The sequence below is a fragment of the Sitophilus oryzae genome, unplaced genomic scaffold (assembly GCF_002938485.1).
Source record: "Sitophilus oryzae breed Bouriz unplaced genomic scaffold, Soryzae_2.0 scaffold_1828_pilon_pilon, whole genome shotgun sequence".
NCBI classification, from domain to species: Eukaryota; Metazoa; Arthropoda; class Insecta; order Coleoptera; family Curculionidae; genus Sitophilus; species Sitophilus oryzae.
This window is the reverse complement of record NW_022146533.1, coordinates 1,680-141,505: the sequence shown is the minus strand read 5'-3', so window position 1 is coordinate 141,505 and position 139,826 is coordinate 1,680. Positions and strand designations below refer to the sequence as shown.

The following is a 139,826-nucleotide window of genomic DNA, read 5'->3' as shown; positions in this document are numbered from 1 at the left end:
TTTTTTTTTAAATGGAACACCCTGTATATTATTAAATTTTTAGTTTCTACGATTAAAATAAAGGTAAATTTGATTAAGGTTTATTATACTTAAACCTTACCGTTATTGAAATATTTTCAATTTTGTGAAATTGCAGTAAAAATTTTAAAGCTTCATTTTTCCAAGGGTATCAATGTTTTTAATACTAAATATTTAATGAAGTTTATTTATTGATCCGTTATTGTGTTGCAATAATAAAATAATACTACCTTATACAGAGTGTCTAAAAATTTATTTTAAATAATTATTAGCTTCAAACGGCAATAACTTCTTTAATTTAAATGGAATGCCCTGTATATTTTAGGAGAATCAGATGCACAATTAAATTGTCTATCAAATTGTATTATACCATTTTTACCTATCCCTTCAAGTTTTCGTAGAAAATGCATTTTCTTATAATTTAGACCTCATTTATCAATATATCCATGGAATATTGACATTTTTGATTGTTTTTAAAGCAACAAATGTATAAAATGTACAGACTAGTAATATTATCGTTTTTAGCAAAACGATAATATTACTAGCCCATTTGTATGCAAAAAGAAAACTATTTAAATCTTTATAAAAGAGTATACCATTAATTAAATATAACACCAATATTTCCGCCCATATACTAATTAATTACATACTTAATTGTGTTCGTTAATAAATTATTATAAATAAATGTGGATTTGAGTCAGAAATCAATATAATAATAAGTTATCAAATTAAAGTCTCTGTTGTTATAAATAAGCATTTATTAAAAAATGAAATATCATTTTTAAGGTGTTACTTTTTATCACACTGTCTAATGCTCATAGAAAATTCAACTTTTTAGTATTTGGAGCAATTATTATTAATCAAGGCAGTCAGTTAATGTAGTTTGAATACTGGAATCATATTAATTGGTCCTCTTTAACAAATATTTAAACAGTTTTTTTTATTTTTTAATGAAATAAACGAATTATATCGACAATATTAGTATCTGTACTCTTTAAAAATTTGGTACATCTTTAAAGATAATCTAAAATGTCAATAGTCCATGGGTATATTGATAAATAAGTTCTAAATTACAAGAAAATGCATTTTCTACGGAAACTTAAAGAGATAGATAAAAAATGGTATAATATAATTTGATAGACAATTAAATTGTGCATCTGATTCTCGTAAAATATACAGGGTGTTCCATTTAAATTAAACAAGTTATTGCCGTTTGAAGCTAATAATTATTTAAAATAAATTTTTAGACACTCTGTATAAGGTAGTATTATTTTTATTATTGCAACACAATAACTGATCAATAAATAAACTTCAGTAAATATTTAGTATTAAAAACTTGGATACCCTTGGAGAAATGAAGCCTTAAAATTTTTACTGCAATTTCACAAAATTGAAAATATTTCAAAAACGGTAAGGTTTAAGTATACTAAACCTTAATCAAATTTACCTTTATTTTAATCGTAGAAACTAAAAATGTAATAATATACAGGGTGTTCCATTTAAAAAAATACAACTTTGATATTTTTTATTTCGGACACTCTGTATCTTGTAAAAATATTTTTAAATTGTAGCTCTAATAGTCCTGCAACGAACCCAAAACTTACAATTTGTAAAAATCTAATCGTTTAGCTAAAATACTCCGTGTCGTATGTGGTGAACAACCCTGTATAGTTGTTAGGGCTCGTATAATCCTTTATCTTTAATTTCCTTCTTCATTTATGTAAAAATACCTAGCCAGTTTTACATAAAACGTTGTATACCGAACGCTTATTTTGCCACTTTTCCGACTAGTGAAATGGACTCTTAAACGTCAAGTTTGAGCTCTGTTTTCTTATTCTTACCTGGTAAAAAACTCATCCTCGGCTCTTTTCGAACTAAAAACAATATCCAAAGAGGGTAATTGCAACAAGCATTCCACCCTGGATACCGGGATACAACTAAACCTGAATGTACTAGGTTGCATGTGGAAATACACGATCACATCCACAGGGAAACTGGCATAGACATAGTTTCCGTAGTTTATATCCTGGTCAGAAGACAAAAACGAAGTATCTATATAAAAAAAAATAAAAAAAGAATAATATAAAATCGAATTAAATCTTTTTTTTTCGTACTACCTGTAGTGTTCATAGTTTTCGCGGGTATGGGCTCTAACGTTTGCTCCAAGAACTCTAAAATATGAGGACTGATAATCGTCTCTTCCGGTACGCTTTGCAAAGTCATCCAAACGAACAGGGACGCCTTTTTAATGCCTTGCTTTTTCGAACTGGTAAACGTATTGCCGGTTGCATAACTTTTAAAACAATTATCACCACTTGGCGGCGTATAGTTACCGAACTGAAGGTTATTAAGACTAAAAAAAGCAAAACTATTTAGTTACCCGAAAATTGATTATCAAAAAAAATACCTAGAGGTTGGTGAATGTCCATAATTAGGATTGGTTATTCCGTGCATCGATGTTGAACTTCTCAAGTCCGAGTTATTGAGACTGTGCGATTTTAAGTCTGATTGACTCTCTTGGCGTTTAAACGCGTGATCTATTCGTTCTTGATCAGAATCGTTATTATATGAGGTTCTAGAAGTACTGGAAAAGGTTTTTTCGAAGTCAGATTGAGTCTGATTTTGACTATCGTCATCCTCCATTACCACCTATTTAAAATAATATAGATATTGTAATCGCAAAACAATTTCCGATGCACGTCATCAATCATATCGACATTGACACTAAAGTCTATAAACCTGACTAAATGAAATTTTGGCAAAAATGTTTAAATTTATTGTATATAATTTAAGATTACTTTAAAGAGCAAATTATTGCAACAGATATTTTATTTAGATTAAGGCTGCAAAAATTAGTTTAAACCATAGACTTAAAATAAAATATAGACTACACTATTTACATCTCAACGCAGTCAAACAATCTTTTTTGTACACATGTTTACTTCTGGGTACAGTCGACCGAGCCTTCCTCATCCAGCCTATGTTGTCACGTCTTTAATATTATCAATATTTTTTTTCTTATTATACACATATATTGAGATATTAATACTACATTTTTATAAAGTAGGTTTTAATATTCCATAGATGTATTAAATAGTCCTTGTACTACTAAATTATAAGTCGGACACTATTTGAAAAGGATAAGTTCTTTACAATATGGCAACACCGATTAGAGGCGAGGTCGCCTGTTCATTCATTCATTACCTTGTAGTACGTGTCGCATGTGTGCGGTAAAGCTTTGTTGCCGCTATCTCTCCGGTTGTATTAACGCATTTTCTTAGCTTGTAGTCCTTAAAAATGACACTCAGAATAGAACGACATATCATATGTCAATTTTTGACATTGTCGCTTAAAAACAAATCGTATTTTAAATTTCAATCCAGGGTGCCATGGTGTTGTTAAAAACACTAAGTTTTAATCAAGGAGCCTTGGAAAAATAGTTTTGATCGTCTAATGGGTTTCATGTCTTGTCTAGGCAGGTTAAAAGATGTACAAATTGTTTTTTAATCATACATATGTCAGTTTTTTCAAATGGAACAAGGGTGACTCATTAGCATATTAGGAAAAAGCATTTTCTTATGAATATATTGATACCACACGCTTGGTAATTCGAGTCAAATTGTCGTTATGAACCGCGTTACAATTACAATTAAACCATATGCGAAAATGTCAAAAGTTGACATATGATATGTCATTCTATTCAGAGTGTCATTTTCTATCGAATAAAGTAGAAATATACCGAGGGTGCCGTATAAAAATTAAAAGTTAAAGTCATTTCCGGTGAAACAGGAAGTGACCAAAAACAATTGAATGCGTCAATCAATCCTAATTTATGTCATATACTAACATACTAAATCTTGTTTCTTTATTTGAAAATATAAAAAAATTATGGGGATGAGCCACTTTTGGGACGCACCCGGTATAATAAAGACAGTACCGAGTTAAATAAATGTAGTTTTCATTTTATCCACTTCCTATCACCTTCCTTGCTTTAATGGAACAGATTTATGTTTTCTCTAATTTACATAATAAGACATCACTTAACCAGAAAAAAATTACAACAATCATATTTTTTTTCTCTCCTGTCGCCGATTCTATTATATCTGTGGAATAGAACCTGTTTTGATTGATATTAGGGGTTGTAAATGTTTGACTAAAATTAATAATTTATTATTAATTTCAAAAAATTACAATAATTTCGATTATAAAATTTCTTCTATAACGTGTATTTTATTATTTTTATCCTTTTTGGACTCTAAGACGTTTTTTCTAAACTTTTATTTAAAAAACCTGTCCTAAATCTTAATAAAATATAAAAACGTTTAAATACGATATATTTTTAATTTAATTATAGCTTCATTAAAATAAAAAAATTACCCGGCTATGATACGGAGAGTTCAGGTGTACTTGAGAAACGAAAGACAGTGTTGTATTTCTCGGCAGAGTCGTCAGGGAACGACCGTTACGTCAGAGACAACCTATCTATCGCTCGTGTCGCACTCGTTATAACCTAAAACAACAACACAACAATAACAAGACATTGTCTGACCGCATGTTCCAGCTATTTATGAATGAGATGCTCGGTCTATATTTTATTTTAAGTCTATGGTTTAAACCGAATTTTATTATCGCTATGTTGGTCACATTGCGCCGTTTTCAGCAAGGTTGTCCTTTATTATTTGACAATTATCCTAATATCAGTCATTATTTTGTATAATATCGTGTTGTTGTTGAACCTTTGTGAGTAATTCTTGTTTTTTTTTTGCCTATTTGCATAGTCTTTTTTTTAATTGTACTTTTAAGCACAAACAGTTTTCTTTTAAGAACTAAATCTTCGAGTTTTTGTATTGCATTTCTTGAAATTGTGTATTGAAAATATGCCGAGGCATTTAAACAGCCGAAGCAAAGAGCTTGTAGCTACCCTGATAAAATGTTTTGAACGAAAACGTGACAATAAAGGTCCTTTATTACCCTTGACTGCAGTCAGAGAAGTAAGTTTGATTGATAAGCACATTACACCACTTTCAAACTTATTTCTACGTTATTTTTTATTAAATTCTGTGATTATTAGTTTGGGCATTAATGGCACCCTCTTACTTGTTATTACCACTTATGGCGTTGTAAGATGTAATAAGTAAAATAAGCTATAAAACAAATAAATCAATTAATTATTAAATTAAAAATAAAACGCAGAAATCTTTAAAAAATGATATAATAAATATATTGTTTGCCACTTTTAATTTAAGATTCATCTCATAAATCCATTACAATCTGGCAACGCTGTCGCCATCGCTTTTCACTCAAAGTTGATCATGTGCATCGGAAATTGTTTTGTGATTACCATAAGTTACTTTAATTAAAGTATATAGTCTGTTTCATGAGAGAATACGATTCACGGTCAACTTGTATTTTTAAATAAACGACAGCCTTCTATTCAATACGACATCGTGTTAGAGAAAGAAAGTTTCGATTTTCGTGTCTATCGAGGGATGCGATTAACTAAATTTTTAGTACGATACTTAGTACATTTTTTAATAATAAAGGATAGTGTTAGAACAGCCTTCAAAATAATACGTGTCGTTAGACAAAGAAAGTTTCGATTTCATTTCCTTTCAAGGATTATTGTGATTAGCTAAAATTTTTGTACGATTCTTAGTACAATTTTAATATACGTATATTTCAAATAGAGTTTTTGAAAAATATTTGAACTAACGGCTGAAATAATATTTTAATCTCAAGTAAATATTATATTAACCGCGAATTAAAGTAATAATTAACGTAATCTCTCGCGAGACAGAGTATACAGGGTTGTTCACCACATACGACACGGAGTATTGTAGCTAAATGATTAGATTTTTACAAATTGTAAGTTTTGGGTTCGTTGAAGGACTATTAGAGCTACAATTTAAAAATATTTTTACAAGATACAGAGTGTCCCAAATAAATAAAAAATATCAAAGTTGCATTTTTTTTAAATGGAACACCCTGTATATTATTACATTTTTAGGTTCTACGATTAAAATAAAGGTAAATTTGATTAAGGTTTATTACACTTAAACCTTACTGTTTTTGAAATATTTTCAATTTTGTGAAATTGCAGTAAAAAAATTAAGGCTTCATTTCTCCAGGGTGTCAAAGTTTTTAATACTAAATATTTACTGAAGTCTATTTATTGATCAGTTATTGTGTTGCAATAATAAAAATAATACTACCTCATACAGAGTGTCTAAAAATTTATTTTAAATAATTTCTAGCTTTAAACGGCTATATCTTGTTTAATTTAAATGGAACACCCTGTATATTTTAGGAGAATCAGATGCACAATTTAATTGTCTATCAAATTGTATTATACCATTTTTTACCTATCCCTTCAAGTTTTCGTAGAAAATGCATTTTCTTATAATTTAGACCTCATTTATCAATATACCCATGGAATATTGACATTTTAGATTGTTTTTAAAGCGACAAATGTACAAAATGTACAGGCTAGTAATATTATCGTTTTTAGCAAAATGATAATATTACTAGGCCATTTGTATGCAAGAAGAGAACTATTTAAATCTTTATAAAAGAGTATACCACTATAATTAAATATACCACCATTATTTCCGCCCAAATACTAATTAATTACATACTTAATTAGCTTCGTTAATAAATTATTCTCAATAGATGTGGATTTGAATCAGAAATCAAATAATAATAAGTTATGAAAATGAATGTTTCTGTTGTTATAAATATAAGCTTTTGTCAAAAAATGAAATATCATTTTTAAGGTGTTACTTTTTACCACATTGCCTAATACACATACAAAATTCAGTTTTTTTACTATTTGAGCAATTATTATAAATCAACGCAACAGTCAATTAATATAGTTCGAATACTGGAATCATATTAATCATTCTTTAACAAATATTTAAACAGCTTTTTATATTTTTTTAATGAAGTAAACAAAGTAGATCGACAATATTGGTATCTGTACTCTTTAAAAAGTTGCCACATTTTTAAAAATAATCTAAAATGTCAGTATCCCATGGGTATATTGATAAATGAGTTTTTAATTACAAGAAAATGCATTTTCTACGGAAACTTGAAGAGATAGGTAAAAAATGGTATAATACAGTTTGATAGACAATTAAATTGTGCATCTGATTCTCATAAAATATACAGGGTGTTCCATTTAAATTAAACAAGTTATTGCCGTTTAAATCTAGTAATTATTTAAAATGTAATTTTAGACACTCTGTATAAGGTAGTATAATTTTTATTATTGCAACACAATAACTGATCAATAAATAAACTTCAGTAAATATTTAGTATTAAAAACTTTGATACCCTTGGAGAAATGAAGCCTTAAAGTTTTGACTGGAATTTCACAAAATTGAAAATATTTCAAAAACGGTAAGATTAAAGTGCGGTAAACCTTAATCAAATTTACCTTTATTTTAATCGTAGAAACTAAAAATGTAATAATATACAGGGTGTTCCATTTAAAAAAATATAACTTTGATATTTTTTATTTATTTGGGACACTCTGTATCTTGTAAAAATATTTTTAAATTGTAGCTCTAATAGTCCTTCAACGAACACAAAACTTACAATTTGTAAAAATCTAATCGTTTAGCTACAATACTCCGTGTCGTATGTGGTGAACAACCCTGTATAAAATCATTTTTTCAGGCTTACTTTCGACTGGTACTGTAATTTCACGTCCAGCCCCGGTATATGAAATATAGTTAAATCCACGAGAGTGTTGTGCAAAGTACTTCTCAATTTCGATGCGCTGCTTTGTGAGGTTAGTTTTTCCTTGTTCTTTCTCACCGCATCCGGACTGGACGAACTGGAATATTCCAGCAAACCGGCGGCCGAAGAAGACCTGTCCTTCCGCATTCGACTTAAGAAGAACAAAAATATGTTTTTTGAAAAATATACACAGGAGAAAAAAAACTTACAACTTTATTTCGTCTTCGCGCAACTGATCTTTGGTATGCAACACGCATTTCCCACTGTTTATAATCACTTTAACGTCCAGTTCCAGGTCCACGGTGGGTTCCTGGCACTTCTGAGGCCCGGCGGTACCTTGCGAGAAATTCGCGTTGGTCTGGATGGGACTGGAATTTAGGGCCTGATCCATCTCGAAATTGTCCAAAAGAGAGCTATTTTAAGGGGGGGAAATAGAATTCAACATGGTACCAGCAAGAAAAAAATATATTAAAACCTTACCCATCGACGGATTCATACGATGCGGGTAGTTTTTTTCTTAAAGTCACTTTTTCCCCATCAATATCCAATTGATCTATCCAATCCAATTGGGTTTCGGGTAAACTGATCTCGGAACTAGCGCTGGGTAACGATTTTTGCCTAGGTATATACACAAACCCAAAATAAAATCGATACGAGGTACAGCTGGTTCCAAAAAAAAATGAATATGACTCTTTACACATTTTTTTTTGAATATTTGGGCAGTGTATATTGGTGTATATTTATGTGTCAAGTATTTTGACATGTTAAGGTTATTGTGACATTGTATAAAACAAGGTATAAAACAAGTGAAAACAACTTTGCTTTTGACAAAGTCGCAAATACATTTTTCAGAACGTCAGTATGACATGAGTAGAGAAATGGGGGACTGGTATCATAGAATATACTGCCCGAAATAATAAAAATATGTTTTAAAGTGTATTCAATTTTATTGGAACCAGCTGTACCTACCGTACGATCGACAAAAAAATCAGTGTCAAAGTAGGCTGGGAAACGTTCTATCCTTTTTCAATCGTTCTATAATTATTAGTGTTAATTTTGCCTTAATTTTTAAGTCAATTTTTAGTAAATGTCGTCTAGAGAACGACCCCGCCAAAATTATTATCCATTATCATTCCCTAGCCGTCTTTGACGCCATTTTTTTATCATACGGTAGTTATCACTGTGTTCGAAATATACAGGGTGTTTATAAATATTTCACGGAGTACAAAATTTCACGGGGTTATTTTTCAAGTATTTTTAAGGTAAGTATCTACTGGATATTTTTGGAGAAAAAAAATGGTACCCGGTACAATTTTTCTCGAAATAAAAATTATTTTTAGATTCTCTATTTATTTGAGAACAAATTATGTCTCTCGGATTTTTCTGTCACACGCACCGCTAACTCGTAAAAAAATTAAAACCATTTTAATGCATGGCGAAATTGTTTAAAAATTTTGACGCCCTGTATATCGAAAACAAAGCATTCTAGGACACGTTTATATGAACTTTTTACCTTGGAAATACTTGAAAAATCACCCTGTAATATATCGAAGACTTATTCATAAACTACACTCAGTTGCAAACGCAACAGAGAAATGTTTGGCCAAATTTAAAGTGTTATATTTTTATTATTTTTAGTCCTATTTCCATGAATTTTTTAGCAAGCTGTAGGTATATAATTCTTTCACCTTTTATTCGTACACTCATTTTTTATAATCTTTAGTATTTGGCATATTATACAAGTTTAATCGAGGAGTTGTTTTTTACCTTAAATTTATAACACCCTGTGCATATAATTTCGTGTGTAAATTTTCCTAAAAGATAATTTTACGGTTAGAATCATAGACTTAGAATAAAATATAGACTACACTATTTACATTTAAGCGCGGTCCAATATTAATTTTTGTAAACATGTTTACTCCTGGGTGCAGCTGACCTCGGCCGTCTGAGGGTGCAGCCACACTATCCTAAAAACGGCGTATCGGCGTAACGGCGTAATGACCTTGAATATATTTCCAGTAATTCTATTGGCTGAAATTTTTGACAGATGAATTTGACAGATAAAATTTCTGACAGATGAACGTTTCAGCCAATAGAATTACTGGAAATCGATTCAAGGTCGTTACGCCGTTACGCCGATACGCCGTTTTTAGGATAGTGTGGCTGCACCCTCAGTCTTTCGCCTCCAGCCTATGTTGTCACGTCTAAAATATTATTAATATTTTTTTTGTTGTTATACACATATATTGAGATATTAAAACTGTATTTTAATAAAGTAGTGTTTAATAGTAGAAAGATGTATTAAATAGTCCCTATACTACTAAATTATAAGTCGGAGACTATTTAAAAATGACAAATTCTTTACAATTTGGCAACACCCATCAATCGCCGGGTCGCCTGTTCATTCTTTATTCTCTCGTAGTAGAGCCATAGTAGAGTAAAGCACGTGTCGTAAAACCTTGTTGTCACAGTTTCTCCATGGCTATTTTATTGTTTTTATTGGATGTTTTGATTTTGTATTTTTTTGGATTCGATTTTCTTAGTGTGTAGTGTCGGTTTAGTGTTTATTTTGATTACTTTTATTTAAAAACTATAAAACAGGTTCGTCAGTGCCAAATTTGTAAGAAATTGGACTATTTAAGTCCTGGAACAACATTCCACAGGTAAGTCAAATTTACTATTTTGGCGTCAGTGGCGTTGTAGAAAGGCGCTTATTTAGATAATAATTTAGTAAATTATAAACCCTGGAAAATCTGTATTTTTTATATTTATCATTTACGTAAAGGTTCTTACTAACCTCGTTATTAATATAACGAGTAGATACATTATTAAGTACATAAGAAGTAGACACATTATTTTCTTGGGCATTGGTTAATTTAATGCTTTTTTTTATGAAAAATGTGTTTCTTTTTATTCTAAAACCATCCTTAGAATCTAAAATAACATACAGGAATTCCAGAATGATATTCCATTATGAAACAACAATTTTTAAGGCTTATTATAAACTATAAACAATCGAGAAAGTCGAAAAAATTACAAGCTACCAAACATTTTAAAATACCAAACATTCCTTATTTTTTTTCAAGACTAAAATATTTTACAAACATTACTTTTTCCCTATAGTTTCACATCAGGTATAGAAATAACTACGTTTTTATGATAGGGTCACCATTATGATAACAAAAATGACGAACAATGGTCCAGAAATGTAAACAAGTACATATTTTTTGTAAATATTTTTCTTACCGCTTGCATTTTTGTCCATTATTATTTCACAAATTATACAGGGTTATGTAAACCAGGTAGATATTTCGTTTTTTTTATATTAAACAAAGATAAAATAAATATGCCATTTTAAAATTTATCCAGTACTTACCTAGAGTTTTTTCTTTTTTTTTCTCGACTGTTAATCTATTATTAATTTGTAATACCGTATGATCGAAAAAAACGGCGTCCAGTTGGCTTGGAAAAAACCATCGATACATACTCCATATAATTTTACATATAAAATGACAGCGATCTTCATTTCATAGCCATCGCTGACGCCGTTTTTTTTCGATTATAAGGTATAATTTTCATTTTTTCTTTTATAATGTAATATCACTTAAGTAATATCACATATAATCTGAAGATAGTTTTAGAATTAACCAAAACGTAAATCTTTAATAAAACAATCTGTTATTATTTGCCATATATGTATGTATCCAAGAAAATAATTTACATATTATTATTATATGTTTTACTGTTTTTTATCTTTATTTGAAACTCAGAAATGTTGCATTGGCTTTCTAAAAAAATGAACTTGTAAGTTTTTAAAATGCTTCGTTTCGGAGATACAGGGTGTAGAAGTTTCATTTTTATTTCGATTTTTTTCCAAATAATTTCTGAAGTGACGTCAATATTTGGACGAAAATTGGCGTTTGGGAGTTTTTTGACATGAAAAATTAGATTTAGATGTCAATTTGACTTTTACTAATAGGGGGCGCCACCTACATATTTTTTAAGTTATTTGAAGAGTAATACTTTTTGTCTGTATCTATATAAAACTACTGAGAAAAATTTACATTTCCAACGTTTTTTACTTAATAAGGTCTCTTGTTGACACTCGCCACAAGTATAGTTCTCAAGATATTTGGAAACGAATTAATCAATACATTCTTCATAAATTATTTGGAAAAAAGCGAAATAAAAATGAAATTTCTACACTCTGTATCTCTGAAACGAAGCATTTTAGGACATAAATTTATACTATTTTTTTTACTGATTTTATTTGCAGATTATGCTGCCAAAGTTTCCTGAATACAATTCCGACCACTCTGTATATCAAGATATCCCCCATTACGTACTAGTTTTTCTTAATAATTTTCTATACATTTTCCAACGCCAAGATGTACCAAGCGCATACAAATACATCAAGCTTCAAACAAGCTTGCACGTTGACAGTAATACCTACAGTAATATTGTATTATATTAATGTAATATTTTTGAACCAATGTTCAATATTACTGTAGTAATACTGTTTATACTCATGCCTTTTATATTTGTTTGAATTTGGTGCATATTTCCATTGAATAAAGTATAGTCACCATTACCATTATTATACTTACTCTATAATAAAGACAGTAACGAGTTAAATAAATGTAGTTTTCATTTTATTCACTTCCTAAAAGCTTGCTTTAATGGAACAGATTCCTGTTTTTTCTAATTTACATAATAAGACATCACTTTTACCGGAAAAAAAAATTAAACAATTATAAAGTTTTTTCTCTTTCTGTTCTATTATATCTATAGAATAGATCCTGTTTTGATTAATATTAGAGTTGTAAATGTTTGACTAAAATTAATATTTTATTAAATTAATAATTTATCATCAATTTCAAAAATTAAATAATTTCGATTATTAAAATTTCTTCTATAACACGTACTTTATTATTTTTATCGTTTTTAGACTCTAAGACGTATTTTTTTCTAAGTCCTAAACTTTGCTTTATATTAAACTATTTTCTTTATCCTAAATCTTAATAATATAAAAAGTTTAAATACGATATATTTTTAATTGAATTATAGCTTCATTAAAATAAAAAATACCCCGCCTATGATACGGAGAGTGCAGGTGCACTGAAGAAACAAAAGACAGTGTTGCGTTGGGCGGCAGAGCCGTCAGGAAACGACCGTTACGACGGAGACAGCCTATCTATCGCTCGTGTCGCACTCGTTAGAGCCAAAAACAATAACACAACAATAACAAGACGTTGTCTGTCCGCATCTTCCAGCTATTTATGAATGAGATGCTCAGTCTATATTTTATTCTAAGTCTATGGTTAGAATCATATATCCTGAGCATTTTGTAAAATGTGTAAAATTATATTTTGGAAAAATTTACAGACAAAATTATTGCACAGGGTGTTTTAAAGTTGGGACAAAAAACAATCCTTTGATTAACCCTGTATAATATGCCAAATACTAAAGTTTATAAAAAGCTGAGTTTACGAATTAAATTAATATAATTATATACAGCTTGCTAAAAAATTCATGAAAATAGGGCTAAAAATAACAAAAATATAAGTGTATAAAAAATGCACCAAACTTCACTGGGTGCCTTTCAAGTTGATACACGAATTTTTTACACCCTGTATCATTATTTATCTATTATACTAATACCTGTTCATAGTTTGCGTGTCGCTAAACGTCACACGCGGCCCTTTTTCCGTCGTTTTTACCCGCAATGATGCGGATCTTGACGGACCGGAACGGGGGGAACTGTCAAAACTGCCAGTATTATTCGTATCCAGCTTAATACTTCCCGGGCTAAAACGACAATTTTTAGGTAAAAAAAGAGAAAATTCCCACTATAAAAACGTTTTTTTTCCAGATTTAAACACTATGTACAAAAAAAATTATATTTACCTTCCTTGATCTTCTGGCATAGGGCTGGGCACCACAAAAGATTTCGACCTAAACGTACTATTCTTAGAGCCCAAACCAAATTTTCCTTTTATTGAAGAAGCTCTCATACTCTGCCTTCTCAGTTTTTGGATCATATCCCTGTTAAAAATATTTTTTTTAAAGAAAAAAATACATTCAGACTAAAAATATATATCTACCTTCGAAAATCTTTATACACCATGGCTTCTAGTTCTTGTAATCGCTTCATTTCTAACTCTATAGTGCCATGGGAAGCCCCCAGTGATCTAGAAAGAGAAAAAATAAATAAATATAAAAAATCATACCCCCCTCCAGTATATTTAACAAAATATGACGATTATTCAGACAACGTGTTAGACAAAGAACGAAACTTCCGATTTACGTGTCTCGATTTTTAACTCAAGGGATGTGATTACCTCAAATTTTTGTACAATATTTAGTTCATTTTTAATAAGAAAAATACAACATCAAACAAAGTTCGAGCGATTAGGAAGGAACATTGTTAGACTTGTATTTTCCGAGTTATTCTTGGATTAACAAGGGATGATATTACCTAATATTTTTGTACGAAATTTAGTACGTTTTTGAAATATTTACCTTAAATCTGTTATAATTTTCGCCTGTTCGTTCATTTCTTTTTCGATTAATTTCGATCTGCTTCGATTATCTAAAGATGGATCGAACATAAACGAGGGCAAAATACTTTCTTGCGAAGTTCTGGTACCGTCTGTGGGATCGTTCTCGTCCGAATCATAATCAAACGGAATGCCCGTGTCTTCTGCACCTAAAATTATATTACCTTAAAACAAGTTTCATTTAAAAAAAAAACTTTTTTATACCAGTTAACATAGTAAGGGTGTGCCCTAAGGCTGACAACTGTTTCCCCACATTTATATCAAGGTGTGTATCAACCCCTTCCATCTGCCATTGCACATTTAGTAGCCATTTTGCGTTATCTAAAAAAATAAGTTTAACAGGCAAAAAAAAAATTGTTTCAATTATTTTTACCGTTAGGGCCTTTCGAGGTTATAGTACGACTACAGACTTCGTAGGTACCGTCGCTGACCACGCATAAGTTCATGATTGAAGCATCTGTCATATCCGGTTTCCAGTCATCCAAAGAATTTTCGAAATCTTCGGCAAAACGAAGACATAGATTCGAGAATTTGCCTTTACTTACCAACGAACCGGAACTACAGGCTTTAAAAGAAAAAAATTATAAAAAAAACATTTTGTAACAGCTCTTAGTAGGCTATATAAAATTTAAAAAAAAATGGTGGATGCGCATAATTAAAAAGAACAGCAAATTTCTGAATAAGTGTCCGACATATGGCAGGATAATTTTACAAGTATTTTTAAGGAAAAAAGTTCATATAAACACGTATATCACCCTGTAAAATACCGAACACTGATTCAAAAACACCTAGTATACGTCTTACCGGAAATACTGGTATTTTCCAGAGTAACTACTACAGCGCCCCTACTCTCTTCATATCCAGATCGACCGTTCCATGATATAGGCAAAGGATTCAACGGCAGACATATACCTAAAAATAAATGAGTCTTAATTTTTAATCCGAGGGATGTGATCGCTTATTTTTTTTGTACCAAATTTCGTACATTTTTAATATGAAAAAATAGCGTTACCATCGTATATTCCAAACAAACTTTCAGCGATTAATTATTATTAATATATATTACCCATGTCTTCTACGGTGAGTTGCAAAAATAAAGTCCCCAAATGAGGAGCGCCGAGCTGGCTGGTGATCTGTCCGAACTGGAATTTTTCCTCCTTCATTTCCCTGTTCAGATTGGCCCGTTTTTCCGTCCAATAATCGTAGGCGTTTTTGTAGTTCAGCCACACCAAAATGGCTTTGTCCACGGCCACCGGTTGGATATAAATTAAGGGTCTTTTTAGGGTGATCAAGACCACCTCTTTATCTTCGCCCTCGATAATTTCGTCCTTAAAAAATATTATTAGTACAAAAATTAATTTACAGTACAAAAATATTAGGTAAATACATCCTTCGAGTTAAGATGTTCGACTTCAAGTCTTAACTTTCAAATCAAGGGATGTCATTACCTAACATTTTTGTACGAAATTTAGTACATTTTTAACATGAAAGAATAGTGCTGCAATTGTATATTTATAGTAAAATGTGAGTAATCTAAAAGAGACTATACATTTATGATTATTATCGTAAAATAGAATTACCTGGAAAGCGTTTCTCAAACCGATGCGCGTATTAAAAAAGGCGACGTGCTGGTACTCGATATCCGCCTCTTCAAACACAGCGTTCCTTATAATTTGACCCAGAGATAAATTCAAGTCTACCTGAGCTTTACCGAACAGCCTAGACGCTGTACCGCCAGGGTTGGCTCCGGACACGTTTTGTACTCGGTTCGACAGTTCCAAAACTACCGCTCCTGAAGTAATAAGAATTTATTAGATAAGTATATACGTTAAAAACCCTGAGAAAATAAAATAAACTAAATTTTTACCTGTTTCTAATCTAACAGCCGAGCTACCAGCTGTCGTAGCCGTTAATTGAATACGCTGTATTTTGATAACCAGCGAAAATAACAGTCTGTTTAACGTAGAAGAAGATTCTTCCGAATCGTCGAGCCAGATTGGTACCGGTCGTTCTCCCCCGTATACTTTTTGTACTACTTCGTTCACCTCCTAGAAAACCATAATTTTATTTCGCAAAGTAATTTTTATAAAGTATGTTTTACCCTCATAAAAACTTTTTGTACGAACACCAAATGATTTAACAGATCCGTGGTAAGGCTATGTTCGAATACGCCTATGTCTGCGTTGGCGTTGAGGTATCCACCTTGTTTAAACACCACGCCCTCTGGATTTCTTAAGCCATTGGCTGCGGTTTCCGGTATATACTCGGCCATTACGTGCACTGCCGGAAGAGCTATGCTAGCTTCGGAAGGGAGGTTAGCTTCTTTTTTTTCCGTCTGGCTGTAGCCCTGTAAATAAAAAAAAACGCCGTCAAAGAAGGTCGGGGCAACGACAATCCGTGATAATTTTGAAGCGAGTTGAAGCCCTAGAAATCATTTAAATGGCCCGTAGTACTCTTCTTTATCTTTTGGATGGCGCTTACTGTCAACTCTCAGAATATTTTTTAATCAACACAATTTACAATTATTTACCTGAGGTAACTTGGTGGTAAAACTTAGAGTGTGATGCGGTAAATCTATGGTAAATTTCGCCTTGCTTCCTGTAAATCCGGTACTATTTACTTGGTCCATTTTGTACTGGGCTTGAAGTGATGGCAACAGTGCTGCGGTGATGCTTAAGCTCTATTCAACAAGAAAGTTTTTGTAAGTTGGTTAAAAAAAGAATAATAAAAATGAGTTTACACTTAAGACAAGGGATGTGATTGTTTAAAATTTTTGAACGATATTTAGTACACATTTTTACAACTGAGAGAATTTTACCTGTAAAATTACAGAAAACTGCATGACTAGAGGTTGAAGTAAACCCTTTTCCCCCACAGTTCCTTTAAGTTGAGTAAATTGACCAGTCAATGGCGTATCCCTTGACGGATGATTAGGTGAATTTTGTTGATCTTCTTCGTTTTGAGCACCTCTAGATACTCGGCTTCTGGGTACTCTCAGTTCTTGCAACGTAGAACTCAATTGTTTACTTCCTAAAAAGCATTATTTAGTCGGAAAATTACAAATACAGATTTTTATGGCACTTTACCTCTGGTTACCATGCCGTGTAAAGCTACAGGGTGTTGGGGAATATCAATGTTCACCGCACCGATAGTCAGCAGTCCTGAGTTTTTATCCTTATTGCGTTTGTTAACAGAAGAATACAGGGCTTGAGACTTTCCTATAGTTACCTAGAGGGAAAAAAATCTTACATTTCGCCTCAGTTTTGAGATTAACACAAAGGATGTGATTGCCTAATATTTTTGTACAATATTTAGTACATTTTTAAATCACCCTTGTCCCTATTGCAGTATTATTTTCACTCACCTTGACTACGGTTTGTAGATTCAAAGAACCCCCTTCCAGAAGCAGTATCATGGTACGACCGACCTGACCAGTTAGGGAACACTCCATCATCTGCGGTATCGATTTTTTTCGCACGGTTAAACTGCTGTGCAAACTGGTGATTTCCGCCTCGAGCTTCAAGCCGGACAGCGTTGCCAAAAGTCTGGTTCTGTGTATTCTGGCAACGCCGAAAACTATAAGCTTTGTATGCTCGTTGACGGCAGTTTGATTGGTTTCTCTGTGTAAATTGTAGGGAGGAGGTGTATTTTCCAGTTTTTCGATATCCTCCGATGATTTCATCTCGGTCAGAATGTCGTACTTTCGATTTCCCTTGTAGTGTTCGGATATATCGTTAGTACCAACCGAGAATCTAGAATACAAATATATTTATAGTATTCCTAGGGACACTATATGTAGAGTCTGTCCAACGGGGGAGAATCCCTGACATTGACAGTTGTGTCTGTCATTTTAAGTCACAGGCAAATCGTATTTTGTGTCATTTTCGTTGGTCAGACTATAGTAAAGTTCTATACAATTCGTTTCACAAGAGATGACGAATCAAGGGCTTCAACCTTTACCTCTAATAAAAAATACCAGCCCTGAATGATTTTGTACGGTATTAAATACATTTTCTTAATCGTCATTTTTATTGAAATGAACTATATATATATTTGTATTTACCTGTGTTTAATAGTTTTTGTATCGGGCATATTAGCATAGAGTTCCAACAAATAATAGATAGTCTTCCAACATCTTCCGGTACTTTTATCCGACGATACGGTTATCCTTTCTAACGCCGAACCCGTCGGGGTACTTACCGATATCGGCGTACCCGAACCTTCATTTAGGTTCACGTAACCCTTCACGTTTTTACCTTAAAAAGATATTACTTAACCAAAAAAAGTTTTTATTTCGTTTAACAAAATTCAAGGGATTTTTTGCTTATAATCATTACTAAACGTCACTACGGGATAACCAACGAGTATAAACAAAAAATTACTCGAATTCCTTTGATTTTTTGAGAAAAGTCAAGTTTTCATACCTGTAGACCTCAATTTTTGCGCAAAACTTTGAGGTCTGGACCTCAAACTAGGACTTGGCGAAATAACCGGCTTATTTTGAGAAGTATAAGATCCAGGGTCTGATATTTTCAACGTTAATGGTTTGGATTCGATAATATTTGAACCCGCATCGTGCTAGAAAAAAAAACCTTTTAATAAATTCGTATTTACAAAAAAAAACAGCGTCGAGAAAGCCTTGAATCAAAAGATTAAGGAAGGAGTGTATCAAAAGTTCTGACGACATATTCTTACAGATTTAGTAGCTACAAAACAAAACAACCATTCGTGCCGTCTAAGATACTGGCCAAAGTCCTGAACACACAATACGCCTACAATACTCCTTCCTTAATATTTTTAAGTGAGATAGTTACTTGTAAAAAGTCCGATGTGGAACTGTGATGCTTCTGATCGTTGTGATCACTGGCGCTAGTTTTCGGCCTTCTGATCTCTATAGCAGGCTGCTGTTCCTTCAATTCGTTTTGCGTATCCTTAACGTTTTGATACATGTTGCTGATTTGATGCAACAGTCTCAATAGAGGCATATTAACCCTCTGGTGTATGTATCTTATACCGATAGTAAAGTTAATGGCAGTTGACGTGTGATTTTTTAACTGCCCTCTAGATATATACAGGACGTTTTTAGTTTTCATCAAGTCGTTGACAGCCATGTCAGTTATCCTGTCGATTTCCAATTCGACCAGAACTTTTTCGCAAACAAAGGCAGGTATTTCATCGTTCGTATTAATCTCTACAAACCTCATATTTTAGTACATTTTTAAAGACGAATTTAAAAAAAACATACCTATTAAAAGGCCCTTTTTTCCCTTATTTTTTCCCTTCCTTTTCTCGATTTTCCCATGCTCCGAAACGACTATATCAATTTTTAACGTTTCCATATTTCCAACCAGACACAAATTCGACCCTAGAGCATCCAGAGTTGTGACGTCATTGCTTACACCTGAAACAATACAATAAGTACCGAAAATATATATATACGGGGGATTAAAAAAATATACCGGATTCTGTCATCGTAGTGAATCTTAATTGTTGTGGCATGACTCCTAGACTGGATAAAAGAGGCTGGAATATCTGATTGGCGTCCAATAATCTTACGGATTCTTGGATGGGATGTAACAAAGCTTCTTGGTCTATTATATTTTCCCTGGGTAATGTTCCAACGTCTCCTGAGGACTCGGTATGTAACGTATCTACCTTACTCTCTAAACAACCTGTATTATATACAAAAATATAATTTTTCCATGTATTTAAATTAATTAAAATTAAATTATTTACAGTAAATTTCACAAGAGAGATGACTATGATGCTTCAAGATCAACCATCACCTTCAATACAAATACGAGCCCTGAAAAACTACAGTTAATCCAAGGGATGTGATTACCATTAATTTTTGTACGATATTTAGTACATTTTTAATACAAAAAATAGTGCTAAATTGTATTTTTCAAGCAGTATGTATCTGAAAAATTAGCGTACGTTCTACGACCCTATCTGGAAGACATACCTTTAGATTAGGATGAAATATTTTAATTTTAAGTAAATATTATTGATTTTCAATGGTCATCTTTTGTTGAAATCATCTGTACAACATTTTTTGTAAATATCTGGTTGCCTACCCTCTAAATTCTTTACGTCGGTCTCGGCGTCTTGTTTCGCCATCCAGCTATACAAATCCTCACTGGAATGGGCGTGGCCAATAGCCCTGTGGGTGGGGCTCGAAGGCAGTTCAGGACTGGACTGGCTACATCCATCGCTGGGATCGGATCCAAAATTTATGACAGTATCCTCATGAAGGGTCCCATAACCTAAAAAAATACATTAACCTCGTAGTTAGACCTGACCTGCTAAGCATTTAATCTTTGATCGAAATATATATCTACCTACTGATCGAAAAAAAAAATGGCTCGCCAAAATTATCATCGATTGTCACTCCCCAGCCTTCTTCGACGCCATTTTTTTTCGATCGTATGGTATATAACTATTTCAATCAAGTATTTAATGAAATGTGTACAGCAAAACATTTACCACTAAACGATACAACAAATTTATGACACTGTTACTTACAAATGTTATCATCAATCGCACGTTTAGTCGTAAAGGGATTAGCGCCGGTTAAGAGCGGCAACACCGCGCTGGCTTTGGACGGGGGATGTACAGAGGGAACGACACTTTTTTTGCGCTTTCTGACTGGCACTAAAACAGTCAACAGGGACGTACAAGCATCGGGATTAGGCACAGAGTTCGTAAAAGCAAGTTTAAACGTGTGATCGGACCAAAAAGCAATGACCTTAGATCATATAAACCACGCGGATAAGTAAATTTGCTTCGATATCGTGTCTAGTACTCATAGAATCGAAGTTATGTGCAAAAACTTAAGAAATATAGCTTAATTCGGGTGGTTTTTATGATCTAAAATAATGTCGACTTACCGGGTGGACTAGGTGAGGCCAAAACACTCTCAACCCCACCGGAAACTACTGCCACTTGTGTTTCGGACAGTCCGGCGTTTTTTTGAGCCGCCTGCGTCCCTGAACTTATATCTTTACCTGTAGTTACACAGGGAACTAAAAAAGTTCAGAATAAAATTGTAAATACGAAATTACTATAAAACAAACAAAAAACAAGAAAGCTTGGGTGATAAAATGTGACAGGTTTGAGTTAAAAGAGTTAAATTAAACATTCATTAATGTCCTAATGTGTAGATATGTACAAAAGAATAAGTAAATGTAAAGTGCAGCTAAGTACAAGCGTGTTATATTATATTAGTAGGTGTTAGAGGTATCAGTCTGGATATGAAAGTCCCGCAAGGGATGTGATCGCCTAAAATTTCTGTACGCTATTTAGTACATTTTTTAAATGTCATCCAGACTGATACCCGAAGCGTTTTTGACAGCGGCAGCGGTCCCCTCAACCTACCCAAGTTTCTATGCGGTGCGTTCGGTCGCAAAATGATGCCTGCGTGTAGAAGCCTGGCGTGCTCGTCGGTAATGTCGGTCTCTTCGTTGCCCGACGCCTCGCCGTCTGTCAAACAGCTCTCCTGGTTCATTGAAAACGGTTAAGTGACAGCGATAATGACATTTTTATGCTAAATGCGCACTTAATATTGGACTTTAAAATTAAATAAGAACATCAAAAATGTTGTGTTAAAATTTTAAGGACCAATAGAAAATTATATGACAAAGGCTGTAGTATGTAATATGATACGTGAATAGTACTATGTATATGAGACAAAAAACTTGTATAAAAATATGTACCGAATTGAGATTGGTTAGTGCACAACAGGTGACAGATACTACAAGTCTATATATAACACAATAAATTAATATTAGATACAAAGAGTGAAAATAATAAGTTGAATAAAATTTTGATATCTTACTGTTAACGTTATCGTCATTTTTAGTGTCACGATTGAGGTTATAATTTACCTAAATAAGAAAAATATACATAACAATATAAAAAACATTTTTTCAAAATAGTCCTATACCATGTACTATAATTTTAATATATAATACTTAAAAAAACACTTTACTTACCTCCTGTATATCGGGGACGGCAATAGTAACATTGACAGGTTTCAAACGAGATTTTAGAGTGTTTTGCGTCATCAGAGGCGTGTACAGGGTGTTCTTCCACTGTCGACTCAATACAATTACACCCTGAGATTAAAAAATACAAATTAATTATCCCACAAAAAAGTAACTAGAACAATAAATACTTGTCTCAATGTAAACAGGGTTGGCAAATCGCTTTCTCTAAGATTCAGTTCTATATTCGTCGGGTCGCATTCCAGATAGTATTTCCTTAAAATCTGGCAAAGCTGCAAACTAGGGTCCTCGTGCAAGGTTTGACTTAAGGGTGTCAACTTTCCGTAGCGAGACTATACATTAAAAAAAATAAAAAAATTAAAAGTGTACGTTTAAATGTTTTTTAAACGTACTTTCGGTACTTCGTGTATATGTTGTCCGTCCAAAGCCTCCGCCATAAGACAGGCAATGACAACCGTCGATCGTTTGTACAAAGTCCTCGCCATATGTACCACCCGGATCGCAAGACGATTGCTAGGGTTCATCCAGGCATTGATAGCAGGAGAAGCGGTACTCAACAGGTTCCAGTCCAATCTAAATTTATTTATTAACTTTTTGAAACAACCCGTACACATATTTGTATACTATATACCTGGTGTAATCGATTTTTCTTGTGATCGGTGCTCTAGGGGGCGCTGCAAAATTGAACCACACCGTCTTAAGTTCTATAACGCCCGACGATATATTTCCGTTGTCTTTTAGGTTAGGATCTTTCTCTAACTCGTTGGTACGACTTTCTTCTTCCGGGTTCTTTTTATCGGTGGAATTCGGGGTAGTACCGTCTTTTGTTGCTGACTTTGAGGTGTCTTGATTGGTTTTAGGCGTATTAGCGGCAGAATCTATATTAAAAAAATGTTTCTCTCTTTAGAATAAATACAGTACATTTCACTAAAGTTACTAGTGACTAAATATTTTTGTACGATATTTAATACATTTTTAATATGAAAGAATATGGTTACAACTGTACATATAAGCAAAATTCAGAGTTTCTGAAAGCTCCAAGGGATGTAGTTACTAAATATGTTTGTACGATATTTAGTACATTTTTAATATGAAGGAATATGGTTACAACTGTACATATAAGGAAAATTCAGAGTTTCTGAAAGATAAAAGGGATGTAGTTACTAAATAATTTTGTACGATGTTTAGTACATTTTTAATATGAAAGAATAATGTTAGAATAGTATATTGCGAGCAAAGTTTGAGAGTGATCCCAAAAATCAAGGGATGCAGTTATCTAAAACTGTAATCTTTAGTAAAAAACACACTATTTTCTTGATTTAACCCACAAAAACCTACCTAAATTCTCGTTGGACTTCATTGACTCGACACTAGGCACGTTTGTGGAAGCATTCACACTCGATTCGGTGTATTCAAACTTAGACTTTTTAACTATCTTGATAGATATCCCCTCCAATCCACCCTCGAACATAATAAACCCAAGTTTATCCTCTGTACCAAACTCATCCATTTCGGATACCTAGAAATTTATTAAAATTAAAAAAAAATCTTTATAAACCATTATTTGCAATATTTTACATTGTTTTCTTGAGGAACCGGTTGCAAGTAATATTCCAAACCCCTGTACATCGGTTTGATTTTAGTTGGTATAAAAGATACTTTGGATTTGTACGGGGGGATAGCTGTAATTATGGCGTCGTTTAGAATGGAACTTTCGTTTCTCAAACGTCTCAATTGAGCGTGAGCTTTTCCTATGTTCAAACAAACAACCTAAAAAAAATTATAACAATATAAAAAATTATACAGGCACATGTTTCAAAAAACATCTCATGGAGAGATTCCTCACATGTTGTTTGAAACACCCCGTATATGATTAGGTCAACTTTTTTTTGACTTACAACCTAGCAGGGATAACTTGTACAGAGAGGTTATCTAAATATGTCAGAGTGGCTACACCATAATTGAAAATGGCTGAATAAGCTGAAACACAATACTTACCAATTGCGACTGTTGATTTTCACAGCTCTCTATAAATACTGGCTCGCCCTGTATCACATCGGAATTCGTGTGAGTCTGCAGACGTAATAATCTCGCTAGATTCACACTTTTATTTTTCGTTCTCACCACGGAAGGCCTAAGAAATTTTTCTAGAATTTCTTTGGTCTGCGAATAAAATAAATAGGTATTATTAATTAAAAAAAAAATACAAAATAAATTAAAAATTGTACCAACCTGATGATCTGAATGAAATTTGATAGATATATTATCGAAACAAACAGAGAAAAGAGACACACAAGTTAAATCTTTTATATTATCCAGAGCCGAAAATGATATAATCTCTTCCACGATCGAGACTTGCAATAGTGTAACATTCACCTAAAAAAACGTACATTTTAAAATATCAATTTTTTTATAAACCTTAAAAATGTATAATTTATTTCAAGATTATTATTCTGTACCTCCAAATCTACTAAAATTCTACAAAAATATTAGGTAATAACATACCTTGGGTTAATAAAAAAATGAAGTTCGAAATAAAGTTAAAGTTTGACGCAGAAATTTCCCACAAGGAATGTTATTACCAAACAAAAATTGTACCAATATTTAGTACATTTTTCAATATCAAAAATACTCACTTTAGGCAAAATTATCGAAGCCTGTATTTGTTTTTTCACGGTCTCCTCGTACAGGGTAGTACTAGTTCCGCCCTCTACGGCCGGCTGGCAAATTTTCGCAACGTTCGACGTAGTTTTTAACATGTTTGCCGATTTTACCTGAGAAATATCGTAAAATAATTATACCTACAGGGTGAGAAAAATAAAAAACGCCTACCTGAAAGACGCAGGAGGAATGTAAATGGTTTATTACGGTCAACGGATGAAGATTCGATACGGTAGGAGTGAGGGAATCGATAAATCGTTGCACCGTCTCTAGTAGTAAGGGGCTGATCATGATATCGAGATCGCCTTTGAGTTTTACGATGACTATTGTTCGAGATCCCGCATTATTTTGGCCGATTAGTAATTCTTCTTCTTGGAACGACCCTGTATATATTTTCAAGTAGAAGAAAAATAAACAATAAAAATTTAATAAAAAAATAATTAACCTGAATCAATTTCAATATCCTCGTTGTCCCAAATGTAAACATACGGTGAAGTGGGAGTTTTATTTTGGACACCCGAATCGGAACGGGACACCATTTTCAAAGACGTAATTCCGTCGTTAACCAGTTCCATATTAGGGACAAATCTTCCACCTATCAAATCACATCCCTTGTACTGAACATTATACAAAAATATTAGGTAATAACATCCCTTAGGTTAATTGTCGTGGTTAATGTTATTACCAAAAATTTTTGTACGATATTTAGTACATTTTCATAAAAAAAAACACCGCCAAGTAACCTACCAGCATAGACAAGTTTCCCCTCAGGATCTCGCTCGAACATCGGGGCTGAAAACTGATCCGCCTTATTTTTATTTTGCCAGTTTTGGCATCTCAGCTGATTCAAATGCGTGACGTAACTCGACATCAGCATGGGAGAATCGATTATAAACCGATTTACCTGAACAAAATAAAAAACAATAAGTATTTTTTAAAATCCCTGTATATTGTTTTTTGAAAACCCCTGTATAGTGTGGAGATTCAAATTCCAAACAACTTTCCTATTTGAACTTCTGTTCTATCGCCGAAAATAAAAAAGTTATAGCCTGTTAAAATCGGGGGTAAAATGTACGAAACACTGTACATTATTATTTACAGTACAAAAATACCTACCTGCATATGAAGATCTACCAAAGTGAAATCTTCCTGACTTCCCACCGCCGATACGTAGCTGGTATCGCTGACGCTGTCCGAAGTGTCATTGTAAGTGTCATTTATTTCATCCTTTTGTAGTTGGAAATTAATCGATTCGTTATTGGACACGATTCTAGGACTGACAGATCGATTGGAGGGCTGTCGAAATGGCGTCACCAGTCCTTGTACTGTTCTGTGTTGGTGGTTCACGAAAGATCTTAAATTAAACAGAGTACTTCACGTAAAATTATTCAAAAAATAGAATATAAAATCAATTTCACGAAAAATGACAGTTCAAAGTCATTCTGTACCCTCGGATCGTACAAAAATATGAAGGAATCACATCCCTTCTACTAAACATTGTACAGAAATATTAGGTATGTAATCGCAAAACAATTTCCGATGCACGTGATCAAGTTTGAGTGACAAGCGATGGTGACAGCGCTGCCAGATTGTGATGGATTTATGAGATCAATCTTAATTTAAAAGTGAGAAACAATATATTTATTATATCATTTTTTAAAGATTTTTACGTTTTATTTTGATGCCTATACTCATATTGGCAAAAACTAGTCCATTATGAAGATTATTCTAAGCGTTATTATGGGATATTTATTTATTGATGTACATCTTACAATACCATAAGTGGTAATAACAAGAGGGTGCTATTAATGCACAAACTAATAATAACAGAATTTACTAAAAACTAACGTAGAAATAACTTTGAAAGTGCTGTAATGTGCTTATCAATCAAACTTACTTCTCTGACTGCAGTTAAGGGTAATAAAGGACCTTTATTGTCACGTTCTCGTTTAACATAGTTTATCAGGGAAGCTAAAGAGATCTGAACCAAGGGATGTTATGACAAAAAAAAATTGTACGGTGCTTAGTACATTTTTAACATAAAAAGAATAGTGTTAGATTTCAATATTTCCGACTTTAAACGTCATCTTGAGGGAAACGGACTATACCTGTGCTCGGGAGTGTGAATCTCGTGATCGCTCCGGTGCATCGAAGGTTTTAACGTCCCTGTTTCCGGTACAGAACCGGAACCAACCGGAGTAGACCGATTTTTATCCGTCACTATATTAAGCTCGCTGGAGAATTTTTTCCTAAGAAAATATTATTTTAGAATACCCTTTCGAAAAAAAACTGTAGTAGTTACCTTTGCGGCGGGACGCTACTGCTTTCCTGCTTGGTAAAAGCGTCTCCGGCACTTAAAATAGAATTTCTTAAACTCGAACTTCTCGAATTCAAGTTTATATCCTCGTCGGCCGAAAAAAATGCTTCCGAATGGTTTTCACTCGACATTGAGGTCGTTCTTTGCACCTAAATTAATTAAAAAGATATTATCATGTACTAAAGATCGTACAAAAATTTTAGCTAATCATATCCCTTGTTAATTCGAGACGATTTGTTTAAAAAAGTTTACGTAAAAAGTTAGTGCTAATATGCTTCTTTAAGTAAACTTTATTGGCTTAACAAGGGATGATATTACCCAAAATTTTTGTAGGAAATTTTGTATATTTTTCATATAAAAGAATAACGTTAAAATATGATCAAATATATATAGGGTGTTTCAAAAAACATGAAGCCAAACATTTTGAAACTTCCTGTATATTTACCTCTTTAAGTAAACTCTCATCAAAAAGTTCACCGCCTAAAGAATACTGGCTGTCGCTTCCGTTAAAACTTTTTGACATAACAGACACGTCATTAGTCGTACCCCCTTTTGTTAATTCGCTGCTTTTTTTAAGTAAGTCGATTTTAATCGTATTATTTTCGCTTGCCGTAAAGTAATCCACAGCCAACTTGGAATCCGAAGCACTATTCTTCGGCAGCAAGTCGGAGGTTTCCGTGACGTTCAATTTTGTCTTGTCCGAGTGTAATTTCGAATCGCTGTCGAGCTTGGTGGGCAGGTTGGAAGGGCTCGTATCGATAAGTCTCGAATACGGCACCTCCTTCATTAATGCGCTTCTAAAAAAGAATTCAAGGGATGTGATTAACTGATATTTTTATACAATATTTAGTACATTTTTTTAATAATGTTGGATATATCAAAATAAAAATTAACGTACTTCATGGAAGTAGACGAAAATCTTCGGTTGTTTTTCCTCTCACTCGTCCCTATAGGACTAATAAACTGTACATTTTCATTATCAGTGTCCAGTGAACATAACCTAGGACTGTCACTGTTTTTTTCACTCTTATTGTAGCTCAGCGTATCCTGCAACGTAATTTCATTCAAAATATACGGGGGCGTTCTAAAAATTAGGGCATTCTCATGTAGAATACTCTGGCCGTATCCTGGATCTTTCCCCGGTTCATTTATCCTAAAAAAAATAATAATTGTTAGTACAAAATAAATAAAACAAAATGTTCTAACCTAAATGCCGCAATATTTAGACCTTCGTCCAAATCCTTTTTGCTGGGCTTAAAAAATCGGGGTCCGTTCCTATTGCCGCCGAAAAAAGCGCAACCCCCTGTACATCCGCAATTTCCCGAAGTTTTATTCAGTTCGGGCCACAAAAACCACAGTTTTTTCAATTTCTCGTCGTGTATTTTCAAGAATTTCTGCTGAGTTTGATACAGATGCTGTTCTTTAATGTCGTTAGATATTGCCGACTCAATTATTAGAGGTCCACAATTTATTGCGCCTACTTCTAACCACAAATCCTGAGATTCTGATGAATTTGGTCTGAAAAAAATATATTTTTTATATTTATATATATATATATATATATATATATATATATATATATATATATATATATATATATATATATATATATATATATATATATATATATATATATATATATATATAGGGTCCCGCAAAAGTGCGTCTGGATTTTTTAGCTCCTATAACAAAGAACTTAAAGATATTTACACTTTTTCGAGACACCCTGTACAAGTAAACATATACAAGTAAACATATAAAAAAGCCTATAGGCCCATAGAAGAGCTAAAAAAATATATTTTTATTTTTTTTCATATACAGGGTCCTGCAAAAGTGCTTCAAACATTCTGTAGCTCCTATAACAAAGAACGTAGGTACATTACACTTTTTCGGGACACCCTGTACAAGCGAACATGTAGACCTATAAAAAAGCTAAAAAATATATTTTTATTCATTTTTTACATACACAGGGTCCCGCAAAAGTGCGCCTGGATTCTGTAGCTCATATAACAAAGAACTTGGTGATATTTACACTTTTTCCAGATACCCTGTACAAGTGAACTTATAGAAGAGCCTATAGACCTATAGAAGAGCTAAAAAAATATTTTTATTTATTTTTTACATCTACAGGTCCTGTAAAAGTGCGTCTAGATTCTGCAGCTCTTATAACGAAGAACTAGGTGATATTTCACATTTTTTTGAGACACCCTGTACAAGTGTAAGTTCATCCAGTTCTTTATTACACGAGCTATAGGTATACTCGACAAAACTATTGTACATTTCAAGCAAAAGTTAACAGAAGGGATGTGATTACCCAAAAATTTTGTACGATATTTCGTACATTTTTAATTGAAATATATAAAATCTTGATCTTACTTGTTTGGATTGTATTTGTGAGGATGCCAGACCAGCTGTCTCAGTGACATGCTGTAAATGACGCATGACAGTCCGGAACTGACTTGTTTCCCGTGCAAATTACAACTTGCCAACCTTACCGGAGACAACTATAACGCAAAATGTAATAAAATAACCTCAAAATAAATCATCATTAAAACGTACCCATAACTGCAAAGCTGCCCCCGTCTCGACCAGCCAAAAATCTACAGCGTCGATCGCAACCCTGACCAATTTGTACTTAAGGGTGTGTTCCGAATACGTTGAGGCAGCGTTGTTTGTACTGTTGGTAGTTTCTTCTTGCGACGTTGCCGGAACTCTCACCGATCCTCTCACACTTTTATCGTCGATATCTTTTTTCTTATTTTTTAATTCGTTTTTAGTGGCGCTCGAACTAGTATTCAAATTTCGCGACATCAGACTAGTCCCGCTATTTTTCGGTTGAAGCAAATGTTGAATCGCTTAAAAATACATATTTTTTAGTTAGAAAAAATATAAAATAAATTTATTCTATACTCCTTCCAGCGGAGGAGTATACTTTTTCGGACATATCCATAACCAAAATATAACATGTCTTTACCTTGTTGAACATGCTGTACATGTACGTTTTGTGAATTAGACGGGTTTTTCTTTTTTACTATTGGTTGATTCAAAATCAAGTCGTCTTTGGGAGAGTTCAGTTCGTTTTCGTCATCCATGATGAGTAACAAAAGTGTTTCCAGACTCGCACAAATCGAATAGAGTTGAGGAGTGGTTAGTTTTCCGGAGAATTTACCTTTAATAATAATTAATGTTTGTAAAAGATCAGAATAAATAAACCTAAAGACAATATGAACAGAGATAATGGTCCCGTTTCTTATAATTCGCTCTCAAGTTTCGATAATTTTTTTTCACTGATTTTGGCACGTTTAGTAAAAGTACCGATCGAGTGTCTATTATACACAAACGCTCATAATTTGTAATTAATATAATAAATACTGTCTTATTTGGTTGTTACAAACCTACCTAGCTGAATTTCAACAAGCCAAGCATACTCTATGGTATCCTGGTCTAGAGTTTGTCCCACGTCCGAGAACATGGCGTGTCCCCTGATCTAAATACATCACACATTAATAAAAATTTCCAATTATGTACTACGTTTTCTATAAGTTTTGTTTTTATTTTCGTTCAAGTTGATTTAATTAAACGTTTATTAAATTTATTCAATTGATTTTACCTGTAACGAAGACAAAGTCAGTCTCCCTTGACTTAAGTGTCGGTCTTTGGACGGTCTGACAACATTGTCGGACACTAAAAGCACGGCGGGACTCAGTAACAACTGTAGTTCGGTTTGATCGTACCTTTTTTTCATTTCGAAACCGAATCTTTCGACCAGGATTACGGGACAAGGAGGATCCTTTTCTGTACAATCCTAAAATAGGGACGTGATTACCCCAAATTTTTGTACGGTATTTAGTACATTTTTTCAATACGAAAGATTAACGCTTTCTTTAACCTTACCTTCAACAAATGCGCCTGGATATCGTGCATCACTATGGAAACGTCCACCTCGAGAGGTCTGTAATAGCGATGATCGAAATCGTCCCTTAATTCCAGAGGAATATTATTAGTACTATCCTCGGATTTTAGGTCTGCGGTACCGTTATTTTCGTTGGAAGAGGCCTGTTGCATATCGGTAAACACTTGGTCCTCGCCAAAAACGTTTTCCTAAAATAATTTACGTGATTTTCGAGCAGAAAAATAACCTCAAAATCGTACCTTAAATATCATGAAATTCTTTAGGGCGGTGCCGTACAAAAGCAGAACCGAAGGACCGATTTCTAGCTCCACGGTGACGATATCGGCCTTTAAAGTGGTTGGATCGAATTTCTGCCCCCTCTCCAAAGATCTAAAATTTATAAAAATTAGTACGAAAAATAAAAAAAAAATAATACACTCAAAAATTTGCGGGTGAACCTTGGGACAGATAACCTGAAATTATAAGAATTTAATTTTGCCTTTATTTCAGACCTCTTTCGCCCGCAAATTTGGGAGACACCCTCTACAGGGCGAGTCAAAAATAAATGTATATAAACCTTTTATGTTTCTTTCTGTGGTGAGGGAATCTCATCGGAGATAATAAAATTTCCTCTTTTACTGGAGTCGAGATATCGGCTTGAGGCTGAGGCCCTAAAGGCGGACATGGATGGTAAACGTACAGTATATTAATCGCTCCTAAATAAAAATAGCCAGTAAATAAATATTATTTATTTTTTATACGTTTATACCTATGGGTATCCACCAAAAATCAACCCAACCCGCAGACTTCTGACATATATTTCTCCACTTCGGTATAATCTCGGTTTTTTTTGTAGTACTCGACCCGTCTTTTGACAGTACTTTAGCGTGTTTTTCCAGGGAAGAAATCACATTTCTACTGGTATGAAATTCCGGAATGAATAAGCTTAAATCTATACTTTCACCCTTAAAAAAATAAACAAAAATAATACATCTAACAGATCGAAAATTATATATAAAAATCCAACCTGTATAGCTAAATTAATCGGTACTGTATCGGGAAGAAACTCGTCAAAGGGTAGATCGAATGACAGATGTAGAAAATGGGCGCACAACGCTACCTGTGTATTTTCCAGCCTTAAAAAATAATAAAATTTAAATATACGCCACTGTATAAAAATATATACCAATTTACAATAATCCATTTCAAACAAAGATTTCAAACAATAAGACGATTCAAGGTCTGTCAAAATTCATCAAGTCATTGTCTAGTTTGTATATACGTATTTCGAGAAAGAGATAATATAGAAATACCTGCCCCGAAAAATGCGAGGGATGTGATCGACTAATTTTTTGTACAATATTTACTACATTTTATCGTATGAAAGAATAGCGTTAAAATTGTATAATATCTCCAGGTAATTATTTAAGAAACACAGTCACCTAAGAAACTAAATATATTTTTTTGTATACTTAAAAATTATTAACTTAATGCAAAGTTATTTAGTACATTTTCGAGACTTACGACCACGAAGTCATCTAAGATACGTTCGGATTATTGATGTAAATTATTGACCTTGAATACTCAATTTAATAAAATGTACCATTTTTAGTACAAAAAATACCTGTTTCTTTGACCGGCACTACTACAATCTATCCAGTTGTACTGGTTGATCATAGTGAGTAATTCGCAGTGTTTTAACGTCAATCCGAATCTCCACGTGTATGGAACAAAGTGCATCAAATCCGGCCTAACTTTGGACGACCAATCGTTGATAAGATCTAAAAAGAAATAAGACAATGCATATCGACGATAGAAAAATACATATAAAATACAAAGGCACCTGTAAAGAACCATTTGTGCGCGAATATCAAATTAACAGTGGCTTTACAACCAGTTAGATTCACTTCCCAGAGTTGATGGTCGTTCCAGATCAACGGATAATGGCACAGGATACTAAATTCCAGAGTTTCGCTCTCTACCAAGTCCCTGAATTGTAAACTCGTAGTCGCTTCCAAGTGTAACAGTTGCCCGTTGATTTTTGTAGTAAAACCAGACTCTTTAGTTACCCACGGTATAGTAACCTTCAAAAAAATAAACAAAATTTCAACTCTTCTGCCTCTTGTTTGTATAAAGCTACCTCTACACCTAACGTTTTACCTGCCGGTCAAAACGGAAGGGTTAAAGCTGGCAGGCAAAACGTTACGTGTATACTGGGCTTTATAATCAGTAATTTTTCCGTAAAAATATTCAGTTAATAGGGGAATAATGATTGGATTTGATCATACAGTACGCCTGCACTCTGTCAACTGTCGAAATTGACAGAGAGAATATCAATTAAGAAGTAAAAAAACAGGGAATATATTTTTTTTTATTTTAAATACCTCTAAATAACTCCCAGCACCGACGTTTATGTGCACGGCATTGGTTTCCTTGTCCTTGGTGAACAGCACGTCAATGGTTGCATCGTTTTGCATCAGAAGCCTCACATCAAAGGATTGCATCTCTCTTTTGACCCCTGGTTTCAGAGCTTTAGTAACCTAAATAAAAGTGAAACAAAGAAAAGTGTTTTATTTAGCCGTGCTTTTCGTTTTTTTTTGCATTTTCTTCGGCGTTGTCTAAGAAAAAATGTACTAAAAGTTATATAAAGTAAATTATACTAACCTCCATTGGCAAGTAGTCTTGTGGATAGAAAAATTTATATAGATGTTCCCTCTGTCTATCAGCCCAAGGACCGTAACTAAAGTTCGTACCTTTTCCACACTTAATATCCACTCCCCACTGAGGCGGTGTTGATTCAACTAAAGTTGACACAACCGTATAAATACTTATATTAGCTATACAGGCTTATTAGTGCTATTCGACATCAAATGATTAGATTTTTCGAAATTATAATTGATGGGATCGATGATGGGAGTGTTCTAAATAAAAAAAAATATCAAAGTCGTATTTTTTTAAATGGAACGCCCTATATATTATTACGGTTTCAGTTTCTACGATTAAAATAAAGGTAAACTTCACTAACGTTTGCCCCAGTTAAATAATACCGTTTATGAAATATTTATGATTTTATGAAAAAAAAATTAAATAAAGGCTCGAATTATATGCCTTTTTTTAAGAAAAACAGAGACGTTAGTGAAAAAATGGTATAATACTTTTCGATAGATAATTAAATACTGCATCTGATGCATACAAAATATACAAGGTGTTCTATTTAAATTAAACAAGTTATTGCCGTTCGAAGGTAGGAAGTATTTAAAACCGATTTTTAGACACCCTGTATAAGGTAGAATTATTTTTATTATTGCACACACGATATTTAGCAAATAAAAAAAAAATTTCGGTACATATTTGGTTTAAAAAACTTAAAGACGCTTAGAGAAAAAGGCATTAAAATTCTTGCTGTATTTGAACAAAATGAAATTGAACGTAAATATTTCAAAAACGGCAAAGCTTAAGTGTGGTAAACCTTAGTTAAACAAGGGTTAAACTTACCTTTATTTCGATTGTAAAATCTAAAAATATAATAATAAACAGGGCGTCCCATTTAAAAAAATACAACTTTGATATTTTTTATTCATTTGGGACACCCTGTACCTTTTGAAAATAATTTTAAATCGTAGCCCTGTGTAATTTCTCGCAATTTTGAAAAATCTAATCGTTGAGTTACAAAACTTAAATTAATATTAGTTTACCTATGTCTCCATTGGCTAGAGTGATCAAAACGGGTTCTTCAGGTACCAAACCCGGCTCGTCCATATAAAAATACAATTCTAAATCGTTTGACGACATCAGGACAAACCCCTCGCCCATATAGCGCGGAGGCTCGTCCAGCATACCTTAAAAAGAATGATTTTAAGATTGATTAATAGTAAACATATACATAAATATAATTCTACCTGTATATTTTAAGCTGGGAGCTAACATAACCTTCACGTTCTCCGCCTTGCACTTGACGAAGTGCATAAACCTGTCCAAAGTGCATACAGCGGGCTTGGTTGAGTACACAAAATGACTTTCTTCGAATGTAATACTTAGAGTAGTGGGCACCAGTCTGTTACCGAACACAAGCCGACTAGAAATGACGTCACACTTAATGACAGGGATCAGATCCCTCCACGTTCGCGCCATCGCAGCCTCGGGTCGTTGTTTTTTAGTTTTCTGTTTCCTGGTTTGGATTTCGTTGTCGTTCCTTCAAGATATATCACATTAAAACTAAGCTCAAAAATACACTGATGAGGATTTTTAATCTCTATTTTTAAATAAAAATTAAAGTCCATAGTTTACTTTTTGATTTATCGCGATAGCTTTATTTTTATAGGAGGTTTTCGCATTTTAATAAGACATTAATGAATAATCGTTACTGTCTTCTTAAAAAGCGAATATCTCCAACAAAAAACGAGCTACTGAGATGAATCAAAAAGCAAATCGTCGAGAAAAGATGCGCCTTCATGATAAAGCGGTTTTAAGTTGCTCTGGCTTTAGTAAACTATTCTACGGGGTGTTTTTACAACAACTTTCACCATCAAAATAACAACACTTTGTTTCGCCTCTTATAACAGACAGATTTGTACTTTAATTTTAAAATTTAAAAAGAGGCTAGAAAGACCAATAATTGAGCTACAAATTGCTTAAAAAATCATCAAAATTGCCCACTAGGTCGAAAAATATTTGAATTTTAATATACTTGAAAATTTTAAAGTGTCTATTTTTCATACCAATCAGTGGACATAAATTCATTTATACTGACCTTTCTGTTTCTTCATTGATAGGTGGATCTTTGTTGTTATCAGGGAATAAGTCAGAACTTAAGCCAAACAGTTTTTCTAATTTGGAATAGAAATCCGATCTAAAATTTAAAAAAGTTTTGAAAAAAATTCATATAATTATCCATAGACACTAACCTATTGTAAACATGTAATTCAAAGCCATTCAACATTACCGATAGTCTAGTATCTGAATGGGATAGATCTTCACTCACATCTCTAGGTACATAGGCCCTCCACCATCGAAAAATTAAGTAACCATCCTGAATCCTTAGAGTGTAATCATGAGTAATGTAAATAAAATCACGGAACATTATTTTTCCGGACAGAGCATTCACACTAAGTGACCCTAGATTTGATAATAAAACAAATAATATATTTTTCTAAGTATTAAATATATATATATACAGGTACTTACCGACTTTGAAATACCCCTCAACGATAAATTTGTTCAAGACTTTTGTTATAATATAGCCGAGAATTCTGGAGTTATAATATGTAATGTAGATGACCCAGAGTACTGCAAAAATTAGGGAGAATAAGAGCATTAAAAAGTTTGAATCCATCTTGATATGGTCCAGAGGTATTTGATGTATTGTGGAGTTCCATTGAGAAGCTTCACTTTTTTCAAACATGTTGGATGTATTCATTGTTACTTTATAAATTATAACACACTCTGAACGAAGAATATCTTTGGTATCATAGCTACCAATTAACTAACTAAATACCTAAAATACAGAGTATTTGTTATAAAATAAACCTTTTGTTTATATAGTGCATTGATAAACAAAAACTTTCTCACAAGAGTTTACTGGAATATATTGTAAAAAACAGGTTAAAAATTACCCAAACGTTCGTCGAATTTGCTGTTTTCTATTTCATTTCATAGAGATAAGATTATAATAGTGTATTTTTCGTTTAATTACACATTTTTGCGATTATAGTCATTATAGTCACCAATCCTGACCTTTAGCACGATTTTTAATGACATTTACAAAACTAAAATCAGCTGATTGTCAAACTGACGGCGCCGGTAAAAAAGATTTCTTTTTATTTTGACGTTAAACTCAGAGATGTGGAAGTAGGGAGGAGCTATTTTATTTGAACTAAGAATAGGTTTTATCTCCTCTTTGCTTATAGACTGAAATAGATGGATTTTAGATTTTTCTGTACTGTTTTTAGCATCTTACGTGTAATAATTAGTTATTTATATTGTTTTTGTATTGATTAACACTAACAAGCCAGTTAGGCCTAACAGCTTAAGGTCTGTTCCCAGAAAAATCCCTGACTAGTCAGCACGTTTCTCATTGGTTAAAATGCCTAGAAACCTGATTGTTAGTCTGGTTTCTACACATTTCAACCAATAAAAAACGCGCTGACTAATCAGGGATTCTTCTGGGAACAGGGCCTTGCTTTGAAATTAATTAAAAAATTCTTCTTTTTTTATTAATTTAAAGGCGTAAGCTGTTAGGGGTGACCAGTCTACAAGTAAAGATATATTTCTCTATATCTCTGGACATTTCGTCATAGAGCAAACTGTGGAGCCAACCCAGACACCCAGAGATAAAAATAAAGGTGTAAAGCTCTGGTGTAAAGACAGTAGGAGGTCTTTGATAAACTATAAACTGTAATTTTAATAAATAGCAATATATTTTATAGATACATACAAAAAACGTGTTTAATCTCCTCTGTACTTGACGATATTGTTTTCTGTTTCATGGATTTCAACTTCGTACAGCCATTCGGGGTGGTCCATTACGTCCTTCATTTGATTCCAAACGAATACTGCAACGTTTTCTGTTGTACTAGGGACGTTTTTAAAGTATTCGATATCTTGGTCTAGATTTTTATGGTCCATTTTCTCCATTATTGCTTCCTCCATATATTCCTTTAAATCGGCCAAGTTCATTAACATACCAGTTTTGGGGTCGATTTCTCCATAAAGGGTAACTTTTACTAAAAAAATACATTGCAATATACTAATGTGAATTAAAAAAAGAGCCAATACCAATGTAATTATGGCCATGACCATTGATATGGTTACATTTTCCATATATCCTCTTATTATCTTCAATACTTAGATGTGGACTAGAAAATAAAAGAAGTGTAATAATATAATAAACAATGAGAAAAGCGCTTGAGAACACAGTACTAAAAAAGAAATGTATGGGACTTAAAATAAAAGAATCAGAACACATATATATGTACATGGTACCCGTAAGATACAAATAAGCATTTATATCTATGCAGAGTACTATTATAACTCAAATTATAATACCTACATATACCTATAATGTACCATCATGTAATGTACCTATGTAATCTATGAGAAGCTGAGAGCATGATTCTTCTCGTCTGATAACATTTGTGCTTTTTGAAATCCCCCATAGTAGTTTCCCTACTCAGATTACTATATAATCAAATTTAAAATACCTACAAATAAAAATCTAATGTAATTTCACATGTTAACTAGCATTGGTTAATTATTACAGTTACAAATAATTAGTTAAACATATTTTTACACTATTAAATTAAAAATTGAATACAGCTATGTGGCAGGGAAAAATAATACAATGGGGCTACAGAATAACTAAATCCAGCGAAAAGCTTCTGTGGTTTTTGGCGTAGGCATGCCACAGATAATAATTGATAATAGTATATCATGATTGGTTATGATTTCCCTACTTTTTATTTTCAAAAACTTCAAAAACCAATGGAAATTTTAAACGGTTTCAGAAGAGATTTCGAAATTTTTAATAATTTGTTTAACAAAAATGGAACTTTTTCACTCTTGAATCCAGTAAAAAGTTCCTGTTTCGATGTGAAACAGTAAAATATTCATTATAACATAAAAAAGGATAAAGTTCCTATAAATTCATTTTATTTTGTCCAAATGTAATAGAAAAAAATGTACAGAAATTAATATACAAATAAATACTTTATAAGTTAACATTTTCAACATGTTTTGCTCCATTTTCATGCTTTTCAAACACTACATTTTCTGTTTTTTTAATCACTTCCATCTTGTTTATAAGTGCGGTGGCATCTTTGACATATTTATTAATTTTTGAATCGATAATCTGCAAAAGGCGCTTTTGCTCTGCATTCAACATATCTTCAGTCACTACCAAAGTGGAACTGGATGCTTCTTCTTGGACTGAACGTGAACTAAAGATAATTAATAAGTCTAGTTAGAATTTCGGACATTTAAAGGGCGGCTGCAACGACGTCCCGTAATCCTGTTGTTAAAAGATAACAGCTGGTTTTTATATATAAAAAGCAATTGTTATGTTTTAACAGCAGTATTACGGACCACACTTAAGTGAATTTACCTTTCACACATTTTCTTCAAACTAGCCAATCTGGTTTCTCTATCTTTCTTAAGTTGCTCTACGTATTCCTTAGGATATTCTATGACGTTCACATAATCTAAATTATGGTGTCCCCATCGCCTGTTCCATTCGTCTTCGAAAGCACAATTTTTCTTTTTTTCTGCCGTCGTCTGATTGGGATTCTGGAAGAACGATCTGCGACGTTCCTGATTTTCGTCGATTTTGCCTAGTTTTTCCAATTTGGACTCAATGTTGTTAAAACTTTCCGACATAATATCTCCAATTTTCCGTTTGTTTATTTTTTCAAAATTTAACGGTTAAAAATTTGGTTACAGTAGTATATTAGTTTAATGGCCACAGCTGCCAGGGCTATCCGGCCGGATGGTAGAATTAACTACCTACGGTTGAGCGTTTATATAGATGATGACACACAGACGAGGATCGCTATAAAGCGAGCCTGGGAAATCCCATACCCCGACTGTTGAGTTGAAGAAAATGTTGGCAAAGGAAGATCTAAGCAGCTAGGACCTTCTGGCTTGCTAATAGGGTATAGCCATCTTTATTAAATATTAATTAATGCTGTTAGTAGGACAGAAACCTCCTTAATTCTTTCATCTCTTCCATTTAACGGTTTTAAGTTGCTGTAGCAATCAATTTACTTTAAGCTGTATCGAAAATATCGATTTTGTACACATTCCTAATGTTACCATTGAATAATATTTACGTAATGCTTTTTTATACTCTATAGTTCTAAGTTAATTATTGATCTGTGGTTCTCTCTGTCAATGTCATAAATTTGACACTTTGACAATTGATCCTCCTTAAATTTTATAAATTTATTAATAATTAAATAAATTAGTAGTTTAATTGAGTATTTTCGTATATATTCTCGAACTTTGATCAAGTTTACACGGTATTTTATTGTTATAACTTTAATGTTCGCCTAAAATGTGCGTATAAAAGTGTAAAAGTAAAAAAAACACTGGGTGACAGTGTGGGTGGTAAACATTGAATTTGTAAACATGCATTAAAAGTTCTTTAATGTGGGTATTTCTAATTTTATATTCGATATGGCTCATTTAATTAACGCTGATACCATTTCTGAGTGTTCTGAGGCCTCTACGTTAGTTGACGGATCAGTGATTTCGACTGTACCAGATAGACATGGATTTCTGGGTATGTATAAATAAAACAAATTGCCTGTGTTAAACTTGTAATTTTTTCTATCACTGCTTTGATACCGTGATAGATACGGTTACAGCACTTTGTAAGATAAAAGATGTATCTTTAGGGAAATCCTAAGTGTGCCAAGTTCTCCTAATTTACGTGAGATAGGGGATGATATTTATTTTAGCCATTTTCAAACACTGATAAATTTGATTCTTTTAGGGGGTTCACAATATTCTCCTGAGCCTAGACAAGGGCCTCCTCCTGTGATAGTACTGAGAAGGGAGAGAAAATGGCTTAAAATGCTTAATACATGGAATTTTTATATGGAAAGGAATTATAGGAAAATTAAGGACAGATGCCGTAAAGGTAAATAATATGTCTAGCAATATATTGGTAAAAATATCATATTTCTACATTTCTCTAACTAGGGATTCCAATGTCCATACGGCCAAGGGCATGGTTATACCTGTGCGGAGGCCGTACGATGATGAACAACAATGAAGGCCGTTACCAAGAATGTCTGACCGAACCTGGAGACCCTAAATGCCTGGAAGACATAAAAAAAGATATTCACAGACAGTTTCCCCAGCATGAAATGTTCAACTCACAGGACAAGCCAGGGTATGATTTTTTTCTGAAGTTATTTTAATTTTTCTGGAGTTTTTATTAAATAATCTTTACAGGCAACAAGAATTATTTAATGTATTGAAAGCCTATACCGTTTATAACCCTAAAATTGGATATTGTCAGGCACAGGCCCCGGTAGCGGCATTTTTCTTGATGCACATGCCCTCAGAACAGGCATTTTGGTGTCTAATATCTATATCTGACAGATATTTAAAAGATTATTATTCACCTGACATGGAAGTGGTTCAAAGGGACGGTTTTATTCTAGAAGGTAAGCTTCCTTGTATTCTTTTAAGTCATTGGAATAAGTTTTAAAAACAGGAATTAACATTTTTTTCCCTTAATACAGGTCTGTTAAAAAAGGTATGTCCCCAAGTATACAGGCATCTAAAAAAAGTCAATGCCGAGCCTATGTTTTATTGTACCGAGTGGTTTTTGTGCGCTTTCACGAGGACTTTGCCTTGGGACACTCTGCTCAGAGTGTGGGACATATTTCTGTGCGAGGGGGTGAAGGTTCTGTTTAAAACCGCCCTGGTATTATTAATAGGGTGCCTGGGTACGCCCAAAAGCAGGAAAAATTGTCCGGGTAAGTTATTTTTTAGCTAGATTATGTTGGGTAAAAAAAATTGTTTTCCTGACAAAATGGCGAAGGTCCCTAATAAATATTTCAACAACTTTAAAAAAATTCTTGAATATTTTCTTTTCAAGGCTTTATGACTTTTGGCGTAGAAAAAGTCTATTTATACAAAATTTGTTTAAATTTGCTGGGGATTTATATTACAAGGTATTTATTTTTAGGTTTATGTGAAACTCTGGATAGATTAAGGAATCCCCCGGAAGATATACTGAGTGAAGAAAACTTAATTTACAGCATTAACCGGTTGGACCTAACGGAGCGTGATTTTAGAGAAGAGCACAAAAAGCAAACAATTAAACTCAAAACGGAAAAATTGTCCAAAGAAAACGGACTAGACAGGTCATAATAACTGTCAAAAAAGGCATCAAAACGTCATAATTTTCATTTTTATCGTTTATACGCCAACACATTTTGAATTATTTAAGGTTAATCCCCTCCAGAGTATACAGGAAGTTCCTTAATGACATATTAATATTTTTTAAGATTTTTTTTATTAAATATAACACCCGGTATATTATATTTTTAGTAACTGTAGGCATGTACTTTCATTTTTCATAATTTCTCTATAATTCTCGCTAATAGATTTTTTTTACATAAAAAAAATCGTGTAAAATTGACATAAAAAACGGTGTTGAATAAGCATTGGTTATATTATTAATTATTCTGCATTTATTGAAAGTTAGATATCACGCAGGAAGAATTTTTTTTAAAAAATTTTACCACCCTGTGTAGTATCTCAAAACAGTTAAGATTTTTAAGGCTTATAATCTTATGAAGTTTATTTCTTAGAAATATTAGTATGTCATTAGAGAACACCCTGTATATAATTAAACTTGTACAACACGGAGAACATATTTTTATATAAGCACGCATACACCCATATAATACGTTTTATACTACAGGGTGTTTCAAAAGAAAAAACGTCGAGTCGAGAAAAGTTAACCGTTTTTTTAACGCCCCCTGTATATATTCGGAAAAATCAGTATTTAATTATTTTTAGAGAGATTATTAATGAGATGATTATGTTAAAAATAAATATTAGTGTTTAAAATATTTCAAAAATTTAGGAAAGGTATAGTTTAAGCAGAGTAAGAGGGAATTCTTGGAAACTGTATCGCCGTTAATATTTACGTTTATTTTATCGTTTCTAACTGTTTTTATTTTTACTAATATCCGTTTCATGATTATTATTATGAAAAACATATTGGTGTAGATAGAATTAAATTTAATTTTAATTTAATTTAAAAATTATTTATTTTCCCGGGCAAAATACATCAAGACATGTTCATATGCTTTTATTCAGTTACATATACAGTATGATCGTAAAAAACGGCGTCAGAGTGGGCTTGGAAATCAGCGCAATCGCTGTAATTTTGTATCGTCGTTTCCACGCCAACTGGCCGTCGTTTTTTTTCGATTATACCGTAGTATTTCGATGTATGAATGTGCAATGACGAATTTTCCAAAGTTTATACTAAATAAAAAACAGAGTATATCTTTGAAAAATTTATTGAAAATTTAAATTAAACTTTATGCAATAATTTTGTAAAAATGTACAAATATATCATCCCTCTGTTAATTTAACAAAAAAATATCACAAAAAAACCAATTTTATGTATATAAAGTATTGGAATTTTTTTATTTACTATAATATTATTTTTGCACACACAGTCTAGTTCATTGGACTAGACTACCTAGTCTTAAAACGTGCAAATATTTTTTTTTTGTATAGGTTACTATAAGATATTTAATGTTATATTATATCACTAAAAAATATATAAATGTTTTATATAACTCCTATAGGAACAACGTTATACAGTATGCCCACGATTTTTTGAAGTTTTTCCTCCGGGGACACACTGTATATATTTAGAAAAGAGTAAAGTTGACATTACAAAATATTACAATAAAATGAGGCCAAAATATGTTAATATATAATATATTTAAATTTTACCCGTTCTTGTAATAATCTGTATAATAATGTTTATGATAATATATTTTCTTTAATAATATATACACTTATTCTATTTTTCTGCCGTCTGTTTCAAAATATATTTTTTTACTTATATAAACAATTAATATATTAATAATAAGAATACAAAATATCCTTAAAATGTAATAAGTATAGTCTGTCCAATGAGTAAGGGAACATTTCTCCAAAAAAATGACGGAAAATACACAGTTTAACCGTGAATTAAAATGACACTGTCAAAAATGTCCCTCTCTCGCCGGACAGACTATATAATAAATGAAACTTAATGTAAATCTGACAGCGGATCAAAGTCTGTCACTTCTTTGTTTTCCAATTTCCTTATGTTGCTCGGTTTACCAATTTTCGCTCTTGGATTTAACTTTGCAGCTAAAAATACAAAATAAATACATACATTTTTTTGATCCTATATGATATACAGGGTGTTCCAAAAAAATGCACACGCGTCCTGTATCTTTAAAACTAATCAAATCTCTTGACCTCTGTTATAGGAACTTTTTTTCACATTTTTTGATGAGAAATCTTATCCGGGCACTTTTTGGTACACCCTGTATTCGAGAGATCGATTTAAAAACCTAATTTCCTAAAATACTGTATGATTGAGAAAAAATCGGCGTCAAAGACGGCTGTGGAATGATAATCGACGATACTTTTGGCGAGGTCAAGACGTTTACGAAGGATTGACATAGAACTTCGTAAAAATAAAAAAAAACGTCTCTGGGCTTGACCTCGCCAAAATTATCAATTGTCATTCCTTAGCCGTCCTTGACATAGTTTTTTTTTCGATTAATAATTTTACCTTTTTTTTCGTCAAACTTCGCAGTTTCGCGAGACGATTTGGTTCCTCCAAACAGGGAGCCGTCACTACTGTCATTGTCATCTGAATCGTCAAATATACTGTTTTTTTTCGTTGTTTCCTTAGCCTTCTTGTCGATCTGATTTTTGGCAGTAGACGCCTTTGTTTTCGGTCCAAACAATTCGCTGTCACTGTAATCGGACCCCGATTGGTCGGAAAACAAACTACTAGCCTGCTTTGCTGTTTTTATGACAGATGACGGCTCGCTCTTACCTGCCAAACTTTTCGTAGTATTCTTATTGGCAAGTACGTTGGTAAAGAAATCTTCATCGTTGCTCGAAGATGAAGAAGAAATAGTTTCACTAAATACTGGGGGTTTTATAGATTCTGGCTGTATATCTTGTTGTAACGAATGACGTGTGTCAATTGTAACGTCACTTGCCTGTCTTATATCTGAGCCTTGTTGCAGGTTAGGTTGCCGTCCTACTACGTCGTCTTCAGTAGGAAAATATTTTGTTTTTCCATAGTCTGAGGCCTGCTTTGCTATTTTGATAGCTGACGGCTCATTTTTATCTGGAAAACTTTGCGTATTACTCCTGGTCATCGCTTTGGTAAAGAAATCTTCATCGCTCGAAGAAGAATTATCTGGATTAAATACAGCGGGTTTTATATATTCTGGTGTTTTTTCTTGTTGTAATGAACGATGTGTGTCAATTGTAACGTCGCCTGCCTGTCTTATATCTGAGCCTTTTTGTAGGTTAGGTTGCCGTCCTATTATGTGATCTTTAGTAGGAAAATCTTTTGTTTTTTCACTGTCTGAGGCCTGCTTTGCTATTTTGACAGCTGACGGTTCATTTTTATCTGGAAAACTTTGCGTTTTACTCCTGGTCATCGCTTTGGTGAAGAAATCTTCATCGCTCGATGAAGAATTATCTGGATTAAATACAGGGGGTTTTATATATTCTGGTGTTTTTTCTTGTTGTAATGAATGATGTGTGTCAATTGTAACGTCACCTGTCTGTCTTATATCTGAGCCTTCTTGTAGGTTAGGTTGCCGTCCTATTATGTGATCTTTAGTAGGAAAATCTTTTGTTTTTTCACTGTCTGAGGCCTGCTTTGCTATTTTGATAGCTGACGGTTCATTTTTATCTGGAAAACTTTGCGTTTTACTCCTGGTCATCGCTTTGTTAAAGAAATCTTCATCACTCGAAGAAGAATTATCTGGATTAAATACAGGGGGTTTTATATATTCTGGTGTTGTTTCTTGTTGTAACAAATGTCTTATATCCGATCCTTCTTGTAGGTTAGAGCTCTCCGATCCTTTAGTAGGAAAATCTTTGTTTTTTTCATCGTCTAACAACGATTTTTCTTTTAATTTATTATCAATGACAGAATCGTCTCTGGTATCGACTGTAACTGGTGACGAATTGTCGGTAAAGTAGTTTTCTGTTTCTATCATAGATTTTCTGACAGCTTCGTGTCTGGCCCGTCTCGTGGACGGTCTCCTTTTCACCGGGATTTTTGCTCGATTCTGAAACATTTAGATGCGATATACACGGTGTCCCATACTTATACATGGTTATTCACGCTCTACCCTATCAAGGAGTATTATAACAGAAATTGGGGCTAATAGAATAGTTGAAGGACTACTAGAGCTACAATTTAAAATTATTTTCGTAATGTACAGAGTGTCCGAAATAAAGAAAAAACATCATTTTTTTTTTAACGAAACACCCTTTATATTATTACATTTCTAGTTTCTGCTATAGAAATAAAGGTAAATTCGATTAATAAGCGTGAATAACCCTATATACACGGTGTCTCATATATAAAAATGTACACTATACAGTGAGATCGATTAAACTTGTCCAGTTACCTTTGTCACGCTCACTAAAACGCCAGTGTTATCGACCACATCTAAATCTTCTTTATTTTCGTGTGATTCATTTTCCAATGTATCTATTTTACGGGGTGTCGCAAAATTTACTTTGGGACGTGAAGCGTTAGGTAATAAAGCTGCAACGTTTATATTTAAATTGTGCTTTAGCTTGCCTGGAGTACCTGGAAAAAATCAGTTGATTTTACGTTATTTTAGTGATCACTGTATATACAGGGTGCTGCAACAGTGCGTCGAGCATTTCTGTAGCAAAAATTTTTTGAATTCAAAGATACGTAGTATGTCCACGGAATATTGGGACACCCTGTATATTGTTTTTTTTTTGATAGGTGCAGAGTTAAAAAAATGAACATTTGTTGTATTTAAAGTGTTTGAAAATTTCTAGGCTTGTTATTATAGGAGCTACTGTTATATATACGGTGTCTCAAAAATAAATCTCAAACCTTTACTTTCATCCCTGTTACTTTTTTCAAAAAATATCGAGTCTTCGTCGTCTTCAAAGTCCCCTAAAGTACCGCTCGGCGTGAAACAATCTATTTTGGTACTATTGTCGTGCTTTTCAGCATTATTCTCCAAAATCGGTTGAATTTTCATCGAATTTTCCGCAGTTATATTTTTAGTGATTTGGAAACTATCTTGGCCTTGTTGCTCTCTAAATAGATCACTGGAAAATCTTCTCGAAGAAGAAGCATAGGGATAGAACGAAGAATCGTCTCCTTCGACCCTGCATAAACGTTAAAGAAACAATATACAATGAGGCTCAGGAATTTGGGACTAGCCCCGTTGTATACAGGGCTAGTCGATACTTACCTGGTCACATCTTCGCAATCCTTGACCACGATGCCGCTGGAGTAATTTACATCAATGTCAAGGCTGGGCGGTTCATTATCGAACAGACTCTGAGATCTCCGCTCCGATTGGCTGCCGGACGTAATACGATCCAATATGGCGTCGTTGATCGAGTACGTGTCCGCGTCGTCGCTGTTTTCCGCGCTGTTGTCCGATCTATTGTCCCCCCAATTGACGGGTGGGGGACTCGAATCGAACAAACTGATAGAAGGAGGGTCGTGTATAAAATTGCCGCCAGTTTTGCCTGAAAGAGAAATGTTTTTTTACTATTTATACCGTACAATCGAAAAGTCTCTGGGTTTGACCATGCCAAAATTATCGTCGATTGTCGTTCCCCATGCGTCTTTGACACCGTTTTTTTCGATTGTGTGGTATATAGGGTTGTCCTAACTGTATTCCGGAAAGTTCGACAGCATATTTTGCAGACAAAAATAAGTAAAAAACTTCGTAGAAATGTATGTCCTAAAATGCTTAGTTTCGGATATACAGGGGGTAGAAGTTTCATATTTATTTCGATTTTTTTCAAATAATTTCTGCAGTAACGTCAATATTACATGTGTGTTAACTGTTTTGAAGAGTAATAACTTTTCGTCTGTACCTGTAAACTATTACTGAGAAAAAAATATTCATTTCCGTGATTTTTTACGAATAAACTATCTCTTGGTAAAAACTTTTACTTATTTTTATCTGCAGAATACTTCCGGAATACAGTTAGGACCACCCTGTATATCAATATTATCGACCTGAAATCGTCATATTTCGTGAAATTACCTTCATCCGTTCTTGCGATCTCTCCATTTCCATTGGACGATTTCCCTTCCGAATAAGTATCGTTTTCACTCATTGTTGGACGTACTATATCATTGCCTTCGCCCATAATATCAGTGTTAAAATCAACTTTATCTTGTGGCGGTTCTTCAAAACATTCTAACGCGTCTTTTTTGGTACTTTCGCCAATTTTTTCTGGATTTTTTTTAACAGGGCGTTTCAGATCAAAAATATTTTCATCGTCAGATGAATTCGAATCGTCGCTGTCAAACAAATTGATATTCTTTCGAGATTTTAGCGGTTCATTGCTTTCTGTGCCACCTTGATTTGTATTTTCTTCCTGAGAGTTTTCTTTCTCGATTTTTTCGAAAAATCTAGGTTCACTTGATGCGTTCAATACATTTTTCTCGGTATTTTCCGGTAATTTTTCCGAGCCTCCAGCAAATAACGTATCAGAATCGTCAGAGTCGTCAAATAAACTGATATTTTTTCTGGTCTTTTGTAATTCTGTCTTAATTGGTGCAGACTCAGAACTTTGTGGCTCTTTTTTAGCTGAAATAGTGCTGAAAATCTCATCTTCATTATCATCTTCATCATCGTCATCGAAAAGACTGAGTTTCTTGTAAGTTTTTCTTTTAGTTGTTTCAACATCGGCCATTTTTTTATCGTTTTCACCAAATAAACTCAGGTTTTTGTTACTTTCTTGACTCCTTTTTGATAAAATATCATCTTCCTCGTCATTTTCGTTATCATTTTCAAACAAATTTAACTTTTTTTGAGTATTTTTTTGTGTTTTTATATCTTTGTTATCTGTTACATCATTTTCTTTAGATAGTTCATCAAACAAAACGGATTTTTTTAACGCTTTAGGGAGATTCAAGTCCTGATTACCGAATATCGATATTCCACCTACAGGTTTCTAGAAAAATAAAAAGAAATATGTACAAGGTCCTGCGAAAGTGTCTAGTGGGCATCTCTAGTTCTTATTATAATAAAAAAAAACTTAGGAGTTTTGTATAAGTGCATATACCTAGAGCATGTACTGTAGATGTATTTCGGGAAAATATTTTAACTTCTACAGGGTGGCTCAAGATTATTCGATAAAAATTTCTATTGGAAAAGTTGTATGTAATATAAAACCGCGAATATCTGCGAAACCGTTGAAAATTTTGAAACACTTTAAATACAGAAAATGTTCGTTTTTTAAATCTCCATCTAACAAAAAAATAATATACAGGGTGTTTCATTTAAAAAAAACTAAGAAAAGTTATTTTATATATTAGAAAGTTTAACATTGAATTTTAACCACCCTGTATGGATATAATATTACGATATTTATAATCAAGTCAGTACAGACTAACTACAATAATTACCTAGTATAGTTTCTTATTTCTAGACACATCCTATATTTTTAATATTTTTCTTAAAAAAGGCTGAAATTTTTTTTTTTCATTTCTTTATTTATATCTCTGAAACTATCGAAACAAATTTAATAATACCTTAGCACTATATAAAGTGATAAAGAAAGAAGCCAAAAATGCAATAATACACAGGGTGTTCCATTAAAAAAAAATAATCCCGATCCACTCAAACTTTTTTGAACCACCCTGTAGAAGTTGAAGTATTTTCCCGAAATACATTCCAGCACATACTTTAGGTATGCACTTAAACAAAATTCCTAAGTCCTTTTTGCCTTTTTTAAAGGAGCTACAGATGCCCAAAAACTTTTTATTATTTTATGCATAGTATATAAATCAGGAAAATTAGAAGAAAAAAAATTACCTTCTTTTTGGAGGTGTCCTCTACACTGTGGGAGGACAATTCAGGCGGTTCGTCGTCCACCAGAGGTACGGTGACCTTTTGCGATGACAGATATGACGTTTTTGATGCTGTTGTCCTTTTATTCACTACAGCCGATATATCTTCTTCGCTACTCGAACTTTCATCAAACAGATTTCCTTTAGTCTTTGTATTTTCCCTGTATATATTCGATATATTCTGATTTTTCGGTAATTGATCTAGAAAATACTCAATATTTATGTATACAGGGTGGCCCATTAGTGCGAGGGGAAGTCAAATGTTGTTGTTGACCAATATACGAGAAAAAAGTTTAATATAAACGTTGCATGGTAAATTTTTTTGAGAAACCCTGTACAGAATAAGATATTTTTAGGTTATGGACATTTATAAACCGTGCAACATTCACAGAAAACTTTTTTCATATCTTCGTATTTTCAATTACAAGGACGATATTGGATTTCCCCGCACTTATGGGCCACACTGTATATCTAAAAAAAATTGTATGTTATTACTGTCAGGTTTTTTTGGCCAAAGATTCTCTTTTTGGCTAGATTTATCTGCGATATTATTTTTAAACTGCTCATCGTCGCTTAAAGGAGGCGGTTCTTCAGAGAATAGGTTTCCTAAAAGTGTATAAAATTAAACTTTTAATAAATATTTTTTTTTATTTTTTTTACCATAAATTGTTGGCTGTTGTATGGATCTAACATTGTTAATATTCCCGTTATCGATAGTACTATTGTTAGTACTAATGTTGTCCAATCTTGCAGCCAATTGTCTGGCAAATTTTTCATTAGAAGACTCCAACTAAATGAAAAAAAATTACCACCCTGTATATCTCAAAAATTAAGAGGTTTAGGAGATTTTTTTCTTAGAATAGATCCAAGAATCACCCACATAAAGCAACATCCTGTATACTATTCTACCATTAGTCTTTCATATTAAAAATAATGTACTAAACATATAAATTTTTTTTTGTATTTAACGTATATATTTTAAAATATCTGCGAAATCATTAAGAATTTTAAAATAGAAAGGTTCATTTTTTCATTTTCCAACTAACAAGAGAATTATCTACAGAGTGTACAAAAAAAAGGAAAACAAAATTTTATATTTTAGAAAGTTTGTCGTGGAATTTTGAACACCCGGTACGATTTAAGATTACATCATTTATAATAAAGTAAGTACAGACCAACTACAGTAAGTACCTAGCTTAGTTTTCGATTTCTGGACACATCTTATATTTTTAATATTTTTAAAAAAAAAGACTGATCATTTATTTATATCTCTGAAACAGTTTTTATAATTTTAAATTTTTAATGAAAAAACACATACCTTTGAAGACAAAGACCCTTCTTCTGAAGAATAAGTCAAATTTTGTGTATCATTAAATGTTGAATGAGCAACAGGTGCATTATTTCCATTATCACTAAATCTCAGCTCGGAACTTGTTTCTGAACCCTACAATACAGTTAAAAATAATTTTTATCATAGATAATATGATATATTTTATACACAAATTCAAATCTACAAGTACTTACTTTATCTTTGGATATCTCTTCATCATCAGACAAACTGGGACTATAACTGTCAGGCTTAGTATCGGACTCAGATTCACTTTCCGATGGTACCAGTCCAACATGCCACTTTTTGTACCATTCTTCTGAACCTATTAAGTATGGTAAAGGTCTATCTACATATATATCTTTAGGCTGTAGAATATAACTAAAAAAATACGTTTAAAGGAGGTTTAAACTTAAAAAAAACTGTTATAAGTACCTGGTTCCCGTTTCATCATCCTCACTATCACTTACAGCGACTTCAACTCTATCAAAACAATTATTAATCGTGTTTAGCCCTTTCAAAATCGAATTTTTTATTATGTTATCTTTCTCTTCACTAGATTCAGTATTTTCTATCTAAAAATGAAGCTAATAAGCCTGTTTTAATCACTAAAATAAGTTACAAACCCTAATATCTTCAGATTCTAGAGTTTCATCGTCTTCATACACTCTATTTTCGATGAATTGGGTATTTCTTAAAGAGTGAAACTCATTTCTTGTTAAATCTAGCTTGAAGTGAACCACATCCAAGTCTCTGAGTAGTTTATCCACGTTGGTGCTGGTTGTGACAGTTTCTTTTATTAGGTACTGCAATTTATTTAGAATACTTGCTAAAATAATTGTTCTAACTATATTTTTATAAATACACATACCTCAGAGAGGTTTTTTAGTCGATTCAGTAAAGCAACATCTCCTGCAAGAGACCATGAGCTTGCACTGTCTATCATTTGTTCACTGGTCCACGTATAATTGTTTTTACTCATGATGAAAGATTCAATAGAGCTTTTTAATCTGAAAATCATTCACGAAGAACAGCAAAATATCAAAATTAATATAAATTATTTTGCTTTACATTTTTACGCACCCAGTTACTGCCAAAAAAGTTTAGTTTTTTATGTCTCTAGAAATTCCAGTTCTATCATATTTAGGCAATTTGTATTTGAGTTATCTTTCGTTAAAATGTTTATACCTTATAAATTAACTTAATTCGTATTTAAAAATAAAAACCAAAATGTCTCAAGTTAACTGTCAGGATGACAGCGATCGAACTGAAGATAGCGACGAAGAAAAAATGTGACAGATGAGAGTAGGGATGTTTCGAATATACCGAAGTTTAAAATATCGATATAGGCGTGTAATAAATGAAATGTAAAAAACTAGATTTTTATCTCCTTACTCGGTACCGCTTTACATCCATCCCAAAACTGAAGATAACTAAGTTAAATGTTAATGATACGAACAGTTACATAAAACTAACTATCAGGGCTTCTTTGAAACAGAGAAAACCCGTTAATTGCTTTTTTAAATGCGAAATTCAACCTGAGCGCTTAAATTACAGTTTGAAAACTGACCTAGGAGAGATCATATTTTTCATCGCCTTGCTAAAATTACCGAGAAGAAAATCAGTTTCCAGTTCTTGTTTTAGTTGGCTTGAAGAAACATTAAGGAAAAACAAATTTAAATTAAATGAATGATAATCGATAATTGATAATCAATAATCCATAATCCATAATCCATAATCGATAATCAATAATCAATAATCAATAATCAATAATCAATAATCAATAATCAATAATCAATAATCAATAATCAATAATCAATAATCAATAATCAATAATCAATAATCAATAATCAATAATCAATAATCATCAGATGAGAGCATCAATAAAGTTTCGATAATCGATAATCGATAATCAATAATCAATAATCAATAATCAATAATCGACAATCATCTCCTTACTCTGCAACCGCTTTACCATCCATCTCAAAAACTGAAGATAACTAAGCAATAATGATACGAACAGTTACTTAAAAACTAACTATCAGGGCTTTTGAAACAGAGAAAAGTCCGTTAATTGCTTTTTAAATGAGAAATTCAACCTGAGCGCTTAAATTACAGTTTGAAATCTGACCTAGAGAGATCATGATATTTTTCATCACCTTGCTAAAATTACCGAGAAGAAAAATCAGTTTCCAGTTCTTGTTTTAGTTGGCTTGAAGAAACATTAAGGAAAAACAATAAATCAATTAAATGAATGATAATCGATAATTGATAATCAATAATCCATAATCCATAATCGATAATCGATAATCAATAATCCATAATCAATAATCCATAATCAATAATCAATAATCAATAATCAATAATCAATAATCAATAATCAATAATCAATAATCAATAATCAATAATCAATAATCAATAATCAATAATCAATAATCATCAATAAATCAATAAATCAATAATCGATAATCGATAATCAATAAATCAATAAATCAATAAATCAATAATCGACAATAATATATTTCGTTCATAAACCATCCATCTCAAAACTTAAATCTATAAAGTTTATAAACGAACAGTTACTTAAAACTATCAGGACTTCTTTGAGACAGAGAAAAGTCCGTTAACTGCTTTTTTAAATGAGAAATTCAACCTGACCGCTTAAATTATAGTTTGAAATCTGACCTAGGAGACGTGATATTTTTCATCACCTTGCTAAAATTACCGAGAAGAAAATCAATTTCCAGTTCTTGTTTTAGTTGGCTTACAGAAACATTAAGGAAAAACAAACTTAATTTAAATCCGTAAATCGGTAAAACAATAAATTGATAAATCAGTAAATCAATAAATCGATAAACCAGTAAATCGATCAATAAATCGGTAAATCAGTAAATCACTAAATTGACAAATCAATAAATCGATAAATCAGTAAATCAATAAATCAGTAAATTAATAAATCGATAAATCAATAAATCAATAAATCGATAAATCAATAAACGATAAATCTATAAATCGATAAATCAATAAATCGATAAACAATAAATCAATAAATCAATAAATCAATAAATCAATAAATCAATAAATCAATAAATCAATAAATCGATAAATCGATAAATCGATAAATCTATAAATCTATAAATCTATAAATCTATAAATCTATAAATCTATAAATCTATAAATCTATAAATCTATAAATCTATAAATCTATAAATCTATAAATCTATAAATCTATAAATCAATAAATCAATAAATCATTAAATCGATAAAAAGTCCGTTAACTGCTTTTTTAAAAGAGAAATTCAACCTGACCGCTTAAATTATAGTTTTAATCTGACCTAGGAGACGTGATATTTTTCATCACCTTGCTAAAATTACCGAGAAGAAAATCAATTTCCAGTTCTTGTTTTAGTTGGCTTACAGAAACATTAAGGAAAAACAAACTTAATTTAAATCCGTAAATCGGTAAAACGATAAATTGATAAATCAGTAAATCAATAAATCGATAAATTAATAAAACGATAAATCGCTAAATCAGTAAATCAGTAAATCAATAAATCAATAAATCAATAAACGATAAATCTATAAATCGATAAATCAATAAATCGATAAACAATAAATCAATAAATCAATAAATCAATAAATCAATAAATCAATAAATCGATAAATCAATAAATCAGTAAATCGATAAATCAATAAATCGATAAATCTATAAATCTATAAATCTATAAATCTATAAATCAATAAATCAATAAATCAATAAATCATTAAATCGATAAATCAATAAATCGATAAATCGATAAATCGATAAATCAATAAATTGATAAACAATAAATCGATAAATCATTAAATCAATAAATCAATAAATCATTAAATCGATAAATCAACAAATCGATAAATCAACATATCAATAAATATATAAATCAGTAAATCAATAAATCGATAAATCAATAAATAAACAATAAATCGATAAATCAATAAATCGATAAACCAGTAAATCGATCAATAAATCGGTAAATCAGTAAATCAATAGTAATCAGTAGAAGTTGAAGTATTTTCCCGAAATACATCCCAGCACATACTTTAGGTATGCACTTAAACAAAATTCCTAAGTCCTTTTTGCCTTTTCTAAAGAAGCTACAGATGCCCAAAAACTTTTTATAATTTTATGCATAGTATATAAATCAGGAAAATTAGAAGAAAAAAAATTACCTTCTTTTTGGAGGTGTCCTCTACACTGTGGGTGGTCAATTCAGGCGGTTCGTCATCCACCAGAGGTACGGTGACCTTTTGCGATGACAGATATGACGTTTTTGACGCGGTTGTCCTTTTATTCACTACGGCCGATATATCTTCTTCACTACTCGAACTTTCATCAAACAGATTTCCTTTAGTCTTTGTATTTTCCCTGTATACATTCGATATATTCCGTTTTTGCGGTAACTGATCTAGAAAATACTCAATATTTATATATACAGGGTGGCCCATTAGTGAGAGGGGAAGTCAAATGTTGTTGACCAATATACGAGAAAAAAGTTTAATATAAACGTTGCACGGTACATTTTTTTGAGAAACCTTGTACAGAATAAAATACTTTTAGGATATGCACATTTATAAACCGTGCAACATTCACAGAAAAATGATAGATAATGATAGATACAGTTTGAAAACTGACCTGAATCAATAATCAATAATCAATAATCAATAATCGATAATCAATAATCGATAATCGCTAATCGCTAATCAATAATCAATAATCGACAATCAATATATTTCGTTCATAGACTTACATCCATCTCAAAACTGAAGTTAAAAGTTAATGATACGAACAGTTACTTAAAACTATCAGGACTTCTTTGAGACAGAGAAAAGTCCGTTAACTGCTTTTTTAAATGAGAAATTCAACCTGACCGCTTAAATTATAGTTTGAAATCTGACCTAGGAGACGTGATATTTTTCATCACCTTGCTAAAATTACCGAGAAGAAAATCAATTTCCAGTTCTTGTTTTAGTTGGCTTACAGAAACATTAAGGAAAAACAAACTTAATTTAAATCCGTAAATCGGTAAAACGATAAATCGATAAATTGATAATGAATCAGTAAATCAATAAATCGATAAATCAATAAATCGATAAATCGATAAATCGATAAATCAATAAATCAATAAATCGATAAATAATTAAATAATTAAATCGTTAAATCGATAAATCGATAAATCAATAAATTAATAAATCAATAAATCAATAAATCGATAAATGAATAATTCAATAAATATATAAATCAGTAAATCAATAAATCATTAAATCAATAAATCATTGAATCGATAAATCAATAAATCGATAAATCAATAAATCATTGAATCGATAAATCAATAAATCGATAAATATATAAATCAATAAATATATAAATCAGTAAATCAATAAATCAATAAATCAATAAATCAATAAATCAATAAATCATTGAATCATTGAATCATTAAATCGATAAATCAATAAATCAATAAATCAATAAATCAATAAATCATTAAATCGATAAATCAATAAATCGATAAATCTATAAATCGATAAATCAATAAATTGATAAACAATAAATCGATAAATCATTAAATCATTAAATCAATAAATCATTAAATCGATAAATCAATAAATCGATAAATCAACAAATCAATAAATATATAAATCAGTAAATCAATAAATCGATAAATCAATAAATCGATAAATCAATAAATCAATAAATATATAAATCAGTAAATCAATAAATCATTAAATCGATAAATCAAATCGATAAATCAACAAATCAATAAATATATAAATCAGTAAATCAATAAATCAATAAATCATTCAATCAATAAATCTATAAATCGATAAATGAATAAATCGATAAACAATAAATCGATAAATCAGTAAATCAATAAATCGATAAACCAGTAAATCGATCAATAAATCGGTAAATCAGTAAATCACTAAATTGACAAATCAATAAATCGATAAATCAGTAAATCAATATATCAGTAAATTAATAAATCGATAAATCAATAAATCAGTAATTCGATAAATCAATAAATAGATAAATCAATAAATCGATAAATCAGTAAACCGATAAATCAATAAATAGATAAATCAATAAATCGATAAATCAATAAATGGATATATCAATAAATAGATAAATCAATAAATAGATAAATCAATAAATCTATAAATCAGTAAATCAATAAATCATTAAATTAATAAATCATTAAATCATTAAATCATTAAATCATTAAATCATTAAATCATTAAATCATTAAATCATTAAACCATTAAATCATTAAATCATTAAATCAATAAATCATTAAATCAATAAATCGATAAATCGATAAATCAGTAAATCAATAAATCATTAAATCAATAAATCATTAAATCAATAAATTATTAAATCAATAAATCATTAAATCAATAAAACGATAAATCGCTAAATCGCTAAATCAGTAAATCAGTAAATCAATAAATCAATAAATCGATAAATCGATAAATCGATAAATCGATAAATCAATAAACGATAAATCTATAAATCGATAAATCAATAAATCGATAATCAATAAATCAATAAATCAATAAATCAATAAATCAATAAATCAATAAATCAATAAATCAATAAATCAATAAATCAATAAATCAATAAATCAATAAATCGATAAATCAGTAAATCGATAAATCAATAAATCGATAAATCGATAAATCTATAAATCTATAAATCTATAAATCTATAAATCTATAAATCTATAAATCTATAAATCTATAAATCTATAAATCAATAAATCATTAAATCGATAAATCGATAAATCAATAAATCGATAAATCTATAACTCGATAAATCAATAAATTGATAAACAATAAATCGATAAATCATTAAATCATTAAATCATTAAATCAATAAATCAATAAATCATTAAATCGATAAATCAATAAATCGATAAAACAACAAATCAATAAATATATAAATCAGTAAATCAATAAATCGATAAATCAATAAATAAACAATAAATCGATAAATCAATAAATCGATAAACCAGTAAATCGATCAATAAATCGGTAAATCAGTAAATCAATAAATCGATAAATCAGTAAATCAATAAACAGATAAATCAGTAAATCAATAAATCGATAAATCAATAAATCAGTAATTCGATAAATCAATAAATCGATAAATCAATAAATCAGTAAATCAATAAATAGATAAATCAATAAATAGATAATTCGATAATTCGATAAATCAATAAATCGATGAATCAACAAATCAATAAATATATAAATATATAAATCAGTAAATCAATAAATCAATAAATCATTAAATCATTAAATCAATAAATCAATAAATCGATAAATCAATAAATAGGTATATCATTAAATAGATAAATCAATAATCGATAAATCAGTAAATCAATAAATCATTAAATCAATAAATCAATAAATCGATAAATCGATAAATCAGTAAATCGATAAATCATTAAATCAATAAATCATTAAATCAATAAATAGGTATATCAATAAATAGATAAATCAATAATCGATAAATCAGTAAATCAATAAATCATTAAATCAATAAATCATTAAATCAATAAATAGATAAATCAATAAATCGATAAATCAATAAATAGATATATCAATAAATAGATAATTCGATAAATCAATAAATCAATAAATCAATAAATCAATAAATCAATAAATCAATAAATCAATAAATCAATAAATCATTAAATCATTAAATCATTAAATCGATAAATCAATAAATCGATAAATCTATAAATCTATAAATCGATAAATCAATAAATTGATAAACAATAAATCGATAAATCATTAAATCATTAAATCATGAAATCATTAAATCAATAAATCATTAAATCGATAAAACAATAAATCGATAAATCAACAAATCAATAAATATATAAATCAGTAAATCAATAAATCAATAAATCGATAAATCAATAAATCGATAAACCAGTAAATCGATCAATAAATCGGTAAATCAGTAAATCACTAAATCGATAAATCAATAAATCGATGAATCAGTAAATCAATAAATGGATAAATCAGTAAATCAATAAATCGATAAATCAATAAATCAGTAATTCGATAAATCAATAAATCGATAAATCAATAAATATATAAATTAATAAATCAGTAAATCGATAAATCAATAAATAGATAAATCAATAAATCGATAAATCAATAAATAGTTAATTCGATAAATCAATAAATCGATAAATCAACAAATCAATAAATATATAAATCAGTAAATCAATAAATCAATAAATCAGTAAATCAATAAATAGATAAATCAATAAATCAATAAATCGATAAATCAATAAATCAGTAATTCGATAAATCAATAAATCGATAAATCAATAAATCAGTAAATCGATAAATCAATAAATAGATAAATCAATAAATCGATAAATCAATAAATCGATAAATCAATAAATAAATAATTCGATAAATCAATAAATCGATAAATCAACAAATCAATAAATCTATAAATATATAAATCAATAAATCAATAAATCATTAAATCAATAAATCGATAAATCAATAAATAGGTATATCAATAAATAGATAAATCGATAAATCAGTAAATCAATAAATCAGTAAATCAATAAATCGATAAATCAATAAATCAGTAAATCGATAAATCAATAAATAGATAAATCAATAAATCGATAAATCAATAAATAGATAATTCGATAAATCAATAAATCGATAAATCAATAAATAGATAGATCAATAAATAGATAAATCAATAAATAGATAAATCAATAAATAGATAAATCAATAAATCGATAAATCTTCTAGGATTTAGGGAGGACGCAAAGCATTTAAATTAAAACAAAAAGAAGTAAAAAAAACAGTGTATTTTTAAAATAATGATATCTATTTTATGCAACTAACTAAAAAATGACAACTATAGTTAAATATCTAAAAGAATGGCACCTAAATTAAATATATATATAATGAAAATTCTATAATAAACATAATAATATATTAACGTATTTTATTTAAATGGAATGATTTTCAAGATATACCTATAATAATTACAAAATTTGTTACTCTTTATGTTCAGACATGTTATATTACTTTATTACAGTTTCGAATTAGGTAGTACCCGTTTTCAATATATTGAAACACACTTGACATACGCGTACCGGTTTGTTTTCGCCGAATTTGACGATGGGTACTTCCTGATCGCTGCATTTGTTACACAGAGCTCGGCCACAATGTCGACAATGGTGTTTCCTTATCGTCATGGTAAAACCTGCAAGATTGACTAAATATACACAGTCCTTTTCACTAAAAGATGACGGTTATTCAAGGTAAAAAATGTACAAGACATCGTACAAAAATTATAGTTAACTACAACCCTTGAAAGACATGAAAATCCAAAGTTTCCTTTTCTAACGCATTGTTGACCGAAAAAAAAACGGCGTCCAGTTGGCTTGGAAATGAACATCGATGACATTTCCCATATAATTTTACATACAAAATGACAGTGATCTTCATTTCATAGCCATCGCTGACGCCGTGTTTTTTCAATCATGTTGTATGTATTTGGGGGCTGTTCTAAAAATGTACTAAATACCGTTCAAAATTTTTAGGTAGTACCATCCCTTGAGAGTTGTTTTTCACTGTTTTTTTGAACCTTGAATCGTCGTCTACATAAATGTATTTACAGGAAAATTCCTATTTACCTTTACCACATTCCTGACAGTTTTCGGTACTAGTCCACGGTGCCGGTTGATTTAACTGATCCAGCAATCTAGTCAGCAATTGTTTGCTGGCAACCTGATAATTGAATATCGTAATCTTGTCCAGATTTTCCACGGCTAAACAAGCGTTCGATTTTACCAAAACTCTGAAAAAAAAACATCGAAATGAAGTCTTAATAACATTAAATAGCATCAAAAATGTATTAAATATCATAAAAAACTACTAAATATAATTAAAAATGTACTAAATATCATTAAAAATGTACTAAATATCATTAAAATAAACCAAATATAATTTAAAAATGTACTAAATATTACTAAAATTTACTAAATATCTTAAAAATGAACTAAATATCATTAAAATGTACTAAATATAATTAAAAATGTACTAAATATAATTAAAAATGTACTAAATACCGTACAAAAAAAATACCTGCACAATTGACCGTTTCCCTTCATGTAGGCCAGTAAAAGAGGCGAATTCCCATTTATATCCGGCGTATTAATCGGATAATCCGGCATACACTCGAGGAAAAACTCGCAAATTGCTGCGGCGTTTTCTTTGGCATAGTAACACAACTCGTGCAGAGGGTTTCTTCCCTTTAAATTGACGTGCTCCGCATTTATAGACGACTCAGTTAACAAAGTTTTAACCACGTTCAGATGTCCTTCCCTGTAAATAAAAAAAAATATTTTTATAACATTTCCGAGAGCGAAAAACGTTTCATCATCACTATACCTGACAGCTATGTGAAGAGCATTGTCATTGGCCACGTCTACTGCGTCAAAATCCACGTTGTTTTGAAGCAAGGCGCTCACAGCCGGTGCATTTCCAGCCTCTGAGGCTATGTGAAGAGCTGTACGTCTCTGGGAGTCTCTATCGTCAACCTAATTCAGATTTTTTTATATTAAAAAACGTTCGTTGCGTCTACAGGGTGGCCCAAACTGTATTTGGACACCCTGTATATAACGCTTTAGATAATGATACGGAGCGACCAACAATAATTGAAATATACAGAAGTCGAACGTAAACTTACCCTTGCTCCCGCCAAAATTAAACTCCTCACCAGCGTTTCGTTGGCGTATTTCGCCGCCAAATGTATAGGTGGCGTCAGTAACGCATCTTGCACCCTAGAATTGACGTCGACTTGGACGGCCAATAAAAACACGGCACTCTCGATATCCCCTTTTTTAATGGCCACGTGAAGAAAGTTCTGGCCCTTTAGATCAAATTGTTCCGGAGCGGACGGTAACTTATCAACAATAGCTTGAGCGGCCTTATGATTTCTGTAATAAAACCAAAAATAATATTATTGTATGTACTAAATATCGTACAAAAATATTTGGTAATAACACCCCTTGTTGTAATTTTTGACAGTTTTTTACTCACCTTGACGTTAGAGCTGCAGCAAACGGCGACAATCCACTCTTGTCCCACAGGGTGAGATCTATTTCCGGCACGCTTAGCAACAAAGAAATTATTTCGTCGTTCTGGTTCTCTATAGCGACATGTAGCGGAGTTTTTAACTCGGCGTCTCTAGCGTTCACGTTGGCTCTGTGCTCTATCAAAGCTCTAAAACGTGCATGTAAATAATAAACGTTACGCTAAAGCGGGGTCCACAATAAACGACTTACTGTACAGATGAAGTAGTTATAATTTGGTCTGTGTATGTTTAATCTGCAATATTTTGTCGCAAACGCAAGCAAATCGTACGATAAGTCGTCGCGTGTGGACCCCACTTTATACGTATATACGAATTTACCTCGCTACGGGTTCCAGGCCCCACGAGCAGCACAAGTGGAGGGGGGTCATACCGTCCCTGCCAGCCTCCCCGCATTCCCCTCCAACGGCGTCGGAGCTGGGCATGCGGGGAGAGTCCAAATCGCAGCCGGCTTTGATTAGGAATACGGCCGCTTCTTCGTTGTTTTCGTCGAGCGCTCGATGCAAAAGGGTCTGCTTACATCCCTCGGGACCGTCGTTCCAACAGTCGGTATCCGCCCCGTGACGCACCAAAATATTCGCGATATTTTCTTGGCCTGAAAAAATACACTCGTTCTAAAAATGTACTAAATATCGTACAAAAATTTTAAGTAATCCCATCCCTCGGACTTGAACTTTCGCTTGAAAAGTTCAGTTGTAATATCGTCAGATCGGATGTATATTGCTAGTAAGGAACAGAAATTGAAGCCAAATTTTTGAGATGAACCACATAAGTCAGTCCTTTTTGTTCAACAGCATTGAACTACGCAAACAGTTGATTTATTTCATACTAACCAATAGAAGTAGTTTTCTAAGTTTCTAATCTACCACGTAAATCAATTTAGCGTCTGACTATTCGCGCCTTTACTTATAAATTTATATTTAATCTCTGACATAATTAAACAAAAACAAGAAACGAATAGATATGATGAATATCTAAAATAACAGGTTGAAATAATGCCATTACCAATAAAAAAATAATATATTAGACGTTATTAATATTTAGAATTTAAAATAGTGCGCGGGCAGGTGACAGCGTTCAGCGATGAAGTAGACGTATCAGATCGTTTTATTTGGCGCGTGCGCACGAAAATCCTGTTGAACCAAAAGGATAGACTTGTGCAAGCTTGATATTCCTATTTCTTTTCCTTGGCTTCCCTTTTCACTCATTGTGTAAATGCGGTACTAGCAATGTAGTCTTATAATATATTTGGATCGGATAAATACCTGAATTTAGTGCTGCCCATAAGGCGCAGTTGCCTAACCTGTCGGGGGCGGACATATCGACTCCTTTGGTGCAAAGAGCGTCCACAACATCGGCCAATCTACAGTGGATGGCCAGTTGCAGGGGCGTCTCGTTTTCGGGGGTTTTCGCGTTGATATCGACGCCCTGTTCCAGAAGGAAGATGGCGGTTTTCGAATCCTCCTTCATGATCGATTGGTGCAAAAGGGTGAAATCTTTGCCGTTCCTCACGTTGATGTCCGCATTCCCTTTGATTAGAATCGGTACCAGGTCGTTATAACCCTCGTTCAACGTTAAACTTATCGCGGTGTCCCCGTATATGTCGCGTAGATTAAAATTAACTTGTAGTAATCTGAAATAATTAGTAATAGTGTTAGATTCCGGTATTCTATTCAGAGATATACAGGGTGGTCCGAACTGTATGCCGGAAACTTCGGCAGCATATTCTGGAAATTAAAATAAGTAAAAAAGTTTGTATAAATGTATGTCATAAAATGCTTAATTTCGGAGTAGAAATTAAGGTGTAGAATTTTATTTTTTTCATTTTTATTTCTATTTTTTCCAAATAACTTAAGAAGTAACGTCAATATTTGGATGAAAATTGGTGTGGGAGTTTTTGGACATGAGAAATTTGATTTTTATGTAAATATGACTCCTACTTGTAGAGGGCGCCACCTACATATGCTTTAACTAGTTTGCAGAGTAATAACTTTTCATCCATACCTGTATAAAACTGCTGAGTAAAAAAATATACATTTACGAAATATGTAGGTGGCGCCCTCTACAAGTAGGAGTCATATTGGCATCAAAATCAAATTTCCCACGTCAAAAAACTCCCAGACACCAATTTTCATCCAAATGTTGACGTTACTTCAGAAGTTATTTGAAAAAAATCGAAATAAAAATGAAACTTCCACACCCTATATCTCAGAAACTAAGCATTTTTTGATATACATGATGGCGAAGTTTCCGAAATACAGTTAGGACCACCCTGTAGAGAGGTAGGGAGAATGAGAAATTCCATTTATGGTAGTACAAAAGGGGGAGGCAAAAAAACTAAAAAAAAAAGTTATTATTACATTTTGATCTCCCCCGTAGATGAAGCTCATTCTATATATCTATATCATTACCTCTATATCTCTGAGCGCATATCACATTTCGAGTAATAATAATAATAATAATAGAAAAAATATTACTTTACCTGCTTTCTTCGCCGTTACTTCCTTCCTCAATCATTTTATTATGTTCAATCAAGGCTTCTATACATTCAGATGCGTTATTCTTCACCGCATAGTGTAGAGGGGACTGTCTTAACTCGTTGGTCAAGAGATTTGGATTGGCTCCCAATTTAACCTTGAAGAAAAAATGATTAAAGGTCCCCATACACTTAACGTTATTTCGAACGGTTTTAACCGTACGGGTAGAACTGTACAGTTAAAAACGTCAGTGTACGTGAGTATTTTGCGGTCCAGTTTTACCCGTACGTTCTAAAATCTTATTGAACGTACTTTTAACTGTACGGTTAAAACCGAGCAAAATAACCTTTAGTGTGTGGGTGCCTTAATACATTAGGCGTCGATCGAAATAGTTATAAAGACAACTTATGCCACCTTGTATGTTGTTTCTTTTTTTTTTCGTTAAATAATATGTTCATCAACCTTAAAGTCTACAGATAATAAACAAATACCCTAAATTGTGACATTTTTGACGTGAGCTGTCTTTATTTGACATATTTCACCCGACTAGAGGCTATGATTTACCAGTGTACCGGTCAATTCATCGTATCCCCGTTCACAGGCCAAGTGTAGAGCGGTTTCGCCTTCCACGTTCACGTGATTCAAATTACGCACGTGACCAGCTAAATGAGCAGCCGCTTTCGTACTACCCTGTATTATTAGGGTCTGTAGTAGATCAGCGCAGGCGTGGGAAGAGTATAAGGGATCCGTCTGCGCATCGCGGGCCAGCAAAACTTCCGCGTAGTGTGTAACGTCCAGTTCGTACTTTAGCAATGCATAGTAGAGTGGAGTATGCTCGTCTACTGTTTTTAAATTTACGTTTATTTGTTCCTAAAATATATTAATAAAATATATAAAGTACGATAAAAAAACGGCGTCAAAGACGGTTTTGACGCCATTTTTTTTTCGATCTAGGACTAACTTGTCGAAGTAGCAGATCGAAAATGGCGCTGTTGTCGGCTTGTATCGATATATGAAGCGCGGTGAAGCCGAGCTTATTCTGACAATCTACGTTCAGGTTTTTGTTCAACAATTTTTCGGCAATTTTGACGGAATCCTCTAAACCTGGAGAACCGGCCACCAAATGTAGGGCTGTATCGTTTCCGGTTCTATGAAATAAATGTACTAAATAAATATATTAATATATAACAATAAAATACAATATAGATACCTAGAAGATAGAGTGGCATCGCAGTTAGACTCCAACAAAAACAAAACGCCAAAACTGTCGTCCCTTTTAATGGCCCTGTGCAACAGCGGTTCGCCATCTATATCTCTGAGATTAATATCGGCATTGTGTTGGACCAGTGTTGCCGCTATGCTTCCGTTTTTACTTTTTAGTGCCAGTTCCAGAGGTAGGTCGCCTTGCTGAGACCAAATGTTCACTATATCGGATAACTGTAAAAACACGGCCATATTAAAAAATGTACTAGAACTGGTACAAAAAATTTAGGTTATCACATCCTTTGGATTTTTCGAATCGTTCAAACTTTGAAATATACAATTGAAACTCTATTCTTTCATATTAAAAAAATTACTTTAGGTATTATACATTAACATCCTCTTTATTATACAGGGTGTCCCAGAAGTAAGTGCAAGTATTTTAAGGGCTGGTAGATCCCGATATAAGAAACATATTTTCTCTTTATCGTTTTTCAAATAAGTCCAAAATAACGGAGTTTAGCAAAAAATGATTTTTTGCTAAAATTTTGAGAACCACTGGATCTTTTCTGGATTTTCTTTCTTGTAAATTTAATCTAATACCTATGTTGCCATATTATCAAGAAATTATGTTTTTTTAACTAAAAACTAAAAAATTTCCAAAAAATTTCGAATTTTCAGAAAAAAATTTTCGCGAAAAAAACCTCATAGGCGTGTTTCTGGGGTTGAACTATACTACCAGTTAAAATACTTGTACTTATTTCTGGGACAACCTGTATAAGTTGAAACTTCTTTCATATTAAATATTGAATATTCTTTCATATTAAAAATGTACTAAATATGGTACGGAAATATTAGCTCATCACCTCCCTGGGATATTTCAGATCGCTCATACTTTCGTTGATATGAAAAAAAGTTCATATTAAAAATGTAATAAATACTGTACAAAAATTTCAGGTAATCACATCCCTGGAGGTAACCGTTATTTTTTCATAGTAGCTATTTGCACATTACAATCTTGTATGTACAATAACAATTAATAATGAAATATCAATAATATACAATGATAATCGAAATATTCCTCACACAACATTGTTTTTAAATAGTGAAATGGACTGTACATATTTTTTGCTTCTTTACAAGATAAAGTATCACAACAGGCGTGCGTGGATCACCCTGTACAAAGAAACGGACATTGGAAATGACTCACGGATAATTTAAAAGCGCCAGACGATGTCCTTTAGCTTTATGACGTCATAGCTAGCCTGTACGACGCCGTTTTTATTACGAAGACGGTTTCCGCCAATCCTTTTATAGCAAAATTTATTGAGAATACCGTATTAAAACTATAATAAAAACGCTTGTCAAAAAAATTATTCGGTTTTTACAGACATTGATTTCCAGGATTTATACAGAGTGCTGTGTTATATTTATTTTATAACAAAATATCATCATTTTTTAAATATGTCTTTTCCTACAATTTAATAATTTATTAATAAATTAGGAGTGTTATCTTTGAAATAGAATAAAAAAAAATATTCCTGTAGTGTGCGTTCTCGTACTGGGACACCCTGTATATACAGGTTATTTTTAAACATGGTCCGATAAAAATACTTGAAAAATCACCCTGAGAAATATCAGACACTTGTTCAGACGCACCCTGTATAAACTAAAAATGATTCGTAACTAAAAAATCGTCCATAATTTGTATAAGTTTCAACCGTTGGCGGAAATAAGAAACTCTCTTGAATCTTCTTTCAGGAATGCTTGCTATGTCCTGAAAAATTTCAGCACGGATCCCCAACATTGTTGCCAATATTAACACTCTTTAAGTAGATCAGATTTTTTTACAGATTCCACAGAAAAATCATGTAATAACATATGAAGCCACTGCGTCAAAAGTGCAAAAATAAATAAATATTTTTAGTTTATTTGTTTATTATTTTATATCCTTGTATTATTCTGAACACTGTGTATATAAATCTTTCGTTCTATGAAGTTATGTGGTATACCAGAAACAAAAGTGTTAGAAATTAGCATATAAAAACTACGTAACATTTATTAATTTATTTAAGAAATGGTAAAGCGCTTAAATGCGACAACCGCGCATTTAAAACTCGATTTTGTTTACGATCCAGCGTATCGCGTAGTCGTTTATAGACTATCGAAACATGAACAGCGAATAAAAACAATAAATAATTACGTTATCATTAAATAAAACAATACATATAAATTAAAATATTGTTCAACATTAAAAAAAATTAGTTAAAACAGCTTTTTTAAGTAATACATAGTGAGAAAGTGCTATATTTTATAATATATTTTAACAGGTAGGGGTATTTAGAATTTAAATATATTATATCAACACCTTTTTGGTAAAGAAAAATTAACTATAGGAAATATTTTTTGAATGATTTTACGAGTTAATGTATAAAATATCTTGAAAATCTTTGGCAATTCGTGCTATATTTAACTCAAACTGCGAGAATTTTGTGTTAAAAGAAAAATAAATAAATTCCTCTCGAAGCTGTGCGCCCGCCGTTTTAATCATTAAGAAATTTTAATCAAAAATAACAAAATTTAAATAACCAGTAAATTGAGATTTGTAGTTTTAATGAAAAATGGTTTCTAAAACATTGTATTTTATATTTCATCACCAATAATTTTAAGTCTTATTGATTAGTAAGTAGAATTTTCTTATCAATTTGACATAAATCTATGACATAAATTCACAGCGTTTTGAAAAAAATACCGAATTCAAAATATGATTAGAATTAATAGATTACATTATTTATTTAGTATTATTATTATTTACATCTATTTATAGACAACTTTTTGATTTAATAGTTGCTTGTGATTTTTTTTAACAAAACCGCAATTTTGTTGCAGTAAAATATAATGTAAACACAAAATATATACTAATAATATCTAGGAATTTGAAAAAGTAGATATATAGAATCTCACTTAACAGCCAATATTATTTTTTGAAGCCAAGGATAAGTGTAATTAGGCTATCCTGTTATAGAAGTTGAAAACAGAAAAGTTATACACGAAAAAAATACATACAAACCAAAAAAAAAATCAGATATAGCATAAATAAATATAATTTTAATTATAGGTATTAATGTAATAGGTACTTTTCTTTAATTGCAACATGTTGAAATACTTTTAATTAATTTAAAAATTAAATAATTCTAATTAAATTTGGATTGCAGCTTGGCATTTCATAACAACAAACACCTGACCTGACATTTTAATAATACAAGATGAATAATACCAGATGAAAGTGAAGAAATATACAACCAAGTCTATCAATTTTATAAATGGGTTTCGAGGAACCCATCTTCAAGTTATTGCGTGGGATCTAATGGTGTTGGTGCGGTGATATTATGGCATGGCATAGTGGTTACAGTTCTGTCCTATTACTATTATTATTAATAGTCCAGTGTAAGTATATTTAGAGATATAGAGGGGTAGGGAGAAAAAAACTGTGTACGCCCCTGGACAAACATGAGTTAGGACCTTTAGGTCACGTACAAACGACTGCTTATCATCTATTTCCGGATTTTATAGGACGCGGGCCTATATTATTGTACAGAGTGTGATCTTATTAGTTACAATTACCGCCCCAACAGAAGTTTTGATTTAGTAACAAAAATAAAAGGGGGACATCGACCTCAAAATTACTATTTTTTCGGATGTAGATACGAAAAAAAATTGATATTTAAATATATCGAAACTGACTCGAATTCCTGATTTATTATTTTTTAATATGTTTCTTTTTCAATAAGAATATTCTTAGTCATATTAAAACATACAATCCATTTATAAACTCCCCGGCACAAAATTCCGCCACCCTAAAGTTTGACTAAGTTTGATGTTTCATAATTTTCGAATTTGTAATCCGATTTTTATGATTATGGTATTACTTTGTAGATAAATTTGTTGGCATTATTTTTTATTATTTTAATGGCTTATAATATTTCGGTTAGGTGAGTTTATACCGGGGTAAATCAAAACGTTTTTTGCAATAAATTCAAAAAATCCTGTGGAAAAAAGGGTTGGGCATTGTGAATAAAAAACACTTTCCTGTAATCTTAGGTGTATTCCTAACATTTCGTTTTATGAGTTATTCTGTTATCCCTATTCTTTTATGAGCTACACATTTTTAAATAAAGTACTGAAATATTTACAATCTTGAATTTGTTGAAAATGGAGCTCTCAATGCCCACCGTTATATTGAGGATGTCCTCCAAGAAATTGTAGTTCCATTTGCTCCTTTCATTGGAAATCAGTTGATACTGATGCATGATAATGCCAGGACCCACGTTGCGCGGGGTAACGAGTTAGGAGTACGAGTAGTTAACGAGTACCTGGATGAGTTTGGACTACGAAGATTGGAATGTCCTCCTTGTAGTCCCGATCTCAATCCAATCGAACATTTGTTCGATGAATTTAAAAGAGCTGTGCGTCTCTTCGTCCTAATCCACCACAAACTTTACAAGAGCTATAGATCAACAAAGAATATCTACCCTTATTCATTCGATACAACGAAGACCTCGAGCTGTTATTGCTGCGAGAGGTGGACATACACGCTATTAAAATTATTATAAAATTATTGTTTTGGTCAATAAAAGAATCTCTGAAATCAATAATTTACTTAAAAATAATAAAATAATAAATAAAAATATGTAGCTCATCAAAGAATAGAGATAATGGGATAATTAAAAAAATTAAATATTAGGAATACATCTAAGATTACAGGAAAGTGTTTTTTAACCAAAATTTCCGTCTCATTTTTTCCACAGGGTGTTTTGAATTTACTACAAAAAACAACGTTTTGATTTACCCCGGTATAAACCCACCTAACCGAAGAATATAAGCCATTAAAATAAGAAAAATAATGCCAATAAATCTATAAAAATCGGGTAACAAAATAAAAAGTTTTGAAACATCAAACTTAGTCAATTTTTTAGAGTGGCGGAATTTTGCGCCGGGGAGTACTTTTGGTACCGTCCATATCAAGTTACGTGCCTAAATAATACACATATTTCCATATTTTTTTAGCTCTGTATAGCTCGATAAAGCAAATGACCTCTGACAATAAAAAATACGAACGTACTATCGCCATTTTTATGGTTTATATTGTGTCCGGATACGGATAACAATTGAATACTAAGAATAATGAAGTGTTGCGATAATTATATGGCGATTAATTCAGGATATAGGGTATACAGGGTGTCCCAGACTCGAGGTCGTATAAAAATGAAAAAAAAAATTAAGAAATATCAGAGATTTTTTAATAATCTCCTAAAATGGGGTAATTACACGAATTTCGTGAAATTTAAACGTCCTCTACGCAACTCTAATCAAATTACCTAATGTAATTAATTATATTTGTGACAGTGATATAATGTTTTAGTTCGTTTTGCACGCCATTCGACTCAAAACGTTTCAAATTATCAAAACGAGGGCGTGTAACTTTCATTTTACCAGAATTAGTCGCAAAATGCAATACAATGTCCACTTTTAACCGTACCGTACCCTTAATATATACGCAATTCGTTTATTTTTACGAATAAATAACAAATATTAGTACCACGCCAATTAATTATACCTAACTTGTTTCTAGCAGACATTAATTTACATAAAGCCTATATATAGTTTAAAACAAAAAATCAAGGCTAATGTTCGAAAATTAACAGACGCCTGTATACAGGGCGGCCCGAATTATTGTATTCTGCAAATAAAAATAAAAAAAAGTACCAAAATGCTTTGTTGCGGAGATACAGGGTGTAGAAGTTTCATTTTGATTTCGGGTTTTTCCAACTAATTTCTGAACTAACTGAAAAACTCGCCAGCACAAAATTCCGCCAACCCTAAAATTTTGACTAAGTTTGATGTTTCATAACTTTTTAATTTGTAATCCCATTTTTATGATTATGGTATTAGTTTGTAGATAAATTTGTTGGCATTATTTTTTATTATTTTAATGGCTTATATATTTCGATTAGGTGGGTTTATAACGGGGAAAATCAAAACTTCGTTTTTTTGCAATAAATTCAAGACATCCTGTGGAAAAAACGGGACGGGTATTTTGGAAAAAAAAAAACAGAACAATCCAATCGAACGATTGGATTGAGGTCGATTGATTTTTTGTGCGATGAACTTAAAAGAGCTGTTCGTCGTCGTCCTATTCCACCACAAACTTTACAAGAGCTATGGCTAGCATTAACGGAGGATTAGCTCTTGTAGAGGGTTTTCTTGATCTATAGCTTGATATTTATCATCTGATCTATCATTTTATTCTAGAACTTGATATTTATGATGATATTTATCAAGCCATAGATCAAGGGTAGTATATCAAGCTATAGATCAAGGGTAGTTACCCTTATTCATCCGATACGACGAACCACGAGCTGTTACTGCTGCGATAGGTGAATATATACTATTAAAATTATTATAAAATTATTGTTTTTGTCAATAAAAGAATCTCTGAAATCAATACTTTACTTAAAAATGTGTAGCTCATAAAAGAATAGAAATAATGGGATAATTCAAAAAATGACATGTTAGGAATACATCTAAGATTACAGGAAAGTGTTTTTTTATCCAAAATGCCCGTCTCGTTTTTTCCACAGGGTGTTTTAAATTTTTTGCAAAAAACAACGTTTTGATTTACCTCGGTATAGATCCACCAAACCGAAGGATATAAGCCATTAAAATAATAAAAATGAATGCCAATAAATTTATCTTTATACTAATACTATAATCATGAAAATCGGATTACAAAATAAAAAGTTATGAAACATCAAACTTTAGTCGAATTTTTAGTGGTGGAATTTTGTGCCGGGGAGTAATTTCGAAAAATAAACATGCTGACTTGTTGGTTACCCGATAATAATTTTTCTAGAAAAATGTATGAAACTTTCTAAATTATTTTTATCTGTAGAATATATTATATGACCACCCTGTATACAACCCTATTTTTTTATCCGCTACTATTGAGAGTAAAAGGAATAATTATACTTTGAGGCGATTTTAGTTAAACAAATCAAGGAACGGATTTTAATTGTTTTTTAACTGTTACTCGGAGTAATTACGTAGCGTAGTAGGGAACATTGTAATTTATACTACGAAATCGAGTTGCAATTACGATTGACAAAATGTCAGTGAACAAACTGGACGTTCTGAATGATTGACTGCACTATTATTTCATTTCAAATACTTTCAAGGTTCGTATAGTTCACTCAAATCGCATGGAAATGTAACTAAGATCTTCGTAATGTATCTCGAATTGTTTATTTTCTAAACTGTATAACAAATTTAGCGACAAAATCTAAAATCTGACTTGTTTCAAACTATAGGCGGATATTAAAAAGCAATAAATAACTCTAATAACAAATCCGATTAACCTATGGTAATTTTAAATTGTTTTTTAGATCGCTCTTGTTTTTTTACAATCGCCTTAAAATGACCTTGTTCTTTATTTACAGCCAAAGGTTAACACGACTGAATTTTTTTAATATATATGGACCAGATACTTTCATCTTCAATCGGAGAATAAATAACCAGTTATAACTTTTAGAAAATATTAAATTATTTATTAATTATTATTGTTCTACATATTATTGATAGCTAAGGAAAATAAATAATAATAAAAATCTGGAAATAATAATTATTGTTATTTTTACTATTTCGTTTTGATTTATTTTTCAGGTATATTATATACAAGAGCCATACAATGCTATAAATGTATTTTTGCTGAAAATATCTACACCACTGGCGAGAGTCTGTGTAATGGTTTTGATTATTCCGACAAATTCATAGTGGACTGTCCTTATTCTACGTACTGTATGAAAAAAAATACCCATAGTAAAATTGGCGAAGGTAAAATATGATTTATAATGACAAATAACTAGTTATTAAGTTATAATCATAATATTATAAATAAGTTCTCTCGTTTGTTAAAAAAAATCGATAAATATACAGGGCGATTCTTTATCAAAAACTACGAAAAAAAGTTCGTATAAACATGTAAAAAATTGTTTATAAAATTACGCATTTCCACACTCATGTTTATAGGAAGTTTTTTCCATAATTTTTTGACGAAAAATCAACCTCTGCACTGGACACCCTGTATAGCATTAAATACGTAAAGCAGTGGCGTATCCTGTCGCAAAAAAAATTCTTGGATATAGAGATTGAGTCTTAAACAAGTGCAAATATTTTCACGGCCGGTAGATATCGATAAAAGAAATGTAAACTTTGAAATTTGGTAACATGGTAATATCTGAGATTATGAAATTATACCATGAGAAAATTTGCGGTGAACTAAAATATACAGGAAAATTTAAAAAAAATGCACGATTTTCGACATGTTTCTTGCGAAAAAAACTTATTTAAGACGCACCCTTTATAATTGTATTTTTGAATATTGAATTTTTGTAGAACAAATCAACGGAACTGAGAGGGACTGCGCCCTGCAGATGTACCGGACGCAAAAAATAAGAAACGGCAAGTGGCACCAGGAAATTGAAGTGGAGGAACCCTACGTGGAAGGGTGTAAAACTACCAAAGACAAAGGGCTGAGAACCCCCTTTATTGAACACTGTTACTGTAAAGGAGACTTATGCAATAATGCCTTTATCCCTAAAGGAAACTTACTTTTGTATATATCTATTCCATGTTTGATTATAATGTGGCTGTGAAGTTTTATTTTAATAGATTTTTATCTTTTTTCAACTCGAGACATACCTAATTAGAAAATTTTAGCATTTCTCATATTTAATAATGATTAAATTTTATGAAATTGTGATTTGTATGATATGAATATAGTCATTTTTGACTATACATAGGTCCACTGCATGTGCCATAATAAATAATATGTTTTTAATATAATTATTACGATTTTTGTTTTATTTTGTCCAATAACTAAAGAATACAAGGACCCGTTACCATGGCAATACATTTTATACAAAATCCACTGCACTCAAAAAAACTATTAAAAATGTAACTCCCGTTGTTTGGCACCAAAAAAATGGCGTCCCGTAATTCTAACGTCACAGATTTTACTCCAGACCCCCTATATTATGGGTCTTAAGCGTCCTTGTATCCTTTTAAGTTAGTGGGGAAATATTAGACTAAAATAATACTGAAACTTACCCTGCTAGAATTTTCAACTAGACACAGAAACACTACGTCTTCTCTCTGCAATCTGACAGCGCTATGAAGCGGCAACTGCGCTTTATTCTTCAGCATTTGGTACAATAAGGGTCCGCTCATGTGTTCGAAATCTGTTGAATTTAGGTCGTCCCAATGCGTTGAAATTAAACCTAAAAAAATTACATGAAATTAAATTACATTACTTTTTTTGCTCTCTCTGAAATTAATATCAAATCAGTGCCTTCTATTAAAAGATCAGCCTACGGGCGATATTTATGACGTCACGCTAGTTAGATATAACGGATTAATAAATATGTTGTAGAATACATGGAAAACATAATTATTCCTCAGATTTTTGGTTTGTATTTTAAAAATGATATAGTTTAAATGAAATATACATAATATACAGTTAATAACTACAACATTTTTATAGTAATAAATACTTTGGCAAATAAACTATGAACCATACAAATGCAGCAAATGTTTTACAATGTACAAATTAAATAATGTATAGGTACATAAGATAATGGGTAAAATGTAAATATATTTTAAATTTTGGGGTTTGAAAATCGATCTAATTTAACAAAAAACATTTAATATCTACTAATAGTGATGTATTATTATTTGCATTCACAAAATTTATATGTATATTTTGCAAGTATCAATGTTCGAAAAATTATATTTACAAATAATACAATATTATCTAAAAAAGGCGTCAGCGATGGCTATGAAATGAAGATCGCTGGCATTTTATATGTTAAATTATTCTAAAATTTTTGATTTTCTTGGGATTTTAGGTTCGGGAAAAACGCTGATTAAGTTTTCATTTGGGTTTTCATTATTTTTATTTAGTTTAAAAAAAACGTTTTGGCTAACTATAGCCTTCACAGTGTTGTGTCATATGAGAAAAATAGTGTCGAATATAATCCAAAAAATTACATATACAATATAATTCACACCTCATAATGTTTACTGCAATTAATAAACTAATATAAACTTATCAAAAGATGACCACATATTTTTTAAAATTATTATTCTTAACACTAAAATTATCTACATTGACTATGGAGTACGCAGTAAACATTATGTGCGTGGTGTGAATATTTTATATGCAATTTTTTGGATTATATTCGACACTATTTTTTTCATATGACACAACACTGATGGAGGCTATAATGTTAGCCGAACCGTTTTTTTTTTAAACCAAATAAAAATAATGAAAAACCAAATGAAAAATCAATCAGCGTTTTTCCCGAACCTAAATTCCAAGAAAATCAAAAAATTTAGAATATTTAGAATCAAGGTTCAAGAATATCAAATTTTCCAAGATTGTAAAATTCTAGTTAATTATTTTATGTGTACAGTTATTTAGGGAATGTCATCGATGTTCATTTCCAAGCCAACTAGACGCCGATTTTTTCGATGATACGGTATAATTCTTACGTAAAATGTAAATAACATTAGACCAATTAAAACAAAGAAATATGAATTTCTTAGTATTTTTAGTAATACCTTTATTCTTAAAACTTAATTTTGTATTATGCAAATATACCAATTTTATTGTTATTTTATTCATATTGTATTCAGCCATCACTTTAATATTTGATATTAATTTGGTATTATAAATAATCAATACTATTCATTAAAAATTACTGAACAAATATATGTTATGCTTAACATACATTATATATTATCAAACAAAACACATTCTTCTTTTAAACTGTATCAGTCTTGTCTTTACAAAAATCTTTTTTAAAATTTGAACTCAAAATAATAATCTTTTTCATGATCTCTAATACACATATTCTTTATTTTTCCCTAGTTCATAATACCTACTTACGTGTTTGAATCTATCGAAGCTGAACCAGCAACACTTGGAGTGGAGATTCCACAATATGAATAAAATAAACATAATTGTCCAGTTTTCATTAATACCATCATGGGAGAATATTATTTTTAAATTTATTAAAGATATTTTCAATAAAATTCTCTTGATTTATAACTCGTACCCACTTTTCTTGCTCTTCCGGACACTTTAGGCTGCCTAGTATAATAACTATCCTTTCCACCAGGAACACAACCAAACCACACTCCACTTAAGCTTTATTGATGAATTGTTAGTCTTAAAAAACACACCCAAAAATCACGATAAGTAAAAAATGTATGGGCACTTCTAGGTTAAATCACTTGCACAACGTGTAATTTTTAAAATTTCTATTTTTTTATGCGAAACCGAGAGTGACCAGATATCTGGTAGTAGTTTATGTCACTTCAACACCAAAATAATTAGTTTTTTGCACTACAATAATAAATAATACCAAAAATCAAAGAGTTAAAACCAAAAATCAACCGACAAAATATGAAACGGAATCTAACCCAATATCTAAGTATGTACAGCTGATGAAGTAAACAAAAGTCCGCCCGTAGGCTGATCTTTTAATAGAAGGCACTGATCAAATGTAAAGTTGACGTGCGCGTTGTCAAAATATTTGACAAGAAGTGTCAAATAAAATGCATGTAATTTTAATATCTTTCCTGTCTAAAATAATTGAGTAGACGAAACAAGTTGCCTATTCCTATTCATTGGTTTTGTAAAATAGGTTTTCATCATAGAATATATCATAGCATGTAGCACATCATTAGAATAAGTAAATTAAGGCATTTTATAAAAGAATTACCTTATAAAACTTAGAGTTAGAAATTAGCAATAGGTTCTTCCTGACGAAATGGCGAAGGTGCCGAATAAAAAAACTCGAATCTTTTTTTTTTCATTCAAATAAATTAATGATCAAATAATCATTTCTTTCCTGTTAAAAATAATTGCTGAATCAGATTATTGAGAGGTAATGGCATCTTATTGCAAAGAAAATCGCGGTTTTAATTAAACTAAACACAGATTTAATTTCAAATTAGTCAAAAAAACCTTGAAAAATCGAAATCTCAAAAAAGAATTTAAAATGACAGTAATATCAGATTTGCAAGGAAAAATCTCATAACAACCATGTCCAACAATTTCCTTACTGTCCCTTACTTAAATGGGAAAGCATGCTGTCTTTTTTAACCACAGAGTTATGAGATTATAAGAAACATTAAAAAATGTGCTCAGAGCTTTTAAACAAATTTGTCTGCCAAATTTCTCTATAAGAAGCATTACCTGAACAATATTCTCTCAAGCTGGTAGCTTGAATTTCCTCGGCCACACTGTAGAATTTCACGCAAGTCCTTATGTTGACCACAGATATAAGGTACTGCTCGCAAGATTCTAGTAAACTGTCCAGTTTGAAGCTGTATGCTTGTTTAATCAACAGCAACGTTATTTCATCAGAATTGTGATTTACTTCGCTCTAAGAAAGTGGATAGTACCTTGTAACATCTATAGAAATAATATAATTTAAAAAATTGTACCTTGTACAGCCATAGAACTATAGCATGACCAACTAGTGGATCCATATCGGACCAATCCAATTCCTCTTTATCTTTCAAGAATTCTTCGTCCCACATCTTTGATCTGGCTGTTAAAACAATTTTATGAGCTGGGTATGTTTTGTCTAATGAAAAAAAAGAATGTTAACTATGTTATACTAGTAAAATAGTACTAACAAACCTAGTAGCTTAATATTAATGTCACTATACAAGCTTGAATCGTATAATTTTGAAATTGTCGTTACTAATCTTGATGCAAAACTGTTACTGATATCGTTCTCTGTAGAATCATTGTTTGTTGCTGCTATATAAGCGTACCGACTTTCCAAATTGTGGTACTTGGTCTGTAGCTTCGAATACTCTTGTTTCAATAAGGACAGATGCTGTTGTAACTTGTAGACCTCTGAATTGGCTTGAAAAAATCGTAAAAACTCAGCTAGAATTGTTTAATAAGAAAATTAAACATTTCTTACCCATTATTTAAATATTTTTTCGATTTTTAATTGCAGTAATTAAAAAACCGCCCAAAAATAAATAAATATAACCTCTAAATCTGACATTTCCCCACCCCCAGCTGATATATGTCAAATGAAGATAAACGCTGATTTTTTCTCGGAGATATAGGGGTAGGAATGAGCCTGAATGATGTCATATCGATAGTTACTAAAAAATTAAACTAAGCCACCTGGGTAAATGGTGGCCCGCAGGGCCGCAGGGTCAGCTAACTATAGCTAAAGCTTTAGAAAGACTAAAATTAATTAGGAAACCAATAAAATTGCAACTAGAGTAAGAGTTAACACAAACACACCATAAGAAAGATTTAGTGAATATGAACAGCTGCTGGACAGCAGGCCAGCAGGCTGCCTGAAGAAGAATCAAACACACAGCAGCTCACAATAGACGATGTAATTAATTATCGATCTCAGCTGTAAGAAAATTTATCGATACGCACTCGTCGAAGCCCATTCTGATTACCTCTATATCTCTGAGTTCGTAATTTCGAACTGTCAAAATCAGCTGACCAGAGTTAAACACTTGCTGAAAACATGGCGGTTCTCAAACGACTTTGTAATATATTTTGATATAATATAAATTTTTAAAAACATTTTTGCTATTCCCAGAGGAATTTTTATTGTTTTATTATTGAATATATACGATATAAGTTAAATAGAACAGATAAGAAGCTATCGTTGGTTAATGTTTCGTGTTGATTGGCTGATAAAAAAACAGATCGTTCGAAACCGCATGTATACGTAACTTGATACGTGTTGTTTTCGTACTTAAAAATACTCAAAAATAATCAAAAAACTGGCTAGAAAAATAACAAACGAGTGTTGCAAGAACCATGGCCAACTCGTTGAAGTGTTTCAACGCGATTCCTCAAAATTTAAGGTAAGAATTTGGGTAAAATAAATCGTTATACATAGTTTAATGTTGTTGCCGGGTCATTGGACCTAAAAATACCTTTTATTTTAGGAATATTTCAACATCCAGCGCTAAAAACGATGCCTGGCTATCGAAAATTTTCGTCAGAAAAATCGAACCCACCAAGGAAAGTCACAGTCGTATGCTAAGCGACAAAGAGGTGATCTACGCCCTGCAAACTCACAATTACAGGGCGGACTCGAAAAAAAACTATCTAAATAATGTGTAAGAACTTAAAAAACGGTAGAATTTTGCAGTTTTAAACCTCTTTATTATGTTTTAGAAACAATATTGTGGGTTGGGTAAGTTCACAGGATAGTCTGAATAAAAACGTACAACTGGTTGGAAGTTGGACTGTGAACGTTGGTGATCAGGATCAGGCTATTCACTTATGGAAATTTGTAGGAGGTTTTCAGCAAATTGATAAATTCAATGAATTGACTGATACAAATGGGGTTAGTATTTAAAAAAATAAAAAACATAATAATAAAGTGATTAAAGGAAGGATAACACTGGGAAGAAGATTGTTACCACTTGGCACCAATGTTATTTGGTGTCAACTGGTAACAAGTTCCTTGAAAGGGGGTTGATTAATTTTTTAGTTGACGAAACAAAATTTTCTAGGACTATCAGAAACTGAGACAAGAAGAAGGCAAACTTATCAGGGCCAGACATTTACAGTATTTATTGGCTTTTAGTTACTGGCCTCAAATAGTCTTGAGACAGCCCAAAAACGTCTACGAGATCCGTAGTTACGCACTTAAACCAGGTACGTTTTTTTTTAAAAAAAAAGGCGTCATAGTAGTATTTAACACAATTTTTTGTTTTAAAGGAACCATGATCGAATGGGGCAATAATTGGGCCAGGGCCATCAACTTTAGAAAAAATAACGACGAAGCTTTTGCTGGATTTTTCTCACAAATCGGAAGACTGTACAACGTGCATCACATTTGGTGTAAGATTTTGACGTTATTAATACCGCACGATCGAAAAAAAACGGCGTCGAAGAAGCCTGTGACGCGATTTTTTTTTCGATTGTACTGTACACTTTTGACTACATGTATTCTTCTTAAAGGTTACGAAAATTTAAACAAAAGGAAAGAAACCAGGGAGAGTGCCTGGAGATCACCTGGATGGGACGAGTGTGTTGCATATACTGTACCCTTAATTAGAGAGATGCACTGTAGGGTAATGGTGCCCACAGAATTTTCGCCCACCCAGTAGATTAAATCAAGTCTTGTATATGTCCAGGAGAATCTTTAAAATATGGCAATTTTTTTTTGTTTTAATTTTTACAAATATTTTTTTTTTATCTATATATACAGTGTTACAGAAAAAGTTAACATCATATTATGGGACTTTTTATTCATTTAATTATATACAGTCTATTTCACGAGAGTCATGGTCAAAATGTACCTTTAATAAACCACAGCTTTCAAAACATGTTAGATTACCTAAAATGTTTATATAGTTTTAATATTTTTAGAATATTTGAATCGTTGGTTTTATAATACCAATAATAAAAACAATGTTACGATTGTACATTTCAAGTAAAAGTTAACTCAAGGGATTTGATTACCTAGAAAAATTGTACAGTATTTAGTACATTTTTAAAAGTACTTTCGTTAAAAGGACTGTAAAATTTATATTGGGTGTTTTTTATTTGATAATATTCGAAAATCATTAAAGAATTAAATAACAGGGTAAATAATACATAATTTGCTGATATCGGTTGATAAAATAACACGTTTATATGTATAGAATAAAAATATGATTTCTCAGCATAAACTAGAACTGATATAAACTACTTTATAGGCAAGTAATATTTTTTTCCTTATTCAAAAACAGAAAATATATTATATAGTTATAATTTGCACTGTATATTTTATGTCACTCTTTATTATAAACTTATTTTAGCTTATATATACAAATTTAATGGATTAAGTTTTAAATATATGGGGTAATACAAATGATTATTTTATTTAATTTTAAAACCTTCAGAAAAGAGAAATAAAGAAACATCAATCAATTTTATGGCTTTTATTTGTAAAAAAAAGGTTAATTAAAGGTTAATCAAAGGGATGTGATTGCCTAAAAATTTTACTGTATTCAGTACGTTTTTGTTGTATAGTCATGTTTCATTAAAAGGACTATAGGATTTTTTATGTGTGATAAACCCTCGCAAAGGAAGAAGTAAAAAACGATTAATCCCTTTTTATTACTTTTATTTGTAGTTTTACATTGTATTATTATTACATATAATGCTATATCATACGAGACACATCTTCAATTTTACTGCATTTTTCTTTTTTTGATCGGTAACAATAAAAAAAGACAATATAATTCTAAAACCTACATAGTTCCTGAAAAATTACCGCGGCTTTACTTTAAAACCTTTTATAGGTCTTAAAATAACGCGTTTATAATTATATCTCCTTAAATTTAATGATATTATAAACAAATATATAGAAAGAGCACAACATAACGAAAAACAAAAAGGCATTAGTCTTAAATTCTTGCCTATTTTCGTGCTGTTCCTTATACGCCTTATTATTTCAACTCCCTATATATATTTTTGACATTTCGGTCACCGTATTATTTTTAAATTGTTATCTGGTATTAATATGGTAGGTACTTTTGGTATGTTTCTTTTTTTCTGACATACTTATTTGGTCAGCATTATACTGTTTTGTGTGATTTTTTGACAACAACCGCGTATATATCGTATGGTCGAAAGAAAACCGGCGTCATAGACGGCTAGGGAACGACAATCGATGATAATTTTGTTGAGGTCAATCTCTACTACTAAAAAATGACATAAAACTAGTCAAAAATTAACTCTAAGTATAAAAAGATTAAAAAATGATAGAAGTAAGAGCTATTAAACAATTAAAGACTACGGATCAAGTAGATTATGTCTAGGGCTTGACCTCGCCAAAATTATTATCGACTGTCATTCCTCAGCCTACCTTGATTCCGTTTTTTTCGATCTTACAGTACATATTTCGGGAGAGCCTCAAAAACGTATTAAAACGCATCGTTTCAAGGAAACGTTCTGTGTACAGGGGACAAAAGAAAGTATATATATAGCTACATGCATTATTTGTGCTCAAATATATCGAAAAAACAGCGTTTAGTAGGTCAGACGTTAATATTAATGTTTTTGTTCTTGTGGGACAATTTTTGTTTCCTAAGTTTATAAAAAACACACATTCACAAAGCTCATAGGGGTCGTCCGCTCTAAAAAAACAACGTATAGTTTGTTTTCGTAGTGTGGAAAAAACGATTTGCTTGATATAGTACCGGGGTGGTTCGAAAAATCGAGAACAGTACCTAGAAAAAAGGGTACTGTCAATACAGGATCGATCAATGGTTTTTGAGCCCAAAATTCGGTTGAAATCGGTTGAACTTGGTTGATTTTCTCGTCGAGAATGTCAAATTCAAACGAATTACATTAATTTTAAAACCACCAACCAATTTCGTATTTGTTATTCTCGAATTCTTACAGTACAAAACCCATCCATGTTCCCAACCCTTGTTTTGCTTTTACTCATATATACATGTACATACTTAACATACTTGGTTTTCCTTATCGTCCTATATATTAAGTAGTTTTAAAAAATTATACACTTACATTTTAAGGGGATGTTTTTTTTTTCGAGAAGCTGCCTTTTATATTAGTAAAATTTTGGGATAAAGTTGAAAACAAAAATAAAAAAAGGTTTATCTTACTTTTACGTACATATAAAAAAGAGCTTCTATATAGAGTTACACTTTATTTTTAAAAAAAATCGAGTGTGCTATGTAAAAAAGACCGTGTATTTGTGTAGTTTTGACAGTTTATTGGATCGAAAATATAACGCAAAATTCGGTATTTTTTAAGCAAAAAGCTATAGTACTTGTAGGATATGTTACCCACTGTTTTATACCCACAGACTTTTTAAATTACATACAATACACAGGGTGTTATTTAGGTACACATCAGCCAAACATGAGCGACCTTTTTGTATGATTTTAAGCCTTAAAATCATTCAAAAATTCACTTCCTGATGGTTGGATACATATTTAAATAACCCTGTATACATATACCGTGCGATCGAAAAAGAACGACGGCAAATTAGCTTAGAAACGACGATAGAAAATGATTTCCATTTCTAAGCCAATTATGACACCTTTTTTTCGATCGCATGGTATTTCTTTATACTGGAGACTATATGTTAGGACGTTTCATCAATTATTGAAGAAAAAATACGGGGGATATCGAAAAGTACATCTTCTGATAATATTTTTGTTCCAAGTCTCCAATATAAAATTTAATGTCACGTAAAAAAAACGTATCCTCTCTGTCAATAGCTATAGATAAAATAACAAAATGCATTATTATTCGATAAAAAAAGAGTTTGAAAAGTGGTTCTCTTACAATAATTAAATTTTATTTAAATACGCATAGACGCCAGTGTTTTTTTTTCAAAATGGCGCGGCAGTATTACACGTTTTATTTTTTGTTTATATGTTTAGAAGTCGTTCTGCCGAATTTTTGTTGGTCAGTTTTTTACTTTCAATAGTAACAAGCGCCTATATCTATGGCACAAAATAACCACCACTTATCTCTGGTTATCCTTTTCGACTAGAATCAGGTTCACGAGAGATGACACGGTAAATTTTTGGATTAGGTTCAGTACATTTCTAACATGAATTATTAAAAAATGTACTAAATCTAATACAATTTTTAAGGTAATACCATCCCTTGAATTAACACTATTCTATAGACATCTTTCGTGAAACAGACCATAGCTAATTTGAAACAGATCGAAAGCCAATAATTTCATACTAATCTAATTTATGGAGAAATGCACGTAATAGCAACATCGTTTTCACGTAATGGCAACATCGTATTCCACAAGATTAGTACAAACAGAAAATTCTGTTTTTTTTGTTTTAAATACAGGATGTTTCTGAATAAGTGTTCAATTAATATTTTGTCAAACAGGGTGTCTAAAGTTGAAAAAGAGCTCTTTTTCATAATGAATACAGGTTATTTCTAATCAATGCATCCAATGTTGATTCTCAATGCACGACGCGTGTTTCTATGTAAAAATACTTGAAAAATCACTCCCTGACACTTATTGAGGAACACCCCGTATATTCGAACTTTAGTTTTAAGAAAAAAATCAACGTTCTGTTGCATAAACCTATTTGGTCTTTTCTTTAGATGATTTTTTTTTGTTTGTACTATGACAAAAACCGAAGAAAAAAAAAAGATTTTTCTGATATACAGTTCGACGCAAAACAAAATAATTCTTAGTTACTTTGTCTCACCCACATCACTACAGAGTGATTCAAATAGAAAAAAAAAATAAATACAACCAAAATAAATCATATCGCCTTTTTATTTAATTCTAAACATTTTGTTTTAAACACTTAAATAAATAATGTCACTAATATACAAACACGTACAGGCCTATAAGCATCGTTTTTTTTTGGAAAAATAATCACAAAGAAACAATAATAATAATAATAATAACTTAAAAACCTAACCTTACAATTATATTTATAATAATGTAGAGCGAAAAAAAATCTACAAAAATATTTTTTTTAATTTTTCTAAGCACAGGCGGGGGTCTGGGAGCGTTACAAAATCGAAAAAAAAAAGAAAATTAAATAAAAAATACTATACACGTAATATATAGAGGAGATAGGGAGCCTTACAAAATATATAGTTACAATATAATAAAGTTATAGTAGTAAAAATGCAATATTTATCGTTTTTAATTTTTCCTGTGTCGATATATATGGCAAAAATGTTTTTTTGTGTGAACAAAATGAAACAGAAATGTAAAAAATAAATGAAAAAATCACTGCGGCGTGATGTAGGTGAGATTGTAACGGAAATTTTGCCTTTGTGTTCATTTTTTAGGGTTTTTCTCTGCTTTTTAGTTCCAAATGCGCAGAAAACTGTCCCAGGAACCCGTTCCGACCGCCATTCCGTTCTCTGTCACTCCTAAACAGCTCACTCGGTTATCGTGGCCGGCCAGGATACCTAAAACAAATAATAGAAACTGTCAAAACTGTCACTGAAATGCTTTAACTTAAAAAGAAACTTTTTTATCTAAACTAGACCGAAAAAAAATTATAAACTGTTTTTTTTAAACATTCTGTATATAATCCACTGACATTTATGTTCTTGTCGTTAAAAAAAGGACTGTAAACTGAGTATTTTATATCAGCAATATTAGCATTGATTTTATGTAATTTCTTTATGACGAAATGGCGAAGGTGCCGAATAAAAATTAACAAGTTTTAAAAATTTTATGTAAAAGTCGAGAAAAAAAATCGTAATAAATTAAAATAAGTTTAGATTAATAAATAATTTCTTATGTCATTTAAACGTGAAAAAAAAATTGCAAGAGTCTTGAAAGCATGTTTAGTCTTGAAGGGCCTTGGTCTTGCCAAAGCTGTGAGATTCTTACACTTTTTTAATAATAGATTAATAATAATAATAATAATTTATTTCCAGAAACAAAAATTACAAAATAATAATACTACATTGTAACTCCTACAGAGATAAATAAATTATCTGTGTGTAGGGCTGGATGTACCTATATAATAATTAACAAACTACTAATACATAACAACAATAATTAATACTAACCTAACCTAGTGTGCCAAACATGACTACAAATGATAACAGCGGGATTGCTGTATTCACTTGTTATATGACTCATGAACCATAAAAACCATAAAAAAAAATTCTATAACATAATTATCTTTTAAATCAAACATTAATTCTAACCCAATTTTTTATTTTAGTTTTAATATTATGTTTTGATGCTGTTAGTGATTTTAACTCATTTGGTAACCTATTATATAATTTTATTGCTAAATTATAATTATTTTTATTGCTTACTCTTTTAATCATTTTGGGTAACGGTATACTTTTGTTTCTTGTTATACTTTCTGATTGTAAATATATTGTTTTAAGACTATTGTAGTGATAAATTAAAGATTCTAAAGAAAAAAGTTGTTCTAAATTAAGTGGTAAGTTTGTTGTAAATAAAGTGTTTTTACTGATCATTTTTATTAATTTTTTCTGTAGATTATTCACAACATTCAAGTTATTCATATAAGCACCTCCCCATGCTATAATTCCATAGCTTACAACACTATGGAAAAAAGCATAGTAAATTAACATTAGTGTTTTAGTGGTCATAATTTGTTTTAGTTTATAAAAAATTATTGTTAAGTATTTTGTTTTGCCTATAACATGATTTATGTGCTCAGCCCAGCTAAGTCTATAATCAAAAATTACGCCCAAATATTTATAACTATTTACACGTTTTAGGCACTTATTATTAATTTTTATTTCTACCCGGTCTGGCACACTATCACAGTAATTTCCAAAGGTGATAAAAACAGTTTTATCTATATTCAATGACAACTTATTCAATGCTAACAATCTTGAAATTTTCTCCAAATAAAGATTCATGTTTTTTATTGTTTCCTCCCAAGTTTTTGCTGCAGAAATAACTGCTGTGTCATCTGCATATGACATTATTGTATTTTTTGATAAAGACTCCAAGATGTCATTCACATAAATTATAAACAAAAGGGGTCCAAGTATTGTACCTTGTGGAACTCCTACTTTTACCTCTCGATAAGAACTTATAGTATGATTGACTTTAACTCTCTGTTTTCTGTTGTTTAGATAACTATTTAACAATCTATGTGCACTTCCCCTTATCCCATACTGATATAATTTATCTAATAGCAACCTGTGATTGACCGTGTCAAAAGCTTTAGCCAAATCTAGGAAAGCTACAATTATTGGGATTCCTTTATCCAGATTATTATAAACTATATTCGTTATGTTTGAAAATGCATCTCTAGTTCCCATATTCTTAAGAAAACCATATTGATTCTCTGAGATTATTTTGTTATTTATTATAAAGTTATATAACCTACTATGGATTATTTTTTCAAGAATTTTTGCAATGTTTGAAATTAAAGAGATGGGCCTATAATTATGTGTTTTATTTTTCTCATTTGCCTTATATATGGGAACTATTTCTGCACTTTTCAAGGAATCCGGCCAAAAAGAAAATTCAATGCATTTATTAAAAACATGCATTAATGGTTCTGCAATATTCTCAGACAACACTTTTAGTGTAGTAGCATGGATATTATCTACCCCACCCGATTTATTTTTTAAATTATTTATTATTGTTTTAATTTCGTCTGTGCTAGTTGGTTTAAGAAAAATAGTTTTTGGATTCATTGGTGGAAGATTTATTTTTTCATCTGAGAATTTTTGAATTTTTTTACTTAATATGTCACCGATCTCACTGAAATAACCATTCATAGCTTCAGCTATGTGTTCCGCGTTTGTTATTTTTGTATTATTGTCATCTATAATATGTTCTATTTTGTTATTTTCTTTTTTTCTTTTTCCTATTTTATTATTTATTATTTTCCAGAGATTTTTTGGATTATTACAATTTGCTTCAACCAGTTTTTTTTCATGTTTAACTTTAGCATCTTTTATAACTTTATCAAGTATTTTTATGTAAGTTTTATAATCTTTTTTTAGTTGTTCATTTTTTTTATCTAGTTTCCACAAGTTGTAAAGATGTTCTTTTTTATTGCATGATATTATTATTCCTTTTGTAATCCAATTTTTTCTAGGCAATTTTTTGCCATTTTTATTTGTTTTTTTACTTTCTTTTGATTTACATATACAATTTTGTATATTTTCAATTATTAAGTCAATGCTCACATTAGGATCTTCCAACAAAAAATTATTCCAATTTATTTTATTAGCTACATTTTTAAGTTTTTTATAATTTATTCTATTTGGGTTATAATTACTTTCTTTATTCATTAGAGTTGTATCTATATTAACAAATAGTGGATAATGATCTGTAAAAGTTTGAGTAATTTTAATTGCTTTATATGCTATAGTGTTTGTTTTAAAGAAAAAATTATCAATGCAGGTTCCTTCCTGATTACATTCTGCTGGCCTTGTTACTCCCTGGAAACAAGGCATATAGCCATCCTCCAGAAAGTTACTCAGATATTCCTGGCTAACAGTGTTGTGCTCCAACAGATCAATATTGAATTATATACAGATCAATATAGTAATTATCTATTATTAATCAATCAACAACAGATCAATATAGTAATTATCTATTATTAATAATAATAGATAATTAATTTTCAATAATAGATACATGGCGAATTATAATATACTAGAGCCACTATATAGAAAATCTTTAAATAAATAGTATTTTTAGTAGATTAAATGTTAACTGTCAATGTCACTGTCTTTGACATTGACATGATAGATCGTCAATCTATACAGAGTAACGACAAAGAAACCGAAGATCGTTGTCGTTTTATATGTAGAATTACAAATGGGAAACGTACAATTTTGTCATTTCAAAGCGGACTCGACGCCGTTTTATTTCGATAGTAGATAACTTACCGGCTCTTTCTGTTTTCATGGAATCCCACACGTTACAGTTAAAATCGTCGTAACCGGCCAACAGCAATCGGCCAGATTTACTGAACGCTACGCTAGTGATACCACAGATTATGTTGTCGTGGCTGTACATCGCCAACTCTTGGTCAGCCCTGAAAATCACAGAAAAAAAGAACATTAATATAATATACTGATATGTCTATAGCATAAAATGACCAGCACATATCCCTGATTAGAATCGGATTCAAAAGAGATAATGCGGTTTAAGGTCGACCTGCACATACCTGTTAATCCAAGGGATGTGATTACCTAATTTTTTTGTACTAGGTTTAGTACATTTTTTACTATAGTAAATTAACCTCAAATTAACGTTAATATACAGTTTTTTTAGTAACTCGGTATATCTTACCTAATGTCAAAGAGACGGCAAGTGGCATCGTCGCTACCCGTCGCAAAAGCGAACCCGTTAGGGAAGAACGTCACTGCGTTGATGTCGGACTCGTGTCCAGGGAACGTCTGTTTGCACATGCCTTCCCTAATGTCCCATAATTTTGCGGAGGCATCGCACGCACCTAAAAAATTAACGAACCATTTTTACATCTATCCTTACATCAGATTTCATAGTCTAACTTCTCACAGACTTAAATACCAAGATCTAAAAAAAAACAGCGTCATAGAAGGCTGCGGAACGACAATCGATGATAATTTCGTCGAGGTCAAGCAAGTTTTAAACTTCTATCATTTTTTAAACAAGTTTGTCAATTTTTAGCGTAAATGACGTCTATCATCGCTCGTCAGTCCCTCAGCCGTCTTTGACGCCTTTTTTTATTACACGGGTATTTACCTGATACAAAAGTACGCATATCTGGTGCTAGTGACAGAGACATAACGTCCCCAGTGTGTCCAAGAAAACTGGTAACTTGCTGACCGGTTTCAATGTCCCACAATGCGCAGGACATGTCTCCTGAACTGGTCACAATTTGGTTATCGTCCAGGAACCGGCAACAGGATAGGTAACCGGTATGACCCGGTAATTCCCGACTGACTCTCACATTGCCTTAAAAAAATTACATTAATTAATTTTAGAAATATAATATAAAAATATCTTCGATTTACCTTCTCTAGTTTTGAGGCTATATATCGAGCAAATGTTATCTAAACCTCCACAGGCTACGTATGATCCTGAAGGTGCGTATGCACAGGTCATTACCCACGATGATCTAAGAGGAATGGCGTGGACCTAAAATTATTTATTATTATTTTTAGGACACCCTATATACGCATAGTACAACCAATATAAGTCGGCGCGCGTGTCATCAAAATACTTGACAAATACATGTTGCAGTGTGTTTTACTACTAGATCATAAGGTTTTACTGCCATTTTTACTCTGACTTTTCTGACAAGAAGTGTCAAATAAAATGGGTAATTTTGACAGCGATTGTTTACTTCAGTTTTAGGCACATATACATAGATATATAGAAATATTTTTTATATCCACATTTTTACTTTGTCTATGATTATTACACAAAGAAATTCAAATTAAATGAAGTTATTAGCAAGTTTTCTCAATGAAAAATCTTTCTGATTGATTAGAAGAGCCCTGATTGATTAAAAATAGTCTCCACTTTTTGTGAGATTGTGCTCCCAGTTTATAAACTTATTTTCGGCTGAAAAATTATATGTTTTCAATAAAAAATGCAAACCTTAAGCAAATTAACAAGTTTTATGACTTGCAGGCCTACTTTTACTGGTTTCTCTATATCTATATGACAGAAAACGAACCTTGTTGGTTGTGTGACTGTCCCATACAATAAGTTTGCCGTCCTGCGAGGCGGACACGAGGTTCCTACTGTCCGAACCCCAGTGCATGGCGTAGATTTTAGCTAGATGACCCCTGAGGGTGCGACGTGTCCTCATTTGTACCCTGCCGATGGGTTCAAGGGAGGCCGTGGCAGTGGCCAGATTCGTATCCGCCGCTGCCTTGCGAGCGTCCTGTAAATATTCGAAAAAATTAGTAGAAAATTGCGGGAAATATAAATTAAAAATACAAACATTACAGGAAATCAGGCATAGGCAGTGGCTAAAGAATACTAAAGAAAATTCTGTGATTTTAAATTACAAGGATGTAATTTTTTTCGTCAAAAAACGGAGGTGACACCAGGTACTATGATAGCGATTTTTAATAGTTTTTTGTGTGTAGTGAACTTTAAATAAACTTTATTACAATGGTGAATTATGTTTCATTATGTTTCACTCAACCTTTTTAGATTTTTTTTTGAATTTGATAATTATTTTTCTGATATGGGCTACATATTGAGCACAATTCCATACTATTTCTGTACCTTTTTTGTGAAAGTTTTAATACATTTTTCTTTAAATAATTTAAATAAAATCATCTAAAAAAGCGGCATCCACCATAGGCGTAGAGGAAACTTTAATCAAAAATATAAATAAAAAAATTATTCATTACTAAATAAGTCTAATAAATCACACTAACAGTCAGTACTAATTAAAATCTTGTAAACCTCACAATTTAATAAAAATAATCAAATGGTAACAATATGGTTTCTGGTGTTACTGGTCCTTGTATTCTTTAATCATTGCACAAAAAAAATACAGGAAATCAGACATAAATGTATGGAAAACATATGCTTTTAACATGATATCCTGTTGCACTACTACAAACAATAATAAAATACCTACAAGTTTATTTTATAAATAATAATTTTAATATGCCACATCCTGTACAAAGGTATAAAAAGCTTTACTGATAACAATCTAAGTACATAGTTTAAATATTTATTTTTAAAATTTTATAGACATACATGTTTCTTTCTAACTAAAATAGTTTCAATATAATTTTAAATTATTTAACTCACCCTGATGGCATTTTTAAGTGCCTCAGCTTCCTGTCTCAAAGTGTCTAGTTCATTCATTCTGCTTGTGGCCCTTTACGAACAAAAACCTGCCAAAAAAACATTAAAAGTTTTTCAACAAAAAATAATCAAACTTATATTACTTAGAAAATTACATTATCTGTGATTTTTTTTTATTTTTAGAGATAGGTACCTATGTGTATTTTATTTGTAAACACTTAAATAGTGACATATAAATCTTAATCCTTGACTGATTTAAACACCTAGATATTCAATTCGAGATTATAAATATTTTTTAAGTAGTTTTAGATTCCAAAAACCTATAAATGATAGCAAATTAAAATATGTAATATATGTAGGTAGGTATAAATGATACTATCTCTAAAGTACCTTTTACAAGAATAGAATACCTGTCAATCATTTATAGTACAAATCAATAAAAAATACGGATTTAACAGTGAAAAATCCTCAATTACCTACAGCCCCTACAGGGGACATAATAAATTTTGCAAAAACAAATTTTAGGCGCCATATACATTATGAAAAGACTCAAACAAAAAAAAAGAAGTCAATTAAAAACATTATGGGGGCAATTTAATCAACACCAAACTTATTAAAATATAAACAAGGATAAAAATGAATTGCAAACTCTTCCAAACAGTCCACCATCCAAACTATTAAGTTTTTTGAGACACACCTATAATAAAAAAATGACAAAATCCAGACATCTTGTCCGGAAAGGAACTATATTGACATTACTTCTGGATGAACTAATGCAAATATTTATGTATATTCGATTAGATTTCCTGTGATTGATGATAAAAACGTAAAAAAACCGTGAAATAATCATAAAATGACAGTTCTCAAGAAAGGGGACGCCATGACAGTCATTGCACCTGCTGGACGAACTTGTTTCTAACAAATGAACGTTTCCAGGACGAGTTTTGCAAACTTCCACGGCCCACTTCGATAGAACTTAGATCGCTTAAAGATATTAAGGCACGGAACTTACGAATTTCCTGTTCCAAACTCCTGTTTCACGCGCCTTTTCCAAACTATCCTACGGTATTCACTCGATCACGAATCCATCGAGGGATGTGCATACAGTACTCGATCAATCCGTGCACTATTCATTAAGGTTCCTACACTAGCGGGTCCATAGATGCAGATCGTACCGCTCAGCAACTATTCCACACCGTTTTTCCCGATTTTCCCGACGCAAATTTCGGTCGTGGGTGCGGCGATTCCGGTACCTACTTTTCGTAACGATTACGGAGCCGAACAAGTGACGTCATAACCGCCATGTTTTAGGCGAGAGTCACCTGTGTGACAATCCGATAAACTACTGTGTTGGGAGTGGGGTAAAGTTACCTGTAAAATGTGGTGCTGGTTGTTGAGGGTGTCGGAAGATCATGCTAATGTTTTTTTTTATATCGTATAGGGTGTCTTTATTTATTAGCTTTCCTATTGATTTTCCGGTGAAGTCGTGCATATGTTTTTACTCTAAACATTAATATAAACAGTATATATTATCTATTAATTCCAATATATCAGAAATTCAATTTACAGATATCTGAATGGAGATAAATTGGTATGTTTTTGTTCGATAAATCTAAGATAGATGTCGCGGACTTATACTAATTTTATCAAAAATTTATATCTTTAATAATTGAAATCTCGATTTCTAGAAATGTTTGATCGTCTTCGGACCATGATACAAAAACAAAAAAGCTTTGGACCACTTATGCTCGTGGCGCTTGGCCATCGCTTGGCGCTCCAATACCAGCGCTTGATTTTTGTTTGGTTTTGGCGGGCGCATGTTGTTGGCCAATTATTGGCGTAAAGGGTTGTTTACCCAGGGTTGCCAGATGAAATTTGAGGCGTGTCGCAGAACTCAAACTTTTAGACTCCATAGCAGCGACAACAGTTATCTCTGTCCATAGTTTGAAGATAGTCCAATGTCGCAGATTTTGCCAAACCTTGAAAATAGCCCAAAATCGCAGATCAAAAATAATACATTACTCTTTTATCGTTTTTTTTTCTTTGTGACTTTATTAAAAGGCAGGTGTTAAGATATAGCCCAAAGTCGCAGATTTTGCCAGAAAGCAGTAAAAAACCTGTTTTGAAAAGTGGGGTAAAAGGAAATGGAATAACTAAAGAGAAATAATTAATAAATTTTGGTTAATATAATATTATGATCATTGAACAGCATATTTAGATTAATATGCAGTGCCTTAATATCATATACAAACGAAAGGGGCATAGGAGGGCATAGGAAAGGGGGTGATTCTTTGGCTCTTTGATATAGGTATTTTATGGCTAAAGTTTTTTTTATGCCTAAGATGAAGATCATAAGCATCGGCATACGTCTCGGTGTTGAGGTACTTTGTTTGGCCGTTTATGCAATTGCTCCAAGCAACAATAGGCCACTTCAACTTTCGAAGAAGAAGAAGCCAACATAAAATATATTTCCTTTGTAGCCCAAAAAATCCCAGAAAATTTTTGAGAATCGCCCAATCTGCGACTAGTCGCAGAAAGATAAAATGTGTCCCAAAATGATTTTTGAAGTAGCCCAATCTGACAACCCTGCAGTAGCCGTTTTCTCCTTTTCAAAAAAAAAAGACTCGAATGATCAATTAAAGGCGGCTACAGACGTTCATGCATACTTGACAAGTGTACTTGTGCAAGCGTACAACTTAACAACTATAGCTAGAGACGTGAGAAATATAAAATAAGAAACGCTCCTCGATGCGCAGTGGACAGCCCACAAATTTACTTTAATCAGATTTCTCGTAGCGTAACTGCATCTCTTCCGCCGAATGCGTTCTCTCTCTATCGTGTGCGCGACCGGTGCTATCCCCAAGTCTCTTCCTATATTTGTCAAACTGTACTTGTACAAGTTTGCATTGACTCCACACAATACAAAAGCGTACTTGAATAGTTTTAGATATACAAGGGTTTTAGTAGGTAAAAATGGACGAAGAAGACGCGCTAGCTCTTGCGATGTTCGTTATTCTGCTTAAACAAAAAGAAAAAAAGAAAACCCGTCGATTTTGGTGCAAAAACTGCCTTCTAAAAAGGAATATTTTGACTGGGATGACCTGGGAGACCGACTTCTTTCAAAACCTGAAATAAAAAATGCAGGTCCGTGTTTAAAAAACATTAGGTTGGCTTCTGTATCTCACAAATTATCAGCTAATTTGAAAATCTAAACATACTATCAGATAGCCCTAATAAAGTTGCTATGAGAACATGCAGTTAGTTTTTTGATTTTCTAAAAAGTAACGACAAAAAAAAATTAATTTTCAAAAAAATCCGTTTTTTTCAAAAAACTCAGCAATCCTTAAAGTTTTTAAAACTTTTTTGATGGCTCTTGGTGAACATCCCAAGGCGCAACTTTGCCCCAATTTAACCATCCTCGTATCTATTACGGTTTCCGAGATACCAATGCTCGTGCCCCGAATTTGTAGCACCCTGTCGTAGCACCATTAAAAAAATATCTTTTTATTTTATACAGAAATATATATTTAATCAACTTTCTTACTTAAATCAAGTCAGCTTAAGTACAAACAAAAGGAACATTATTGTCTTAATACAAAAATAACTTAAAAATAGTTTTTTCTGTTTAACAAACTAACTCTATACGTTTTCACGTTTATCACTGTTTCCATTGCCATCCAACATCGGATCGCGTACAGTATTTTCTTCCTGATTTATTCCCTTTTCAGAATGTCCAATATAAATAAACTTTGTTTTAAAATAATCGGTGATATCTATTAATTTCATGCCGAAAGTTTCCGGCAAAAAACAGTACGAATATATGCAACCGCCCACGCAGATAGCTCCAAAAAATAACTGTAAATTGCTAGCCCCACCGAAAAAGTCGCTCATGGTGTAGTAAGTCTGTAGAGCTATAAACATGAGTATACAAAAAATACTGTAACTAATAGAGTATCCAATTCCTCTGATTTCCAATGGGAAAAATTCAGCGATTAGCATAGTCGGTATGGGGAGCAGTCCTATAGTACTTGCAACTACATAGAATAACAGTGCTATAACCGGTACCCATAACAATTCTGTTGTGCCTAAAAGAAAAAGAAAAAAATGCATTTTAAATAATTATTGCAATCTGTTTAAAAGTTCCCTTGAAAATAACTCGCGAATTAAAATGACAATAACGATTGTTACTGTCAATAAGGTATACTCTCTCGCTGGACAAACTATACCGATAAATATACACGGTGTTTCTGAACAAAAGTCCGATATTTTACAGGGTGTATTTTTAAGTATTTTTAAGATAAAAAGCTCGTATAAATGTGTTCTAAAATGCTTAGCGGGTGTCAAAATTTCCCAAAAAAAATGGTTTTTTCTCTTATCATCTGAACTTCTCCAGATATTTTTATGAAATTTAGTACATGTATTTTGAACGTTAAAAGGCTCTTTTCGATGAGGAATATTTTCTTCAATTTTCACCAGTGGCTCTAAATTACCAATTAAAAATAATATTTTCTTTTTATGTTAATCAGATCTGATGTTCATCGATAAAAAAGGTCAAGATGGTACCTAGAAATCGTCTGAATTTTGTCCGAAAAAATGAGTACCCTACGAGACTCCTGTAATGTCCATTTTTATATTATAAGACACTGCGTGTATTCCAGGGTTAATATAGTATATTTTTATTATTTGTGATTTTTGAATATTAATTTTATTTAGTAACAAAAAGTCTACGTTGTACATACCTTCTTTTATCCATCTTGTCCACGTTCCCGCTATAAACATAAATATAGCCATTAAAATGGTACTAGCAAAAATCAGCGACCTTCTTCTGAACTTTTTTAAAATATAAATACTGGCGATGGACATGACTAAACGGACTGCACCGATCAAAATCGAAGCTAAATATGGATTTATGTTCGTATGGGCTTCCTAAAAATATCAATAAAGAATTAATTAAAAAACTTAGAGACATATTATTATTACTATGTATTTGCTTTATTTTTTTATTATTTTTGTATCTATCCAACAACTTTAGGGTTTCCATACAATATTAAGGCTTGTAAAGTTTGTCTATCGAGAGAATACATGCGACGCGACGACGCGACGGACGGTGAGAGTTGCTTCTGTCATTTTAATTCACAGACAAATTTAATTTTCTGTCATTGTGTTTAGATGATATTCTTCTCCGACTCGTTGGACAGACTGGACAGACTTTACTTTAAAAGAAAAATTAAAGACAGTTGAAAAAGTGTTAATTATTCTTTTATCTTTGTGAGCAGTACTAAGATTTGTACTGCATACATATAGTTTTCCTTCAAATTCCGGCCGGAACAGTCCGGCGCGGCGCCCGGACCAAAAAAATCCGGGAAAATCGCGGAAGTCAGAAATCCGTTGGAACCACAGTTGGAACCAATAAACAATCCTACATAATCTACAATCTATATAAAATTGACCAGATACGCAATGGTGTAGCTAAGTAACCGAGGGCCCTGGGGCAAATTAAAAAATGGGACCCCACTGCTATGTAAATAGATTAGGTTTTATCAAATAAAAATATGAAATATACATATAATTTGATATAATACTTTAAAAATGCTTAACTACTTAAGCTCTTTTTTGTGCACTGCAGGGTAGGTAATAAAAATATTAAACAGTAACAATATAAATTACAATTAATACTTGGTGTAGGTTTGGCTAATAAAACGAAATAGAGAAGATTCAAGGGTTTATAAAGGTCGGGTCTACCAACTGACTAAATAACAATTATATTTACAATTTTTTCCTAGCTTTAATTTTCGCAAAAGTATCAATGACTTCGTTTAAATCCAGGCTTGATGCGGTTTTGTTTTCAATTATTGCTATTAGCGATAAATGTCGAGTCGAGTTTGGCCCTTATTATTTCTTAAATATTTTTTTATTATTTTTAATTTGCTAAATCACCTTTCAGCTGCTGCAGAAGTGACAGGAATTGTAAAGAATAATAACATTGCTGTAAATACTTCCGTTAGGTCGCATTCTAGCACTCCATATTTGCTCATTACTTCCTTACATAATTGGTGAACAGTCCATGATTGAGTTAGTTGAGATAAAACTAGGTGGTAAACATTAGTAAATTGAAGTGAAAAACTAGGGCCTATTATATCTGAATATTTTCTTTGGAATTTTTTTTTTACTTTTGTAATAAATTTTTTAAATAAAGCTGCTTCATCAACATGTAATAAAATTGTTGGTGTTAGAAAATCGAATATATGACACATATGCATATAGACTGCACTCATACCAATAAAACGTGTATTTAATTGAGATATTACTGTGTCTAGTACATTATTGAAAATCTCAAAAAAAAAGAATTTAGGGGAATTTCCTAGGCATAACTTTTGAATTTTTCTCAACTGAGTTGTCATGATTAAAGTGGGGCTGCAACTTGTCATATTTATTTTGAAAATGGGAGAAATTTCCAAAAGTTCAGTTCGATCGAGATTTCTGGTAAGGATTCGAGGGCCCCATGAGCTTGAGGGCCCTGGGGCACTGCCCCGCCTAGCCCCTAGGTAGCTACACCACTGCAGATACGGGTACTTTCGAACAATGTCGCTTTAGTAGATATGCGACGATAGTACCGATTAAAGTATTCAACAAAGTTAAGTCGATTTTACGGTTATATTTTCCTTAAAAACCCGTATTGACACAGATAGAAACCCTACCAATAAGTGTAGATACCATGTAGATATGTTGGATAGACTTTGTATCTTTTTTTACTTACTTCTATGAAACTAATACTGTAAAACATGGTAATATAAATCCCAGAAAAATTCTGAAAAAAGAACAATCCCGTCAGTATAACCAGAGGTTTCCAGCCTGTAGGTTTCCCAAACTGCTGGATTATAAACTTCAATCCTTTGCCTACATGTTTTTTGGCTTCATCTTTCTTCTTTTGTTGTTCTTCTTGAAGAACCTTATATTGAAGTTCAGCAAACGACACTTGCTAAAAATACATACAATAAAAATGTAAAACTACATAATTTAATGTTAGTTAAAGCACCAAACTTACTTCATCGACAGGTTTCTGGTATTTGTGGATCCACTCCAGGCTTTTTTTGGCTTGGTCGTACTTGCCCTTTAAAATTAACCACGAAGGGCTTTCATGCAGGACCATGCAAACCAAACAGGGAACTATTATAAAGATGTTACAGATCCATGCTAGGTGTCTCCAGTGTAGGTACCATCCTCCGAGGTACGTTAGTACCATACCTAAAGATTTTGTTTATCTTACTGTAATTTTAATTTATAATTTTACGTTTTAATTTCAAATTTTATTATGAGTAGAGATACAAAGATACAGCATTTTATGAAACTAAGATTATTACTTATTTTATTACGAAAATAAAACACCCTGTAGTTATATAACAAATTATAGCCAAAGCTTGGAATTTTGTAATTTTATACAGCTACGAGTAGAATAAATTAAAATAATTTTTTTAAAAGTTGTTCAAATTTTTAATATGCGCCTTCGCCATTTTGTCAGAAAAATAATATTTTTGTTCGTCCTACCACAATGGTTTACATAATTTGTGTAAAAAATGTTACCTAGTGATACGTAAGTGGGTGCTATAGCCATCAGAGACATTCTCAAGTTCGAACTTGCTATTTCGGTGATGTAGACTATACCGGGGCTTGTACCCCACGCTACAAAAGACAAAATATTAATATAGAGTCCAAATAAAAACGAATTATAAAAAAAATGTATTAACCTGAAGAAATACCAACTAATAATCTCCCAAAAATAATGATAGGGACATTTTGTGCTAGGGCTATCATAGACCACCCTATTACACCTGGAATACCCGCTATTTTGATACAATTTAATCTGCCCAAGTTATCCATAATCAGGCCACTTACAATGGATGCCGGTGGTATAATTACTATCAGAACACTGGCTGAAATAAGGTAAACAAAAACCATTATATGTCTACTAAATATATCTACGTACCCATCCAAGAATTTTCAGTTTTTGTTGGTTTAAACTCGCTTTCCTCGTATTGCAATTGTGAAATTAGAACTGCAGAGTAGGCTAGGGAAATGCCATTTCCAATGTGAAAACTTGCAGCTAAAAGAGATGCCAAAATCTAAAACATATACACAAATTTTTCTAATAAGATTCAAATTTTTAATGATAAAAAAATTATAATTTTTATGTTGATTTGTTTGACTTATCCAAATAAAAAATAAAATAATAATCCAGTATTTTCAAGTAGCCTAATTTTGGATAACAGGAAGGAATATATGATATATTTTAACTACAGTTACTTGTGGTAGAAGACTTTTAAATGTTCTTGCTTCGTATTTTGTTAAAGATTTACAGCTGGCTATCATTTCCCTAATGCCAGCATCCCGTGTACCTTCGAATCTAGCTTCAGCTGCATCACTAGAGTATTTCTTTTCGGGCTTGCTAGAAAATATAACAAATTTTCATATATACAAGGGATGTGTTATTTAAAACATAGCCAACAATCCATTTTTAAAATTGTTGGAAAATTAGTTATAATAATAACAGTGCAATAATAACTATAGTGGTCTCTTATACTTACAATAAACTAAGACAGCTAGCTCTGAAACAACAAGAGAAAAAATTATAAATTATTTGAAATAACTATTACATAAAAAAAAACAATAAAAAATATTCTTACCCTATAGGATCCATGATTAATTATCGTTTTTTGTTTTCAATAATTCCTCTTTAGAACAAATCTAACTGAAACAATATTAATTGGGTAAGTTTTCATTGCTTTTTATATTTATTATAAAGAAAAATATGTCTAAAACATTTCTAAACCAGTGTGAATACAATAGTTAATCGATATAAGGTTATTTTATCTGTTATCATATTAATCTATTAAACCGGATATAATTGATTGTTCTATACCTTGCTCATTTTTATATGCAATATAATAGTTTTTTTACTATGTATATTTTCTTTGTTATAAAATATACTAGGTATTTTCTTCAAAATATGAAAGAAAAACAACTTATTAATGCATCTATCGAGTTTTATTACTCTGCTGGGTCATATAATTAATATAATAAGTTTTTAAAAAATAAAATAAAATATCTTGGCCGTCTAGTATGGCTAATAATCTAAATTTAGCTTTATATTATTATTGAAGTATGGTACTTTGTGGATTTGTTTGAAGAAAAAACTATGGTCCCAAAAAACAATGAATTAATAATACAAGACATGATTTATAAGTTGTTATAAATAAAAGTATATAGTTAGAAGATTAAATATAATGATCATTAAGATTAACTCAGCAAAACTCAGCCCTCGCAAAAAAATGATGACATATGATTGGCGATTGACAAATAAAATATAGGATAAAAGTAAAAGTTACAATAATAAATGTCAGAGGGTATAAAAACCCGAAAAAATTACCTTTTCTTTGGCAAGTTTTCCTGAAATTCATTCAAAGATATCTTTATACATTTTTTTTACTAATTAAAAGATATCTATCTATCTAATTGAACAAAATTTTTAATTGCACTTAGTAAACACAGCGCACGATGCGTACTGTACGGATAGACTTAACTTAATCAAGCAGTATGAGCCTAAGCTATATTTAAAATCCACCATTTCAGTTAATCTAAGTGCGAAACAAAGACAGAATAGTCCATATATTGGGCCTCCCTTTGTTTCTTAGCATAAAAACAAATACATTGCGTCGGATTTATCGTTTTTTAGAAACTGCATATATTTGCTTTTATCGTCCAATAAAAACGTATGAGTCAACATTTTAAGAGCCCCACGCCTTAGTTTTTTCTTCTCAATTTACTGATAATATTCTTTAATTTACCCCCCAAAAGAAATCTTAACAGCTTCCAAAACTGTTATTTCGAAACAACTGTTGGAACTATTACTGTTATCACAGCTGTTATTCAAAAATAACAGGTTTTTGTTATTTATTAATTTTACAGGTCGCACATTCAATACGACGTGTATTCTTTTCTATACAGGGCGTCCCAGAAATAAAACAGATTTTTTATTAGTAAAAACCACTGGACCAGTAAAAAAAGTATTTTTACTGGTAGTATAGTTCAACACCAGAAACACGCCTATGAGTTTTTTTGAAAAAATTTTTGGATTTTTTTTAGTTTTTAGTTAAAAAACATACTTTCTTGATAATATGCAACATAAGTAGTAGATTAAATTTACAAGAAAGACAATCCAGAAAAGATCCAATGGTTCTCAAAAATTTAGCAAAAAATATTTTTTTTTTTTGGAAATTTTCTAAGTAAAATAACTCTGTTATTTTAGACTTATTTGAAAAACGATAAAGAGAAAATATGTTTCTTTTATCGAGATCTACCACCCCTAGAATACTTGCACTTATTTCTGGGGACACCCTGTATATGTATTTGCAAAAAAACATAAAAATAACAGTGCAAGTGCAGATGTTATTGTTGTAATTTTTAATTATGCATGTGTGCACTGTTATTTTTTGTAAATATCAACTGTTATTCAAAAATAACAGTTGTTAAATAACAAAAGTTGTTAAATAACATAATTGGCTTCTTAATATTTTATATGCTTTTATTTATAAATCGACAGACCCCTTATATGGGGTCTTTGTATATAAAACATTTCCTTCATTCTTTTTGTACCAATAGAGATAAGAATGAAACTTTTGGAGGTCGTTGTAATTGAAGTTCTATTAACAAACTAAGCTGTATTTTATTTATGATTTCATAAATTAGTCTAAACGAGTTGCTATTAAAGATACATTGTCTCCAAATGTGGTCGCTTGTAAAGAAAAAAACGTGTTCAAATATACAGATAATTTTATTTTATTTGTTGTAGCACTTTAGAATCCAGCAAGGTTTATATCAGAGCTATAATCTTTTTAGATTTGTATACGATAATTTTGTTACAATGTAATAAAAACACGTCTATGATAACTGGCTATAATTATATCTGCAGTAAATTGGACCAAAGGAAAAATAATACGGTTGAAGTAATTTTGAGATAGTAGCTCGTACCAAATGATAACATTTTTGTTTTATAGCATTACTAAATATTTTAGCTTTTTCTGTAACACTTTGTTGTGTTCCTCTGAGAGAAAAAATATATATCGTGTCTCTCTAGACATTGTCTGGTTTTTGTGCAAATGGAAATAATAGTAAGATAAGTTCATACTAATTAAGAATCAGTAAATAATGAAATACATAAATAATAGTACCGTTTAATCCTCTTTAAGAACATAATATATACATATGTGTTTCGATCGTAGTGAATAGATAAAATAATGCTGCTCACTCACAAAAATTCCGTGATCTTTGCACCAGATTACTTGATTTGTATACAGCCACTAAAATAGGTAACCAATTTTTAATCATTATTCGGTGTTAATTTCGACATATTTATTTATAAACAACGCGCGTTTATCATTATACCTAGTGATATTTATTATGAAGTCAGAAGAAAGGGTTGAAATTGATGATGAGGTTAAAGAACTTCGGGAAGATGAGAACGACGAAGAAATAACAGTTTTATCATGGGCAGATGCAATAAGACAGGTATTTTTTTGTTATTAAAGTAAATTACGTAAAACCCTTGATTATGTATAAATTAATAATTTATATATAATAAATATATAAACATATAATAAATATATAAACAATTAATATATAAACAAGGGTAAAACGAAGGTTATGTTCGTGTTAACCTTATTTAAATAGAAATATACACGGTGTCCCATATAAGAGTGCATGGATTTCGTTTTATTTTTTTTCACCCTCTGGTGAAGAAATGACAAAACAAAGTCCACATTCTTATAGCTATTTTTCCTGCTCTAGAAGTTGATGTTATTAGATTTTCAATGCGACGCGCGACGTTTCGTTTCCGAGATACGGCCATCATCAACTTTATTTTCTTAAATCATGCATTGTATTTTTTTTGTAGATTTTAGCTTGTTGTATGGCAAATACCATAGTTATACAAGCCGGCATAAACATGTCTTTTAGTGCAGTTTTATTGCCACAATTGAAGGATTCAAATACCAACATTGTCATTGACAAATCCCAAGCTTCTTGGATAGGTAACAAAAGCTAAGTTTATGCTATTAAACAGTATTATTTTTTTTTGTATTTCATTTGTTCTTTTAGCTAGTATAGTAACAATTGCACTGCCTCTGGGTTCAACTGCTATAGGACCTCTTATGGACAAATTCGGACGAAAAAAAATGTGCGTTCTGTCAACAATACCAGTTTTAGTTGCGTGGGCTTTGCACGCCTATGCTGAAAACGTTTGGTATATTTATGTTGCTAGGATCATAGCCGGGTTCAGCGGGGGTAAATAAATTATGAAAAAAAATACTATTTTTCTGTATATATTTTTTTAGGATTGACCACTGTAGCTCTGGTTTATGTCAGCGAAATAGCGCATCCAAAATTCCGTCCTATGCTACTTTCACTAAACAGCGTTTTTGTTACGTTTGGTATTCTCCTGACATGCGTTTTAGGTGCACATTTTGTGATTTTTGTAGTATATAATAAAAATAAATATTTTTTTTTCAGGATTTTGGTTTAACTGGCGTTTAATGTCGAAAATATTCTTTGGATTGGTTTTCTTAACTACGATTGGACTGTGTTTCATCCCCGAGAGTCCCTATTGGCTTGTTGTGTTTCAAAATGACAAAAGTGCCTGTGCCAGATCTTTACGCTGGATCTATAAAGACGACGCGGTGCGTAGGTTTATACAGGGTGTCCCAGAAATAAGTGCAAGTATTTTAAGGGGTGGTAGATCTCGATAAAAGAAACATATTTTCTCTTTATCGTTTTTCAAGTAAGTCCAAAATAACGGAGTTATTTTATTTTGCCACTGGATCTTTTCTGAATTTTCTTTCTTGTAAATTTAATCTACTACCTATGTTACCATATTATCAAGAAATTATGTTTTTCAACTAAAAACTAAAAAATTTCAAAAAATTTTTTTAAAAAATTTCGAATTTTCAAAAAAATTTTTTCGTGAATAGGCGTGTTTCTGGGGCTGAACTATACTACCAATTAAAATACTTGCACTTATTTCTGGGACACCTTGTATAGGGTATTGAAAAATAGTGTAGGTACCAAAGTAGGTACATCAGGGACAAAAAATAAAAGAAAAAAGTTTCTCTAAACATACATGCTCTAATAAGATGCAGAATACGTTGTCAAAGGACCAACCTGTATCATTTGTAAAAAATATTATTAGAAAAAAAACTTCATAGTTCATATTAATGATAAAATTAGTAAACAACTTGAATATATTTTTTAGCTGTACGAGCAGGCGCTCAAAAGGATACTGGAGAGCAAGAATGATTTTGGTTCAAATCATAGTGAAGGAATCAGCGAAAAATCGAGTCTAATTAACCTGAAGAACAGTATAAATATATACAGGGAGTCCGTTGTTTGGAAACCCTTTGTTATTCTGTTTTTCCTGTTCTTGTTCCAACAATTATCGGGAGCGTACGTTGTGATTTTCTATGCGGTGGAAATCTTTAGAAAAATTGGGGGTGGAAACAGCATAGACGGGTTTACGGCCTTGATTATACTGGGCGTGATACGTTTCGTGGTTTCTATAATATCTACGGTAACATCGAAAAAAATTGGTAGGAGACCTCTGATGTTTTACTCGGCGTTTGGAATGATTTTGACTAGTTTTTCTTGCGGGTTTTACATGTTTTTTCAAACTAATAACGAATCAAATTTAGTAAACAATAGTACTTCTAGTCCTAACGTACAAAATAATAATGTTACGATATTTTTGGTCCTCGGTTACGTCTGTTTTAGTTCCTTGGGATATTTAGTTATCCCCTGGACTATGATAGGGGAATTATTACCGATAAAAGTGCGAGGGAAACTGGGGGGTCTCACCATTTCAATAGCGTACATTTTAATGTTTGTCGTTACCAAAATTTTTCCGTTTTTATTGGAGATGGTAAGCATGACAAACTTATTTTTGTTAGTAGGCGTTATAAATACGGTAGGTTTGTTATACTTGTATTTCTGGTTGCCTGAAACTCTGGGCAAGACTTTCGAACAGATATCTAAACGTTTTACAAAAAATATAATAAAAGGAAACACTTAAAAAATGTATTATAATTTATTAGGTTTTAATGTACAAAAAAATATTTTTTATAGTTTATGTTGTATTATTCTTGAAAAAATATAGACTATCGTACAGAAAAAAACATTAATTTAAGCTACACACAAAATTAGTATGGCAACATTAAAATTTAGTGCAAATTACAAAACAAATAAAATTTGAACATCAATGCACACTATCCGTTCCATATCCTTTTCTTTCATACATTTTTTTGGCGGACGGACTGAAGCGTATCGGAAACAGCGTTGTCAAATTCTTACATTTTTAACAGCTCTGTTAATTTTGCCGATATTTATTTATTCTTTCGCCTCTTAATTAAATCTATTACCTTTTTTAAAAGATACAAATTTTTAAAATAAAACTTTCGTAATGATATAAATTGTACAATAAAAAGTATGGAACTGACACGGAACGGAAGCTTACGTATAGCGTCAGTACAATAAAAAATACGGAACGGATATGGAATGGAAACGGAAGGTATAGTGAGAATCAACCTTTATTCTTCTTTCTGGTTCTGCGACGATGTTCGATTGTCCGACAAAAATTCAATTCTAGGTATTTCTGAGTAAAAACTATTTTAATATCGTCCCGAAATTTTAAGAGAAATTAAACAATACTTTTGAGAAAATGGCGGATGCGCTGGATAATTACTAAAATTCGGAAAAGCAGTTTTATTTATTATTACATTAAATCCTTGTATATTAAATTCAAATGAAACCAGAATTATTTACTGCTTACAATTTTATCCTAAAAATATTCTTCGTCAGCACAATAGCATAACTCTACCCTCTACCCTCCACCCTCCATAGTTCCTTTGTATTGAACCGTTCATATTGGACACATATCTGGTATTATGTATTGAAAGTTATGCAGGAGAACTGGATCTACAATTACAGAGACCAGAAACTAGTTTACTATTGGTACTATTCAAATGCATTACCTTACATTTTTACTTTGGAATATCTTGAATGTATTTTGAGAAAATCAGACCTAAGGATTGCCAGCCTCCATTGAGATTCAGAGTGTGAATTTTCTCTTGTGAAGACTGCTCACAATTTTATCCTAATAACACTGCCAAATGGGTCAAGGCATTTAATGTCTAATTTTTAATAACATTTTTATGAATATATTTGTATCGTCCTCTATTAATTATTATTCGACGTAGATATATCTTGAATTTTGCCAGTGCATAGTTCTAAGTTCGTCTTGGAACAAGCGATTGGTCTGTTTTCGGGCTTCTGTGATGTAGGACATCCCTTAGGAAGTAGTATTTGGATATTGTTTTATCTGAAGCTGAACACTGGAAAGGAAATACATAGTTAAAATTTGGCTGTGTTAAAATGGATCTAATGAAACGGTATCACAGAACGATATCATACCTTTTATTGTTCCTTTTCTTCGATGATATAGATTTCCCGCCAACTTGCCGCCATCTGCCACATGAGTAATTGACAAGTCAGTTCGATAAAATTTTCTAAAATTTCCAAAAAATGATATATTTCGTACAAAATTCGTTACAAAATATATAAAAATCATCTTATTATATATTTTACCTTCTATTTAAAGTATATGAAAGTATTAATTTACCTTTGTTTAGCAAATTAAATGCAAAAATCATTTTTGTGTAACTTAAGCAACCAGTAATACACCTTTGGTAACAATCATCCCTTAATATCTCACCGCTCAATCCCGACATAAAATAAGTACTTATATAAAAAACAAAAGACTATCATTTGGGATTCGCAGATACGGCGTGCGATGTTAACTATAATCCTAACTTTCTGGCGCTTGAGGTTTGTGATTTGTGAGGTTGTGGGAACTGGCCAGCCCATGATCTCTTGAGTTGTTGTTAGGAATAGCTGGGAATAGCACAAGGAATAGTTAGGAATTGTTTCCTGTCGTACGATGTCTGTCAAGGTAGTCTAATGATGACGAGGCGCCGGTCAATTCTACCACAAAATTCCGCATTCTCAGATGATTCTCAGGTACCATCGTTTACAGGTGGGATTAAGATTCGTCTGGTCGGAGAGGCGACGCTTGCAATTCACCCTGTAAATGCTTGGAGTTATAAACTTGGGAATGTTTTTTGTTACTTTTTAACAACAATTTTTCCAATGATTTATAGGTAGTTCCAGCATGTTTCCAGTTTGCCCCATTACGAAAGAAGTCTTTTTTTTTATTCTGGTTTGTTATTTTTTTCACAAATATCCACAAATATCCTGTAAAAATGAAGGAGTAGTTCAAATAAACGAACGTCTATTTTAAATTTTAGTAGAGAATATTGATCTGTCAAAAGAAGAGGTTGTCAAACTGTTGTTCTTCGTCGTGGTCCTGTAGTAAATTGTGCAATTTTTCGTAATTTTAACCACTGTCCAGCGTTATTTTTGTTATTTTTGTGTTAAAGAGTGCAGTTTTACACTATATAACTGGTAAGATTTAATATCAGTTCAATACTTTTGTTCCTATACGGTTTAATTTAAATATAAATTCATTATTGAAATGTTTCCATTTCACATGTTTATTTTTAATAGTCTCATCCTTTTCTATCTAATTTGTATGAATAAGGATAGAATATAGAAACGTCAAATACTCTTATGTATGGTGAAAAGTGTGGACGTCATAATTTTTTTGGGTAATAAATTTTATTAAAATAAATGTGATAAATGTTTTGTTTGTATTTTTATCTTTAGAAGAATCTAGAGTCTAGAGGCATTATTTAATCTCAGAATTCATTGGTTATCTCTGTATTACTTATTATTTTCCTAATGTTTTTTTTTTAAATTAATACATTTTTTTTCATACCTAATTAGCAAATCATCTTCGAAACATAATTATTTTACGATCATTTAATCTTTCAACCACGTGTTTTTATGGTAATTACAATATTTAATGGTAATTAGAAACATTAGGAGTTAAATTTGCATTTCTTTCTAAGGTAAATCGACGCCGTTTTTTTTCGCTGGAATACATAAATACTGATGTGCGTACTGATTGATAAGTAGATAGTAAAGGATAGTAGATACCATAGCCCATAGGGAATTTTGTATAATTTAGAACGATATAATATCCAAAAAATTAAAAAAATGAAACTTATTTATTAAAAAAATATTAAGTCTGTATTTTGTTTGAATTGCATAAAAATATGCATAAAATTGCAAAGTTAATATTCCAAAATGCAATATTATTTCAGATTTTATAAACTAATATTTTAATAAACTTGGAGCCAACATTGTATATTATAAAAAATATTTTTTAGTATCAAGAATCTTCAAATGCAATTTGTGTTATTTTTAAACTTTAGTATCATACAAAGAGATCAATAATAAGATGCTTTAGGTTACTTGAAGGTTACACTTTGTATATCACTGAAATATATTTTGACCATCCATATTATTCTAACAAAATATGTTTTAATAATAAATGTTATCGGATATATAATGTTAGCACAGTGATTTCAAAGACGAATGGTTCATTGCAATTTTGTAAATACGATTAACAACAATATTGTTTACATATTTATTTTTATTTCTTTAACGTTGATTTTAAAAGACTGTTTATGTCATATATTATAACAGACTTTCCATTACTGTAGATAAAAATATTTTTCTAAATTACAATATAGTTTTTCCCCATACCAAAATAAATTTTAATAAGTTACCTTCATGAAATATATGTATATTATAAAATATTTATCGTTAAATTATATAACTTATAATTAAAATTAGATTTTTAAAATAGCAACGAATTTAAAAATAAATTTGATTTTATCGTAATCTGTTAATTGTTTACAAAATAAGGTCATATGTTTTCAAATAAACCTTGTAAACATATTTTTATGGTATATTTCACAAAAACACATTTTAAATGATTTTTATTAATTAAAATTTTATTTTTTTCATTAAAATTCTGTTATACAAACTATTTTGTTAAATTCAATCTATGAAAATGTTAGGTAGGGTCTTTTATATACAAGTTTTTTGGACTTATTATATGAGTTCTGAAATCAAAATATACACGGTGTCTCAGTATAAGAAGGCACTCTACAAGGGTTAACCTAGGCCATAAGAAATTCTGAAGAAAAAAAGATTTTTCTTTGTCGATAACACAGACAGAATGAAAATTTGAATTTCGAAAGTGGCGAGATTTTTGACGAGAAAGAGCGACCGCGGTTTTTTTATCACGTCACCGTCACTACTCGAACATGTAGTGATAAATTCGAGGAGCTGTTAATATATCGAGTACCCTAGCAGTACCGGCAACTAGTCGAGTGAAAGCAGCGGTGGTGGTACCGTGCAACACCGTGATATTCGCCCCAAATCAAGTTTTTAAAGTCGATGTGGTCGAATTAGAGACGGTATATTGACGTGAAAGTGCCCGCTGTGATTGGAATTTGTGATATTTATTTTATTTCGTAAGTTCACAACGTTATTATAGGTACTCGTCGATATTTAAATTACCGACATAGTTCAATTTTATTGACGTTAGACGGACAATGATGAGTTGCGAATAATTATTTCAAAAAAATACAAACATTTGTTAAATTTATATGTAATTATTATGACTCCTATTAAAGCAGTGAAAACTATAATTTTGATGGTTTTTCTTCACTTTCACTTCGTTTGGATGGAAACTTTTTCAAAATAATATGTTATGACGAGATGAGGTATTCTAAGTGAATGAAGATTCTTATAAATATGCAAATGGTTTTTAGTAGATTTTTTTTAACAAATAACAATCTGAATGATGTAAAATGTAGAATGAGTGGGAGTTATCCTTCCTTGAGTTATAACTCATCATACATGAGGATTTTCCTATTGTAGGGGGGACAGGGTATTTTCCACCCTCCTCTGAAAACATATGTTCTTCCTCGGACAGTATACAACTTTCAACGGTTGAGGTTTATCCCTCCGCGCCCTTTACAGTCGAGGAGCTTGTCTCCGGCTAAGGTACCCGTGAGGTGGAGGATCTGTCTTCATTTTCTCCACCTCTTTAACTTGGTCTCTCCTTAGACCAGATACTGGTGTTGTCGCGCGATCTATAAGAGAGGATATATCCCTCCGTCTTTATTGCCTCCTTGGATTTGAGGTCAATTCCTTTTGTGAGGACCTGGACTGTGTTGATGACTCGCCAACTCGATGTTCTTACATTGCTGGTTTGGTTTGGTTTATTCTTACAACTTGGATAAGGCTGAGCAAGTAGGTGGTGTCTTTTCCCTTGCTCCTCGGCCGAAAGACCGTGATGGTCGTCCCTTTTGGGATGTTTTATCCCTTCGCTGCAACCAGTCCCTGCCAATTCCTAGGTGCAGTTTCCATCTGAATGATAGAATGATATAAAATCGCTAAAAACCGCAACTTGTATACAGAAATCTGGTAAAAGTTGCGCCTTGATGAATACTACAACGTCATGTATAGAAATCAAAAAAAATTCTATCCTGCCAAAAAAAGATATTTTAGGGAAACCGAATTTTCACGATATACTTTTTATATTTTTCTAGCTCTATTTGACAATGGATTTTCAATTTTATTTTTTAAGGCATTGTCACCACAAAAAACAATCTTTATATCTCTCCAGGCTTACGACATCATCCCTGTATATAGTTTCTAAGTTATTTGACCTTGATCTTTGTATTTTTAAAACCAGTTAGGTGTCTGTTTTTCATGGTAATTCTAATAAGGTATGGCACAAAAATGTACGTATAATTACCCATTAGAAATAAGTTATTATCTAATTTACGTAAAAATACCTTTTAAGGATACAGTATCAACGTATTTTTAAGGAAACACAAATACTATAAGATTATCTTATCTGGTCATCAAAAATCATTAAAAATTTCCAATTAAATTAGAAAGTATCGAGGGAAAGTATATGGGGACCCACCAAAATCAAAGTCAACGTTTACATAGCATAGAAATGGACATAATTAAATATTATATAAAACAGAAACCTGTTAAACCAGAATAATATATTATTTAGTTTGGTACTCTAACCATACAGAAGTTCTGTAAAGTGCATTCTAATACAGGGTGTCAAAAAATATCTATTTCGATGGGTTGCAACTGGCCCTGGGAAGCATTTAAGGGTAAATACATATATGGAAATTTTTGTCTTATTTTTATCTGTAGAATCAACCACCGAAGTTGGACACACTATTTTTTTGACACCCTGTATAATTTTTTAATTTCTTTCCAGATCGAAACAAGTAATTTCTTGCTAGTAAAATGTCGGCCAAGGCCATAAGGGAGGCAACGGGGAAAAACTTGATAAATCAAAGGTTAGGCGACACTGCGGCCGCTCAATGTCGATTTGCCAGCATAAATCCGGACACCAAGTTTTCCGAAGTGGTCGCTAACAACCCCTGGCTCAAGACTGACCGGTTGGTGGTCAAACCGGATCAGTTAATCAAAAGGAGGGGAAAATTAGGTAAGAAACGATGGATTTCGAGCCATATTAAGCGAACTTATTGTATACACCCTGTATATTACTCATAATATCTCTAATTCGGAGATATTCACTTACTTCTGAGAGAAAAATTGGAACAAATTTGGGCCACCCCGTACAGTCAATGAAAATAAAGCTCATACGTCAGCACATAAAGCTCTCGTCTTCAGTACTAATCATATTAAAATAGACGCATATACTATAAGAAGCTATGTTTCAGAGTAGATTGCAGTTTGTATTTTAACAGAAATATTTGGTGTAAAAATTCAAGTGAAAAAGAATAAGTTTTACCAGAGCCAGTGTATAATAAAGCCCATCCTGTATAATAAAATTCACCTTCAAATCAAAATGCATTATGTTTATGCGACTAAAGACTAATTTAAATGCATCAAAAAATTTATGCAATAATTTTGCGAAAAATTAATTTTCTAAAATTGTTATTGCACTATGTTATTTTTTTATTTATTCATATTTGACGTAGATATATTACTCAGTATATTACCAATTAAACCTGTTTTTTTTTCGGTAATTTATTAAAAAATATTAGAGTAATATTTTATAATTTTTATGTTAGACATAGATGTTTTTTAGTGTTTTTCTTTTTTAGTCTCTATACCGGGTGTTGCATCATCGAGCGGGACATAGGAATTCCCATGTAAATTTTAATGGGGTCAATTATTGGCTTCCCTAATTATTTTAGAGAATAATTCTATTTAGGTTTATTGAAGAGCACTAAAACCCACATTCAAAAGAATAACTTTAGATATTTTTGATTAGGCCGTTTACGAGTTATCGCCGATTTCTTTTTAAATATTTCTCCTTTCTTATGGCCCTGTATTTACTTATGAGCACCAGTCAAGGTAAAAGATAACTGTCAAATGAAGTTGTCATTTAATAGTACCTAAATTAATAAGTTATTGATTTGGTTACTTTTTTTTACTTTAATTCATATTAATTTGTATTTATAAATACATCTTTAAGATTTCCGATGTAGGAATGAGTTTTCAAAAATAATAAAGCACTAAATAGGTAAATTTCTGAAATGACAACTTCATTTGACAGTTATCTTTTACCTTGACTGGTGCTCATAAGTAGGTAAATACAGGGCCATAAGAAAGGAGAAATATTTAAAAAGAAATCGGGCGATAACTCGTACACGGCCTAATCAAAAATATCTAAAGTTATTCTTTTGAATGTGGCTTTTAGTGCTCTTCAATAAACCTAAATAGAAATATTCTCTAAAATAATTAGGGAAGTCAATAATTGACCCCATTAAAATTTACATGGGATTTCCTATGTCCCGTCCGACGATGCAACACCTGGTATGTGTTTGTCATGTAAATTTTCTATTTAGATTTTTTTTTTGTTATTTTAAAATAAACTTTTAATACAAAATACATACTTAGATTCAGGAGCAGGAGGATTGTTTAGTTCCATTGTCTGTTGGTTTTCTTGATAGGTATCAGCTGTTTAAAAAAACACAATCACTAGAAATACATTAAAGAACTACTGTGTTGGGATTTGTTCCAATTTTAAAATGTTTGCGAATGAAAACTTGCACGTCATCTATGTTTTTGGTGCTTTTTGGCAGGCTATTAATTAAGTATATGTTTGCGTAAATAATATATAAAAATGATGTATAAAATAATGTTTTCTCTATGAATATCATATGTTGGATAAATATAAAAAAGGTTGATTCGTTTATACTTTTCAAATTTCTAAACAAAATATTGTAGAGAATTACATTACGTCGTTGTTGTTCGTATAACTATTAGGTTTTATGATCGAATTTTTTTAGGTTTAATTGCTGTAAATAAAACGCTGGATGAAGTACAAAAATGGATAGGCGATCGAATGAACAAGGATCAAAAAATCGGTCAAGCTTCCGGAAAGCTCAAGAATTTTATTATCGAACCATTTATACCCCACAAAGACGAAGAAGAAACCTACGTTTGCATTTATTCACACAGGCATGCCGATACCATACTATTCTATCATCAAGGTGAGATATATTATAGGGTATAGTCCGTTCAGCGAGAGAGTATTACAGTTGAGGGTTGGAACCTTTGGTGTTACACAGCAAAATAAAAACACTAAATCACCACAATACACCAAAACACTTTTACTTTTACACTGGACGCGCGTTTCGCTAACCATGTTAGCATCATCAGCAGGTGATTATAAACTAAGTTTATTGATGATTATAAACTAAGTTTATAATCATCTGCTGATGATGCTAACATGGTTAGCGAAACGCGCGTCCAGTGTAAAAGTAAAAGTTTTTTGGTGTATTGTGGTGATTTAGTGTTTTTATTTTGAGAGAGTATCCCCTACAGTGACAGATAAGCCTGTCAGTTTAAATTTTGTCATTTTTTCGATGTCCAACTGTCGAAATCTTCCCTGTCTCGTGGGAAGGACTTTATCTTGTAATAATAACTTGTATTTTGTATTATTAATATATTACTATTGTATTTTTAAAGGCCCGACAATTTTATGATACTTTTTTATATATATTTATAATGGAACCGTTTAGTACAGTCTATTTCATTAAAGTTGACGAGTTAAGATCTATAATATTTAAAAGATTTGATGTTTTAACGTTTTAACTGAATCTATATTTAAAAAAAAACAGCGTCAGAGACGCCTGGGAAATGGCAATCGATGCGAATTTTGCCGAGGTCAATCTTTAGACATAATTTACTACTAAAAATTTACATTAAACTTAGAACCTCCTTACGGCCAACTGGCAGTAAGGGCTATGAACAAATAAAAAAGAGTACAAGGGCCAAGTAAATGACATCTACGGCTTGACCGCGCCAAAATTATCATTAAAAATCATTCCTTAGCTGTCTTTGAAGTCGTTTTTTTTTCGATTGTACAATATTATTTTCTATTTAGGTAGTAAAATTTTTTTGTACCCTTGGTAGTAACTTTAGGTAGTAACTAGGAGCTAGGAGTATATTGAAACAAGGAATTTTATTCTTTTCATAACAAGGTACAAATCATATTAATAACATGATAACTAATAGAAAGCTTTAGATTAAGAAATAACAGATAAAAAATTAGTCTTTAGTATCTCTTCAGTTGAAACTGCTGTAATAGATCATTGGCTACAGCCGTATCTGCACAGAAATTATTCTCCAGACTGTCAAACGTCGGTAACAAAAACGGTATAATGGGCTCGATATTGTGAAACGCCATGTACGGTGTACGTTTCTTTCTCTCTGTGCGTTTCAATCCCCTAACATCTGCAACCGTCAATTGCTTTGCTATCTTTTCCCGAATCAAAATTTCGTTTATGGACTGTAAACTTTGGGAGCTCCCCTGATATTCACCCAAGTTCAGCCACAGTATTTTGTTTTTGTCGTCTTTACTAGTAACTAGACCAAAAAGTACTTTGTTCAGTACAAGTTCGGTAAATTTTGTAACTGCATCTGAATGCCAGGTACTAGAATCGATAGGACCCAATCCTAATAATAAATGATGGTAATCGAAAAAAAAAGGGCGTCAAAGACGGCTGAGGAACGGCGATCGATGATAATTTTGGCGTCAAGCTCTACTACTCTTCTTTATTTTTTCATGGAGCTTACTGCCAGTTAGATGCCTTAAGATACCAACAGCTATGGTAGGCTATTAAGATCGGCAAAAAAAAGTTTTTTTAATTTCACTCAGAATGAGTTATTTGGGTCATAAATGACCTAAATACGAAATATTTTCATGGTGTCTGTCTGTCCGTCTGTAACACTATAACTGAAAAACCGCTAAACCGATTTTAACCAAATTTGGCACAAAAATACTGTGGCACCCGAGAATCTGGCCATTAGTTTTTGGTGGGGGTGGGGGGTTGGTAAGGTGGTATGGGACGGGTTTAAAAATTTTCAAAAATCGTAACTCCAAAATTACAGTAGCTAGCGAAACGCGGTTTTCAATTTAAGATTAGGAATAATATTTGTAATAACATCAAAATTAGTCAAAGTCGCAGTTTTTGAGATATTCCGTGTTTCCGTAGTCCGTTTTTGAGAAAATCCATGTGGAGAACTCCAAACTCCCCCCATCGGACGCTACCCCAGGTGGCGGATAGGGGAAATAACCGCAGACCAAAATTGGAAAAATTCCTTTACTTTGAAACTAAAAGAACTGCCTACCAACTGTTTATTAACATATTTTAGTATGGGCGGCTATACGTGCCTCCCGGCGCCATTTTTTTTTATATTGAGTTAAAATGATTTTTTAATGGTTTTGACGGGTCTGGATCTGACCTGGTCAAAATTATTATCGATCGTCGTTCCCCAGCCGTCTTTGACGCCTTTTTTTTACAAGGCACAAGAAGATATAAAACCAACGTTTACCTGACAATCCACTTCTAATTGCAAATTGTGGTACCGTATACATCTTGGTAGTCATAAAATAAATGTTGTTTAATTCAACTTTGACCATATATCCAAAATCTATGAGAAATACCCAGGCCAGGTGTTTCTCCTGATTAGTTAATGGAACATTGACCAATCTGCCTCTGTAAAATGTTTCCTCTGTATATGCCACACAGTACATTTGCAGACTGAAGTTGATTTCAGGGATGCGATAAGAATCTTTGTATTTTGAATAGAAATTGTGTAGATATCTTTGGAAGAGGTCTAGTTCTTTTTCTTTGGGCACCACCCAGAATTTCGATGGATCGTATACGTGACTGATTCGAACTCTGTATAAATTGTTAAGTATCCAATTTTCTTTGTCGAAGTAGATGGGAATTTTGACGTTTTTCTGATGGTTGAGAAAGAAGTTCCAGTCCACTAGTATATGTGTTGGAGGTTTGTTTTTAATGTCCTCACTCATTTTACAAAATAATCATGTAATAATTACAGGAACAATATTTATTAACGTTTACAGGTATTAAACAAGATGTAAAACAAAAAAGAAATGAAACATTTTTATTTTTGTGGTTAACTTCTCACACTTAAATCACAACTGGCTTCAGCTGATTAGCTACCACAGATGAAGGAGAGAGAATGTGTGCATAGAGTAGGCCATAGATAAAGACTAGGGATGGTCAGGATCGAATCGATTCGGAGTATCGATTCTATTCTGTTTATCTCAAAAATTCATCGTTTTTTGGTATATCTCGTGTCTTGAATATTTCTAAGACCCGTGTACACGGTGTTTCAAATTGGGATCTAGGACTTTATTTTGACAGTATTAGTTGATTAGATGAGATAGGCGCCCATGTTTTGGACTATTTAATGATTTATTGCACTGAAAAAAAACGCATTTGAAACACCTTGTCTATAATCTATTATTATTTGTATACATATATGTGTATGGAGTCTCTTTGTCCAACACATTAGATTATATTTAATGTGTCGTCTCTTTTGTGAAATAGACAGCATTTTGCTTTACTAGAAAAGTAGTTTAGAAAAATACCAGAGAGATATAATATTTTTTAGGCGGCGTGGATATCGGAGACGTAGACAGCAAAGCAGTCAAACTCGACGTCCCCGTGGGAGAAAATTTGACAGAAGATAGCATAACAAAAGTTTTACTTGGGCAAGTTAAATCGGCCAAAAAAGCGATGATTTCTAAGTTTATTTACAACCTATATGAACTGTACGTCGATCTGTATTTTACCTATTTAGAAATAAATCCCTTGGTCGTGACGGATAAGGAAATATTTATTCTGGATTTGGCTGCGAAACTGGACGCCACTGCCGACTTTATTTGCCGACCGAAATGGGGGGAGATCGACTATCCCCCTCCTTTTGGGCGCGATGCTTATCCAGGTAATTTTCTTTTTATAAAAAATTATACATTTTCAAAAAGTTAATAACAAAAAAGTTTTTCCTCCTGTAAAGATAACGATCCATCCGGGGAACTACTGTATGAATAAAATAAAAAATGTGTCTCTCCTGGTTTTCACAATTCTATATTGTATTTTTTTGTGTTTTTTTAGAGGAAGCATATATCGCGGATTTGGATTCGAAATCTGGCGCCTCTCTAAAATTGACAATTTTAAACAGGAAAGGACGCATATGGACCATGGTAGCCGGAGGGGGAGCCTCCGTTATATACAGGTAAATTGCTATACAGGGTGTCCCAAAAAAATCTCTTTTTTTTATTTATTTTTTTTTCAGCGACACTATTTGCGATCTAGGAGGCAGTTCTGAGCTGGCAAATTATGGGGAATATTCTGGTGCGCCTTCCGAGCAACAAACTTACGAATATGCGAAGACTATTTTATCTTTAATGACGCACGAGAAACATCCTCAAGGAAAAGTACTAATTATCGGGGGTGGTATCGCCAATTTTACCAACGTAGCAGCTACATTTAGGTACTATCCGCACGTCTATTTAAAATTTTACTTATTTTCGTGTTTCCCCTCCTGTTTTTTTACGCCAGTACTGATCAACATTTTCTTTTTGACGAAATGGCGAAGGTGCCAATTAAAAAAAAATTAAAATATTTCTAATTTCAAAAAAGTAGATTTTCGTATCTGATTATTTTATTTGCATGTTTTTATTGTTTAGGGGCATTATAACGGCTTTCGTTGAATTCAAGGACCGCATGATCGATCACAACATCAAAATTTTCGTGAGAAGAGCGGGTCCCAATTATCAGGAGGGCTTGAGGAGGATGCGCGAGGTCGGGCAAACTTTAGGTACGTTTTTAGAGTCTATATAAACGGAACACCCGGTATAATATACCGGGTGTTCCGGTAATTTATTATATTACGTATGGCTCTTTCAATAGAAAAAAATTATCAAAGACACCTATGATTTTTCTCTGGTATTTTATAGTTGAATGAGCCATATGTAATATAAAACCGCGAATATCTGAGGAACCGTTAAAAATTTTCAAACACTTTAATACAAAAAAATGTTCGATTTTTAATTCTCCATCTGACAAAAAAAAATACTATACCGAGTGTTCCATTTTTTAAAAACGACGAAATTTTTTTTTAGGTATTCCCTTGTACGTTTTCGGTCCCGAAACGCATATGACGGCGATCTGCGGTATGGCGCTCGGTACCAGACCCATACCGCAAGAAAACAACGTCGAATTTGCCACGGCCAACTTTCTATTACCGTCCGGAGATAAACAACCAATTAAGAAGAAACCCGAGGAAGTGGCGGCTGCGCGGGAAACAGCTTTGAAAGCTGCAGCCGCATCGGCAGCTGAAAGGAGAACCGTAAGTTATGAAAAAGAATGTTTTTTAAATTACTCGATGATTTTTTGGGACACTTTGTACTATGAGAGTATGAGAGTACAATAAAGTTTCGTAAATTTTATCTAAAGTCTGTGCAACGAGTGGGGGAAGATTTTGACAGACTACGACATCTAAAATAAAGACAAAAGTGACAACTGTTAACTAAACTGTCATTGTCAGGTGTCCTCTCTCTTGTTGAATGGACTATACATACAATATAAAATATTGTAAAGTGTAGTCAAGGGAAATAGTACTTCTGCTGGTATATTGTCTTCTTTACTAAATATGTTGTTTTAGGGTATTTAAATTCTAATTAAAAAAAAATTCTGTACCTTTTCCTTTAATTCATTTCTTTTACTGTTAAGCACCGTCTACACGTAACGTTTTAACTGTCAGTCTTGCCTGTTCCAGTCAAACCTTATCAATAAAATATCGTGTGTGACTGTGTAGAATTAAGATGGTTTTACTGACGGAGCTATGGTTTTGCTTGCAATGAAAAAAATAAGTAGGTTTATATTACAGCATCTTTAAATTTCATATATTTTTAGGGTCCTACAAAATCGTTTAAAGATATTTAGTGATCATTACCGACCAATAATAACGTCGTTTTAGTAATTTTGTAGTAAAATTCCGTGTTTTTTCTTTTCAACTTAGCACAGTGCTAATCTAAAACTGCAAGCAAAACTTCCAGTTTTGTTCCTTCCCTTAGTTATTATCCATCTTACCCGACCGACAAAACGTTACGTTTGGGCGGAGGTTTACAACTATGTTTATGGTGGTTTGGTCTTTATTTTCTATTCTTATTACTAACAAGCGTTTCGAAAATGTTTCGAAGCAAATTTTAAAATGAACTTAAAATTATTCTCTGCAGTTTAATAAAAATAATAGTGTGTGCTGATGTAGATTAATTATGATTGTTATCTTTTATAAAAAAAAATATTTTTTTTTTGAAAATTCTATAATTTTTAAGGAAGTGAACCGGATGGACACTAAAGACCACCTATCATACCAGGTAATCATCATTACATAGAATAATACTTTATGATCGAAAGAAAAAACGTTAAAAACGGCTGGGGAATTTTGATCTCGCCTTTTTTTGACTCCTTTTTTTTCTATCCATACCGACCATAAAAAATCATTTGAAAATTAAGGTAAATTTTGTGTTTTTATTGTTTTATTTTTTGTATATATACCAGGCTGTTAAAAAATACGACCCCCTTTTCACGGCAACGACAAAATCGATAGTGTGGGGCATGCAGAATAGGGCTGTACAGTCGATGTTGGATTTCGATTTCGTTTGCCGCAGGCAGGAACCCAGCGTCGTCGCCATCATCTATCCCTTTACGGGCGACCACAAACAGGTACTATTTAGTTACGCACCCAGTATATTTTTATTTTACTTCGTTCGTTTCCCCCTAGAAATTCTACTGGGGCCACAAAGAAATCCTCATTCCCGTCTACAAGAAAATGAACGACGCGATGAGCAAACATCCCGACTCCGACGTGCTAATATCGTTCGCCTCGTTGCGGTCCGCGTACCAGAGCACCGTGGAAACGATGGAGTACCCCCAGATCCGTACCATAGCCATAATCGCCGAGGGAATCCCCGAAAATATGACGCGGAAACTGATCAAAATGGCGGACGAAAAGGGAATCGTCATAATAGGCCCGGCGACGGTGGGCGGACTAAAACCGGGCTGTTTTAAAATCGGCAACACCGGCGGCATGATGGATAACATTCTGCACTCGAAACTGTACCGACCTGGCAGCGTTGCCTACGTTTCCAAGTCGGGCGGTATGTCGAATGAGTTGAACAATATCGTGTCGCATACGACGGACGGCGTGTATGAAGGCGTTGCTATCGGGGGTGACAGGTAAAAAAATATCCTACGATCAGAAAAAAACGGCGTCAAAGAAGGTTGGGAATGACGATCGTATTTTTGGCAAGGTCGAGCTCTAGACGTCATTTTACTTGACAAGTTTTTGACCTCGCCAAAATTATCATCGATTGTCGTTCGTCAGCCGTCTATGACGCCGTTTTTTTCAAGGGGGTCATACGGTATTTAATATGTAATATATTCTTTTAGGTATCCTGGCACTACGTTTATGGATCATATTAGGCGATATCAGGTAAATCGTGTATATTAATAATAAAAAAAACATCTTCTATTATTTTTTCTGGTACTAGGCCGACGATAAAGTGAAAATGATTATTCTTCTGGGCGAGGTGGGCGGTACCGAGGAATATTACGTATGCGAAGCTCTTAAAAATGGTGAACTGACGAAACCTTTGGTGGCCTGGTGTATAGGTACGAATAATAGATTTTTTTTATTCTAGTAGTACTATTTTAAAACAATTTAATTCTAGGTACTTGCGCTAGCATGTTCACCTCCGAAGTACAGTTCGGGCACGCCGGTTCTTGTGCTAATTCCGCCAGCGAAACTGCCACGGCCAAAAACGCCGCGCTTCGGGAAGCAGGTGCTCACGTGCCGGATTCCTTCGATTACTTAGGTAAAGTACCGTACGAGCGAAAAAAAACAGCGTCAAGTTAGCTTGGAAATGACGATTCCCCATATAAAAGTTCCTAGCCATCTCTGACGCCGTTTTTTTTATCTTAATGTACTTTCTTTAAACAAAGAAGTATCATAAACGATATAACGTTTTTCCAGTGCAAACGCATATTGGAAGAAGGTTTTATCTTCGATTGAAATAGTTTATACAGTATAAGAATGACAGGTGTACGTTATGTGTAGACAGGGGTTTGGGTTAAAGTTAAACGACAGTTGTGTCGTAAAACTAAATGAGAAAAAACCGATTTGTCCTCTAAACACAACGTTTTATTTGGTACGTCTTGACTGGACAGCTAAGACTGAAAGGTAAAACGTTACGTGTAGACAGGGATTTAGGTTGGATAAATATATATTTACTGTGTAAATTTGGTAAAAATTTGTGTTTAGGCGAAGTGATTCGATCGGTTTACGAGGGTCTGGTTAAACAGGGAGTGATAGTACCGGCACCTGAAGTACCCCCGCCCACCGTACCCATGGACTACAATTGGGCCAGGGAATTGGGTCTGATTAGAAAACCGGCCAGTTTTATGACGTCGATTTGCGACGAAAGAGGACAAGAATTGATCTACGCAGGTTAGCACAACATTTTTTTTTAATTTTTAATTCATTTTTCAAACAATTTCTATGCCTCTTTATTTTTATAGTCTTTTTCTTTAGGTAAATATACGATCGAAAAAAAACGGTGTTTGACAAATTTTATGGTAACAATTACAAAGCAAGTGCAAATTATCTTTGACGCCGTTTTTTTTTTGTCACACGGTCTCTACAGCTCCCCGTTTGCTCATCAAAATAATTATTGTTTAGGTATGCCAATTTCGGAGGTTTTGCAGAAAAACGTGGGAATCGGAGGCGTAATATCGCTCCTGTGGTTCCAGAGATGTTTGCCCCCGTACGTGTGTAAATTCTTCGAAATGTGTCTTATGGTACGTTCATATTTTTTTATTCGATTTTATCCGAATTATTTCGAAAAAAATCGTGTTTTTTTGGCAGGTGACAGCCGACCACGGACCGGCCGTTTCCGGTGCCCATAACACCATCGTCTGCGCAAGAGCGGGGAAGGACCTGGTGTCGAGTTTGGTTTCCGGTTTGCTCACGATCGGCGACAGATTTGGCGGAGCCCTAGACAGCGCCGCCAAACAATTCAGCGACGCTTACGATACAGGTAGACCAATAAATACTTTATTACAGTCCATTTCAGTTGATTCCTTTCATTTTTCGCATAATTAAAAATGTACTAAAATCGTACAAATTTTTTAGGTAATCACATCCCTTTGATTACATTCTCATATCAAAAATTCACTAAATATGGTGCAAACATCTTAGGCAATCACATGTCCTGGATAGACTCTTGCTTGAAATGTACAGGGTGTAATTTTCGAGAGTTTTACGGGTTTCTCAGTGTAAATTGCTCTGTAAAATTGATACCCTGGAATTGCTTTGTAAAATTAGTTAGTAAATTTTTTAGCGCAAGTTTCTCTCTGTAAAAACTATGCACAATAATATTAAAAAATGGTATAATTTTTTGAATAATTTTTTCAAGTATCAAATATAAGTAATAATAAAAATACTGTTTTAAATTACACTTTACACGAAAAAATATTTTTTTATTTTTGTGTATTTTAAGGTATGCATCCTGCAGAGTTTGTAAATCACATGAGAAACAAGGGTGAACTAATTATGGGCATTGGACACAGGTTAGTATAAAATTTAAAAGAAAGTGATTTTTATTTAACGTATTTTTTTACATTTTCCAGGGTAAAGTCCATCAACAATCCCGATCAGAGAGTGAAAATTATCAAGGAATACGTGCTGGCAAATTTCCCAGCCACGCCGTTGCTTCTCTACGCGCTGGAGGTGGAGAAAATTACCACCAGCAAAAAACCCAACTTAATTTTAAACGTCGATGGTTGCATAGCGTGCTCCTTCGTGGATATGCTTCGGAATTGTGGCAGTTTCACCAGCGAGGAGGCCCAGGAATACATCAATATCGGCGCCATCAATTCCCTGTTCGTACTGGGCAGAACCATCGGGTTTATCGGCCATTTTATGGATCAGAAGAGACTGAAACAGGGCCTGTACAGGCACCCCTGGGACGACATTTCCTACGTTCTACCGGAGCAATATAACAACTAGGTTTTTATTTTTCCGGTAAAATCCGGAATTTTTAAACGCACTAAACGCGAAGGAAGAAAAAAATTAAGATTTAGGTTTAAAACTATATTAGGAATATATTAAGCTTGAACGAAAAATTGTATTTATTTGTTAATTAGTAATTTGTTATTGAAGTCGATGGTTGAATCTAAAAGTTGGTAACGAAACAAATTTAGATGTTAATGATGTTTTTCTATTTGTGTACGGGGTGTTCCCTAATGACGTGCTAGTGTTTGAGGGGGTGATTCTAAAAAAGTATGAATATACGGATATATTTTTAGGTTGTTTGTAAAAGATAGTATTAACGCTCCTTTTAAAATCAGCACCGAGTGTGTGTTATACAGATTTTAGCGACGAAATAAGTATCGTACGAATTAGAAAAGACGGCGTCATGATGACTTGGAAAGTGACACTCACAGTTTCCATGTAGTCTTTGCATAGCCCGTTGCTAAAAAAGATATTCAAATTTGTAATTTTCCTACTTTCGACCCAAAAAGACATAGGGAGAGACTTTAATATTCCAGGTAATGCTAATATATTGTAATTTTTTTCTTAGAATACATCCAAAAATCACCGTATATCATTAAGGAACACCCTGTGCATTTAAGACAATTTTTTTAAATGTTTTTATAATTTTGTGATGTATTTAAAATGTTTTAATGTTTATATGGAAAAAAAGACATCTGTTTTATTTATTCCTTTTATTTTAAAGATTGAATTGGAATTACATATATGTATGTTGTTTGTAATAAAAAGCATTTTAAATAGATACATTGGAGTTTTTATAAATATTGAAAGCATCTACACGGTGTCCCATACAAAAATGCTCACTACAGGTTATTTTGTAAACCAGAGGATAAACCAGATGGTAGAATTAACTAGGCCTATTGCTGACTTGTATATTTCATTTTCAAGTGTTTTTGCTGGAAACGTTTTTAAATGTTGCACAAAATCTAGAAATAAGAGTAATAGAATTGCAAGTACTTCTGTTTTTTTTTTGTATAATAATAATATAAATGTATACAGTATGTCCCCGGATTGTCTTTACAAGAGGAAAAAAATTTATTATTGTCATTAGAGAAAAATGCATTCTTCATAAAAATTTTTGCTTGTTCAAAAAGGATTAATCCCGTTTATACTTTTCCAAATTTCCATACGGTTTTAGAGAAAATTAAGAAAAACATGAAAATATTTTTGTATTTAGTCCTAAAATCAAAACGCGTTTCTATGATAATTTAACTTCATTTTCATTCTTTAATAGATTGATATTCATATAATTTTAATTAACCTCATATTTTTTTGTTGTTTTAAATTAATAAGAAAGTTTTTTTTAATGTTAAAGCACAAAAATTATTTACTTCAATACTACGGAAGGGTGATGATGATAGTTACCGGAAAATCTGATACATTATCAGCAGAGAATATGAAGTTAATCAAAGTTATTAATAGCCATCAATCAAAGAATGAAATATATTGATATTACCATATAGAAACGCCTTTTGATTTTTTGGACTATCAACAGGAAAAATTCAACACTATTTGCTTCATTTTCTCTAAAACGGTATGGAAATTTGGAACAAGCAAAAATTTTTATGAAAAATTTGTTGAAAGCATTTTTCCAAAATATCAATAATAAAAAAGTTTTTCCTCTGTAAAGAAATCCGGGAACATACTGTATACAGTTTTAGAAAGTTGTTTTTATATTCTCGAACTTAAGGCCTGTATCGAAAATGTGAGAATAATAATCATACCTGTGTATAACTTGTTTTTATTTCCTACCTATACCTTAACCAGAAGAGATACAAAGACATGAAAAGTTACGTCTAAATCTAATATCATGTTTTGAAATTCAAAAATCCGTTTACTTAATATACCTCATCCGCTTGCCATTTCATAAGCTTTTAAATATGGAAATGAAAATTTCCGCTCCGAATTTAAAAAGATTATGTTAATGATGGATTCTCTAAGAAACAAAATGTCAGACGCAAATCTAATAACATTAACTTGTAGAGCAGAAGTAATAATAGGAAGATGAAAATTGTATAGTCAGATATTTTCAAATAGAGTCAGAAAGTTAAAAAAAAACAAATTGGGAAATTCGTTTTTTTCTGTATTTTTTTCGGAAGTAATCAGATTCTTTTATACATTAATCATAAATATTTTTAATATCCGTAGAAAATTAGTTGACAATAATCTAACATCAAATTATACTATCACAACGTACACATAGATTAGATAGTCGATATTAGCTGTGAAATTGGCGTAGATAAAAGATATAACAATAGAGTGAAGATAAAATATATTTTAAACGTTTTTGTATCTAAAAAAACTACTCCAGAAAAAAATTAAAAGAATTATAACTTAATGAAATAATTGGTAAGAATAAAAATGTATAATACATAAAGTGCGACGCTGGGTATGTAGTTTAGACAATCGTACAATATAATATCCAATCAATCAATCAATATATTATATACCTATATATTTTAGAGAGAAATCAGCATTGTTTTTATTTTTTGTAAATTTATTATACTTAATTTTCTTTTATAAAATGTTTTTTTTCAGTTAAATATTTGAAAAAGAAATTGATAGCTACTTTCAGCTAAATCGGAATAAGTTCCAAAGTGTAAGATATATTAAAAAGAAACACCTTGAAATGCCATCTGTTTTAAACATTATACAGTATGTACCCGGATTGTCTTTACAAAAGGAAAAACTTTTTTATTATTTGCATTTTGAGAAAAATGAATTTTGAATTTTGAATGTTCATAAAATTTTTTGCTTGTTCATAAAATTTTTTGAATGTTCATAAAATTTTTTGCTTGTTCTAAAATGGTTAATCCCGTTTATACTTATCCAAATTTCAAATTCCATACCGTTTTAGAGAAAAATAGAAAAAACATGAAAATATTGTTGAATTTTTCTAAGTCCCTTTGAATAAGAAGACTAAGGAAGGAGCATATCAAAAATCTTAGGTACACTGCGATGGGCCTCAAATATGGCCGACTTAAATTCCGGTTTATCAGTGTCGTTCTAATTTTATTTAAAAAATATAAAACTATGATGTAGGGTAGACGTGGGGTAGACTCAATAATTTTTTGTTTTATTTTACGTTGTGAATAAATGTTGGTAGTTATTAAAATTGTTATAAAAATATATAATTCTAATAAAAATAGATAAGTTATAATAAGTATTTATTAACACAAACATCCGATACGCTACTGAAGCAGGTAAGTCAAATTAACGTATCTAAATTCTTTGACATCTAATCTTTGACAAGTAATAAATAAATGCAAGAAAAATATATAATTTAGTTAATTTAAGTGAATTTCATAAATGATCGGTTTACTACACGTATGTATAATATATAGTCACTTACTAGCGAAAAGTTGTTCCATTATTTCACTCAATTTTTGCCGAGATCTACCGCACGCTACACAACCAACTATTTTACAGTCTTTTTCGATAAATCGCGATAGTGTCACTGTTAATTTAAGTTCTGCCACAATTTCCATCTAGATTTACTACCTTTATACAACTATCAGTAGTAGAATAAATAATAAATAACATAAAATAAGCTCCGTAAAGACTGACAAATCCACAAAATTTCAAATCAAATTCAAATGTGTCAAATGAATCGTCAAACAGAACTGTCAAGGATCCCCACCCTAGAGAGCTTTTATGGTGGCTTTTCCGCCCACCATGCATAAATACATGGATAGCATTATGCTCCTTCCTTAGTCTTCTTATTCAAAGCTAAGTCATAAAAATATAAAGGCGTTTCTATGGTTATATAATTTCGATTTCATTCTTTGATAGATGTCTTTGGATGGATATTAGTAATTTTTATTAACGTCATATTTTCTGCTGTTGCTGAAGTATCACATTTTCCGATAACTAGTATCACCCTTTTCGTAGCAGTAAACTAAATAAATTTTGTGCTTCTTTAATATTTGAAAACAACAAAAAATATGATGTTAATTAAAATTCTATTCACAACAATCTATCAAAGAATGAAAACGAAATTATATTACTATAATATATATAGAAACGCGTTATGATTTTTAGGACTTTGAAACAATTCAACAATATATTTTCATGTTTTTTCGAATTTTCTCTAAAATGGTATGAAAATTTGGTAAAGCATAAACGGGATTAAACATTATAGAACAAGCAAAAATTGTTATGAAGAATACCATTTTTCCCAAAATGTCAATAATAACAAAAGTTTTTCCTCTTGTAAACAATACGGGGACATAGTGTATAGCAAGGGATTATCAATAATTAAAAATATTTACCTCGTGCTGACAGAAGATTTTTGAGTCAAGAAATTCTAATTTTCAGTGGTACCCAGTTTGAAGTGGATACGCAAATAGGGCACATAAAATCTCAAAAGTGGAATTAGTAGGAAGAAGTACTAGACAATTGTTGCATCAAATTTGCAATAATTGCACACAATTTATCCAAAATATAGTGCCGGATGGCTGATATGTAGAAATTTGTCAAATCCATCCACTTTTTACAGCAACGTTATTGTATAAATGCAATGTTTATTTTATACGATTTATCAAGTGACTTAATTTTTAGATCAGTATGGGTAGTCATACTTCTTCACACCAACGATTAAAGTCCATTTCGTCAAGGACTTTCGACTTTACCGAAGTAGTCGATTTTGAATTCAGCGATTCAGGAACAGCTTCCGACGATCCTAAAGTTATTAATAACTTTAACTTACCTCAAGTGAATGGAACTTCCGTTATCGGTACATTACCGATACCAGTGAAAGTGCCCGAAGATAAAATAAAGTACCCTCCAAGTCTAATTTTGCTTATTGACCATGTTGAAGATATAGAGAATAAAATTAATGCAATCTCAGATTCAGATCTATTCGTTCATTATCCTTCTTTAAAGGACGATCTGCACAATTCCTGGCAAAAAGTTTATGATATAAAGGAGACTAATACAGATGTCAAGCAAAAGAAAACTGATTTAATCGAATTAATAAAGTCTTTGTTAAAGATTATTAACGAAAGGTTCCTTAAAAGATCATGCAATGCCAATAAATAAATTTTGTTTCAATTCAAATTTGAATTATTTCTTTTAATGCCTAAAGCCATAGATATTCTAAGCCCAATAAACTATCCAAAACGAACAAATTGCTTCATTTTAATGAGTCATATAAAAAGTGTCGTTCAAGATTTATTCTATGGGAAATTTTATTCTTCAAAAATATTTGCTATGTTTATTTTGTGTATTAGCCAAAATAACTACATGTTTTATTTTGTGGTTTTTCTTGCAATACAAGTGGCGAAATATCCATTGGACTTTTTTGAAGAGATGAATCCGGCACAGACATTTTTTATGTACTTATTTGCCACATATATTTGAAATCCCTAATTAAATAAATCTCCCAAGTCGAACACAGCCGTACCATCTTTTTCTCGAAGTTATTAGCGGCAATTTTCACCACCCAGTAATTTCGTTGTGGGTAGCAAGAATATTATTTATAGCTATAGCTGGCTAGATTACTAAAATGTCTAGTAATTATAGCACATAGTTTATAAATTATAGCTTGTCAAATTTTTTTAATTTCGACATTGACTCAGTATAGTGAGTATAGTAACAGTAACATTGACTCGATCAGTATAGTAACACGATATGCTCTGCTAATTAAAAAACGTTATTCTAAAGCGTAGTTTACACGGGATAGAAAATTGAGATAGAACTTGCTAGAGTAACATTTTTAGTTTACATTTAAACAAAGTACTTTCTCGGCATATGCTTTGAGCAAGAAATTGCATGCACGTATCCACGGTATGGTGTATATTGCACAAGTATATTGCTTAGTAGAAAAATGTCGCGTCGTAAAAAGAGAGCTGCAGCTCTTCTTGTTGAAATTTTACTCAAACAGTCAAGAAAATCTAGAAAAAGAATATGGGTTAAAGAATGGATTGCCAGAAGGCCTATAGTCTTGGAGCTTACGCGATGTTATTAAAAGAATTAAGAAATGGAGACCCAAAGCATTTAAACAATTTTCTGCGAATGTCAGAAGTCGATCTTAACTTTTTACTACAACTAATTTCGAAATTGGATATAATCAATAAAATATCAAAATTGGATATGCCACAATTACGAAAATTCTTCAAATATATTAATCAAAGTGATGGTATCTTCTTTCGACCAAATAACGTTTCTCCATTTGGCTCAAGTTTCGTTTAGCCGAAATCAGTTATATAGAATATCGGTTTATAGGATGATTCTATACAAGAAAACTAGCACTACATAATTTGATTTTTGCCGCGGAAATTCTTTGCTTTTGAGTAAACTCGAATTTTTAATTTTTCTATTATTAACTAAAATTTAAAACTTTACGGTGTTTTTAATAGTTTTTTTCATTATAGAATGACGTAAAAACATTTGATATAACAATGTGATCTAATTTTTATTCGAAAATATATTTTTATCACAATAATTTTCATTGATTTTTTCGGGTTTAGAAGTGCCGAAATGTGATAGGAAGATAAAAACTACATATTTTTGTTTGATTAATAATTTGCTATAACTTTTCTATATAACTATTTCCGCGGAAATCTATCATAAGGGCGGTGTAATGGAAAATCTTCAATATTAAGTTTTCCATAGTATTCTCAACTATTTTGCATACTTTCGGTTTGGTTTTAGTTGGTTTGGTTTAGTTGTCGTTTTTATGCTTTATTGACAATTGTTTTTAAATTTTCGCATTTGTTGACCATAGCGATATTAAGTTGATAAGAATAGATAATATTCATTGATCTGTGTCAAAGGTCGGGAAGAAGATCACTGCATAGTGGTGAAACAAGGCATTTCCGCGGATTTTCATTTTTGTATCGGTGCTTAAAAATAAGTCTACAATATAAAATAATATTAGTTTTTTATATATCTCATTTCGTTACTTGTGAACCATATTCAAAAAAATGGCAACAGCGCATTTCCGCGGAATTTCATTTTCGTATTAGTATTTACAAAGACGTCTAAAATATGAAATAACATTAATTTTTCATGTATGTCATTTCGTTACTTTTAAACCGCATTCAAAAAATGGTGACGCGTTTCCGCGGCAAAATTTTTTCAGTAATATACTGCCTGAGGTACCTAAATGACAAAAAAATTGTTTTTTTTTTTTAACAGATTTCGGCTAAACGAAACTTGACCCCTCCATTTTAACAAAGTTTACAGAATTTGATTTTAATATCGTTATGTAACATGCCTCCGAAAATCACTTGCACCAAAAACTTTCAACAAGACGGAAATAAATTTTAACTTGCCAGAGCACTCTACCAACCTGTGTACATTTGCAAGCGTCTTTCGCCGCAACCACTTCCCCGCCAGTTTTGTGACTTGCTGGGAGAGTGCTTTCGGATACTGTTTACATTATGCAAGTTTGGTAGAAGTGCTCTCTCTCTCAGACATATACTTGCGATAATTTATTTGCACGTGTAAACTACGCTTTAAGGGCACTGTTTAGATTTACTTAGTAATCGAAATAGTAGATTATTTTTTTTAATTATTGTGATAAAGATGTTTAATATTGATACCTATTAACAATTTCACAATTTGTAATAAAATTGTTGAATAGGTGCTTAAAGAGAAACTAAATAAAATAAACTGACTTGGTTTTACATGAGATCTCACAACTTTTTATAGTGAAAGAATTGTTTGCGAGACTTGGCATTTTTTACATTCTATGTTTTTGATGGGGTAGTAGTTAATTCATAAAATTAGAAATATTTTATCTGAAGCTTTTTATTCAAAATTCAAAGGTTTGAATTTGCAGTTTTTATAATTATGCGAGCTGCAAGGGCTGCAAGCCAGATGCAACCAAACATACACAAAAAAATATTTTTTATTTCACTCCACTGGTGTTCCTGGTTCCTGTATAATTTTGTTTTTATGTTTTTTTAATTGATAAAAATTGAAACAAAATGAACTATACAGTTAAAATAGATAATTCATTATAATGGAAAGCTATTTGCCTATAATATAAAAAGTCTAATGGTAATAATAGTAGACTGGGACTGGGATGTTAAATAAATATTTAATTCCAATTTTATGATGACCTTTGCTTCTTTCATTATCTCTTTAGAACAGTTTTATAAAATGAAAATGAATCAAGATTAAAACATGTCGTTAACAGGACGATTAGCATTCGTAACAGGTAAAGTAGCGAATTTTCTAAAGAAGCAACATCTATAGTAATCTAGCTTTTAGGGGCCGGATCAGGAATTGGTAGGGCTACGTGCCAGTGCTTAGCCAGAGAAGGCGCATTGGTAATAGCTGCCGATAAAAACATCGGTAGCGCCAGAGAGACTGTGGAATCTTTACCAAAATTATTGTCGGAGAGTCATTTATCTATAGAGATATCTGTTGAAAATGCCTCCCAGGTTCAAGCGGCCTTAAAGGAGTCTCTAAACACTTATTCTAGGGCACCTTCAATTGTGGTAAATGCAGCGGGCATAACCAGGGACAATTTTATCAGTAAATTATCAGAGGCCGACTTTGATGAGGTTTTAGACGTCAATTTGAAGGTAACCAAACCATATTTTTAATATCGTAATAACAATGTATTTATAGGGTACTTTTTTGGTGATTCAAACGTTTGCCAATGCTATCGTGGAAGGGAAAGTTGAAAAGGCATCGATAATAAATATTGGCAGTGTTGTAGCAAAGTTTGGCAATATTGGCCAAGGAAATTACTGTGCTAGCAAAGCCGGTGTAGAGTTGCTAACTAAAGTGGCTGCCAGGGAATTTGGAAAAGTTAATATTAGAGTTAACACTGTTTTGCCAGGCGTTATACAGACGCCAATGTTTAACGCAGTGCCTGAGAAAGTTAAAGCTAAATTTGTTGAAAGGATTCCTTTAGCTCGGCTCGGTTATCCGGAAGGTAAACAAATAAGATTTTTAGTTAATAAACAACTTTCAGTTCCAAACAAAATTTTTAGAGGTTGCAGAAGTGATTTCATTCCTTGCGTCAGATAAGAGTTCGTACATCAATGGAGCTTCCATTGAAGTTACTGGTGGTTTTTAAATGATAAAAATGTGGAATAAAATGACAATACTTACCTATAAATAAAAATATTTCTTTATTCAAAAGCTTATTTTACTTTTTCTTTTTAAATTGTTTAGCTTCCTTTCATGATTCCCTTATATTTTCTTTTGTTATACTTTTTGAATTTGGCTAATAGTGCATCTACTAGAGCCCTTTTATAAAGACTTAAATCTGTTTAATGAGTCTTTTCTGAAAAGACCTAATCATTTTCTATTTTGGAATAAACATTTAAATCACAAGTCATTTTGAAAAAGACTTACATTTTAAGTCTTAACAGTTTTCGAAAAATTATTTAAAATCAAATGATTTAACAAAAAAAGACTTAATTTTTTTGTGAGCTTGCAGTTCTGTAACAGAAATTAGAGAACAGTTTGGCTGATAATAACTGTTTATTGTTGTAATTGCTGTAATGTACATAACTTCTAGATTATTTTTTTAAGGCATTAATTTTGAGTACTGAACAAAATCGGGGTTTGTCTTAATCATATCCCACGCCTTCTTACAATGGAACAACCATGTCTTCTCAGTCAGTTGCTCACGAGTTAAGATTTTTTTTGTAGCTCCAAATAAATTGGCTCTTAGTTTTTTAACGAGATATTCCAGTGGTGGATGGCCAGAGTAAATACCATCTAAAACGTGCCAAATAATATATATATTTTTTTTTACCATGAAACTAACCACCACTCTCATTATAGTCTGGTATTATGAATAAATTAACTCTATTTCCACAGTTATCCAGATCTAGAGTGTTCATTATTCCACCCGTTGCTAATCCTAAGTCCGAATGGAATTGTAACTTTGAACTATTAAATAACATTTCATAAGTCTAAAAAAAAAAATTTAATTATAATTACGTGATTACGTACTATTTATAATACTTTTTGCACTGCCCTAACTTGTTTGGGTGTAAAATCAGACATTTGTGCTCTATTATGCACCATAACTAAATGGGGAAAGTGTTCACTGAATTCATCCTCAGTACTGTTGGAAATTGTGGGTTTCAGCCTTTCAGCTGTGTGTATAAATCTGCATTTAATTTGATTAATATGTACAGGGTTATTCACTCTATTTGATGCAAAGTTTTCCAGCTAAATAGATTTTTTTTTAAATGTTGAATATTGAAGAACAACATTAAGCCTCAATACTCATCACATAGTGTCAGTAATTCTGTATAAACATGATGTTATTCAAGACGTGTTACCTTATAACATTACTATCAAAGAACCACTCTTGTACAACCATCAAAATATGACAAACAGCCATTAAAAACGATGCATATTGTAATCCCCGTATTTCCCCACAGTTTTCGGGGGGAATAAAGTCACTGCCCAGATTTTTTCTTTTATTGTTGTTCTCTAAAAGATTCACTAAAGTTCCCACCGACAGAATAGGTTGGCAATCCAAAAAAATTACTCTGTCGGCTGATACGTAAATATCAATTCCTTCGGTGGCATTTGTACAATTTACAACGTTTCCAATAGTTTCAGCTTTGAATATTAAGTCATCATTTAAATAAGTATCTTCTAAATACTGTACTGGGATTGTTACATCATTTTCAGACTTCAGTAATGCTTCCGATTGCAATTTGAATAGCTTTTGTTTGTATTTTTCTGTTAACTTAAAAACAAATATAATTAAGTGTAGTTCTAATAACTGTTTAAACAGTCTTACCTCTGTTTCTGTTAACATATTTAAAAGGGTTGATTTACCCACACCTTGTCCACCAATAACTCCGATAACAAGAAAATTATTGTTTTCCTGAAGATAATCTTGTAAATGTTCAGTATTAATTATTCCATCGTCTATGAGCTTTATTGATTGTTTCATGTATTTCAAAAAGGGTGTTCCTAGGAATTATGTTACTTCAATGAAGAAATTACAGAAGAAAAGTCTATGGGTTATATAGCATTTATACCTGGGTTTTCTCTCGAAGCAACACCCAAACTGGCATCATTTTCTTTTGGTATTCCTCTGAAATTAAGTGTACTTTCATCGCTTACTGTTTCTCTGTTCTTCGATAATATTGTAGGCTGTTTTATCTCTTCCGAACTTGAATCTTTCTTCTCTTTTGATGGTGTACTAGTAAGCATGTTTGAAAAACTTTTACTACCAGATAAACTGGCCTAAAAGGTTACAAAATAAAATTTAAAATATTGTATAATTCCAATAGCATACGCGAGCAACAGGTCTAGATTTATTAGAAATTGCTTTTTTTCTTTCTAAATCGCTCATTTTCACATGAAACATAGACTGTGACTGTGGACTGTGACATAGACATCAGACATGTAATGTATGTAATTTATGAAAAAAAAACATACAAAAAAGCTGAAAAAAGCAAAAAGCGCCTAGAATCTAAGGTTAGATTATAAATTCCATAGACCATAGACCAGAGACAAGAGATATACCGTATGATCGAAAAAAAAAACGGCGTCAGCGATGGCTATAAAATGAACATGAACATCGCTGTCATTTTATATGTAAAATTATTTGGGGATTGGGTAATGGTGTGGATCCGGTGGCTGACCTTGAAACGAGTTTTTGCTGCATATAGTCACAGACACTACGCATGCGCACATCTTCGATGTTGCCAGATTGCGAGTTATTTTGGAATTATTTTCAGTAGAAAACAAATATGTGCTTTTCAGTGTTTTTTTGTCAATATATACCGTATGATCGAAAAAACGGCGTCCAGTTGGCTGGGAAATGACGATTTAGGACATTTCCATAAAATGACAGCGATCTTCATTTTATAGTCATTGCTTACGCTATTTTTTTTTTTCAATCATAGTACGCGGTATATTATTTTAATATTTCGCACAACATGTGAACGCTTATTATGTATTTTCATAGTCAATAAAATTATATAGAAATAAAACTCTAGATTCCTATCTAGATTATTATGCTACGTTTAAAAAGTGCTTTATTAAAAATTCGGGAAATTAAAAGGGATGTGTCCAAGTTTTTTCTTTTTTTTAATTTTTAAATGCTGTAGCTCATCTCATGTTCATAATAGATTTTTTTTTAACATTCCATCAAAACTACGGAGGCCTTAAAAGGCCTTTTCGCCTCCGTAATTAAAATTGTAGAATCAGCTTCAGCAACATTAACAGTTACCTTGTTTAATTCTGCTTATACATATATTGCATTAATTTTTCTGCTACATTAAGATTTCTCCATTCTTACACCTAATTTATCTGATTTTCTTAGCATATATGATTTATAAACCATATTTTTCCTAATGGAAGGATGAATAGGATATGCAAAATTAAGATATTTTAACATTTATTTTCCAGACCAAGCATAATATAGTATTAAGATGAAGACATAACAAATATTATAAGAAAGATCTTAATATAAATCACAAACTAAGTCTTAATTTAGTCTTGTATTTCTATTACATTATTAATTAATTTTGATTTATGGAATTATTACATTACTTATTAATTTTGATTTACTAAAATCAAATCGAAACTCTTATTACAACATATATTTTTTGCATCTAATATTCTTTTTGTAAGACGATTCCAATTTTCCCAAAAAATACGTACACTTTCTCTCAATAGAGTTCAGCAAGGGATGTTCTAATTTTAAGAGTTTATGCTTGTCCAATATACCTTGTTTTAGTACTTTGTATGAAGACTTTGATCCTGAAGATGGCGATGGAATTCTTATTCCTTACAATCTGTTGAAACCATATACAAATGAAGATTATCACTATTTTAAAATTCTAGTTGAAAAGATGTAAATGTTACAATGGTGACCTTATAATGTTCATAATGTTCACTATACAGGGTGTTTCAAAAAATATGTGCCATCTCTCGTGGGGAGATTCCTCACATAAAAATCAGATTTATTTAAAAAAAAACGGTATGGAAGGTTGGAAAAGTATAAACGGGATTAACCATTTTAGAACAAGCAAAAAATTTTTATGTGCTACATAATTTAATACTATAAAAGTACCGATAGATTTACCAGGAAGTGCTTATGGGTTATCGCTGCAATATTTTCTATAAAATGCGTGCGCTACTGACTTTTCTCTTATTAGCAAAATTGTATGGACATTTTAATGCCTATTAAAAGTTGTATTTAGATATTTTGACGATTTCGATCTTCTTGATGAGATAAACGCAATTTTATTAATGACAATTAATACACTTAAAATAAAAATTAAATTAATAAATTATTTACTTAAGCTAATTTATAACACTGATGTTCAGTGCTATCTTTTTATATTTTTGATGAGGAATCGATGGGTACTTATTTAACACGTTGGCTAGTTAATGATCTTAAATTTTAAAGGTTGTTATTAAACTTGGATTAAGGCAAATTAATAAAATTGCGTTTATCTCATCAAGGAGACCGAAATCGACAGAATGTACAGAGACAACTTTGAATCGGCATTAAACGATTTACACAATTTTGCTAACAGAAAATATCAAAGTCAGTGGCGTACACGTTAATTTTTGAAAAATATTCCAGTGATAACACATGTGCACGTCCATGGTGAATATGTCGACACTTTTTTAGCATTAAAATATGTCCCACTTATAATAACTTTTACCCTCCAAATTTCATTCGAATTGCTAAAAGCACTTGGAAGGAAATTATAAAAAATCAAAAAAAAACTGAAGACTAACCCCCTGTAGCTACGAAACAAAGCATACTCGGACTTAAGTTGATATGAAAAATTAGTCGTGATTTTTACGTTAAATTTTTTTGAAACACGTTGTATGTGATAAAAACCATATTACCATTATAACTATTTGTTTATAATTTGCTCACATTGTTTTAAATTTGCTCACGTTTCTTTTATATATATGAAGAGAATATTCTTTTGTTTTACCTATGATTAACCTATATTTTACCTGAAGATTAATGTAAATATTCTAATCATAAACAACAATTTTGTTACAAAGTGTGTAATGTTATGATCTAAACAGATATACAGCAACAGAAATAAATGTTTTGAGTTATTTTCTGTTCCTGCACATTCTGATTCTGGACGATATAACCCTGCCACGTTCTGGACACTTTAGTTCTGACCTAATTTGACCAGATGGACCTCTCTTGAACTGCATCATAACAAATTATAATTTTTGTATTTGCGTACAAACAAAAATAGTGAGCAATTACTATAAAATAACGGAAACTATTTTTTATAACTATAGGAAAAGTATTTGCAGACACTTTAATAAATTAAATATTACAAATGAGTATGATTTTGTTTTATTCCTAGTAAATTTTTAACCCTAGAGCTAATTTGTTTCTCTATTTTATGCTATTGTATAATAATCCAATACAACGTGCCAATATTCCTTGGATATAAACAAGATATAAACCACAACGTATTTTTGAATGAAAAAAGGTCGTTAGACACAATAATTTATCTCTCTTATATCTATGCAAAGCTACCACTTTTTACGTTCATTAAACTTATCGAAAAAAATTCATGCAAATCCATGGAAATTTTGTTAAAAATCGAGATGTTTCAGATCGTTAGTGAATGTTCTTTTTATGTAGTACCACAGATCACATACAAAATGTAGTACATTTTTTGTAATTGATTGCAGTAAACCGTTTTTCGATATCTCTAACAGATCTCGAGTTTTTTTGGGAAAATCTACAAAAAAAATATTTTTTGTTTTCCGAAATATTTATCAACGAATATATAATATTATATTATATAGAATATCTATATAGAATTCCGTATATTTTTCATTTTATGGAAAGCCGAGACCAATAAAGAGTATTAGCTCTAATTGCGTTTGTAGTACATGAAAAATTGGAAAATTAATATTTTAAATAACAGTTGTTTGAAAAGGTGTTTTTTAAATCTTGTTTTAGACCTGTAGATGT

The 139,826-nt window shown here is 31.8% G+C and overlaps 16 protein-coding genes and 1 long non-coding RNA gene across 31 annotated transcripts in view; 8 read left to right on the top strand and 9 right to left on the bottom strand.

Annotated features, from left to right (window-relative positions):
• Positions 1-36,978, bottom strand: part of LOC115883196 (transmembrane protein KIAA1109 homolog) — a 52,068-nt gene extending 15,090 nt beyond the window's left edge. Inside the window, 66 exon segments of the mRNA XM_030901513.1 lie at positions 1,860-2,070; positions 2,136-2,371; positions 2,426-2,667; positions 7,702-7,909; positions 7,968-8,171; positions 8,239-8,376; positions 13,420-13,566; positions 13,666-13,803; positions 13,863-13,949; positions 14,281-14,467; positions 14,523-14,639; positions 14,692-14,883; positions 15,123-15,230; positions 15,385-15,646; positions 15,899-16,110; positions 16,186-16,366; positions 16,420-16,665; positions 16,849-16,998; positions 17,137-17,348; positions 17,405-17,546; positions 17,683-18,070; positions 18,382-18,574; positions 18,743-18,896; positions 19,133-19,719; positions 19,778-19,990; positions 20,396-20,584; positions 20,844-20,972; positions 21,209-21,343; positions 21,696-21,816; positions 22,313-22,435; positions 22,495-22,897; positions 22,956-23,202; positions 23,663-23,843; positions 23,903-24,094; positions 24,323-24,487; positions 24,557-24,700; positions 24,961-25,098; positions 25,157-25,368; positions 25,431-25,580; positions 25,733-25,889; positions 26,102-26,339; positions 27,094-27,234; positions 27,288-27,451; positions 27,748-28,099; positions 28,201-28,455; positions 28,509-28,820; positions 29,679-29,806; positions 29,862-30,157; positions 30,277-30,471; positions 30,702-30,789; positions 30,913-31,107; positions 31,197-31,403; positions 31,455-31,584; positions 31,772-31,910; positions 31,964-32,159; positions 32,222-32,330; positions 32,819-32,975; positions 33,038-33,278; positions 33,579-33,734; positions 33,859-33,995; positions 34,890-35,033; positions 35,094-35,386; positions 35,945-36,043; positions 36,099-36,309; positions 36,379-36,688; positions 36,807-36,978. Coding sequence (XP_030757373.1) covers positions 1,860-2,070; positions 2,136-2,371; positions 2,426-2,667; positions 7,702-7,909; positions 7,968-8,171; positions 8,239-8,376; positions 13,420-13,566; positions 13,666-13,803; positions 13,863-13,949; positions 14,281-14,467; positions 14,523-14,639; positions 14,692-14,883; positions 15,123-15,230; positions 15,385-15,646; positions 15,899-16,110; positions 16,186-16,366; positions 16,420-16,665; positions 16,849-16,998; positions 17,137-17,348; positions 17,405-17,546; positions 17,683-18,070; positions 18,382-18,574; positions 18,743-18,896; positions 19,133-19,719; positions 19,778-19,990; positions 20,396-20,584; positions 20,844-20,972; positions 21,209-21,343; positions 21,696-21,816; positions 22,313-22,435; positions 22,495-22,897; positions 22,956-23,202; positions 23,663-23,843; positions 23,903-24,094; positions 24,323-24,487; positions 24,557-24,700; positions 24,961-25,098; positions 25,157-25,368; positions 25,431-25,580; positions 25,733-25,889; positions 26,102-26,339; positions 27,094-27,234; positions 27,288-27,451; positions 27,748-28,099; positions 28,201-28,455; positions 28,509-28,820; positions 29,679-29,806; positions 29,862-30,157; positions 30,277-30,471; positions 30,702-30,789; positions 30,913-31,107; positions 31,197-31,403; positions 31,455-31,584; positions 31,772-31,910; positions 31,964-32,159; positions 32,222-32,330; positions 32,819-32,975; positions 33,038-33,278; positions 33,579-33,734; positions 33,859-33,995; positions 34,890-35,033; positions 35,094-35,386; positions 35,945-36,043; positions 36,099-36,309; positions 36,379-36,610 — 12,656 coding nt within the window. The 5' untranslated portion in view covers positions 36,611-36,688; positions 36,807-36,978.
• Positions 10,359-12,393, top strand: LOC115883198. Its single transcript, XR_004050351.1, has 2 exons — positions 10,359-10,421; positions 12,035-12,393. It is a non-coding gene; the product is annotated as an uncharacterized LOC115883198 (long non-coding RNA).
• A 619-nt stretch (positions 36,979-37,597) lies between the features above and the next one.
• Positions 37,598-38,559, bottom strand: LOC115883200 (6-pyruvoyl tetrahydrobiopterin synthase). 2 transcript variants are annotated; one of them, XM_030901516.1, is made up of 4 exons: positions 38,451-38,559; positions 38,275-38,393; positions 37,969-38,048; positions 37,598-37,916 (listed from the first exon to the last, which is right to left on the bottom strand). In XM_030901516.1, the coding sequence occupies exons 2-4, from the start codon at positions 38,346-38,348 to the stop codon at positions 37,639-37,641; spliced, it is 432 nt and encodes a 143-aa protein (XP_030757376.1). In that variant the 5' UTR covers positions 38,349-38,393; positions 38,451-38,559; the 3' UTR covers positions 37,598-37,638. The 2 variants fall into 2 exon arrangements, with proteins under 2 accessions (XP_030757376.1, XP_030757377.1); XM_030901517.1 differs by lacking the exon at positions 38,451-38,559 and having other exon boundaries at positions 38,243-38,359.
• A 273-nt stretch (positions 38,560-38,832) lies between these two features.
• LOC115883199 lies at positions 38,833-39,803 on the bottom strand. The gene is made up of 2 exons (XM_030901515.1): positions 39,293-39,803; positions 38,833-39,128 (listed from the first exon to the last, which is right to left on the bottom strand). Exons 1-2 carry the CDS (start codon positions 39,562-39,564, stop codon positions 38,900-38,902), a joined length of 501 nt encoding a protein of 166 aa, XP_030757375.1. The 5' UTR covers positions 39,565-39,803; the 3' UTR covers positions 38,833-38,899.
• A 276-nt stretch (positions 39,804-40,079) lies between these two features.
• On the top strand, positions 40,080-43,738 carry LOC115883214 (TBC1 domain family member whacked). Its single transcript, XM_030901537.1, has 6 exons — positions 40,080-40,468; positions 40,682-40,828; positions 40,891-41,083; positions 41,146-41,360; positions 41,439-41,675; positions 41,888-43,738. Exons 1-6 carry the CDS (start codon positions 40,363-40,365, stop codon positions 42,070-42,072), a joined length of 1,083 nt encoding a protein of 360 aa, XP_030757397.1. The 5' UTR covers positions 40,080-40,362; the 3' UTR covers positions 42,073-43,738.
• LOC115883213 (WASH complex subunit 2) lies at positions 42,436-52,415 on the bottom strand. The gene is made up of 15 exons (XM_030901536.1): positions 52,254-52,415; positions 52,042-52,180; positions 51,797-51,976; positions 51,606-51,745; positions 51,368-51,551; positions 51,162-51,287; positions 50,504-50,633; positions 50,339-50,449; positions 49,809-50,044; positions 48,030-48,945; positions 47,220-47,502; positions 46,853-47,133; positions 46,389-46,573; positions 44,516-46,043; positions 42,436-44,085 (listed from the first exon to the last, which is right to left on the bottom strand). Exons 2-15 carry the CDS (start codon positions 52,150-52,152, stop codon positions 43,982-43,984), a joined length of 4,515 nt encoding a protein of 1,504 aa, XP_030757396.1. The 5' UTR covers positions 52,153-52,180; positions 52,254-52,415; the 3' UTR covers positions 42,436-43,981.
• A 7,728-nt stretch (positions 52,416-60,143) lies between these two features.
• Positions 60,144-79,179, bottom strand: LOC115883192 (rabankyrin-5). Its single transcript, XM_030901508.1, has 17 exons — positions 79,088-79,179; positions 78,796-79,026; positions 78,597-78,739; positions 78,346-78,535; positions 75,192-75,361; positions 66,037-66,263; positions 65,788-65,974; positions 65,391-65,696; positions 64,832-64,983; positions 63,615-63,982; positions 62,671-62,944; positions 62,298-62,480; positions 61,945-62,194; positions 61,647-61,795; positions 61,341-61,580; positions 60,890-61,053; positions 60,144-60,456 (listed from the first exon to the last, which is right to left on the bottom strand). Exons 1-17 carry the CDS (start codon positions 79,089-79,091, stop codon positions 60,296-60,298), a joined length of 3,399 nt encoding a protein of 1,132 aa, XP_030757368.1. The 5' UTR covers positions 79,092-79,179; the 3' UTR covers positions 60,144-60,295.
• Positions 68,165-74,927, top strand: LOC115883193. Its single transcript, XM_030901509.1, has 4 exons — positions 68,165-68,356; positions 69,242-69,473; positions 73,746-73,916; positions 74,478-74,927. Exons 2-4 carry the CDS (start codon positions 69,416-69,418, stop codon positions 74,735-74,737), a joined length of 489 nt encoding a protein of 162 aa, XP_030757369.1. The 5' UTR covers positions 68,165-68,356; positions 69,242-69,415; the 3' UTR covers positions 74,738-74,927.
• A 470-nt stretch (positions 79,180-79,649) lies between the features above and the next one.
• Positions 79,650-82,013, top strand: LOC115883212 (protein NipSnap). Its single transcript, XM_030901535.1, has 6 exons — positions 79,650-80,006; positions 80,091-80,264; positions 80,323-80,494; positions 80,664-80,808; positions 80,872-80,994; positions 81,115-82,013. Exons 1-6 carry the CDS (start codon positions 79,960-79,962, stop codon positions 81,261-81,263), a joined length of 810 nt encoding a protein of 269 aa, XP_030757395.1. The 5' UTR covers positions 79,650-79,959; the 3' UTR covers positions 81,264-82,013.
• Positions 82,014-82,662: 649 nt separating this feature from the next.
• LOC115883211 (guanine nucleotide-binding protein subunit beta-1) lies at positions 82,663-93,727 on the bottom strand. Its single transcript, XM_030901534.1, has 8 exons — positions 93,408-93,727; positions 92,399-92,484; positions 91,302-91,511; positions 90,634-90,757; positions 90,362-90,574; positions 89,927-90,089; positions 89,521-89,669; positions 82,663-86,079 (listed from the first exon to the last, which is right to left on the bottom strand). The coding sequence occupies exons 2-8, from the start codon at positions 92,453-92,455 to the stop codon at positions 85,973-85,975; spliced, it is 1,023 nt and encodes a 340-aa protein (XP_030757394.1). The 5' UTR covers positions 92,456-92,484; positions 93,408-93,727; the 3' UTR covers positions 82,663-85,972.
• Positions 93,728-95,896: 2,169 nt separating this feature from the next.
• On the bottom strand, positions 95,897-114,385 carry LOC115883186 (facilitated trehalose transporter Tret1-like). 5 transcript variants are annotated; one of them, XM_030901498.1, is made up of 11 exons: positions 114,367-114,385; positions 101,077-101,141; positions 100,978-100,998; positions 100,697-100,838; positions 100,380-100,515; positions 100,141-100,326; positions 99,977-100,075; positions 99,441-99,640; positions 99,153-99,374; positions 97,135-97,321; positions 95,897-96,480 (listed from the first exon to the last, which is right to left on the bottom strand). In XM_030901498.1, exons 2-11 carry the CDS (start codon positions 101,088-101,090, stop codon positions 96,035-96,037), a joined length of 1,653 nt encoding a protein of 550 aa, XP_030757358.1. In that variant the 5' UTR covers positions 101,091-101,141; positions 114,367-114,385; the 3' UTR covers positions 95,897-96,034. The 5 variants fall into 5 exon arrangements, with proteins under 5 accessions (XP_030757358.1, XP_030757356.1, XP_030757357.1 ...); XM_030901496.1 differs by lacking the exon at positions 114,367-114,385 and adding an exon at positions 101,820-102,004; XM_030901497.1 differs by lacking the exon at positions 114,367-114,385 and adding an exon at positions 101,820-102,004 and having other exon boundaries at positions 101,077-101,137.
• LOC115883187 (facilitated trehalose transporter Tret1-like) lies at positions 103,139-106,565 on the top strand. 3 transcript variants are annotated; one of them, XM_030901503.1, is made up of 8 exons: positions 103,139-103,187; positions 103,242-103,560; positions 103,672-103,957; positions 104,343-104,478; positions 104,546-104,731; positions 104,782-104,901; positions 104,957-105,123; positions 105,696-106,565. In XM_030901503.1, the coding sequence occupies exons 3-8, from the start codon at positions 103,850-103,852 to the stop codon at positions 106,506-106,508; spliced, it is 1,530 nt and encodes a 509-aa protein (XP_030757363.1). In that variant the 5' UTR covers positions 103,139-103,187; positions 103,242-103,560; positions 103,672-103,849; the 3' UTR covers positions 106,509-106,565. The 3 variants fall into 3 exon arrangements, with proteins under 3 accessions (XP_030757363.1, XP_030757364.1, XP_030757362.1); XM_030901504.1 differs by having other exon boundaries at positions 103,242-103,758; positions 103,839-103,957; XM_030901502.1 differs by having other exon boundaries at positions 103,242-103,957.
• Positions 108,810-125,656, top strand: LOC115883184 (ATP-citrate synthase). Of its 3 annotated transcripts, none has more exons than XM_030901493.1 (19): positions 108,810-108,955; positions 112,716-112,946; positions 114,763-114,966; positions 118,406-118,738; positions 118,909-119,029; positions 119,090-119,287; positions 119,484-119,614; positions 119,919-120,145; positions 121,134-121,175; positions 121,360-121,524; positions 121,583-122,037; positions 122,251-122,293; positions 122,352-122,472; positions 122,532-122,675; positions 123,122-123,307; positions 123,539-123,657; positions 123,725-123,896; positions 124,359-124,428; positions 124,489-124,930. In XM_030901493.1, exons 2-19 carry the CDS (start codon positions 112,745-112,747, stop codon positions 124,865-124,867), a joined length of 3,312 nt encoding a protein of 1,103 aa, XP_030757353.1. In that variant the 5' UTR covers positions 108,810-108,955; positions 112,716-112,744; the 3' UTR covers positions 124,868-124,930. The 3 variants fall into 3 exon arrangements, with proteins under 3 accessions (XP_030757353.1, XP_030757354.1, XP_030757355.1); XM_030901494.1 differs by lacking the exon at positions 108,810-108,955 and adding an exon at positions 110,763-110,937 and having other exon boundaries at positions 124,489-125,656; XM_030901495.1 differs by lacking the exons at positions 108,810-108,955; positions 121,134-121,175 and adding an exon at positions 110,763-110,937.
• On the bottom strand, positions 115,922-118,159 carry LOC115883188. The gene is made up of 2 exons (XM_030901505.1): positions 117,314-118,159; positions 115,922-116,434 (listed from the first exon to the last, which is right to left on the bottom strand). Exons 1-2 carry the CDS (start codon positions 117,795-117,797, stop codon positions 116,034-116,036), a joined length of 885 nt encoding a protein of 294 aa, XP_030757365.1. The 5' UTR covers positions 117,798-118,159; the 3' UTR covers positions 115,922-116,033.
• A 1,482-nt stretch (positions 125,657-127,138) lies between the features above and the next one.
• Positions 127,139-129,968, top strand: LOC115883190. Of its 3 annotated transcripts, none has more exons than XR_004050349.1 (3): positions 127,139-127,261; positions 129,230-129,420; positions 129,473-129,968. XR_004050349.1 is itself a non-coding variant. In XM_030901507.1 (2 exons), exon 2 carries the CDS (start codon positions 129,479-129,481, stop codon positions 129,950-129,952), a length of 474 nt encoding a protein of 157 aa, XP_030757367.1. In that variant the 5' UTR covers positions 129,230-129,420; positions 129,473-129,478; the 3' UTR covers positions 129,953-129,968. The 3 variants fall into 3 exon arrangements, 1 of the variants encoding a protein (XP_030757367.1); XR_004050350.1 differs by having other exon boundaries at positions 127,150-127,301; XM_030901507.1 differs by lacking the exon at positions 127,139-127,261.
• Positions 129,969-132,732: 2,764 nt separating this feature from the next.
• Positions 132,733-134,019, top strand: LOC115883189 (estradiol 17-beta-dehydrogenase 8). Its single transcript, XM_030901506.1, has 4 exons — positions 132,733-133,079; positions 133,133-133,449; positions 133,496-133,805; positions 133,864-134,019. Exons 1-4 carry the CDS (start codon positions 133,046-133,048, stop codon positions 133,947-133,949), a joined length of 747 nt encoding a protein of 248 aa, XP_030757366.1. The 5' UTR covers positions 132,733-133,045; the 3' UTR covers positions 133,950-134,019.
• A 321-nt stretch (positions 134,020-134,340) lies between these two features.
• On the bottom strand, positions 134,341-136,449 carry LOC115883203 (protein SMG9-like). 4 transcript variants are annotated; one of them, XM_030901525.1, is made up of 7 exons: positions 136,146-136,449; positions 135,886-136,093; positions 135,642-135,817; positions 135,172-135,587; positions 134,849-134,996; positions 134,649-134,796; positions 134,341-134,599 (listed from the first exon to the last, which is right to left on the bottom strand). In XM_030901525.1, exons 1-7 carry the CDS (start codon positions 136,215-136,217, stop codon positions 134,406-134,408), a joined length of 1,362 nt encoding a protein of 453 aa, XP_030757385.1. In that variant the 5' UTR covers positions 136,218-136,449; the 3' UTR covers positions 134,341-134,405. The 4 variants fall into 4 exon arrangements, with proteins under 4 accessions (XP_030757385.1, XP_030757386.1, XP_030757387.1 ...); XM_030901526.1 differs by having other exon boundaries at positions 134,652-134,796; XM_030901527.1 differs by having other exon boundaries at positions 134,861-134,996.
• Between the last annotated feature and the right edge of the window lie 3,377 nt (positions 136,450-139,826).

What these genes read in the sequence shown, in the direction of transcription:
- LOC115883190 (XM_030901507.1), top strand. Translation starts at nt 129,479, where the DNA reads ATGGGTAGTCATACTTCTTCACACCAACGATTAAAGTCCATTTCGTCA.
- LOC115883189 (XM_030901506.1), top strand. Translation starts at nt 133,046, where the DNA reads ATGTCGTTAACAGGACGATTAGCATTCGTAACAG. An exon ending in ACGATTAGCATTCGTAACAG is followed by an intron (nt 133,080 to 133,132) that starts GTAAAGTAGCGA and finishes TCTAGCTTTTAG; the next exon opens with GGGCCGGATCAGGAATTGGT. An exon ending in TTTTAGACGTCAATTTGAAG is followed by an intron (nt 133,450 to 133,495) that starts GTAACCAAACCA and finishes ATGTATTTATAG; the next exon opens with GGTACTTTTTTGGTGATTCA.
- LOC115883203 (XM_030901525.1), bottom strand. Translation starts at nt 136,217, where the DNA reads ATGTTTCATGTGAAAATGAGCGATTTAGAAAGAAAAAAAGCAATTTCT. An exon ending in AATCTAGACCTGTTGCTCGC is followed by an intron (nt 136,094 to 136,145) that starts GTATGCTATTGG and finishes GTAACCTTTTAG; the next exon opens with GCCAGTTTATCTGGTAGTAA. An exon ending in AGACTATAATGAGAGTGGTG is followed by an intron (nt 134,600 to 134,648) that starts GTTAGTTTCATG and finishes GGCACGTTTTAG; the next exon opens with ATGGTATTTACTCTGGCCAT.
- LOC115883188 (XM_030901505.1), bottom strand. Translation starts at nt 117,797, where the DNA reads ATGAGTGAGGACATTAAAAACAAACCTCCAACACATATACTAGTGGAC. An exon ending in AATTAGAAGTGGATTGTCAG is followed by an intron (nt 116,435 to 117,313) that starts GTAAACGTTGGT and finishes ATTTATTATTAG; the next exon opens with GATTGGGTCCTATCGATTCT.
- LOC115883193 (XM_030901509.1), top strand. Translation starts at nt 69,416, where the DNA reads ATGGCATGGCATAGTGGTTACAGTTCTGTCCTATTACTATTATTATTA. An exon ending in ATTATTATTAATAGTCCAGT is followed by an intron (nt 69,474 to 73,745) that starts GTAAGTATATTT and finishes TTTATTTTTCAG; the next exon opens with GTATATTATATACAAGAGCC. An exon ending in CCATAGTAAAATTGGCGAAG is followed by an intron (nt 73,917 to 74,477) that starts GTAAAATATGAT and finishes GAATTTTTGTAG; the next exon opens with AACAAATCAACGGAACTGAG.
- LOC115883212 (XM_030901535.1), top strand. Translation starts at nt 79,960, where the DNA reads ATGGCCAACTCGTTGAAGTGTTTCAACGCGATTCCTCAAAATTTAAG. An exon ending in AAAAACTATCTAAATAATGT is followed by an intron (nt 80,265 to 80,322) that starts GTAAGAACTTAA and finishes ATTATGTTTTAG; the next exon opens with AAACAATATTGTGGGTTGGG. An exon ending in CAACGTGCATCACATTTGGT is followed by an intron (nt 80,995 to 81,114) that starts GTAAGATTTTGA and finishes TTCTTCTTAAAG; the next exon opens with GTTACGAAAATTTAAACAAA.
- LOC115883187 (XM_030901503.1), top strand. Translation starts at nt 103,850, where the DNA reads ATGAAGTCAGAAGAAAGGGTTGAAATTGATGATGAGGTTAAAGAACTT. An exon ending in CATAGCCGGGTTCAGCGGGG is followed by an intron (nt 104,732 to 104,781) that starts GTAAATAAATTA and finishes ATATTTTTTTAG; the next exon opens with GATTGACCACTGTAGCTCTG. An exon ending in GGATCTATAAAGACGACGCG is followed by an intron (nt 105,124 to 105,695) that starts GTGCGTAGGTTT and finishes TATATTTTTTAG; the next exon opens with CTGTACGAGCAGGCGCTCAA.
- LOC115883184 (XM_030901494.1), top strand. Translation starts at nt 112,745, where the DNA reads ATGTCGGCCAAGGCCATAAGGGAGGCAACGGGGAAAAACTTGATAAAT. An exon ending in CATACTATTCTATCATCAAG is followed by an intron (nt 114,967 to 118,405) that starts GTGAGATATATT and finishes AATATTTTTTAG; the next exon opens with GCGGCGTGGATATCGGAGAC. An exon ending in TTACGGGCGACCACAAACAG is followed by an intron (nt 121,525 to 121,582) that starts GTACTATTTAGT and finishes GTTTCCCCCTAG; the next exon opens with AAATTCTACTGGGGCCACAA.
- LOC115883213 (XM_030901536.1), bottom strand. Translation starts at nt 52,152, where the DNA reads ATGAGTAAAAACAATTATACGTGGACCAGTGAACAAATGATAGACAGT. An exon ending in GACTAAAAAACCTCTCTGAG is followed by an intron (nt 51,977 to 52,041) that starts GTATGTGTATTT and finishes AATAAATTGCAG; the next exon opens with TACCTAATAAAAGAAACTGT. An exon ending in TTTTAGTGAGCGTGACAAAG is followed by an intron (nt 46,044 to 46,388) that starts GTAACTGGACAA and finishes TAAATGTTTCAG; the next exon opens with AATCGAGCAAAAATCCCGGT.
- LOC115883214 (XM_030901537.1), top strand. Translation starts at nt 40,363, where the DNA reads ATGGCTCATTTAATTAACGCTGATACCATTTCTGAGTGTTCTGAGGCC. An exon ending in AACTCACAGGACAAGCCAGG is followed by an intron (nt 41,084 to 41,145) that starts GTATGATTTTTT and finishes TAATCTTTACAG; the next exon opens with GCAACAAGAATTATTTAATG. An exon ending in GGACGGTTTTATTCTAGAAG is followed by an intron (nt 41,361 to 41,438) that starts GTAAGCTTCCTT and finishes CCCTTAATACAG; the next exon opens with GTCTGTTAAAAAAGGTATGT.
- LOC115883192 (XM_030901508.1), bottom strand. An exon ending in GATGCCACTCTATCTTCTAG is followed by an intron (nt 65,975 to 66,036) that starts GTATCTATATTG and finishes TTTATTTCATAG; the next exon opens with AACCGGAAACGATACAGCCC. An exon ending in AGTAACGGCGAAGAAAGCAG is followed by an intron (nt 63,983 to 64,831) that starts GTAAAGTAATAT and finishes TAATTATTTCAG; the next exon opens with ATTACTACAAGTTAATTTTA.
- LOC115883199 (XM_030901515.1), bottom strand. Translation starts at nt 39,564, where the DNA reads ATGTCGGAAAGTTTTAACAACATTGAGTCCAAATTGGAAAAACTAGGC. An exon ending in TTGAAGAAAATGTGTGAAAG is followed by an intron (nt 39,129 to 39,292) that starts GTAAATTCACTT and finishes AATTATCTTTAG; the next exon opens with TTCACGTTCAGTCCAAGAAG.
- LOC115883200 (XM_030901516.1), bottom strand. Translation starts at nt 38,348, where the DNA reads ATGGGGGATTTCAAAAAGCACAAATGTTATCAGACGAGAAGAATCATG. An exon ending in GCTTCTCATAGATTACATAG is followed by an intron (nt 38,049 to 38,274) that starts GTACATTACATG and finishes TTTATTTTCTAG; the next exon opens with TCCACATCTAAGTATTGAAG. An exon ending in TCATGGCCATAATTACATTG is followed by an intron (nt 37,917 to 37,968) that starts GTATTGGCTCTT and finishes GTATTTTTTTAG; the next exon opens with TAAAAGTTACCCTTTATGGA.
- LOC115883186 (XM_030901498.1), bottom strand. An exon ending in ACCAGAAACCTGTCGATGAA is followed by an intron (nt 99,375 to 99,440) that starts GTAAGTTTGGTG and finishes ATGTATTTTTAG; the next exon opens with CAAGTGTCGTTTGCTGAACT. An exon ending in GACAAGATGGATAAAAGAAG is followed by an intron (nt 96,481 to 97,134) that starts GTATGTACAACG and finishes TTTTTCTTTTAG; the next exon opens with GCACAACAGAATTGTTATGG.
- LOC115883211 (XM_030901534.1), bottom strand. Translation starts at nt 92,455, where the DNA reads ATGAATGAACTAGACACTTTGAGACAGGAAGCTGAGGCACTTAAAAAT. An exon ending in TAGCCTCAAAACTAGAGAAG is followed by an intron (nt 90,575 to 90,633) that starts GTAAATCGAAGA and finishes AATTTTTTTAAG; the next exon opens with GCAATGTGAGAGTCAGTCGG. An exon ending in TATGCGTACTTTTGTATCAG is followed by an intron (nt 90,090 to 90,361) that starts GTAAATACCCGT and finishes TTAATTTTTTAG; the next exon opens with GTGCGTGCGATGCCTCCGCA.